At 49.3% G+C, this 141114-nt stretch overlaps 3 protein-coding genes and 1 long non-coding RNA gene across 7 annotated transcripts; 1 reads left to right on the forward strand and 3 right to left on the reverse strand.

The window, feature by feature from the left end:
- Positions 1–19461: 19461 nt before the first annotated feature.
- LOC119004261 (uncharacterized) lies at positions 19462–26430 on the reverse strand. The gene is made up of 3 exons (XR_005070159.1): positions 26417–26430; positions 25204–25207; positions 19462–19902 (listed from the first exon to the last, which is right to left on the reverse strand). It is a non-coding gene; the product is annotated as an uncharacterized LOC119004261 (long non-coding RNA).
- Positions 19914–20544, reverse strand: G0S2 (G0/G1 switch 2). Its single transcript, XM_037071038.1, has 2 exons — positions 20416–20544; positions 19914–20287 (listed from the first exon to the last, which is right to left on the reverse strand). Exon 2 carries the CDS (start codon positions 20253–20255, stop codon positions 19941–19943), a length of 315 nt encoding a protein of 104 aa, XP_036926933.1. The 5' UTR covers positions 20256–20287; positions 20416–20544; the 3' UTR covers positions 19914–19940.
- Positions 20725–78740, forward strand: LAMB3 (laminin subunit beta 3). Of its 4 annotated transcripts, none has more exons than XM_037071034.1 (24): positions 20725–20806; positions 43578–44025; positions 45541–45625; positions 46431–46585; positions 56939–57053; positions 57549–57622; positions 58619–58810; positions 59829–59892; positions 60277–60470; positions 62226–62346; positions 63072–63260; positions 64676–64831; positions 65199–65395; positions 65731–65842; positions 66637–67015; positions 68090–68250; positions 68362–68582; positions 68843–69040; positions 69392–69536; positions 73194–73401; positions 73826–73967; positions 74335–74511; positions 75488–75641; positions 78236–78740. In XM_037071034.1, the coding sequence occupies exons 3-24, from the start codon at positions 45598–45600 to the stop codon at positions 78370–78372; spliced, it is 3519 nt and encodes a 1172-aa protein (XP_036926929.1). In that variant the 5' UTR covers positions 20725–20806; positions 43578–44025; positions 45541–45597; the 3' UTR covers positions 78373–78740. The 4 variants fall into 4 exon arrangements, with proteins under 4 accessions (XP_036926929.1, XP_036926932.1, XP_036926931.1 ...); XM_037071037.1 differs by having other exon boundaries at positions 45561–45625; XM_037071036.1 differs by lacking the exon at positions 20725–20806 and adding an exon at positions 38691–38708.
- An 845-nt stretch (positions 78741–79585) lies between these two features.
- On the reverse strand, positions 79586–98218 carry CAMK1G (calcium/calmodulin dependent protein kinase IG). The gene is made up of 12 exons (XM_037027625.1): positions 98074–98218; positions 93480–93608; positions 90507–90581; positions 87967–88105; positions 87185–87308; positions 85760–85835; positions 84471–84583; positions 83622–83700; positions 81993–82080; positions 81329–81753; positions 80666–80793; positions 79586–80512 (listed from the first exon to the last, which is right to left on the reverse strand). The coding sequence occupies exons 1-11, from the start codon at positions 98163–98165 to the stop codon at positions 80703–80705; spliced, it is 1431 nt and encodes a 476-aa protein (XP_036883520.1). The 5' UTR covers positions 98166–98218; the 3' UTR covers positions 79586–80512; positions 80666–80702.
- Positions 98219–141114: the final 42896 nt, after the last annotated feature.

Raw genomic sequence — 141114 nt, forward strand, 5'->3', positions numbered from 1 at the left:
TTTGCTTGTTTGTTTTGTTGATTAGGTTCCAGTTATAGGTGCAATCATATGGTATTTGTCTTTCACTGCTTGGCTTATTTCACTTAGCATAATGCTCTTCAGTTCCATCCATGCTCAAGGGTAGTAGCTCTTTCTTTCTTTCTGCTGTGTAGTATTCCATTGCGTAAATGTACCACAGTTTTTTGATCCACTCATTTACTTATGGGCATTTAGGTTGCCTCCAGCATTTGGCTATTGTAAATTGCATGGCTATGAGCATTGGGGCGCAGAGGTTCTTTTGATTGATGTTTCAGGGTACTTAGGGTATAATCCCAGCAGTGGAATTGCCAGGTCAAAAGGCAGTTACATCTTTAGTCTTTTAAGGAAATTCCTTACTGTTTTCCACAGTGGCTGCACCAGTCTGTGTTCCTACCAACAGTGTACTAGGGTTTCCTTTTCTCCACAACCTTGCCAGCACCGTTTTTTTTGTTGATTGGTTTATGATAGCCATTCTGACTGGTGTGTTGAGGTATCTCATTATGGTTTTAATTTGCATCTCTCTGATGGCTAGCGATGCTGAGCATACTTTCATGTATCTCTGGGCCCTCTGTGTGTCCCCCTTGGAGAAGTGTCTGTTCCAGTCTTTTGCCCATTTTTAATTGTTTTTTTTTGTCTTCTTGGAGTGCAGTCATGTGAGTGCTTGATATATTTTGGAGATCAAATTCTTGTCAGAGGTATCACTGGCAAATATATTTTCCCATACTGTTGGTTCCTTTTTCATTTTGCTGATGGTTTCTTCAGCTGTGCAGAAAATTTCTAGTTTGATGGAGTCCCATTTGTTTATTCTGTCCTTTATGTCCCTTGCTTTAGAAGACATATCAGTGAAAAGATTGCTGTGTGGAATGTCTGAGATTTTCCTATCTATGTTCTCCTCTAGGACTTTTATGGTGTTGTGACTTACTTTAAGTATTTTGTCCATCTTAATTTGTTTTTGTGTATGGTATAAGTTGATGGTCAAGTTTAATTTTTTTGCATGTAGCTGTCCCGATTGCCTAACACCATTTGTTGAAGAGGCTATTTTTACTCCATTTTATGCTTCTGCCCCATTTGTCAAATATTAATTGACTACAGAGACATGGCTTTATTTCTGGGCACTCTATTCTGTATTTTCTCATGCCAGTACCAGACTGTTTTGATTACATTGGCTTTGTAACATAGTTTGATGTCAGGTATTGTGATCCCATTGTTTATGGCTTCATATACATTTTTGAAATGTTTGTTCTATATCTGTAAAATATGTAATTGGGATTTTAATAGGAATTACATTGAATCTACAAATTGCTTTGAGTAGTAAGGTCATTTTATGATATTAATTCTTCGAATCCATGAACATGGTATGTGCTTCCACTTATTTGTGTCTTCCTTAATTTCTTCCTTCAGCATTGTGTAGTTTTCTGAGTACAGGTCTCTGACCTCCTTAGTTAGGTTTATTCCTAAGTACTTTATTTTTCTTGTTGCTGTAGCAAATAAAATTTTTTCCTGATTTTTGTTTCTGATATTGCATTGTTGGTGTACAAAAATGCCTTTGATTTCTGAATATTAACTGTGTATCTGCCTGCTTTGTCAAATTCACTTATTAGGTCGAGTAGTTTTTTGGTGGAGCCTGTAGGGTTTTCTATGTACACTATCATGTCATCTGTAAACACTGAGGTTCACTTCCTCCTTTCCAATTTGGATACCTTTTATTTCTTTTTCTTTTCTGATCTCTGTGGGTAGGACTTTCAATACTATGTTGAATAGAAATGGTGAAAGTGGACATCCTTGTCTTGTTCCTGATCTTAGTGGGAAAGGGTTTAGTTTTTGCCTGTTGAGTATGATGTTGACTGTAGGTTTTTCATATATGGCCTTTATTATGTTGAAGAATGCTCCCTCTATTCCCACTTTGCTGATTGTTTTTGTCATAAATGGGTGCTGTACCTTATCAAATACTTTTCCCAAATCTATTGATATGATCATGTGAATTTTGCCTTTCTTTTTGTTTGTCATGTATTATATTTGTTGATCCTTGTATTATATTTGTACCATCCTTGCATCCTTGGGATGAATCCCACTTGATAATGGTGTATGATCTTTTTAATGTACTGTTGGATGCAGTTTGCCAATATTTTCTTGAGGATTTTAGTGTCTATGTTCATCAGCTATATTGGCCTGAATTTTATCTCTCCGGTGTGTCTTTATCTGGTTTTGGGATTAGGAGGATGGCCAAATAAAAAAAGTTTGTGAGTCTTCCCCCTTTTGGGATTTTTTGGAATAGTTGGAGGAGGATAGGGGTTAGCTCTTCTTGAAATGTTTTGTAGAAATCTCCTGTGAAGCCGTCAGGTTCAGGTCTTCTGTATGCCAGTTTTTTTTTTATTACTGCTTCAATTTCACCAGCTGTTATTGATCTTTTCAGGCTTTCTGCTTCCTCTTAATTTGGTTTTGGAAGATTATATTTCCAGAAATTTATCTGTTTCACCCAGGTTTTCAAATTTCTTGGCACACAGTTTTTCATAGCAATTTCTTACAACCCTTTGTATTTCTGTGGTATCACTTATAATTTCTCCTCTTTCACACCTCATTTTATTTAGTTGGATCCTCTCCCTTTTTTCTTGATAAGTCTGGTTGAAGGCTTTTCGCATCATATTTTTCATATTTTCAAAGAACCAGCTCCTTCATTTGAATTGTTCTTTTAATCTCTATGTCATTTAATTCTGCTCTGATCTTGATTATTTTCTTCCTTCTTCTTGTTCTGGGCTTTGTTTGTTGTTTCTCCAGTTCTTGTAGATGTAGGGTTAAGTTGTTTATTTGAAATGTTCCTATTCTTTTTAGGTAGGCCTGATTTACTATGAACTTCCTTTTCAGGACTGTCTTCCCCGTGTCCCATAAGTTTTGGACTGTGTGTGTTCATTTTCATTTGTTTACAGAAACTTTTTGATTTCTTCCTTGACCTCACTATTAACCCATTCATTGTTTAATAGCATGCTATTCAGTGTCCATGAGTTTGAATGTTTTGAGTCTTTTCTATGTGGTTGGTTTCTAGTTTCAAGCCATTGTGGTTCAAGAAAATGCTTGATATAATTTCAATATTCTTGACTTTCTTGAGTATTGTTTTGGGTCCTATCATATGGTTTATCTTTGAAAATGTTCCACATGCATTTGTATATTTTGAAGAATGTGTATTTTGTTTCTTTGGATGAAAGGTTCTATATATATCAGTTAAGTCTATTTGATCTAATGCATCATTCAGTTCCACAATATCCTTGTTGACATTTTGCTTGGAAGATCTATCCATTGTTGACAGTGTTAAAATCCCTTCTATAATTGTATTGCTTCCTTGAAGTCCTCCAAGATTTTTCTTATATATTTGGGTGCTCCTATGTTGGGTGCATATATATTTACAATATTTATGTCTTCTTGATGGATTCTTTCCTTGAGTATTATGAAGTGTCCTCTGTGTCTCTTTTTATAGCCTTTGTTTTGAAGTCTACTTTGTCTGACATAAGCATTGCTACCCCAGGTTTTTTCTCTGTCCATTTTCTTGGAATATTTTTTCCAATCTTTCACTTTCAGTCTGTGTTCTGAGGTGGGTCTCTTGTAGGAAGCCTATGTGTGGGTCATGTTTTTTTATCCATTCAGCTATCCTATGTCTTTTGATTGGAGCACTTAATCCATTTACATTTAAGGTTATTATTGATATGTACTTATTTATTGCCATTTTACCTCTTTTGTACATGTATTTCTTTCTCTCTCACTCTTTTTCTTCTTCATCTTCTTAAAGCAGTTTCTTTATAGCATATCTTGAAGTGCTGGTTTGGTGGAGGTGTATTCTTTTAGCCTTCTTTTATCTGAGAAGCTCTTTATTTGGCCTTCCATTTTAATTGAGAGTCTTGCTGGCTAGAGTAGTCTTGGTTGTAGGCCTTTGCTTTTTATTACTTGTAATATCTCTTGCCATTCTGTTCTGACTTGTAGTGTTTCTGTTGAGAGGTCAGCTGCTAGTCTTATTGGGGCTGCCTTGTATGTTACTTCCTGTTTCTCCTTTGATGCCTTTAAGATTCTCTCTTTGTCTTGGAATTTTGCCATTTTTATTATGATATACCTTGGAGTGGGCCTCTTTGGGTTCCTTTTGATTTGGGACCATTGGTGCTTCCTAGACTCATGTGTGACTTTTTCTCTCATCAAATTAGGGATGTTTTCCACTGTTAGTTTTTCAAACAGGTTTTCTATTTCTTGCTCCTCCTTTTCTTCTTCTGGTATCCCTATTATACAGATATTATTATGTTTCATGTTGTTCTGCAGTTCCCTTAATGTTGTTCATTCTTTCTGAGTTTTTTTCCTTTTCTTGCTCTTTCTGGAAGTTTTTTTCTACCTTGTCCTCCAGCTCACTGATTTGATCCTCTGCTTTATTAAGCCTGCTTTTGATTCCTTCTACTGTGTTCTTCAAATAAGAAATTGTATTTTTCATTTCCACTTGGCTCTTGTTGATAGTTTCTATGTCCTTTTTCATGATGATATAGTTTGCAGTAAGTTCCTTGTAGCTTCCCCATTGTTTTTGGTAATTCTCACTGAGTTCATTGAGCTTCATTATAACCATTGTTTTGAACTCAATATCTAATAGTTTACTTGCCTCTATAATTTAGCACTCTTTCTGAGGATTCCTCCTTTCCTTTCAATTGGGGGTTGTTTCTTTGTCTTCCCATTATTTGTGAGACTCTTCTTGTTTGCTTCTGCTTCTTAAATTGATCTGTTTTAACTCCCTGAGTTTGTGGTGTGAACTTTTATCGTAGGAGATATATGAGATTCAGTGGTGCAGTCTCCTTGATCTCCTGAACTTGATGCCCTTTATGCCATATATATTGGCTCTCTGGATGTAATTGGGTTTTGATTGTCATTGGGTGGGTCGTTGGTGGGTTCTTCCCTCCAGCTGATTGACTAAGGGTCGCTCCACCCACCATCTCTTCTATGCTGTTGCGCTGGTGCTGCCAGAACAAAACCACAAAGCCCAGGAAACAAACCCACATCTGCAAAAAATAACTGCCCCCTGCAATCTCACTATTAACAGCAAATGAACCAATATTAATAAGGGTGTAAAGAGATTAAGACTATTATAAGAAAGGAGAGTAAATATGAGGTTACCTACTGAAAGATAAATGATTTTGAGAGGGTAGAGAGAGGAGCACTAATAAGAGTTGGGAGTCAGAGCAATGTGAAGAGATTAAGTAACATTTACATCATGAATATAAAAGGGACTGAAGAAGGCAGAATGAAGGAGGAGAAGGAAAGTGTATAGTATTAGGTTTAAGCAAAAATTACAATAAAATGAAATAAAGTGATAGAAAGAGAAAGAAAGAGGAAGGAAGTAAATAAATAATAAAAATGTAGGAGCCAGATTGGAGAGAAAGATCAACCACAGCACTATCAATAACAAATAAGTTAAAATTAATACAGGTTGGGTGAGAATAAGAAGGAAAAAAGAAAGAAAGAAAAGCTTAAGAGATGTCTAGAGAAATTGGAATTGATTTTGAAATGATAGAGGGTGAGGGGATACTAAGAGTGAAGAACAAAAACTGGGCTAAGACAGGGAAAAATTAAAATTTGAGAGGAAAAGAAAATAAAAAAAAAGGAGAATAAAGAAAAATAAAAGGACAAGACGAAAGAGGAAAAGAAGAAAGAAAAACAGGCTGTGTTAACCTGTCTTAACAGGACAAAATTTATAATTTGAGAACAACAACAACAAAAAAAGAGTAGGAGAGTAGGCTGGTAAAATCAGAGATTTGAAATACAAAATTAGGGAAGATCTAGAGATAAAATTGAAAAAATGCAAACAACTACCCTATCCACAACCAACTAGCAAAGATTGCTAAAGGTGGAGAGAGAACATGATTGTTTTAAGAGTGGGGGGAAAAAGGATGTGAGATGACTATTGGCAAGAAAATTGGTTTGTGAGTCTGAATAGGGGAGAAATAGTAAGAGTGCAGAGTGGAACTAAGTTGTATCAAGGGAGAAAACAAAATTTAAAACAAAAATAATGAGAAGAAAAAAGAAGGTACAATGGGTTAAGAGAAGGGAGGGATAAAATATGTGAATTGAAATAAACTGTAGTGTAACATCTAGTGACTTAATGTGCACAAACTTGATGGACAAGAAATGAATGTTAAAAAGCTATGCAGGAAAGAAAATTGAAGTTTGCAAATCATGGAGAAGACCACGGTGGATTTAATCTTGGTGGCCTCTAGTATTTACCACTGCTTTTTCTTTCTGGATCTGCCTCTGGTGATGTCAGGTGTTGACCCCATCTGATCTTGGGCATCCGGTTCAAGACTTCCAGGGATCTCCTGTCTGTGGCTGTCTCCTTCAGTTGTTAAGCTGGTCACTCTGCACTCAGCAATCAGGCTTAAGCACCACAGGGCCAGGAAAGAGTCCCTCCTGGGGTCAGGGCTATTGTTTCCCTTCAGGCTGCTGCTGCTTGGAGGGGAGTGGTCTGCCTGAGCAGAATGGCTGCTGCTGTATGGGGGATGACTCAACACTGGGATCCCAGAGGCTACTTTCTCAGTTCTCTCCCAAAAACTTCTGTCCCCAGTCTCTCCTCAGGTGTCTCTAGTCCACTCTGTCCCTGCCTTTGCTGGAGCCCAGGGTAAGTGGCTGCAAGTGAAAATTTGTGTGTTAGTCCTTTAAATGGCTCTTTGCATCTACATCTGTCCATCTCTGGCAGAGAGCAACTCTGATGCTTTCCCTGGCCAGTTATTATCTGTGTACCTTTTGGACTCTGGTGTTCTGGGTTGGGGATCCCAACTTAGGGTTTAGACCCCATTCTTCTCAGGGGGATCCAACTGGCTGCTTAATTATCCCTCCAGCACTGCTGCCTTGGGCACCCAGCCAGTCTTCTCGCATCTCCACCACACTCCCTAAGTGTGATGGAGTGCTGACACTGAGTCTTCTGTCTGTCCGAGGTTATAAGGCCTCTCTCTCTCTCACTATCGTTCGGTTTTTTTGTTCCAGGTGATTTCTCCACAGTTTAGTTGTAATTCCAAATTGCTCCTGGGAGGTGGTGAGTGTGACTTCGATTTACTTCTCTGCCATCTTGCACTGCATCCTACATTTAACATTTTTATGTGGGCATTACTCCATCAGATCACGGCCACATAAACCCCAGGGCAGAAGGGGTTCTGGCTACTTGTCCTTGTTTTACCCTCTTCTTTTTTTTTTTTTAAAGATTTTATTTATTTATATTTAGAGGGGAAGGGAGGGAGAGAAGGAGAGAAATATCAATGTATGGTTGCTTCTTGTGAGTCCCCCGCCGGGAACTGGCCTGCAACCCAGGCATGTGCCCTGACTGGGAATCAAACCTCGATCGTGTGGTTCACAGGCCCGTGCTCAATCCACTGAGCTACACCAGCCAGGGCTGTTTTACCCTTTTCTTGATTCACGGTTTGACTGAGTAAATATTTCTAGATTGGAGATTATTTTCTCATGGAATTAGAAGACACTGCTGTATTACCTTTCCATTTCTAGCTTCCAATGTTGATCCTGAGAAGTCCAGTTGCTGCCTGGATTTCTGATCCTTAGTTTGAGAATTGGCTTTCTTCTTTCTAGAACTTGTGGGATCCTTTTATTGCTGGGGCTCTAACATTTATAATGGTGTATTTTGGGGAAAGTTTTTTTTAAGATTTTATTTATTTATCTTTAGAGGGGAAGGGAAGGAGAAGGGGAGAGAAGTATCAATGTATAGTTGCCTCTCATGAGTCCCCTGCTGGGAACTGGCCTGCAACCCAGGCATGTACTCTGGCTGGGAATCGAACCGCTGTCCTCTGGTTCGCAGGCCTGCACTCAATCCACTGAGCTACACCAGCCAGGGTGGGTAAAGTTTTTTTCATTTATTGTGTTGAGCATCCACTGGCTCCTTCCCATAGGGAACTGCAAATTTTTCACTGTGAAAAAATTTGGAGAAATTATTTTTTGGTTAATGTTTTTCCTTCCATTTTGTCTGTGTTCCCTGCATGGAATTTTTATTAGATGTCAGAGCTCCTGGATGGATCTTGTAAGTTTCTTATTGTTTTTGTCCTATTTTTAACTTTTTGAACTGCTTTCTGGAAAATTTTGTCAGTTTTATCTTCCAATGCTTCCAAATTTAATTTTTAAATTTCTAGTTGTATTTTTAAAAATATTTTATTTATTTATTTTCAGAGAGAGGGGAAGGGAAGGAGAGAGGGAGAGAAATATCAATGTGTGGTTGCCTCTCATATGTTCCCCACTGGGAACTGGCCTGCAACCCAGGCATGTGCCCTGACTGGGAATTGAACCTCGATCCTTTGCTTCACAGGCCTGCTCCCAATCCACTGAGCTACACCAGCCAGGGCGTATTTTTATTGTAAAAAGCTCTTTCTTGTTCCTTCTACTTTTTAAAAACATTGGTTTCCTTTATAGAGGCACTGTGTTCCCTATCCTCAGGGGTCATTTCCATGTCGTTGTGGCTGTTGTTAATGAACAATTTCTTCTGATCTCTCAATTATTTTGGAGTTTCCACCTTCAATGTCAGAGGCTTTTACTCCAGGATTAATGATCCCTGGAGTCCACTCCTTGGCTGTTGGAAGCTTCGTGAGTGAAGGCAGAGCTTGTTCCGTTGTCAGCTGTACTGTAGATAGTCCAGAGGGTTCTGGACAGTCTCATTAGGGGGATGTCCAATATCGATGCCTGTACATTTTTTCCCCTTTGGTTGGATACTGTGTATACAGAGGAATCCTTAGTTTTTCTGCCTAGTGTGGACTGGAGTAGGGTGAATGGAGGGGGACATAAGCCAGGCTTGTTGGTGTTCCGGGAGCTGAGCCAGGACAGGGGGCTGGAGAATCTCATCTTTCAGGATGGAGTCTTTCTCTAATCCTTCTATTTCTAGCTCAATGCCTCACCCCACCCTCTGCTGAGCCTGCTGTCTCTTTGGCCAGTTTCTCCAGAAAATAGACTTTTCTTCTTCAGTTGGAGGATAAGAGAGGGGATCTGGATTGTCTCCTATTTTTGGCTCCTCTCTGTCTGTGTTCTGAGATCCTGTTGCTCTGATCCCTGATACTCTCCTGGCCTATGTGGCTTCTTGCTGACTTCCTGTCACGGGCACTTGGGTTTTCTTCAGCAGTCTCTAGTTTGCTGAGTTCTTTATCACTTGTCCATTCACTTTCCATCTTTCCAAAGAGTGTTGGTATCTCTCCTCTGCTGCTGTCTCCATTCCAGTTCTCTTTGACCCTGTGGCTAATAGCGTGTAAATTCTTCTACTGTGATACGTACATTTTGTAAGAAAGTAGAAATTAATATGTATTTATTCTTTTTAAAAATACGTATTTATTTTTAGAGAGAGGGAGAGAAACATCGATCAGCTGCCTCTCACACTTCCCCAACCAGGGACCCAGTATACAACCAAGGTATGTGCCCTGACCAGGAATCAAACCAGCAATCTTTTGGTTTGCAGTACAATGCCCAAACCACTGAGCCACACCAGTCAGGGCTTTTAACTCCCACACTGAACCCTAGATAGTTCTTCCAAGTAGTTTGTCAGGCTTGAAATGAGCAGAAGCTTATAATAGTGACATTTTCTGTTTCTCCCCTAAGTTACCCGAGAGTCAAGGGTGTGGAAATGAAACTTTTTACTAAATCATTTTAGTGGAAAGGAAGGAGGGAAATTATTTTATTTGTTAATTCGTCCAGTTTTTCCAAACATGTATTGAGCACCAATAAATAATCCAAGCTGGGATAGGTGGCGGGAATATAATAGCTGATCAGTATCTGGTATCTTCCTTCAAGGAGGTTGCAGTTAAATGTAAGGAAGGTAGGCAAGTAAATTAAAGTCACAATAGCTAGTAATATACTAGGATAAAGTTGTGCATAAGATGCTGTAGGAGCACAGAACAGGCCATTCAAATCAGCCCAGAGTCGGGGAAAGGCTTCTGGAAGGAGGTGGCCCTGCAGTTAAGTTGTAAGGGATAAGTACAAGCCATAGAGATGAAGTTGGGGGAAGGGCATTCCTGGCAAAGGGCACTTGGTGTGTTCAGGCAAGGGGTCTAGAAATGCCACGACATGTCAGAAGAACTGCACACAGATTGAAATGGCTGGAGCAAAGTTCCACACTGGGGAGTGGTCTGAGTAAGAGTCTATGGTCACTGAACTATAAGTACCCACGTCAGTCCAGAGCGTGATTCTGGGCCTACTAGTGAGACATGCAGAGTCATAATATGTTATGCCTTCTGTGGATTTGAGCAAATTAAAAAAAAACATTATTTGTCAAATGGGGATGTTATGAAATTGTATTTATAAAGAGATGAGACATATAAAATGCTAGATTAATGGTAGGAATGTAAAAGATTCTGGCTCTCTTACGACAAGCCTGCCTTAAATCCGCCTTCTGTAGTCTCTGGTTTCCTGACAGTTACAAAATAGATTCTGGGAAATCTTAACTATTAGGCAAATCTTTTTCCTTTTTCCATTTTGGCCAGGATTACTTGAGCAACTTTTACGAAAATATTTTATTTAATCAGCAGATGCAGTATTTATGAGTTCTCAGGCGGCTGAGGCACCTTCCTGTAAAATTTGGGTGGTTTTCTGAGAGTCCCCTGCGTGAGACCAGGAGAACTGGGTTCATCTTCACTCTATCACTGATGTATATGTGACCCTGGGTGAGGCCCTTCCCTGGCCTTAGCTTTAATTCCCTCACCTGACAAATAAGGGGAATTAAATTAGATTAACTTCAAGATTTGTTGCAGCCTGGAAATTGGGTGCAGGGAGCTTTTAGCTGTACTGGAATTAATATAAAAAGTAACTTTGGATTTGGGGGTTTTATTTTCATATCGTGCTAAAGACGGAGAGGCAATTCCTTTGAAATCTTGGCAAGCACACAGAGGTGAGATTCTTCCATCTCTCTGGACCTTTCCTGCCCTCCTTTCAGCTTCTGACTGGTTTACGCACACAAACACCAAAGAGAAATACTGGCACCAAAAAAACCCACTTCAAGGGTGTCCCTCCGAATTGTTAAGCTCTGTTGGAAAAGTTGGGAGAGCAGGACTCTTAAAAGACAACTGTTTTGAAAACATATCACCATCGTCTATGGTCACTTTCCAAAGCATGAGTCCAGCTATTTTAATCTCCCCAAGACTGGATCAGTAAACCGCAATCTTCTGGATGATACTGTTATTGATGGCAAGTGAAGGTTTGGGTAAGTGCTGGGGGTAGGGAACGGCATTTCCTGTTTCTGTCAGGGTTTCTCTAACTGCCCTGAAAGAAGTGTTTTGAATTCATTCTGAACAGGCCCTTTTAAAGCTCAGAAGGTCAGTATCCTGAGCAGGCAGGTAAGACTGAGATTAGGGAATGGGTGAAGAGCACATGAAGAATTTTTATTGACAACTTTAGGCCTCCCTTGGTCCATTGAACAAGACTTCTTTTTTTAAAAAAAGATTTTATTTATTCATTTTTAAAGTGAGGGGAAGGGAGGGAGAAAGAGGGAGAGAGAAACATCAATGTGTGTTTGCCTCTCATGTGACCCCGCACTGAGGACCTGTCCTGCAACCCAGGCTTGTGCCCTGACTAGGAATAGAACCTGTGACCCTTTAGTTCACAAGCCGGTGCTCAGTACACAGTACACTGAGCCACACCAACCAGAGCAGACTTCTAAAATAAAATAAGCTTCTCTGAAAGCTCCAGATTTCAATATTAATAATATTAAACTGGCTGCTGATCGGATGCAAAATGCAGATATCAACACTTTTTAGCAATTTCCAAAATACTCACTGATGTTTGCATTCTCTCATTGGGTTAAAGCCAATTTTTAAAAATGCTTCTGACCTGCAACCTTTGTGTGATTTCAAAAGAACGTGCATACATTTTTAAAACTATTTCTGCAATTTTTTATTCCAGCTTAATTTCTGTCTTAGAACAATCATAATGCTCTCAGTGTCAGTAACAGACATCTGGTTCTGTCCGCATCTTACATCTTCCTTCCCACACATTTCATAACTCATTGGGCATTTCTTTTATTTTTCTTTGACCAGTATTTGACATTGAAATCTCTCTTTGGCCTAGGCTTCTAATTTATTCCAATAAATGCATTATTTCAACAGCATTTTTTGAGTACCTACTGTAAACCAGGCCCTGACACAATAGTGATGCTATAACATATAACAGGATTTTAAAAAGTCTTACCTTGAGGTTTCCACCAGATTTTACTTCTTTTCATGAATCTCCTTCTTTCTTTTGCTTCTTCTCTTTCTCTCCCTCCTCCCCTGCCTTTCCTTCTGTTTCATCTCTCTCTTCCTCTGTGGTTTCCCACTCTTTGAGGAGGGGCAGGATTTCCTGCTCTGAAGTTGGTTGGTTTCTGGGAGGAGTCGGAAGATCTGATTCAGGCTGGAACCAGCTGGTCTGCCACCTGATACGAGAAGGTGAAACCCGGGCCAAGGAAGAAGGCCCTACACTGGACAAAAGTTGCATCCAGGAGGCAGGGAGAAGAGCCCCAGAGGGAACCCAGGATGGGCCAATCCTGGGCCACAGGCATCAGGGTTCCCCAAAGGACAGAGGAGCTCCTGAGGCAGCCCAGGGCCTGAATGATGAGAAATGGTCCTGGTTGCCCTGGAGACTTACCTGATACTATTGTCAGCTCTAAGCATGCCCAGAGGCACACCAGGCAGAACCCTTGTCCTACCTTCGGCAGGCAAAAGTCCTTAACTCTCAGATTCCTGGCTTTGCCTCAAAGAAAAGTACTTTAGCAGGGACCAGGTTTGGGCAGATTTTTCCTCCCCCACAAGGAGAGACTTTAGCAACCCAATATTCTCTATGTGTCTACGTATTTCCCAATTAAAATCTCCTTAAGCAATAATCTATATGATTTACAAACCATTACGGTGATCCCATCAACACAAGTGTAGACGGTAGAGAGGGGGTAAGAGCCTTCAACAGGATCCAGGTAGGGTAGGGGCTTCACAGGTAGAGACAATAATTTCAGTGTGATTTACACCAATGAATGATGGAGCATCATTACCCAGTTAATTAATACTCAATTCAGAGGTTTTCACTCTTTTGAACTAAGGCATGGGCAGTAGTGTGTCAACAAAAAGGTCACTTTCTTCATCCATTTGTGTATTCACTATTCAACAAATATTACTGAGCACCTACTCCACGCCAGGCACTGGGTTAGGAGCTGGGAATAGAGTGGTGAGCCAAACCAGACATAACTGCCCCGGCGGAGAGTGTACTTGATGTGCAGGTACACAGGGCTCTCTGCGATTTGGGGACATCAGTGTAGAGGAAGGACTGGAATTGTTGGGTGCTAAGGGCTCCTTTGGAGCAGGATCATTGGTTTCAGAGTCTTCGAGAAAGACCATGCTGGAGTTAGAATTTCAGGAATTTGTTCTTTAAAGCTCAGCATACAAGTTAAAGATATTAACTATTGACTCTTTAGATTTCTGGGCTTCCTCTTCAATATATTAACTTTTTCTGGGGCTCCTTGTAAGTGAATTAATTTATTGATTTTGACATGCCCAAATTTCTCCATGAAGTTCATTGTTTTTCTAAATCAAAAGCTTTCGCTCTTCATCAAAGTAAGTGCAAAAGCTAGGATAATAGTGCAACTTTATATCTTGGAAAGCAGGAGTTCTTCCAAGAGGAAGTTGTGGTTTTTAACATAGAAGAACCCAAGAGAGTCCCTGGCTGGGTAGCTAAGGTGGTTAGAGCATTGTCCCAATACACCAAGGTTGGGCTCAATCTCAGATCAGGGCACATACAAGAATCAACCAATGAGTGCCTAAATACAGTGGAACAACAAAATGACGTTTCTCTCTCTCCCTACCCCTTCCTCTCTCTGTCTTTATAATCAATTTTTTGGAAGATTTTATGTATTTATTTATTAATTTATTTATCTTTAGAGGGGAAGGGAAGGAGAGAGAGGGAGAGAAATATCAATGTATGGTTGCCTCTCATGTGTCCCCTGCTGGGAACTGGCCTGCAACCCAGGCATGTGCCCTGACTGGGAATTGAACTGTGATCCTTTGGTTCACAGGCCCGCACTCAATCCACTGAGCTATACCAGCGAGGGCGTATAATCAATTTTTTAAAAAAGTAAGATTTCTAAGAACCCAAGAGAGATGAAAGAGGCTGCTAATAAGAATGTATGCCTGCAAATGTTATCTTAGGTTCCCTTTCTAAGCAAACATTAGGAAAAGGCCATGTAGTCAATATCCTGACAATCTTTGGCCCTGGAATACAGACTAAAAGTAACCTGTCACACATTGACCAATCAGTGTCCTCATGAATGTTTTGTGGGGACCTAAAGCTAAATTTGACCAATTGCCCTTTCCTGAGTTGATCACCAGTCTAATGGGCCTCCCACTGTTATCCCTTATAACCAGCTTGGATTAGACCGGGGGCTTATTGGGCCATCTCATATGAAATGCTCCCTTATTCATTTATCAGAGACAAAGCATTCCGGAACAGAATAAAAACACATAAAATAAGGCTTTATAATATAGACAAACAGAATCAAAAGCAAAGTGAGCACCAGGAGGATAAAGAGTTTAATACAAAAGGAATTGTTAAATGGTATTACCTCCAGAACAAAATGTCTAATGAAAATATACAAACCTGTGTCTAATTAGTCAAAGATATACCTTCTAAACACAATGCCTAATGACCTTATACAAAAGCCTAGGTACAATTATTTACCAGAATGCACATCTGTAAACTAAAATTTCTAATTACTTTATACAAAGATTGAGGTGAGAGGTCAACGAAGCTAGTTGAGTTTAGATTAGTGTTCGGCCTGATTTATCTGGCAGCAGATTGAAGAACAAATACAGTTTGGGCCCGAGGAACCCAGTAAGTAGACTTGTTGATTTTGAGAAGCATGGAGTTCAGGAATTGGTGTCCTTTCCCACACACAAATAGGCCACATAATCTATGGAAGCATATTTATTTGTTGATTTATTGGTTGGCACTCTGAAATGTATTTACGGGTAAGTCAGGTCCTGGTTGGTTGACCATCACTGATTGGTTGGCTTGTAAAAGTGTGTTGACTGAGGTGAGTCGTCATCGATTGAGCTGATGGGTTTAAAACTAGTTCTGGGTACCACAATGATAGAGCAGTCAAACTTTTTCCAAGCCTGTGTTAACTTTTTAATATTCTTACAGCTGATTCCTAGTATTTGTTTTTACTAGAACATAGTGCAAATTGGTATCTGATATAAGACAAAATAATATACTTATCTATATTCAAAGATCAGAGTTCCGTGTTGCGTACAGAGCAAAGTGACCAATCAGCGTTTCATTACGACCAAGTTTGAGAACTATTAGGTTCAGCCACTAGGTTTAGGTATTTTCTAAGAGGCAAGAGTATTCGTTAGGTAAATTAAATCAGGAGGTAGTTCATTTGGGAGATTAAATTCGTTACTTTCAATAGTCATCCGCCAAGAAGGAAAATATTTGTCGACATGCTGAGAAAAAGAATGAAGAGAATGTATTGGAGACAGAGAGAAGATGGGGCGGTGCGTTCTAGAAAAGCAACCCTTATTGGGTGGTTGTACAGAACAGAATCCTAGCCTCTTGTAATCACATGGGACCCCCAAGGTCATAAGACAACATCCTTGCAAGTTCAGAAATTTCCTCTTCAGTTTATTCTGCCCCTGGAGGGTGATTTCTAACCTCTGCTTGGGCGCTTTTAGTAATGGGGCACTTAGCATCATGAGACACCTCGCTACACTTTGAAACACTCTGACGTCTTGACCTGAGACACGCTTCCTTGTACTCCTGCCTGCCAGTCCTGGGTCTGTACTTTGAAGCCACACAAAATAAGTCCATTGTATTGTTCTGTATTGGGTGAGTATGGCAGCCTTCGACTATGTGTAGGCAGTTGCTCTGTGACACTGCTGTACCTTCTCTTCCCTAGTGATCCATTTACTTCTGTCGTGACTCGACTTTCATTTGTCCAAGTGACTCTGATCGAAGAAGTTTTGTCTTAAATTATAACCACCACAACAGTCATGGGCTGAAAGCTCATTAGAGGTGGCCCTCGAACAACACAGGCTACAACTGCATGGATCTATGTTTACGAGAACTTTTTCAATAAACACTTGGGCTGTTTTGTCCTGGCTGCTGTGGCTCAGTGAATTGAGCACTGGCCTGTAAACTGAAAGGATATTGGTTCGATTCCTGGTCAGGGCACATCTCTGGCTTATGGGGCTGGGCCCTGGTTGGGGGCATGTGAGAGGCAACCAATCGATGTATCTCTCACACATCAATGTTTCTCTCCCTCTCTTTCCCCTTCCCTCCCCCTCTCTCTAAAAATAAATAAATAACATATTTAAAAAAATAAATACATGTACTGTTTTCAATCCATGATTGGGAATCCATGGATTTGAAGGGCTACTGTATGCATTGATTTATGTTATTTTACATGGGGCATTTGAACATCCACAGGTTTTGGTATCCACCAGATGTAGCGGGGCTTGAACCAATCCTCCAGCAATACTGAAGGTAGTTAATTTGGGGGGGAACCAAAGTTATACTTGGATTTTTGACTGCAACACAAGTCAGGGCTCTTAACATTGTTCAGGATCCACTGTACATGCCAGGGACTCTCTAAGCACTTAACTCATTTCATCTGAAACATTATTTTATAGATGGGAAGAAAATATAAGTACCTCGAGGCAGACAGTTTATAAGTAACTTACTTGTAGAGGTCCTTGAAGCTCATAAATAAGGAGTTGGAATGCAAACCCAAGCAATCCAGGCAGTGAGACTTAACTTCTTTTGTTTCTCTCCTGCCAGATGGCTGAGTAAAACAAAACCACCTTCTCTTCCCTCTTTCTGGATATTCTAGTTTCACCAGGAAGGTGTTTTTCTATTTTAACAGTCCCTGTCATTAGTCCTTGTTGGCTTATGTTGAACTTGTAATTGGTGGAAGTATGTATGTCTTTTTCACATGATCTGCTGCTAGAATAAGCTTTCATAATTTGTGGCTATGCATCTGATTTTTTTGGAGCATAATTCTATGCTCTTTTTCCCTATTTCACTCCAATAAGTTAGCTTCAGCGCCTGGTTCCAATCTGTTGAGCTGTTTTGAATCCTGACTCTACTCCTCAGCTCTGTATCACCACCAGAATTGACGTGTACCTTCTGGGACTTCTCCTAGATGGCCGACGAAATTGTCAACTAGGATAGGGCCAGGGACCAATTTTGTTACTGGATTGGAAGAGGGTCTTATCACGTTGGTTCACAAACAGGCGTTGTCTCGTGAGACTACTTCAAAATCTTGGTTCTGAAACTGCTAAGCTGATCCTTTTCCCTTACTTTTCTCTAACCCAGGGTTTCTCGGCTTCAGTCCCATAGACATTGTGAACTGGAGAATTCTTTGTTGTGAGTGGCTATCCTGTGCATTCCAAGATATTTAACAGCATCCTTGGCTTCCACCCACTAGATGTTACCTGTAGTGTCCCTCCTTCCCCACCAGATAACTAGAGACGTCTCCAGACATCTCCAGACATTGTCACATGTGTCCTGGTGTGACGAAATTGCTCTCTCTCCCATCAGGAACCATTGCTCTAACTTCAGGATCAATTAATTGAGCAATCAAATATTTATTAAGAACTTACGATTTCCCTAGGACTTGATAATTTCTATAAACACTAAAGAGGAAGCTATAGTCCTTGACCTCGAGAAGACTATACTATGAGAAATATGATGAAATCCATACAACAACTGAAGAAAAAACTTCACTTCTGAGTAACCCAGTATGAAACCCAGACGGTATGATCCATAAGAATTCGAAATATGAGAAGATCAGTTAGTACAGAGAAGATTTCGATAGTGTGGACTTAATTGAGTTGGGTATTTCGAACATATATAAACATGAGGCATAGCTTTTAAACTAAAAATATGTAGGCATTACTTATATGTTCAGGCAAATTGTGAAATATATATTTTCTTATACACAGGCAAACCTAAAAATAGGCATTATCTTCTAAACAAAAAACTGGAGTATATGATTTAATATATGGTTTGGCAATAGGCAGAACACTTGAGATCATACCTGTCTTGGAGAACTTGATGTTGGCTTCAGAAGATGTGGAGATTGTAGGTTGGAGGATGTTCACATGGGAAGAGTAATGTGGACAAAGGTACCAAACACTGAAAAGAAGGTACCAAGATACATGCTGGGCAGTCTGAGAAGTCACTGAAAGGCTGGGATAGAAGCAGATCATGGACACACTGGGGCATGGGAGTTTAGTCTGTGATATTTCCTGAGTGGAGGAGGGGCAGGATGGGAGGGATGGAAGGGATGGAAGGAAGACAGTGGGTTGCTTTGGGGTGAATGTCCTAGGGGGTGGTTTGAACTCTTGAGAGTTGGACAGGGCCTTGGCTAAATGGGAGGAGAAAGCATTAACATAACAGGGGAGGCATTTGGGAAGACCAGCTGGAAGAATAAGACTGAGCGAATTCCTAAGAAGTTTTTGGACATTTAAGGTGAGGCCATGTATCAATAGAAAGGTGAGCTTCCCAATTTGGAACCAGGGAGAACAGTGGTTCCATATTCTTCTCTTCCTTTACATCTGTTTTCCTTCGAGTAATATCACCCCATTCTGATTGTTCTTTTGTTTGGAGTCATAACTTACATTACAGGGGGAGATGACATTTTATTGGAGCCGGGAAGCCTGGGTAGGATTTGAGCTGGCAGAAACAACACGGAAGGAGGGGTGGGGGGCGGGGCGAGGTGGTAGAGCGAGTGTCTGATCAGAAGCCATTGGTGCGTCTGGCAAAAACGCAGAGCTCTTGACTACAAGAGTGAAGTGTCTGTATTTGGTTAGGCAGGAGACATGTTAAAATGGCAAGGAGAGTGGCCATCAAGCCCATGCCCCTAGCCACCTCTTTCAGAGCCATGGTTCAAAATTTCCTTTGCCGAGTTCTATGGAGACACTGAAGTAGCTATTACTGCAAGAAAACTTGGTCCCGGGAGGGAGAAGGCTGGTCTGTGCCTCCGTGCCAACCAGTCTTTTTTCCTTCTAACCAAGAGCTTCTCTTAGTGTGATCTGAGTTCATAAGGATGAAGGCTGGGTAGAACCAGACATTCAATTAGGGGTCCTTGGAAGCTCGCCTTCAGTCTCTTCCTACCAGCTGGCTGGTGTTCTCCCTCCTCTTGCCTTCCTTCTCTCCCTCTTTCTCTTGCTAAAATACAATTAGGAAGAAGGCAGTGTCAGCCATAGGAGCCTCTGGTGCACAGGTGGGAAATGACAGATGTTTATTTTTTCCTCCTATCCATGTACTCTAGCTCAGAAGTTGATTTAGCTTCTCATCTAAAATGCTAAGTCTGGTGGGACTTACGGAGCTTTTTCTCTTCCCACCCTTAACGTGGAACAAAAACAAATCCCCAACAGACTTACAAGCATGCAGTAGGAATAGAGTCCCTAGCAGTGAAGAAAGTGTTTCCTGACCTGTGGGGAGCTGCCCTCTTTCCGAAGTGCTCACTCAGGCTGCATTCCTCCAACCAGCACGCCCAGCCCAGGGGATCACGCCCCTCGGGAATCAGAGACCGAGAGATTGTATAAAATATCCTTTATTTAAAAATGATGGTCACTGTAAAAACAACAACAATAATAATAATACCAATAATATAAAAAGCACTTCTCCTCCTCCTGCTCGTGCAAATGGTAGATGCACTGAGCTCAAAGATGCGGAGTTTTGGACATGTCACCCTTCTGCGGCGCTGCACAGCAGCAAAACTCGTCCCAGACTCCTCGGGGTGGGTCTGGGAGCTAGCTCAACTCCAGGAGTCAGTGGCTTCTCCGAAGTACGTCCGAACAGCACAGGACTCCGGCTCTCTTCTACTTGAATCAGTGTCAGTCTCTGGGTCAGTCTTTTCCCACCCCTCTCTCTCTCCCCCTCCCCTCACCTCTACTGGCCTCCCACAGTTTCTAGGAGGCGTGCTGCCTGTTGGCTAGGGCTCGGTTGCAGAGGATGGCATCCCGTTGTTTGTCCTTCTCTTGCAGGGCTTGTGCCTGCAGGGCCTGGCGCTCCCGGGCGGCCCGCAGCGCGGCCAAGGCAGCAGCATCCTCGTCGCTCAGGCGGCTGGCGGGGGTAAAAGGGCTGCACACGGTCTCCATCAGGCCCAGCACCACGCCGAACAGGGCCAGCACGCCGCCCACCAAGTACAGCTTCACCAGTTTCCCGCTGGGCTTCTGGGCCATCATCTCCTTGACCAGGGGAATCAGCTCCTGCACCGTTTCCATCCTGGCTCTGGGCTCCTGGGGGCGGGAGGGACCTGCAGGAGGAGCGGAGCAGAGAGGGGACTGTTAGCACTGAAGAAGGGCGCCAGCTGCTTGAGCGCGCCTCCCTCGACCCCCAGAAAAGGGCCCCCGGGCCCCGCCGCGCTGTGCCAGCCGGGCTCACCTGAACTGCGCGGCGGAGCGTCTGGGAGGCTGCGCGAACTGGGGGCAGGGGGCGCGTCTGTCGGTCCGGCCGGCTCCGCGTTCTCCTCCTCTTAGGCGGCTGAGGCTCTGCCAGATGGAGACTCCGCGGCTGACAGCTCTTCAGCGGCCGCTTATATCTTTTCTCCAAAACCCGCCTCCTGGGCTCCTGGGCAGCGGCCAGCGCGGCGTGAGCCAGAGGAAGGCGGGGGAGTGGGGGAGGAAGGGGGAAGAAGGGGAGGAGCGAGGCAGGGACGCTGTGGGGCGGGCTGGGGACCGGGGCGGCCACGAGCTGTGCACGCCGAAGAAGTCTGAGCAGGGTCCGGGGAGGGCCGATCTGGACGTGGGAAATATCGTTCTGGGTGCGCGCAAGGGTGGGAACCCGAGCCCAGGGAGGCACCGGGGCACCTCTGCGACATGACTCTCTCTTAGCAGGGTGGGAGGGTGCACTGCTTCCCTCGTCCTGGGCAGCCTGAGAAGGGCCCCTAATGTGGACCTCTCGGGTTATACCTAACGGGAGAGCCACTGGTTTTTATTCAGAAGTGTTGTCATCTTCCCACAAGTGTGAAGTTTTTAGAGGAGGAAGGCAAGGGGGAGGGGTCCAGGTAAAGAACAGGACTCGTCTCCAGGTTCTGCATAAGGCAATGTGGGCTTACACGGTTTCTTTCCAGCCTGACTGATTTTATTCACAGGTGCTTGCATTGTTAAGGTCGCTGATAACTATTCCTTCAGGTGCTCGGTTATGACCAGGTGTGTGTGTGTGTGTGCATGAGACGCCTACAGGCATTTCTGTATACTTCTGTGTATCAGGAAACTGCCATTAAATCCAAATTGCCCCTTTTCCCCTTTAGATGTGCAGCTGGGGGCTGAGGGGTGGTGAAGATGGAAGGAGAGCTGTTGGTAAAAGTTAGTGGGCTGGTCTGGACTCGAAATATTTCATGCTATTTAAAAAAAATTATTTGCCACCTCCCTGAATCTGGAGGTACAAGAGTGCCAGCTCAGCTCTCATAGAAACAGTATAGGGGCAGAAGGCTGAGAGTAGAGAGTTCGGGTAAGAAGTTAAAGAATAGAAAGCACTCTTGGAAGTGTGAAGATACTAGGCCTGTGACTAGGATTAAACATCCCTGACGTGTGTGTGTGTGTGTGTGTGTGTGTGTGTGTGTGTGTGTGTAGGGGGTGTGTTCTGTTTTAGCTTTGGTTCTTCATGTACCAGAGTTAATAAGTCAGGGAAAAAGAGAAATGGGTAGGCCAAAGGGCTTTAAAAAGGAAAGGGAGCGGGCCAGGGAAGGGGAAATCAGACTGGCCAGAAAATTGCAAAGGTCAGTGATGCAATCCTGCAGCAGCCTGTCCCAATCATCCAAGCAGAGCCAGGTGGGGAGGGATGGGGGCTGGGGGGTGGAGGGTACGGGGAAGAGCTGTTGCAGGGATCACAAATGTGAGTATCTGAACATTTTAACAATAATCTTGGAGCTCTGAGGCAATTTCCCAGACAATTCCGTTAAAAAAAGACAGCCCTAACAATGATTCGTTGCCTTGGCTATTCGTAGTTCAGGAAATACGATTGGTTTGTGCAGATCGGGCAAGGTTACCTAAATGACTTATCTAATATTCTACATTTTTGACTGCAGACAAGCAGTCAAGGCAGCGGAGGATGGTGTCCCCTGCTCATTACTCTTTTAACCTTGTCAGGCAGGAAAATTCCGTAACAAGGGACCAAGCCGAGATGAATATCAGTCATGCCATTTCTTTGAATCTTCCTTATAATTTTGGAGAAGTCTCTAATAAACTGGCAGAAATGATCTGTGAACTTTGCCAAGACCTGTGGGTGTTGCAAGCATCGTGCTCTTGGAAGAACATTATTATCAGAAACCAGGGCTTTTACCTGGTTTCTGCTCTGACGGTGAGTCAGCTCAGCTTTGAACACAACACTCTGAAATTAACATGTCAGAGAACTTCCCGTGTCTCTGTAACTCAAAGACGTAATCTTTTAAGGTCAGCAGATTCTCCTTTAGCTGGGGTTCCCCTTTCTTGCTATTTGCAGTGGTAGAGCCCGTCATCATCTCAGGTGAGTTCTGTCTTTCCCCCTTTGAGTATCTGACTTTGACCCCCAGGCCCTCGCAGCTTGCTGGCCCAGGCTGAGTAGGGAGGGCAGCAAGGGGAATGGATTGGGGTTGCCTGTAGAGTTGCTGTTCTGGTTCAGGTAGTAGCTGGGGCTGAGTGGGAGAGGAAGGAAATAGAAGGCTGAGGAATCCAGGATCACTTCCTACCTGGGGATTTCTGCCACAGCTTTTCTGCCTGGGTGGGGAAGGAGAGCTCAGGCTCTAGGGGAGGGGATTAGATAGGGCTTGGGAAACTGAGCCCAGGCTTTAAAGCACTGATGTCACTGTTGCGATGTAAAGCCTCGTGTTGCATCGCACAGGTCAGTCACAGGTTATAGTTATGAAGGTCTGACCAGCCTTGGCGACCACCCGTCCCTCTTATCCCAGGACTGACGGAATTTCCCCAGAGACGTGACATACTGTGCTGAAATGGGGACCATTCTGAGCACCCTGCCCTAGAGCCTACCCCAGGATTAGTCCTTGCCATTTGTAGGAAGACAAGGAATGCCGATTTAAAATTGATTTGGCTTTCCAAATCCCTTTCTTCCGCACAGTAAAGTACCCAGAATCATCTGCAGAGGAAATGATCAAAATGGGTGACATGCGGCCTGAGGGAGAAGCACAGAAGAGGATAGAGCTGTCCCTGCAAACGTGCCTTTTAGATGGAAGGAGCAGGGGTCAGAGGTCTTTTGGATGGTTGGGACAGCCATCCCATTATTAGTGCACGAAGCTCAATTATTGGTAGTAGTATTTTGTTAACCTGCGGCTTGCTGCCCGCTGAAGTCCTTACCTACTAGGATTCCACGAAGTAGGGGGGGGGATCGTCATAGGAGACGTGACAAAATGACACTAGTTTTCAGTCCTTGAGTTATTTTCATGTAAATTCGTTTCGAGGAGAAGGTTTCTTACTACTCATCTATCAATAGGTGATTATTAAATCTGCGCACTAACCTTCATCTTCCTCTGGTCTTATAGACTAGTGTTCGAGGGTCTGGACATTTCTGTGTGGTCACCCTGCTGTTTTCATAAAGCTTGACACGCTTAAAACAAGACACCCCACATTCCCTGTGCTCTTAACACTCATCACCTTCACAATATCCTTATTTGGAGCAGTGGCAACTCCATTTTACCTGTTCTCCGGGCTTGAACTATGGTGGTGTTTTCTGGGAGAGGCCTTCCCTGAGCAATTCATCCCACGCTGCTCTGCCCAACGCCCTGCTTTATTTTTCTCATAGGACTTAGTACCTGAGTTTATATGGATAGATCTGTTGGTTTGCTTTCTGTGTGGTCTTCCATGTCCTTTGGAGAAAGAGCTTCATGAGGGCATGGACTTTGTTTAGTTCTTCTCTGTGTCCACAGGGCCCAGGCTCTTTCTTGGTATAGAGTAGATACTTAATAGGAAACCATGGAATTAATGAATGTCATTCCCACTGGTCTGTGAAGCCTGGTTGGGGAAGGACCATGTTTATGAAGTTTGCCTGCACTAAGACTTTGAGTGGATGTTCAAAGAATCATTAAGGATTTTGGGGGGGGGAGGGCAGTTTCTTGCTATTAGTCTTCTTCTCTAATCCATTTCGGTCACTACTATGAAAAAAATCTTCCTAAATTACATTTATATTTTTAATTGCCTGTTTACAGCCTGGGGTGATTTCTCACCCACATGATAGATTCCTGGATTCTGCATGTTGGATTTGCTTGACTAATATTCATGGAATCCAGGACTTCTATGAGCTGATCTTTCCTACCCAACTAACTTTATCTCTCATTGTCCTTTGACAAGAACCCTTTGCTCCACCAGTGGGTTTCTCATGGCCAAAGAAGTAATTCATTCCCATTGTTGCTGCCTCACCTTGGCTCATACTCTTCTTCCTATCTGAGGTGCTGTTCTCTTCCTAGTCTGTCTTCCATCCTTTAGTTCCTGTGTTCCAGGAAGCCACCTCTGCCTGGGCCAGCACACCCTGACCACTCCTTCCTATGAATTTCAGCTGCCTTTGTGGCTTGTACTGCCCAAGTTGGTGTTGTACCGTGGACCATGTCATAAAGCTCTCCCTTGTTTCCCGTGGGCTTGCCCCGTGTCTGTGGAATGTAAACTAGGGGCCTAATCAATGCTAGTTACACAGGCCTGAAAGTCAGCCCTGGGATAGAGACTACAAAATGTCAGTTAAAATTCTCTCGGGAGGTTATTTTGGGCACAGTGGCTTGTCCTCACGGTTGTGATTGCCCAAGACCTGGCAACTTGGCTTACTTCCCTCCACTCTGGCGTCCTCACCTTTCACTTGCACTCCCAGCTTAGTGTGTGACGTTGCAGTGCTTGGCTCACTTTGGGGCACCCCGCCAATAAGCGCCTGGCCTCTTCAGATCAACTCTGAAGAACAGACCCTTTATAGACATGTTGCTTTTGCCCTTCATGGCTTCTGGCCCAGCAGAGATGCTGCTGCCAGTGCGTGCGGGGTGTGCTGGGAGCCTTGGGGAGCCAGGAGCTCCCTGCTGCCCACATACCACTTCTGAATCGCAGCACTGTACTTTGCAGATTGCATTCAGCGCAGGGGACGTCTCCCAAGCTCAAACACTGGCTGGACTTGAGAGTACAGGGGTCTGGAGTCAAACAGACTTGAGTTCATTCAAGTCTTGGCTCCTCTTACCAGGGTTTGACCTTGGAAAAGTGACTTAACTTCTCTGGCCTCCATTTCCCTATCTACAAAGGGAGAGTGATGATAGCACCTGTTTAGTGGGGTGTTCTGAGGTCTGATGGAGCTAGAGCACTATAAGGGGCTTGTAAGTGGTCTGGCACAAATGAAGCAATCAATACAGGCTACGGATTCAGTTATCATTGTGTTGTTATTCAGCTGTCTCTACCTCCTGCTCCATGTCAGCAGTTCCTATGGTCCTTTATTCCAGCCCAGGACACTGACGTTCCCTATGCAGCACATAGGCGGCAATAAGATCCAAAAACATTTATTGAAGCTGGCTGTGTGTTCAATACTGGGTTAAATATAGTTATACCAAGCAGAACACAAAATTTTCCTTGCCCAAAGTATCTCATGTTCAACTGACTAAATAAGTTATTACATTTTACTAAGATAAGCACACTAATAAAGGTATATTTCATGTAGGCAAATAGAATGAGAGGTGCACTGATTCATTTTGGGAGGGAGGTAGTCAAAGAAGGCCTAAGAGTAGATCGTGACTGAGCAGCTGAGGGTGTTGGAGCATGGATTGTGTTCACCAGGTAACTCTAGGGTGGCGCTGGGGTTCAGGGTTGGGGAGGCCTGGACTGAGACAGGATGGCATGTAACAAGGGGAGGCCTGAGAAAGCATTGCAGGGTCTCGGAGAAGTTAGGGAAGATTGGTGTTAGAGCACAGAGGATGGGTTTTGGGAAATGGCAGGAAGTGAGGCGGTGAGAGGCAAGAGCCAGGTGTTGAACAATTATATAAACGACCAACAGCATGTGCCATCCCTGGGATCTGTTGACCACTCCCTTCTCCTGGAAACATATATTCCTTGGCTTCCATCATAGCCTCTAGTTTCCCTCCAACCTCATTCTGGACACTCCTGAGTCCTTTGTCTCACATTTGCTTTTTATATAACCTCTAAACGTCACATTTCTCAGGACTCCGTGCTGCGGCCTCTTTTCTTATTCTACATGCTCTCTTTAGGTGATTTAGTTGGCTCCCAAGGCTTCCATTTCTGCCTCTATCAGATGATGTACAAAGCTGAGCTGTAGACCTGTCTGTCCACTTGGATATTATTCAGGTATCAAACTTACCATGTCTAAAGCCAGATTCAGTATTTCTACCCCTTCAACTTTCACCACCATCTTTATTAGTTTAGGATTTATTGTCTACCTAGTAGCTTGGATCCTAAGCCTGGGAGCTATCCTTTACTCCTCTCTCTTTCTGTCCCCACTCATATGTAAATAATCACCAAGACCTGTCATTCTGCCTCTTAAGTATCTCTCAACTTTATTTGCTTTCCATAGCAATAAGGAACTGAATTATTCTGCAACTACATCACTTGAAAGAAGACCCCAAGATCCAGATGAGGATACAGCTCACTAGAAACTTGCTATTATTAGCCTTGTCACTGTCCCAGGCATCTGACTCCAGAGTGTGAGTTGAAAAATGGATTTTGTTTTAAGCTATTAAGTTTTTAACAACCAAAAACTAATATGAGCTGCATACTGGGAGCTTCTGCTGGGGTGATAGGATGAAACTCATTCAAAACTTGACAAAGACCAGGAAGAATAACCAGGATGGGGAGAAGCTGGCTTAGATTCTATGGTCCATTGTCACAAGCACTTCCTCAACCTCTTCTGTTTCTTTCATATTTACTCAGAAAGACTTAAACATGGTTGGAGTCAGCTGTCTATATCAGTCTACACCCATGCAGTCTGTGACTGTTGGGATAAATTACCCAGCCAGGCTGACTGTTTATTTTCTATAAATTTAAGATCGTAAACCTCAAATGGGCAGTTTGTTGTAACTGATTATGTTTCCCAAGTCAATGATCTTTATTACTCTTGAAAAAGACTTTTTCAAAAATAGTCTATGTGCTCCTCTTCCCTGACACCCATGGCCTGGTGAAATAGATAGGAGCTACTTAATTTTCCAACCACCAAATCCATCGGCTCTACCTTCTGTCACATTACCAGGGAGGAAGCATCCTGATTCTTTGTGTATAGAGCTGCCCCTCCATCTGATCCTACTTATCTACTTGAGGCCTTGGGAGTCCATGAATAAGTTGTGTTGCTTTAGGCTACAAGTAAAAACATCTAATTCAAAATGGTTAAGCATAAGAAAAATACATGATTTCACTAAACAGGTATTTCAGGATCAATTAATTAAGTAGTGTAACATTATCAAGAACCAGGTTCTTTCCATCTTTCTCACCTTATATCTTCAGCGTGGAGACTTGTTATAGTCTAGCTCACATTATGGTTCCCAGGTAGTTGCCACAGATCCAGCCGGTGCATTCTGTATGACGACATCCAGCGAAAGGAGAGAGGCCGTTCTTTCTTTTTCATTGAGAAGGAAACCTTGCCTAGATTTCCCCAAGAGACTTCCTTTCATTGGCCAGAATTGGGTTGAATGCCCATCCCTAAAACTACTTATGAAGGGAAGGATTACCACCACGATCTTAGACCAGGGGTCTCAAAGGTTGTCCCTGGGAACAACAGCAGCAATATCTGAGAACTTGTGAGAAATGCAGATTCTTGAGCTCTGCCCCAGAACTATTGAATCAGACATTCTGCATGCAGGACTGGCTGTCATTGATGGAAAGAGTCCTCGAGGTAATTCTGGTGCATGCTAGAGTTTGAAAACCGCTGGTTTAGGCTAATCTCTGAGCTGGGGAAAGGGCAATGGCCCTGAATATTTGAAAAACACTGGGGATCTTTAGTAAGGAGGCAGGAGGGTTTGGATTTTGGGTAGGGAGTGAGCTTCCTGCCAGATCTTTCTACTTTCCTGAATAATTATTTTCTCCTTCTTTAGTATTGTATTCCACCAGTGTATAAACATACTCTAGTATCTTAAAAAATCTAGTCCATGACCCCATATCACTATCCACCTCTTGTGAGATTCTTTGCTTCTCTTAATATTATTAGTTGTCTACAATCATTACATCAATTTCTTCAACCATTTACCCTTTTACCCACGGCCATATGGTTTCCATTCTCATTTCCCTCCACAATCTAGTAGGCTGTTTATTGAATGAATTGAATTTGGGCATTCTAGAAACAGTTTTAAAAAAGGAGAGAGAAGAAGAGAGGGAGAGAAATATTGATATGCGAGAGAAACATCCATCCGTTGCCTCTGGTATGTGCCCTGACCAGGGACCAAACCCACAACCCAGGCGTGTGCCCTGACTGAGAATCAAACTGGGGACTTTTCACTTTGTGGGACGATGCCCAACCAACGGAGTCACACCAGTCAGGGCACGTCTTACCCTCTTTCAACCAGTGGTTCTCAACCACTGATTGCACGTCAGAATCACTGGGGAACAGTTTCTTTTCTTTTTTTAAGACTTTATTTATTTATTTTTAGGGAGAGGGAAAGGGGGGGAGAAAGAGAGGGAGAGAAACATCAATGTGAGAGAGACACATTGACTGGTTGTCTCTTGCGTGCCCCCAACTGAGGACCTGCCTGCAACCCAGGCACGTGCCCTGACTGGGGATCGAACTGGCAACCTTTTGGTTTGTAGGCCAGCACTCAATCCCATGAGCCAAGACAGCCTGGGCACAGGGAGCTTTGTTCATTTCTGAAAACTAGGTAACACTCTAAGAGCAGTTAAATCAGAAATTCTTTAAAGTAGGATGCAAACCTCAGTACTGTTTAAAACTCTAAAGGTGATTCCAATGTGCAGTGAAAGTCGGGACTGCACATTGAGTTAATGTTGGGGCACCCTAGGGTCCTGCCATGATCTCTCTCCTCCACCCACCTTATTTCCCTGGGTCAGTGGCTCTCAGCCCTGGCTCCCTACGATGAATCAACTCTGAATTCCTGGGGTGATTCTAATGTGTAGCCAGAATTGTGAACCACTTCCTAGATGGTTTTCTGCAGTTCCATGCTTTGAGACTCAGTGCTTTGCTATAGAAATTTCAGCAACGATGACAATGTTTTATATCTTCACTGTCCAGTATGGTAGCCACTAGCTACCTATGGCTATCAAACACTTGAAATGTAGCTAAAGTGACTGATAAACTGAATTTATAACTTTATTTAATTTTAATTAATCTAAATTTATTTATTTGTTTGTTTGTTTGTTTATTTATGAAGAGGGAAGGAGAGAAGGAGAAAGAGAAGGAGGGAAGGAGAAATAGGGAGAGAAACATCAATGTGCGGTTGCTTCTCGCACACCCCACTGGTCCGAAACCCAGGCATGTGCCCTGACCAGGAATTGAATCAGTGATCCCCTGGTTTGCAGGCCAGTGCTCAATCCACTGAGCCATACCAGCCAGGGTGTAATTAATCTAAATTTAAATGAAATGACCTCATAAGTGTGGCTGGTGTCTACCATACTGGACAGCACAGTCTGTACAATAGTCTGAAATGTGTTTCTCTTTGAAATGTGTTCCTCTCTACCTATTAAATTATGTAATAGGTAGCTCTTCTTGGGTAGCTCATGTTTCTCTCTTAGTCTTGCCCATCTTGGCAAGTGGCATCACTTTCTATCCAATTCCTAAAGTCCCAAACGTGGAAAGCATCTTTTACTCCTTTTTCTTCACCTTTATTAGCTAATTTTTTAGCAAGTCCTGTTTGTTCTACTTCCAAATACATAATTTGACTTCACGCACTCCTTCCCATTTCCACTCCCTCCAGCGTGGGCCAGGCCGCCCTTGTTGCTCACAGAGAACAGTCAACGCTAAGAGCCGTTGCATCTGTAATGCTTTCTAAGACCTTCATGCGCATTAATCTATTAATCCTATGAACAGCCCTACACAGTGGGTGAACTGTATACTATTTCTGGTTTTCACATGGAGAAACCGAGGAATAGAAAGCGTGTGTAATGTACCTCGGATCACACGGCCAGTCAGTGGTCGAAATGGGATTCAAAACTAGACAATCTGATTCCAGGGTCCACATTCTTCACCATTTACTGCTCTGTCTCTCTGACTGGTTACAAGACCCCATGTCAGCAGTCTTTATCTTGGCTGCATGTGGGAATCAGCTGAGGAACTTAAAAAATGACCAATTCCTATAACGCCACCACTTCACTTCGATCTCTTGGGATGAGACTTAGGCATCAGAAATTAAAGGGGGAAAAACCCCAAACTCCAGGGAATTCCCCGATATAACCAGTGCTGAGCATCGCTCGCTCTCAGCAACCTGGTGAAAGCATAGAGCTAAGGAGGAAGACGTCAGAGGAACGTGCTATGATGTTAGATGCTGGGGGCATGGTACACTAATATTTAGTTTTAGGTTGTAGTTTCCCTGTGTCGTCTCCAAATTTTCAGTAACATTTCTTAAGCTCAACAGCTGTGTGTTTTGCTCTTTGGAGAAAGACTGTGTGTTCATTTTGGGCCAAAATAGGCTGGGGAGATTGGGGGCAGCAGAGAGAAATGGTTAAAAGAAAGTTAGGCATGTTTGAGGACAAGCTGCTACTAGAATGAATTTGTATTATCTGTTAATATCTCCCTAGAATTTTCTGTATAGTAGAAAAGAGTGACTCTTAGATGGCTAGATAAGTTGAAGCCATTTGGGCTATATAATTAATAAGTTACTTGGCCATTACGTGTTTACTGTCTATGTCTGGACAGTGATTATATCTGACTTGTTTACCTCTGGATGCCTGGCATAGGGTGCGTGGCCAACAAATACTTATTTTGTGAATGAATGGTTCTGGATGTTTTTGTGTTCTTGGGTCAAAAATCAGAAGGGTCTACTGTAGTGTGATGAGGAAAAGCTCAGGCTCTGGGAATGAGGACCAGGCAGAAGCTGGGGACAGAGGGGTGTCAATACACAGACTGATTTGCTGGGAGGATTCAGGCCTGAGCTCAGGCGCCCTGGACAAGTGGGGGGATAACAGGACAACTGTTGATCGCCAGTCGTTGGACTTAGAGAAACAAACATCCCTAGACCCTGTCTGGTTATGAGAAGGGATTCTTAGTGTATAAGGCTTGGAACTCACTGACCAAAGGTCGGAATGGACCGAAAACTACTGCTGGGACACAGCATCTTCAGAAGCACAGTGATAGGCAGGGACTGACCAACTTAATATCTTTTTATTAAGCACTTTCTGTGCGAAAACTCTGTGTTATACCCCTCATTAGGGGATAAAAAGAATGAGCAAGGATTGTCTCTGTCCTCAAGGAGTTTGCAGTCCAGGTTTGGGGAAAATCACAAAATAACTAAAAGTTGAATAATGTTTATGTCAATTTGAGATAGAAGGGATTTATGAGGCAGAAGAGAACTTGTTGCTAACTGAATTGCATTGGTGAGGTCTGCAGCTGGAGTTTGGGAAGAATTGACAGAGAACGGCAGAGAAACCATCACTGACCCCGGAACCTGAAACAGGTCATGGATTTAGGATTTAGCCGCAGACACAAGAGAGGGAGAGGGCAGCACAGACAGAGCTGGGTTGCTCAGCCCAGGTGTGGTCAATGGTGTAACTGGGTCTGAGCACTGGCGTGAAGGGGGCGGTGTGAGTTAGGGCCAGAAACGCAGCTCTCTGCCGCAGGACCCTGAGCACCCGGCTGTGGACTCTGGACTGTGATCTGGAATTAATAGAGCATGTACAGGTTAAAGTGCATTCCGAATCCAACTTAACAAATGGAGCAGTAGGCCAAAGCGAACAAGACTAAATGTAATAGCTAAAAGTGCAAAGTCACGTGTGCTTCTGTGCGTGTGCCTGTGTGTGCATGTGCGTGTGCTGCCCGCCTTAGGAATAGCCCAAATTCAAGATGGGGTAACCTGTTTTAACAGTATTTGACTTGAAAAAAAGACAGGTGTCAGTGTATCTGTGAGCTCAGTAGGGGTCTGTGGCCTAATTTGGCTGGGAGAAGGCTGCTGCCGTCAGTCCCGGCAGCGGGAGTTGAATCTCTAGCACAAAAGTGCTATGGGCGTACTTTCTTCCCCGAAGTCCATGAAGAGGGCTGCGTTACTCGGATGGGCCCACATTTGTGCAAGAGCTTTATGAGTTCTTTCCTACGGGAGAGTTTTATTCTCACGTGCTGTTTCCGTCCAGGTTTTTCTTGGATTTAGAGCCGACTTCACTTTCTCAGATCATTGTGCATCTTCACGCAGATTTTCTGAGCCATTCGGGGTGGCACTTACAACAGCTGTCCAGGAGAAAAAGGTGCCACTCTACAGCCAGCTGGCCACGCATTTGCCTGGGACTGAAGGGTGTCCTCGGACAGGGAACTTTCAGAGGTGAAACAAGGAGAACGCTGAGCTGAAACAGGGAGAGTCCTGGCAAGTTAGGGTGGCCGGTCACCCCACAACACACTGGCATGGGCTCCCTGAAGATTTGCCCTGGTTCGCAGTGGTGTTTCTCTTAAACACTGGAATGGCACACATATCTCATAGACCCTCTGGGTCTAATTTGTAGCGATCTCATTGGGTATGTTTCTAAAGTTTTCCAGGGGGCAATCTTGTGATGTTTTGGGTTTTGCAAGTTTAAACCATTCACCATGGCCATTTTTCCTACCACTTGTTTTTTCGAGGTCACATTCTATAAATTATCCTCTTGCGAGATTTCCTTCAATCTCTGGAGGCCAAATGTTGTGTTGGAAAGGACATGGACTTTGGAAGCTTACAGATCTGCTGTTGGCTTCTGCTTTTGCCATATATACTAGCCGTGGTAGACAGTTCTACACGTTCAGGGCGTTCTACTTCAGTTTCCTCTTCTGGGCACATAGGAAGGTCACTTAGGAGTCCTGTGAGTAGTTCTGGCCAATAGGTTGTAAGCAGAGTGACTGTGTCACTGGATTCAGAGCTGAGGCATGGCATTGCCAGGGAGAACACTTTGTGCTCCTCTAATCTTGCCACTATGACTACGAGGTCATGTGTCCTGGTTGGTGCAGATGCAAGGTGGCAAAAGTCCCTGAGTGTGTAGACCAGAGGACTTCTCCCCTCACCCCTGTCTCATACCTTATTTTATGCGAGCAACAAATAAGCGTCTGTTGTGTTACGCTGCTGAGATTTTGTGGTTAATTGATGAACACATCATTGCCTGGCCTAATTCCACTGAAGCGCTGACTAGTTCTGTGTCTTTATCACTCAGGCTGCTACAACAAAATACCGTAGACTGCGTGGCTTAAGCAACAGTATTTATTTCTCACAGTTCTGAAGGCTGGCTGGGACGTCCAGGATCAAGGTGCTGGGCTCCTGGGAAGAGCCTGCTGCCTGGCTTTCTTCTTTCTGTGTTCTTTGGTGTTTCTTCCTTCTTGTTAGGGCACTGATCCCATTGTGGGGACTTTGCCTAATTACTGTCCAGGCTCCTGCCTCCCAATATCATCACATTGGGGTTTCAACTAATTAGTTTTGGGGAGTATTTTCAATCCCTAACACTCTGTAACCTTGTACAGGCTACTGCTTAGTAATGCATGCTGAGACTATAAAAAAAAAAGGGAAAAATATCTCCTTCAAGGAGGCATCTTAAAGGGCTGCTGAGATGCTTAAATGTGACCCTGTAGGTGCATTTGTTTAGAATGGTGCCTCGCACCTACCAGCAAGAGCTGGAAGACTACTTTGTTCCCCTTCGTCCTTTCAGGATAGTAATACATAGCTCTTTATTTCTGGAGTAGAAATTAAACAAAGGAGTCAACACAACCTCGCATGCTCCTGTAGTCTACAGACAGGGGAGGATCAGGCCCAGCTCTGTGCTGTTAGTTTGGTTCTCTGTCCTTAACCTGGAGTGGTCTTTCTTTTTTTTTTCTTTGTTTTAAATATATTTTATTGATTATACCATTACAGTTGTTCTATTCCCCCCCTTCATTCCCCTCCACCCACACCCTCCCTCCCCCACCATTCTCCCCTCCTTAGTTTATAACCACATGTCTCAAGTTCTTTAGATTCTATATTTCCCCCACTATTCTCGCCCTCCCCCCTATCTATTTTCTACCTACCATCTATGCTATTTTCTGTGCCTTCTCCCCCCTTCTCCCCCTCCCACCCCCCTGTTTCTAACCCTCCATGTGTTCTTCATTTCTATGGTTCCACTCCTGATCTAGCTGTCCTCTTGGTTTGCTTTTGTTTTAGGTGTGGTTGTTAATAACTGTGAGTTTGCTGTCCTTTCACTGTTAATATTTTTCATCTTCTTTTTCTTAGATAAGTCTCTTTAGCATTTCATATAATAAGGGCTTGGTGCTGATGAACTCCTTGAACTTGACCTTATCTGAGAAGCACTTTATCTGTCCTTCCATTCTAAATGAAAGTTTTGCTGGATAAAGCAATCTTGGCTGTAGGTCTTTGGATTTCATGACTTGGAATACTTCTTTCCAGCCCCTTCTTGCCTGTAAGGTCTCTTTTGAGAAATCCGCTGACAGTCTGATGGGTACTCCTTTGTAGGTGACTGTCCCCTTATCCCTTGATGCTTCTAGGATTCTCTCCTTCATTTTGGTCTTGGCTAATGTAATTATGATGTGCCTTGGTGTGTTCCTTCTTGGGTCCAACTTCTTTGGCACTCTCTGAGCTTCCTGGATTTCCTGGAAGTCTATTTCCTTTGCCAGACTGGGGAAGTTCTCCTTTATTATTTGTTCAAATACGTTTTCCACTCGTGGCTGTTTCTTTCCCCCTTCTGGTACCCCTATAACCCGGATGTTGGAATGTTTAAAGATGTCCTGGAGGTTCCTAAGCCTCTCCTCATTTTTTTGAATTCTCATTTATTCATTCCTTTCTGGTCAGATGTTTTGTTCTTCCTTCTGGTCCATTCCATTGATTTGAGTCCCAGTTACCTTTCCATCACTATTGGTTTCCTGTGCAGCTCCCTTCATTTCAGTTAGTTTAGCCTTCATATGTTCCTCTAATTTGTGACTTTGTTCCTCTAATTTGTGACTATAATCTACCAGTTCCGTGAGCATCCTGATAAATAGTGTCCTGAATTGTGCTTCTGAGAGGCTGGCAATTTCTTGGTTGCTTAGAGTTATTGGCTCTGGGACTTTGAGTTCTTCTCGCGCCATCTTTCGGGTTGTTCGTGCCTGTTCCATAGCAGGATCAGAGCCCTAAAGTGTTCACTAGAACAGGGCAACTAAGTCGCTGGGTTGTGACGCTGGATGTGGGGGCGGGGTCAAAGAGGGACTATGGCGTCCTGTCCGCCGCCGGCCGCCACGGCCCTCACCGGTGCCGCAGTTGCTGCCGTCACCGGGCCCATGCGTTTCGTCCCACTGCACGTGAGTGTGCCACCGCCGTCAGCCCTCGCCCCCTGGGGCCTGCGTGGTCTGTCTCACTGTGCGCGAATATGCGCCCGTGGTCTGCCCCGCACCCCAACTGGTTCCCGTCTGCCTGCGCGCCTGGGTCGGGGGCCCTGTCCTGCCCGACCCTGCTCGCTGCTGGCTCCGCTCCTCTTACCGTCCCCGTTGAACGGTTAGATGTAGTCAGACTTCCGTATAATTCAATTTTCTGTCCTTTGGTTGTGTCTTTGTTTCTCCAAACTTTTGTTGTATTCAAACTTGGTTGTGGGAGAAGGCACAGTGTTTCCACCTATGCCTCCATCTTGACGGAAGTCCTGGAGTGGTCTTTCATGAAGGGCCCCATGATGTGCCATGATGTCAAGCATCCAGACACCAGCACACCCGTGTTCACTTCTAAACATCATATTTTAGGAAGGTTATTGGCAGGTGGGAGAAATGTTAGAGGAAGATGACTTGGTTAGGAGAAGTCTGGAAGTCATGAGGATGAATGAACAGTACATTATAAGTAAGGTCACCATATTTAGCAAGTAAAAATACAAGGAGCCCAGTAAAATTAGAGTATCAGATAAACAGTGGATATTATTTTAGTATAAGTATTCCCCATGCAGTGTTTGTGGTCTGCTTATACTAAACAAGGCATTCTTCATTAATCTGAAATTCTGATTTATCTGGAATTCCTGTATTTGATCTGTCAATGCTGGTTACAAAGAACTATGTCTCTTGTTGGAGACAGTGCCCACATGAGATAGAGCTGGAACCTCACATTCATGAGCACTAATGTGTATTTGCACTTGAGCTGATGGGTGTACACGCTTCTGAGTGAGCAATGAGAATGTTCATAATTAGGTGGCATTATTCTGGGACAATTGCATGGGAGAGGCCAATTTAGGTGTGGATAAAAATTTAGCTGTCCTCAATTCCTCTTTCCCCTGAAAAATATAGGTAAGTGAAACTGAGTCTGTTCTTTCTTTCTGGTTTGCCCAGAGACGCGCAAGCTGGAAGGTAAAGTGCTGATTGTTCCTTAGGCGTTTTCTGCCCGCTCTCACATTTGTACATACATTTATTGAGAAAGTCTGCTAACTGCTCTCTTGACAAAAGACATCTAACAGCTTCAACAAGCAATACTGGACTTTTTAAGAAGAGGAAACCATATCTTACAAAATCTATAATGATTTGGAAACTTGCAGCAAATTCTCAGTCTGTGGGGATAGTGGGAGGGGTTCAGGGCAAAGGGGGGCAAAGAAAGGAAGGGTTAATAACTAACTTGTAGGTGGGAAAAAAATCACTCTTCTTCCTGAAACATTTTACTTAACTTTCATTTATCATTCTGTATAGTACGATATGCTCATTCTGGAAGATGAGAGCGTACACAGAAATAGAAAGAGTTAGAAAATGCTAACGTATTGGACATTTTCTCCCTGTCTTCTCTCTGAGCATTTTTTCAAGGGTTAAGTAGATTCTTGCACATTTGTTTTCTTATTTTCCCCCCAGTTAATCGTATCTCATAAACATTCCCCCAAGTTATTAAAACCTCCTTATCAGTATTCTAGATCAGAAGGGAGTCAGTTTTGAATGATGTTTTAAGGGGAAGGAATTGGATTAGCCAAGGACTCATTACCCTTGTCTGGCACAATATCGATCAGATTTTGATCTGGGTAAGCAGAGGTCCTGCTTACACAGGGCCTCTTTCCCTGTACCCTCAGACTTGCTTGGCAACTGCCCTGAGCTAAGTAACAAACCTGCTGTCCAGACTAGCTTAGACTCCTATCTTAATGAGGTATTGGACTCCGCTATGACTAACGCTTAAAGCCGTAAACAATGTCATGCTTGTGTTTGGTCCTCTGTCCTGTTTGTAAACAGCCTTGTCTCCACACTCTGTCCTTCCCAGTTGGAACGGTCAGATGCATCACCATTCTTGGAGAGCTCAGCTCAGTTTGCACCCCGCAACGAGTGCCTTGTTTTTCCTTCTGATCCAGGTTATGGTCCCCGGGGAGTTTGCAGCCCTGGCAAAACTGAATGGAATGCACAAAACACAGACTCTCAGGTCTGGGGGGCCTGGGCCTCCTGCAGGGAGGAGGAGGGGAACAGCCCATCCAACATCTGCAGGAGAGTGACATTTGCTTTTTGTTACCTACGTTGTAAAGACTGTTGATCATAGCCCAAGACACCTGTGTGTGATGCTCCAGTGGGGACCAATGCCCATCAGAGAGCACTTACCCCATCAGGCACTTTGCTGAGGGTTATACACACATCGTTTCCCTTCAGCTTTACAAGGACCTGTGAGGTAGACTGTTTACAAGGACCCTTGGGGCAAGTCACTTTCATTGCCCAAAGTCACAGCTGGTGAGAACAAAGCCAAACTTGCAGCTTTACCTCTCTCACTCTGAAGTCTAGGCTTTTAACTGCTGTCTTAAACAGCTGGCCTCCGAGAACGGCATCCTCGGGCTGAAGGGTCCTCAGGCGAGCTTGGGAAACATATTGAAAGTTCCTGCCCTTTCACAAGCCCATTATATCCCTGGGTGGGGCATGGCTTGAAGGATATACTTTTAGAAGTTCTATAAGTAATTCTGATAGGCAGCCTGGCTGGATAACCAATAAAAGCCAACACTTTTATTTGTGAATGATGAGACTGAGGCCCAGAGAGGGGCTTGCCCAAGTTTATGCTTCTATCAAGTAGCAGAGTTCAAGCTAAGTCTCGAATTTAAGAGAGGCTCAAGTTTGAACACAGGCCCTATGTGGCCACGGGGAACTGCAGGGACATGCTAATTAAAAGCCTTTACGTGGTATTGATTCCAGACATGAAGCCAGACACACCTTCAAACCACAGATGCCCATTTCTCTACGTTTAGTCCATTTGCCCATTTGAACATTAGGCAATTTAGTTTGCCTCTCCAGTGGTCCTTTCAGGGATCACAGTTAGAATTTTAAGGTCCCACGGGCAGCCCTCTTTTAGCCTGGGGAGATCTCATAATGCAAATGCTCCTCGCCCCTCTCAGCTCTTCCTTTGTGTCTCCCTTCCCCAGACACTCGTAACCTACCGCATGGCTGCATGTTGCCCCTTGCTGCTCTGTGTCTCTCCCCTCCCAGGCGAGGCTGGGCCAGGGCCACATGGTCAGTTCCACAGGGCACTGGCTGGACAGCAGAGGTGGCTGGGGTGGAAAAGGGGGCATGGTCATGAGCTGGCCTATTTGCCAGAGGAAGGTAGGGCAGTGGGTAGGGCAGTGACAGGGGCGGAAATGCCAAGACATTCCTCCCTCTTCTCTGGGGAGCCCTCCTGCCTTTGACTCCACCAGGCTGCAGGCTGAACTGTACCCCTCAAGAAGGAAGGGGTAGGACATTTGGGGGTGTACCCTGGTAGGTAGAACAGAAGGAGCTGAGGTTCCTCTACAATGACCTAGGAGCCTGACCTCAAGGGACGGTATCTCCCTTCCTGGGGAAAGGGAGAGGAAGTTGTGTCATCCGTCATCATGCCCTTTGTGTAATCTCGTCAGCTCACCCTGACGTTTGTCCAGTCACCTTCTCTGTCTTTCCACTACTTTAGGTGCTCACGTCCTCACTCAGATCAGCTTCCTGTTGATACAAGGGGGAAACTCTGGTGCAGACCAGAGTCTCCGAGGGGGGGCATCTGGAGGCCAGCACCTATGCCATCTGTGCCCACACAAGACAGGTTGTCAACATGGAGAGCAAACAAAATATGGCCTCTGTTCTAGATGTTTCTACAGTGTCTCCCCAGGAGCTCTCAGTCAACGTCAGGGCTCCAAGAGTTGGAGCAAGGGCTTAAAGAGACATTTTAGATACTGGGTCTTGATTAGTTTGGGAAAACATGAGGTTCAGAGTCTGGCGGACTCTGGTTAAGGGTTCCTAAGGGTGGAGTCAGGGATTTAGGGAATTTTATGCTTTAAGTCACAGCTAGGAATCTGAGTGCCAGAGCAAACCGGTCTGAGTTCAAGTGACCCACTCCCTAGCTGGGACCAAGTTGTTGACCATGTGCCTCGTTTTCTTCATCTGTAAAGGAAGGGTAATTAAATGTCTACCCCCGCAGAGATATAGTGGGTATTAAATGAGTTAATATATGCAAAGGACTTAGCACAGTGCCTGTCATGGGGCAAGTACTTGAGAAATATTAGGTATCGTTAATTTAGACTGACTGCCTCATTTTCCTCAGACCTCAGGCCCCGGCCAACACACACAGATGTCTGTTGGGGAAGTGCGAGTGGAGGCCTAGAGAGAGGGGTGTGGAACAGTCACCCGAGACAGGCAGTGCAGACTCCTCTTCTGCCTACTGCCGGCCTCTGCCCGAGGCTGGCTCCTGTCTGCTCAGTAACTTCACTCCACTCTCTCTCCTTGGAGAGGCGCACAGAAGAGTGACTGACTGTCTGGGCACTTGAGCATTTGTGCTGGAGTGGAGGGCCACGCCAGCTTGAGTCACGTGGCCAATCCCAGGGCCACTCCCGGAGTCCGCCCTGTTCAACAGACAAGGACTCAGCCATGACTCACTGTGTTCGGGTGATGCCTGACCCTTAGTCACCTGGCTCCCCTTCTTCCAACACCTGAGTATCAGCATTTACAGCCTGGGCCAAGCTCTCTTATCCCTCTTAACCTCTTTTCTCCTTTCCTTCCTGCTTTCCTCCTTTCCTTGCTCCTTATCTTTTGACTGCTGGTTGATGAGGTCTGGACTGATCTCCCTGGCAGTTTGGACAGTTTAAGTCTGGCAGGTGGAGACCCTGCCAGGAACCACCGACTGGTAAGCAGACATGGTGACAGCTTCAGGAGCAGACCCCCACCCCCACAGCTGACTGATATATGAGTTACTACTGTTAGCCGTCCACTGTGGTGACGAAAAGTCCAGACTCTGCCCTCTGGGAGTGTAAGTACACCTGCAAGGGCACGGAGACTTGTTAAACCATATCAATCATTTTCCACCTTTTTCATTTCATGGCACACATAGACTACTACTATTCTGCAGCTCACCAAAAAATGTAGTTTTTACTTATTTGAGCAAAAAACATGAGCCCTGGCTGGTGTAGCTCAGTGGATTGAGCGCGGGCCTGCGAACCAGAGTATTGCGGTTCGATTCCCAGTCAGGGCACATGCCTGGGTTGCAGGCCAGTTCCCTGCAGGGGATGCACGAGAAGCAACCATACATTGATGTTTCTCTTCCTCTCTCCTTCCCTTCCCCTCTAAAGGTAAATAAATAAAATTTTTTAAAAAAGTAAATAAAAAATATGTATAATTTTGATTCATTCACACCAGATGGCTATTGGCTGTTGTCACTTCTTTATTTGACAACCTGTGGGCAAAGAGGTCAGTGCCCCTGACTAAAGTCAGGTATTTCATACTTTAAAAATTCTTGCGGCACACTGGTTGAAAATTGCTGACTTATAGCAATGATTTACACGTCCATGTGAATCCATTCATTCCACAAATATTGAGCACCTACCGTGTTCCAGGCACTGTTTCTAGGTAGTTGGAAAATAGTAGTGGACAAAAATCTCTGCCTTCTTGGACATTACATTCTGGCGGAGGAAGGCAGAAAGTAAATATGATAAATAGGTGCGTGATATCATTAGTTAGAAGGAGGTAAGTGGTGCAAACTGCCCCCCCCAAACCAACCTGCCCCCAAACAAATCCCCAAATCCCAGCCTGTCAGTAATGGAGGGTGAGTGGGGTTGGGAGAGCTGGAGTGGGGGACAGGGAGCTTGGTTGTCATTTTATTATTTTAAAAATTTTAAATTACCATTAATTTTCCATATTATGTTAGTTTCAGGTGCATAGCACAATGGTTAGACATTGCTGTAACTTACAATAAATTTTGTACCTCCCTGACTTGGTTGTCATTTTAAAGAGGGCGCTCAGAGTTGGCCTCATGGAGGAGGTAGTATTTGAACGAAGACTTAAAAGAGGTAAGAGAGTGAGCCTTGCAGACATTGGAGAAAGGACGGTCCAGGTGGAGAGAGCAGCTGGGGCAGTAGCCTGTGACAGAAGCAGCCTGGTAATTCAGAAGCACAGCCAGGAGGCCATGTGGCTGGAGTGGAAGGAGAAAAGGGGATAGTGGTGGTCCTGTTGAGAAGTAACGAGGGGTTGTGTGTGTGCCGCCTCTGCAAGGGCTTTGGCTTTGACTTTGTCTGCAATAGGGAGCAGGGACAGGGTTCTGAGAGGAAGAGGCCGTGACCTATTGTGTTGGGACTGGACTGCACACCAGTAGGGAGGCTACTGTAGAAGTCTGGGGAAGAGGCTCAGGCCAGGAGGGTAGAAGTGGTCCTGGTTGCCTTTGGAATTGCCTGGTAGGTCGACACAGTGGTGCAAGAATCAGGAGTCAAGGATGACTTGGTCAGCCTCTTTCCTGAGGGATAAGTTCAAATGAGCCAAGGAGGGGAGATGAGCCCTGACGACTGAGGGGTCTGGAGCAGGACAATGGAAGACAGGGAGGGAGGCAAGGGTACACAGGGAGGCTGTGGTGTTGGAGCCATGCCCCTGCCTCCCCTCTAGCCCTGGCTGGGTCCTATCCAGCCTCTAGCTCTATTTTAGGCTTCTGGTGTCTGAACGAACCGGGTTCTGAAGTTCAAAGCCTGTGCCTGGTGCCCTGCAGTCCTAGGGGCACTGGATTACAGGGAGAATTACACTCCATAAGGAGTGAGGGCACCAGGGCTGCTGACAGGGCTGCTCTTGGGTTCTGCAGAAATAACGTCCTGGGCGTGGCAGGAGCACGTGGGGGGCCCAAACAGAGAAATTGCCATTTTCTCCCTGCGAAGCCAAGCCACTCCCTGGACGTGCCCCAGCCTGTGGTGTCTGAGACACCAAAGGCTTATTTACCTGGGCTCTTGCCTCCTAACAGGGGAGTAGGAGGGGGACTTAAAGGTGAGGATCTGAGATTGCAACACCTGCTCTTCTGCTGAGTTAACTATTAATGAATTGTTTGCACATCCTCTTTCCTGGTGGTGGGCATAGGATGGGCAGCTCCAGGAGGTGAAGAATTCCTGGGAGCCTTGAGTTTAGGGAGTTGGAGACGTGGAGAGGAAGAGATCAGACTGGTGTCTGCAGAACCCTGGGGTGTCACCTGTGCTCTGGGGAACTTGACGAGGGTCTCTGTGTTCTTGTCGCAGATTATGGCCCACGAAGGGAAGCTGTTGGTACTGACTTGGACTTGTTGAGGGAAGCTAGATTTCACTGGAATGCTTACAGGGGCCAAGACACGAACATTTGTTAGAATTTCCACCATGCATCGAAACAACGTGTTGTCCATTTGCTAGTTTAGGTGGGCTAGTTCTCCAGCCCATCTGACTTTCTTGGGCTAAATTACAGACTGAAGGTTAGAAACGTCCAGCTTAATCCACAAGATGCTTCATTATTTTCCCTGAGGGTCCCCAAACCAATTTCTTGAGCTTAACCCTCCAATTGTAGAGAGGACTTCCTGTTGAGGAGAGACTGACAGACCAGAATGACTAGTTAAGAGTCTCCTTTAAATAGGAACTTTGAGGCGATACAGTTCCCAAACAATGCCAATGCAGGCTCTCCGGGGCCAAGGTATACACTGGGTGACCTTCCAGATCTCTCTAAAGCCCTCTGACCTTAGCCTGGGGGAAGAGTGTCCTCTGAGACCAGCCTCTCTACCTGGACTGTTACTGTCATTTTCAGTGGCTCTCAGCCCAGTGGCCCTGAGCCAGGAGCCCGCCTGGGGTCTCACAAAGGAAGCTGTGTTCCTGGGCCTGGCGGTGGGCCAGGCCACGTAGTCCCAGTTATGCTTCCACCTTGCCTTCCACCACTTGTGGTCAGGTCTGTTTTCTGGCCCTCAAGGCGGGCATTCCTGCCCCGTAAGGGAGAGGCTAGGAGACCAGCCCTCCTCCTAAGCTGGGGGCAGTGACTCACAGGTAGTTTACCTGTCCTAGGGCTCCCTGCCAAGCCAGGAAAGGAACTGGAGGGGAGGCATTTAGAGTTTATTTCTTATTCCACTTAAAATTTCCTTGTGCGAGTTGGGCCTTGACCCCTCCCTGATGAGCCTTTTTAAGGCTCCTCTGAATTCTGCAGGAAGCAGGGATTTTCCACTGTGACTGTTTTCCTTGGGGAAAGAGAGGGTCTGGTGCTTTCCAGGTCCTGGATGTCTGGGTCTTCCCGTCTTCCAGCCCAAGGACAGGTCTGAGGCTGTAACACCCTGTACACAAGCCCTGATCTTCTTGTCCTCTGCTTGGTTTTCTGTCCAGGTGGTCCAGGACACAAAAGAGGAAGCTGATCCCTCCGAGCCTTGAGAAAACACCGAGTACAGCGCCTGTCACAAATGCCCTTCCTGCCCTCCGAACCCTGGTCTGGAATGACCATGAGTGTTTGCCTGGTGCTTTCCGTTTGCAGCGTTGCCCTCCGCCCCCAACAGCACGCAGAGGCAGGTGGGCACTGCCAGGCTTGCTGTGAGGCCTCGGGGACCAGCCCACTTGCCCAGTCCTGTCCGGGGGCTGTGGGGGTGCAGCGGCGGCGGATGGGCGTGCCAGCCGCCGGATTCCTGAGACCCGCCCTGCAGTGGGCTGCGCCCAGCCAGGGAGTCGCCTCCAGAGGCGAGGCCGTTGTTTAAAAACTGGGAGCCAGGAGCGGAGACCCCCTCACTCAAGGGTGCTCTCAGGTGATCTGAAGAGAGAACCGGTGGCAGCAGCGAGCCAGGTACGTTATCTGCCTTCACCTGCTTGGCGGGGGCAGGGCGGGGAGAAGGCTCTGTGCTCCGGGTGTCTGGGGCCTGGTTGCAGGGCCTGATTCTTTCTCTTCCTGAGAGCTCACCTGAAGGAGCCACCTGCAAATGCCATATTAAATATCTGCCCCTGTTTGAATTGCCTTTTCATATCTGATAAGTGTGTCAGCGACTTGGAAGAAAGCAAGTTCAGATCCCGGGCTGAGCACACAGAGAAGAGGGAAGGCTGGGGTGCGGGGCCAGAGCTCTGCCAAGGCTGCTCAGAATGCCTCGTTCTGGGGGTGAGAGGGCAGAGACCGTGCTGCAGGTAAAGGAGAGGGTGGGCCTCCCTCTCGGGCCACCTGCCTCCTCTCTGGGTCCCTGGTGCTTCTGGGAACTGATTGGCAGGAATGATTTCAAAGCATTAGGGTGTATAATTTTTTTAAAGATTTTATTTATGTATCTTCAGAGGGGAAGGGAAGGAGAGAAGGAGAGAAATATCAATGTATGGTTGCTTCTTGTGAGTCCCCTGCTGGGAACTGGCCTGCAACCCAGGCATGTGCCCTGACTGGGAATCGAACCGCGATACTCTGGTTCGCAGGCCCACGCTCAATCCACTGAGCTGCACCAGCCAGGGCAAGGGTGTATAATTTAAAGATGCCAGGAGCGTCCCAGTTCTCTCTCTGGCCCTGCCTTGCCAATCCCCACCCCCTACCCTAGCCAGAGGGGTTGTGGCTGCCACTGAAGCAGAGTGAGCACCCAGGCCCAGGCAGAGGTGGGCACTGCACGCACAGGGCAGCCTTCCTGCCTCTTGGACCTTTGAGCATCCATCTGAGGTCTCTTTCAGAATCCCTGCTTGTGGCCTCCCAGCCTCACTCCTCCCGTACGGCCCAGCCCATCATAAGAGACATTCTGGGTTTCGTCCAGTTCAGATACAATCCTCACTCATTTCTTAAAGACTGCCCGGCCTCCCCATCACATTCCAACCACCTGCTGAGCCCAGAGTTGTGGCCACCACAGTCTTACCCCCGAGGTGACCCTCGGTGGTATTGGAGGCCATGCCAATGGCAGGAGAGGGCTGGCCTCCAGACCTTCAGCCACTCTGACCCACTCACCTTTGGATTTGTGGGCTGAGCCCGGCCCTGGGAAAGGCCAGGCCAATTCCTCCGGCAGCGACAAGGCCCCAGACCTCTCTGAAGCTCCTATGGGCCCTGCACCCCAAGTATCCGGGTCAGGGCCAGCCCATCCTCCTCCCGTCCACTGCAGAGGAGGGAGCTGAAGTCTGGGAGTGGATGGTATCATCCCAGGGCACCCTGCGAGTCACAGGCCAGCTGGGACAGTAGTCCAGGGCTCTGTTACTTTCCAAGCTTTTGGCTCCAAATGTACCTCCTTGCTAAGAGTTGTCCTAGGTCAAGACCCTAGGTGAAGAGTTCTGAAAAAAAAAACCCCACATGATTCCAGAAGCAGAAAAGGAGCTGGTATGCCCTAGCGGTTTGTGCTGTTTTACACAGGCTGCTTCACTCTGCCCCAGGCGAGGGCCTCTCTGGGGATCATCCCATTGGCTGAAGATGAGGCGATTCCTTCTCCTTTGGTTTGGTGAGTATCCCTTCCCATCCTTCCAGGACCTGCCACACAGGAGAGAGGTGGGAGCTACCGGTGGGAGGACCATTACCCAAAGGGTGAGCGTTACCTCTCCCCCTTCAGTCCTAGGGTTTGGAACACTTGTCTCCTGGGGACACCCATGAGGTTTCCCTGCTTCTTTATACCTCTGGGGAGGATGGGTTTCTACCTGTCTTGAGGAGCTCCCAGGTGTCTCCCAGTTCCCACCCAAGGTGGTTTCTGGTTCCCTGAGTGCTCTGGTCTTTTCTACCCTTTAACTCTCAAGCTGGTCCCAGACCCATCATGGCTTGAGTTCTTGATTTTGCAGTGAATTGTAGTGGTGTGCTCACAAAATGTGGGTCAGTGTTGCAGATAAAGGAGCAGAAAGAATGCAGGTGTCTCCCAATGTTCCACAGTGGCTGGCAGCTAGCCCTCCTCTGGGCTGTTGACAGAGAACACGCTGTAGGGGAGGAGAATTGTGGGCCGTGTCTGGTGGCCAAGACTGTGTCCAAAGTTTGTTTCTAAAAGCCACACATGGGAACCACATTTCAAGATCATTCATGGATGGATGTTGGTTGCCAGTGCCTTTCCTGTTGTTTTTTTAAAATTGGGGGTCATAGAATATGAAATCAGCTTTTTAACCTAATAGCCTCATGATTACCATAATTACTGTCACCAGCGAGAGTGAGCAGGAGAGAAGGAGAGGGTCTAGTCTCATCGATGTCTGTTTCCCTGAGGGAGGTGGGGACGGCCATCCAGACCCTCTTCTCCTCCGGCTGAACCCCAGCCCCTATGATTTCAGTCTTTCCCAGCCTCCTGTGTGCCCAGCAAGCCTGCTCCCGTGGGGCCTGCTATCCCCCGGTCGGGGATCTGCTCATTGGGAGGACCCAGTTTCTTCGAGCTTCATCTACCTGCGGACTGACCAGGCCTGAGACCTACTGCACCCAGTATGGCGAGGTAGGCCCTAGCTCCATGGCCACCAGGGCTGGAGGAAGCCGAGGTGCATGGGGTGGGTAAGCCTGCCATTGTTCACTGAATACTTAGAGTGTATCTGGTAGAGGCCCAGCCCCATGCACTGTGGGTGGGGAGTGTAGGGAAAGTATAAGCATGGGCAAGAGAAAATGTACTCAGTAGTAGATGAATAGCTCTTTTCTCTTTTCTGTTCCATAAAACTGGAGTCCTTTCTTAGCTGTTGGGCATGGGCAGGGCAGTCATTGAAGTCTTGGGGACAGGCAAATAGATACATATTAATCCTTTGTACGTAGAGTCTGATCTGCCATCGTTGGTGCACACAGTCACAGCTAGTTGAGCACAGGTGCTGGGATGTGTGCATGGGGTGTGTCTTGCCAGGGGTGAGCCGAGTGCTGCTGCCACGGTCACTCTGTCACCATCATTTCTTTAGCACTGGGGTTTGGGTGTGGACAGAGCTGGCAGGGAAGTGAATATATGATTATAGGCTGGAATTTGCCTTTTAATTATCGTGCGTGAAGACCCAGCTTTCTTACCTCTCAGTCTCCTTCGCCCACATGTTTGACCACCCCAGGCAAAGTGGGGAACCCTTGCGCTGTTGTTGAAGGACACAGATCAGTGAAATAAATGAGGACGTGACTTGAGGTGGACAAGGAGATTCAGGGACTCAGTTGGTAAGGAAGTAAACGGGCTGAGCGAACTCAGCAACTGCACCACTTGGAGCTATTTCAGTTAACATTGGCAATTGATGTGTTCCAAGAGCAGTTGTGATTTTTCTTCCAGCTTTTCCTTTTTCTGCATTGCCTCGGGAGCTTTTTTGTAGGAACTTTGGATTTGTTTCTTTTCCGTTCAACAAGGTTGGGGTCTTTCCTTGCTCCTCAAGTTCACCAAGGTTGAAATCAGTCAGTATTTTGTTGTTTCTCAGCTGCGCAGCTCATTGGACCATTTTTCTGCCCTCAAAATACAGATTTGGATGAAGGAATGGATGAGGGTGTGGTTTTCCCTAAGTCTCTGCAGCCTTTGAGGAAAAAAAGAACTCGACTAAGTGAGCAAGAGAGTGAAGGAGATTGATTGCCATGAAGGAGACTTGGGTTATCTGTGGTTTTTCTCTCTCCAGACTGTCCTTGTCCTCAGGACCATGGTAAGGCATCTGATGCTGCCTCCGGGCCTTGCTGTCCTTCTAGTCCCCAGTGTTCTTTCCGCAGCCTTTTAATCACAGATGGTATCAGATTATGGCCTTGGAGGTGCTGAGCACAGATGGCTGTGGTTTCTGCATCTTACCCACTTGGATGTGGGAAAACTTGTTTGACAGTGTTGGGTGAAACGGCCACAACATCAGGCAAATCCTCCCCGGGGGCCCAGATTGCTCCACAGGCATCAGAGGACCTGGCAGTGTGGCGCTTTCCGGGCAATAGGATGGCTTTAGCGGTCCCTTCCCACACGCTCTCAAAATCTTGTGCCTGTGAGCCATGTCTAAAAATTTCAGGGACACCTCTGACCCCCTTTCTTAGGCTGACCGGTCTTCTGGGAGAGGAAGCTAGGAAAGATCAGAGGCCCTTGTGCTGGGCCGTCCCCTCAGCCCCAGCCCCTGTCTAGACAGCATCGGCCTCTGGGCTTGGGGTTTCGGACTTCACACCCTAGTCTGCCCTCTGCCTTTCTCGGATGCCCCAGGGAGCCTACTGCCTTCCCTGCCTGTGAGCCGCCCCTCGAGAGCAAAGCCGAGTGCTTGCAAAAGAGAAGTCTAAACAAATCTCAGCTATTTGGTTGCTACGCAACTGGAGAAGCATCGGCTCTTTTTCTCTTTCTCCGTAAGGGGCAGTTACATCTCTGGACCGTCTTGGAGAGAGTAGAGGGTAGGGCACCTTGAGCGCAGGGCGGAGCCCCAGGTGTGTCACTCATCTGTGGTGCGCTCAGACACTGCCCCTCTCTAAGTCTCCGAGAGTTTCTCCTCTTCTCTGAGTGAGTGTTAGATGGAAGGGTCTGCAGGGTTACTCCTTGCTCTGACTTTCTTTGGGAGTGAGCTGACTTCTGGGGATTGGCTCGTCTCCCCCTCCCCACCTCCCATCTTGTCTGATTTCACTTTCCCTCTCCCTTGCCGGCCTCTTCTAGAGGCCGTGGGTCGCCAGCACTGAACATACACACTAAAGGTGCAGATACTCCTGCCGATGGAAGGACCCTCGCTGGGTGCAGCTGTGGCTGGGTGATGAAAACTAGGAATCCAGATTTCACTGTGCTATATTTATTTTATTATTAAACATTACCGCAGCTATAATTTACTAAGCACACATTATGCATCCTAAGAATTTTATATAAATTACCTCAGTTAATTTTCACAATACTCCATGAGTGGCTCTTGTTATCCCTGGGAGCTATTGGGAGGGTAGGTGCTGGGGGCCCCAAACTGCTGATGGAAACACAGAGGTGTCGAGTTTTCTGAGCAGGTGGAGATGGAGGGTGTACTGAGCAGCCCCGCCTGGAAATGAGAGTGGCGTGATACAGAGCTGCGTTGCTTGTGCCTCCCCCTCCTTCCTTCCACCCACCCTTTCTGTCAGGCCCCACCCCCACATACACACCTTCCTTAAGTCAAACGTCTGGTTAGTGCCTCTGTTCTATTTCTGTACAGGGGTGACATTTTGAGCCCTGCGCTCAGGTCAAGAAAACCCAGCACCTGCTGCTGGCCTACTGCTGCGGCACAGGGGCAAGTGCCATGGAGATTACGACCTTGGACATTCTGTAATTCTCACTTCCCACCCCCAGCCCCAGGGAAACTCAGTGGAATGGGGTTGCAGGAGCCGTTGGAACCTTTCCCAGTTCCAACATTGTCTGTCGCAGCTCCCAATCTCAAATTGTGTCTCCTTTCTTTCGGGGCCCTCTTAGCCTGTTGATATATCACCTGCTCTGCCTAATTTTATCTCAGCAGTTAAACCATATTGGCCTCGAGGACTAGCTTCGGTGGGTTTGGGGGTCCACATTGCAACCCTCCCGATGGACACAGAACTTGGCCAGCTTTGCCTTGTGGCACTCCTCCCCACCCCCTTCAAGGCCTTCCTACCCTGCCTACCCATCAGCTGTCTGGGCTTGTGCCCAGGCAGTTTATTACCTAAACGGCCCGACGCCGCAGTCCCCTCCGTCCCCCTGTTCTTTTCCTTCCAGCTTCTATATAACCTCTGGGTAGCCTCACTGCACAGTTGTCCTCTGAAGCTCAAGTACAAGGGAACATGTCTGTGATGTGTCCCTGCCCTTGTTCTCTTCCGCGCTTTCTCTGAGCCTTAGCACCTCATTTGAAAAATGGGCATAATGATGGCACCCACTTCAATAAATTGTTGTGTGGACCATGTAAAACAGGAGTCCCGCCCCCCAGGCTGTGGACTGGTACTGGTTCTTGCCCTGTCAGGAACTGGGCCGCACAGCAGCAGGTAACTAGCAGGTGAGCAATCGAAGTTCACTGGCATCCCTGCCTGAGCTCTGCCTCCTGCCTGCCCCCCACCTTCTGTGGAAAAATGTCTTCCATGAAACCAGTCCCTGCTGCCCGAAAAGGTTGGGGGCCACTGGTCTAAAAGAAGGAGCCACGTGACCACTGGCATGGTGTCTGGAAGATGCTAAATGTTTCATCCCCTTCCCCTCCCCCCCCCCNCCCTTCCCCCCCCCCCCCCCCCCCCCGGGACCTGTGTCAGCATGCAGGGACCACCCCCTCTGTGAATCTCAGTCCTGAGCATCTCTTCCTGATCAGGACACACATTCACGTACTTACTGAAACCAACCCACCCTTGGGCCATCCCACTCTCCGCCTCCAAGGTGACTGCGGCCAGCCTGATTGGCAGTGGGCTGGTAGAGAATATGGCGGCAGTCATGGTTAGCGAAGTCGCCTAACTAGTTGCCTGCTCTAGTTCTGGTCCTAGCTCTGACACTTAGACTAGAAATGTGACCTAGAAAAGGCCTTGGTTTCTCTCTAGACCACCATTCGCCCTTTTATGAAATGAAAGAGTTGGGTTAGTCGACCTTTACCTTGGTTCAGCTCTACTATCTTCGCCATCTTTTTGGAGATGGCTGGGCTGTGTGTGGCCTTGAGGACCTGCCATGGTCTTTCTCAGGTGAGCACGTGAGCACTGGAGGGGGCTGATCCATGCCCTTTGGTCATCTCTGAGCTGGTGTGCTCTCCCCAGGAACCAGCGGGCTTTACCTGGAAGCTTTCCAGCCCTGTTTCTGCTCCTGACAGTGTCTCCTCCAGTGTTGTGTCTGCTCCCCCAAATGCTTTCTTTATCCCCCAACACCCTCCCTTGGTGGGGAAAAACTTAATTACCCAGCTGCTTTAATAACAGCCTTACACAGTGCATTCCTCAGGTTAATTAGCTGTGTAAACTAAACAGCTGTCATTTTTTATCTCTTGGAAACAAGCTGAGGGGCAGTAGTCAGTTGACTTCCCCTTCTCCCTAACACACGTACTGAGACACTTGCACGTGCATGTGAGTGCACCCACACCCACGTGCACACACCCCAGCAAGCACTGTCTTCCTTTAATGACTGTCTGTTTTCTTGACCTTTGGCATGGCTAATGTGTAGGCAGAGGGCGTGTACATGTAGGTCTTGAGCTCCTCATCCTCCATGCTCTCTCAGAGGGCTCTGAGACTGTCTCTGACCAAAATATCGGATACCCTGCTGCTCAGGAGGTCTCTGCAAGTCTGAAACTCTCAACGCTCTTACCACTGGGGATTCACTCTTTTGGAGGAAGCATTGTTCGTTTCCTCGTTTAAAATGCAAACACCCTTGGGAAAGGCACGGTATCAATCTATTCTCAACCGTATCAACCTATTAGGTCTCAGCAAGGGTTGGCTCATGAGAAAATCAGCTGTGGCTTTTGCAAAAGGTCACAAGAGAGTAAGACCCAAAATGAGTGAGTTTTGAGAGGATAGAAAAAAATGGAAAGGGACATTGAGGAAGAGAGTTGTCACCAGAGGAAAGCAAAACTCGGGTTGGAGGCATGGCAGATTCCTGGGTCCTAGCTGTGGTGGGTTGAGGAGTGTGGTGTGTGGAGCTGAAATGAGAGATGAGGGGGAAGGTGTGGTGGGAAGGCCTGGGTACAAGCCTGGGAGGCCTCACCGGCCTGCTGACCTGCCCTGGCACCCCATTGCTCCTTCGGTTCAGGCCCCTAGAAGTTTCTGGACAATGTCTTGCAGACCTACCTGGTTTTCCTTGTTTCAGGGACTGTAGGGACCATTGTCACTGGTAGAACCTGGAGAAGTCCAGGCACACAAACCACCTCTCTGCACGCAGCTCTTGGGGACCCTTGTTCTGTAGAGGTCTGGGCTGAGGCAGGAGCTGCCCTTCCCAGGACAGAAGAGAAGGAGCATCTTGACAACCAATTGTAGTCCCTGAAATTCTCCATGGTTGCCAAGTGACCACTGTGCCCCTTGAATCAGGACAGGACAGGAAGGTTTGGAGCAGGTAGCCTAGGGCAGAAATCCAGGCTTCCTCTCTTCCTAGCTCTGTGGACGTGGACACATTTCTTAACTTTTCTAAGACTTGCCTTCCCAGTCTGTGAAATAAGGCTACCCACCATTTCACGTAAGGCACCCACCCCAGAGGTTTTGGAAGGGTGAAAGGGGGGTGACACCAGACGGTGCTCAGGAGAGAGCGTGGTGCAGTGTAATTTCTGGATATGCGGTATACACCACCCGTATAATCAGCCTCAGAAAGTGACCTTTCTGAATTTAGTTTGGGTGGAGATAGGGTGGTGTGGAATTAGGCTTTGGTCAAAATGTACCTCCTAGCACTGAGACACTTCTCCTATCCAACACTGCGGCATGCCCTGATTTTTGAGCTTTGCTGGCCATATCCAGTGATATGGAAATGGTGAAGCTTGTGGATCCCAGAGAGAACTAATGGAGGCCTTGCTGACCAAAGGCCTCAAGGGCCCTTTCTTTCCCTGTCCACTTTGCTGGGGAGAGTTTTTCTCCAGGATGGGCCCTGGCCACAGACTTGTTTCTCTTGCATCCTTTGCATTCTTGCTTGGAATGTCTAACTTCTGAGCTGATAAGCTGGATGGAGAATTCTAAGAGCATGTTAGAGTAAGAAGGAACTTTATTATCTCATCCCACCCCTATATTTTACCAATAAGGAAACTAAAGTGGAAGAAATGTCTTTTCAGAGAGCTAATTTTTTTTGTCCTTTACTTTCTTTCTTTGGGCCCTGGCTGCCAGCCATGACCTTGACTGTAGCTCTATAGCTCCTTACATTGATACAGGCAGCCTCTGGCTTGCTCCTGGGAGGGATCTGAGCCATGTCTAACCAGAGCCTGTTCTTCTGTTTGCCCCCAGAATTCATTCTGTTTCCTGCAAAGGCAGAGCTCTGCTTTGCATTGCCTTCCTTTACCCACCCCTCTCCACTGTGATTAAGGCTCCTGCTGGCTCTTGCTCTTTCCTGTGCCCTCCCTGAGTTCTCAGGGTGGGGGTGGGGGTATTCTGGCCAGACTGAGCTGAGATTCTGGAAGGCTCCACGATAAGGGAAGAGGCTCAGCCTTGTCAGATGCAGAGCAAGCAGGAGCCAAACTGGCTGGAGGCCTGTCAGGCTGGATTGATAATGATGCTGTGTCTGCGAGGTAGCGCAGCCAGGGCAGCGCCGGCCAAATGACCCCAGAGAGGAAACAGCTGCAGCTGAGAGCTTCCATCCCTGGGCAAGGCAGAGGCACGAAGCACACACCAGGGGGGACAGCTTTACTTTGAGAATCTCACACACACATTCATATATATACTGCATAGAATACAAGAATACACAGCATACAAAAGTAAAATACAAATGGAAACGGAGGCCCAAGGACAAAGAAGAAACTAGCAGCTTGTCTTATGTGGGCTTCTGCCATGAGCTGTTCTATTTCAGGCCACCGTCCTGCTAGGTGGTTGACAAGCAGAACTACTTAAAATACCTGTCCTAAGCTCACTGGCTTAGCCTGCCTCTGAGGATTGAGGTACAGCCCTCCTCTAGCTGTGTCCCTGTGGGAAGCAGCACGTAGCGTTAAGTGTGGGGGCCATCAGATCTCTCCACCAGTGCTGCCCATGTGGGAGGAAGGCGGAGAGGGCGTGGGCACCCCAGGCTGTGAGGACAGAGTGAGGAGGCCGGGGACAAGCCCACCCCGAACAGCCGGGACATTTTTACTTTACGATACTATTTTCCTGCATCTAAAACTTAATATCTATCCAAAGTATGAAAGTTGTAAACTGTAAAAAAACTACAAAGGCAGAAGAAAAGTTACCTGTAATCCCACTTCCCAGAGATAATAGGTTAACTGCATGCAGGTGCAATTTTTTATAGGTTAAACTGGGTGAATATCAGCAATTTTCTAATGTTGGTATATTTCCTTCCTCACATTTTTCTATTTCTTTAAAAATATATTCTTGTGCTCATGATGTAGACACAAGTTTATTCCCAACTTCTTTTCAGAAAATATTATACTACAAGCATTTTTCTCCATATCCCTCCAGGCAGTATTTTTATTCGTTACACAATATTCTATCAGTTGAAAATACCAAGGGCATTTTCCAAGTCTCAGGCTTTACTGTTCCAGCTCCTACACTCCTTGGCCCCAGGAAGGAAAGAGCCTCATTTCTGGCATTCTCACGGCCAAGGAATAGCCTGGGATCAGCTCCCAGCGGGGCTGGGGAGACAGCTTTGGTGACAGGCTGCCGGAAGACAGCTGGCCCCCATCTCTCCGTGGGACGAGTGCTGAGTGCAGACGGAGGACGGGGAGTAGAGACGTCTTCCCCTGAGAGGCTGGGCTGAGTGGGGAGAGGGGCATTCTCTCTGCCAGAGACCAAAATAGGGTCATGGAGGAGAGTCAGATTCCAGCCAGAGGCTTCTCTTGCCCAGAAAGGATTATTTCAAGTGTATTTATTTCACCGCTGACAGATCTGCAGGCTCTGTGTTAACTGAGCAGGGTCGACCTGAGACGCTGGCTTTCCCTCCAAGGTGTTTTCTCGGCCTTGGCCTCCCCCACGGTCAGCTTCAGGGTCAGAGCCGGCCTTTGGGTGAGGCAGAGATTGTCCCCTTTGACCATACTTCCCGTGATAGCTGTGTACCCAGCTGGTTTCTAGTGAAAATGAGAGGGTGACAGGAAAAGGGGGCAGGGAGAAAGAGAGAGAGAGGAGGGAAGAGTCCCTCTCTGCTGCTGGTGCCCACACTGCCCATCCGTCAATAGGGAAGTCACAGAACCACCGTGAGCCTCAGTCTCCTCATATGTAAAATAGGCGTCGTGGTCCTTACCACGCAGGGTTGTTACGGGGCTTAAATAAGTTACTGCTCTGGGACTCCGAGTGCAGTACCTGGCACATAGTAGGCCCTCCATCACTCACTATTGCTGCTTTCTTACCTCCTCACGGCGCCCCCTCTTGAGTGTAGGAAGGAGTGTCTAGTAATATAACTTTAATGAACACGTTGACACTACTGAGCATTTACTATTCACTCAACAAGTATTTCTCGAGGGCCTACTATGTGCCAGTTACTTTTCCAAGCACTGGGAATACAGCAGTAAAGGACGGTAAGTTCTGTCTTCGTGGAGTACCCACCCATTCTACCAGGGGAGGAAGACAATAAACAATCACTATAAGCCAACAGATAGACAATAAGTGCACAGTATATCGAGTGGAGATAGGCACCATGAAGAAAAACGTGGCGGGGCAAGGAATTCACAGGGACAGAGAGGGGTGGGGGCAGTGGGTGCTGTTGTACGGAGGGCATGCGTGCCTGCCATTATTGGAGTATCAAAGACCCAAGACTTGCTGTTTAAAAAAGCACTTGTGGACTTGGGAAAGACAGCTCCAAGCACCAGGACGGTGACAGTTCTCTGACTTTGCAGGTTGGAGATAGAAAGGGGTGGGAAGCAGAGGTTCAGGGAGCCGGGAGGGCCGGATTCACGGTTCCGAGAGCTGTCAGCTGTGGAGAGGAAAGATGGTGCTGGGCAAGGACGTTTCAACACTAAGCCACAGGCTTGGCGTATTAATGAACTCAATCCCCCAAAGGGATTGAGTTACCGCCCCCTTTGGGGATTGAGTTAATCAGTTCCGCAGATAATCGCCTTGTTAGCTTACCACCTTCCCTGGGCAGGGCAGAGGGTCAGGAGCCAAAGCCCTCAGAGACGGAGGCTTAGGGAAAGGCAGAGGCACAGGGCGTGCGTGGAGGGACAGTCGTTTCTACCCAGAAGGACCAGCAGGTCAGGGTGGTTCTTGCCCACGCCTTGCTTCTACTTAAGGGTAAATTTGGAGCCCTCGGAACAGTGTTCTTTACACTGGGCACAAGGTTTGGGACCACGGTTACTCAGAGAAAACAATTTTATGTGTGTGGCCGGGGGGCAGCTTGGACAAGGTCGTGCTGCCTCTGTGGGGTATGTGTACACGCAGCTAAAAAAACGAGGGCCGTGTTTTCCAGCCACGTGCTTTTTCCCGGCGATCTCTACCCTCCTGTGGAGCCCACGGTGTTCCGTTCTGTCTCTTGTCTCACTCCGGCATGGGGGCAAGGAGCCCTTGTCCTCAGCCCCAGGGTTGCATGCTTTCCCGGCCTTGGGACTGCCTGCCTACAGAGTCCCATTAGGTTGGGGACCCCAGGATTCTCTCCTGTGGGTAGAGCATGCCAAACAGGATCCTCAAGTCCCAGATATCAGGGTTGGAAGGTTTTATAGATGATGTAAATGTTACCAGAATGTCGGCTTCCTGACTTCAGAGCCGTTTTCTTCACTAGTATAACCCCAGAGGCCAGAACAGGGTCTCACACATAGTACAAGATGACACACCAGTACTTGGTGAATGATTGAATGACTCTTCCAACCTTCACCCAACTTACAGTGGAGAAAACTGAGCCCAGAGTGTGAGTTGACAAAGCTAGGACTGGAGCCCCCAAATTCCCTTCCTGCTTGGCTGTCCCCTCTTCAGGAATGCAGTTTTCCCCAGGCTTCCAGGCTTAAGTGAGATGACACATAAAACACTGTAGTCTGCATTTAGCACGTACATAGTAGACGCTAAATGAATGTGCTTTTCCTCCCCACCCTGCCCCCGCCCCAGCACGGTTTTCAAGTTTCTCTTTGAGGCAAATACCAGAGATTTTTTTCTACTACCTCAGACCTCTTTCCTAATCCTGACATCTATTTACTATTCACTTAGCTACGTCTTAGGGTGAACACAGAGGAATTAAATTAAAAGACAGTCAATATCCGTGTTTTAAGGGGTGAATCCTTCCAAGTGTATTGATGAAACCAGCGGATCCCTGTGGGAGGGGGGAGGGTTTGCATGGAGGGAATGGCACGAGGGGAGACCTCCGTCTGGACCCCACGCCTGAATCTGCTGTCTCCCTGCCCCGCAGTGGCGGATGAAATGCTGCAAGTGCGACTCCAGGTTGCGTCACAACTACAACAGTCACCGAGTGGAGAATGTGGTTTCGTCTTCGGGCCCCACGCGCTGGTGGCAGTCACAGAACGGTAAAGGCCTGCCACCTCCAGGGGGCTGAGCGCGTGGAGGCTTCCACAGCTGGGGGTGGCTCGAGGGTGCCTGGGCACTCTTTGGGTTTCCCAGGCATTTCCTGTGGCTCTGAAGTGTGGTCGTTGACAAGCAGAAGCTTTGTCTCCAGATCTGAGGCCTTTCAGGTGTTGCTGGGATTCCATCCCACTTACCCACAATGGGCTTGTTGGGACAGTGGAGTTTTGGGAGCAGGTCTATGTTGAATAGACAAGTTGAAACCCTTTAAGGTAGCAGGAGCAGCAAGTCATGATGGGTAGGAAGTCTGGCCCACACACAGAGGACCTCGGATAGGTAACATAAGTAGAAACAGGCTGGTGCCGTGTCTCCCCAGAGGGAGGTTGGGGAGCCAAGTTACAGGATGTCTGATTTCCTCGAGTTGGTGTGGTCCAGGGCCTTCTACAGGCTGGGAAGGAGGAAATTCTCTGGTCTGAGGTTCCTACCTTTCGTCCTTCTAGATGCGAACCCTGTCTCTCTGCAGCTGGATTTGGACAGGAGATTCCAGCTTCGAGACATCACAGTGGACTTTAAGGTGCGCTTCCTGGGGATGGCAAGGGCTAGGAGCGGGGACACTGGGTGATGTGGGCTGACTCCTGAGAAGCAGGGTTCCAGTCTGCCTGGGCTGGGGTGGTGGCACCACACACTGGGCAGACCCCCTCCTCCAGGCTGGGGGACATTTACCCTGAGACTATGTAATGGTGACACTAAGGCCCCACTCTGGGGAGAACAGTGGCACTTCCAGACTCCCTGTCTTTGCTGTGCAGTGGTTATCCATCCACTTCCTCTCTGCCTCCCTCGCCCTCGACACATCTAAGTGAGTCAGCGCTGCCAGGCACCAGTTCTTCTGGGCCTGTCACTTGTACGTTGTGTCTGCTCAGTACACTCTTTTTTAATATGTTTGCGGATGACACTGAGTTGAACACACAGCCGGGAACCGGGCCGTCAGTCCACACGAAGAGGTGTGTTTGAAGCAGCCCTTGTGGTGAGCTCCCTGCTCATCCAGGCTCTTACTCCCCAAAGTACTTCCGGGTCCGGCTTTAAGACTGGCCTCCTCAGAGAAGTTCCTCCTGGAGGGAGGACTTTTATTCACCTGCGACTGGTCATTTTTTCCTTTGTTTCAGAGAGTTGATTTCTACAGAAATAGTCAAATATTTAAGGATGAAGTTTGGTTATGAAGATTAGATGGTCAGGAAGGGCGATACCATTTTCAGGAGTTAGAATGAGCTGTGAATAAAAAGCAATGGAGCCAGATTTCTTGGGTTAACACCCAATTTCTAGGGTGACAGCTTTGATGGGTGACATTCATTTGGGTGGACACCATTAGTTTCATTGTTTTATTGTCATTCCTCATGTATGGATTTGTCCATTGTTGCTATAGACGTACAGAACACTGATTATATGTTAGATTTGCTGCCAGATGTCAGGATTTAAAGATAAATAAAGCTAAATCAAAATCCTCATGTTGCCTGAGTACATGCAGGGAAGACGCTTCGGCTCCTCAGGCCTGACCTTGTCTGTGTCTCTGCAGGACCACCTGCCCGCCGGGATGCTGATTGAGCGCTCCTCGGACTTTGGTAAGACCTGGCACGTGTACCAGTATCTGGCTGCTGACTGCACGTCTGCCTTTCCCCGAGTCCACCAGGGCCAGCCTCAGAGCTGGCGGGATGCTCGGTGCCGGTCTCTGCCCCAGAGGACTAACCCGCACCAAGATGGGGGCAAGGTAAGTGGCAAGGCCCCTGAAAGGGTACCCACGGAGAGGTGTCTGCCTTCGCCTCACTCACACCTTCCCCCAGACACTGGAGAAGAGACGAGAACAGACTCAGGCAGTACTCTTTGATGTCTTTCCTGAGCTCTGCGCCCTCCAAACATGTGCGGCTTGTCCTCTTGGCCTGCCCAGGAGGGGTATTTCAGAAACACATTGCGTGCCCTGTGTGACCCAGCCCCGCCCTCTGCCATGGTTGCCTCCCACACAGCTCTTTGGCCTGTCCCCATGGTGGAGAGGGTCCAGCTGACTTTGAGATGGCTACTTAGAGTCAAGTGAGCAAATGACACACATTTAATTTAATCTCTGATTTTACTTAGGGAGCGTTTAACACAAAAACGAACATTTCCATGTAATCCATTCATCTACCCCCATTTGTTTTTTGAGGGAAGTTCACTGAAACTCGAACCCTGAACTAGGAATGAGAACCCACTTCTAGAAACAGCTCAAAATGCTTCTCCCTGAATTCTCCCACCCAGGGTCAAATTCTTTCATTTCTTCCATAACTGCTCTTCCCACAAACCGGCCGGAAGCCATTTGTTCTTTCTTTAAAAAGAAAACACCTCGCTGAAATTGGGGTCTAAAGGTCGGTAGTCACCACACCCACATATCCCTGGGCTCTGGGTCCCGTCATTCATCCTGGGTTTTGGAAAATTGGTATTCCCTAAGCCTTTTTTGTATATTATATATCTTGCTATAATTTCTGACCCAGGGAAATCAGAAAGTTCCTGGGATGGCTATATTTTCAATAGAGAGGAGAGACGGTATGCACACACTCACGCACTCATTTAGGGCCCAGGGGTCCTGCTCTCCAAGGGCCGTTGGCAGCCTCACGTCCATGGTGGTCTCAGATTCCAGGTTGGGAGGACCTTGGTGTAGCATGAGAAAGGCAGGGTGCTGAATGGAAAGGAGGCTTCTGGGCTTGGAAATACATCCCACCTCCTCCTCAGTGCCTCCCTCTTTCCTCTCTTTGTAGGTCCAGCTTAACCTTATGGATTTAGCCTCTAGGATTCCAGCAACTCAAAGCCAAAAAATTCAAGGTTGGTGTGGCTGACCCTCTAGCCTTTTGGGTGGGAAACAGAACAGGGTTGGAACCCAGTTCGTGAAGGTGTCCTGGTCTATGGTGTTTCTGACCACACGGCTGAACTGAATACTTACTTGCCCGTTTACCTCATAGAGGTACCATGGTGGTCCCGGAGACACAAAAGACCCAAGTTGGAGTGTTTGTGTGTGTGTCCTTTCTGCCTTAGAGGGTTGAGGATGGGAACGACAGCCCCAGGATGACCTCGAGAAGGCAGAGAAGGGATGCTAAAGCCAGAACGCCTTCCCTTTTCCACCCTGCCCCTGGGCCCTCTGTCAGCCTCTAATGTCCTTTCTTTATTGTCTTTTCCCACCCTCTCCCTTCCTGTGTTTGCCCCTCTCAGAGCTGGGGGAGATCACAAACTTGAGGATCAACTTCACCAGGCTGGCCCCTGTACCCCAGAGGGGCTACCTTCCCCCCAGTGCCTACTATGCAGTGTCCCAGCTGCGGCTGCACGGGAGCTGCTTCTGCCATGGCCATGCTGACCGCTGCGCCCCTGAGCCCAGAGCCCCCGCAGGCCCCTCCACCGCTGTGAAGGTGACAGTCCGGGGTGGGAAGGGTACAGAGAAAGGGGCAGCCCAGCACAACTAACGACATCTGTGAGGCTCCCCCTAAAGCAGGGTGGGCACCAAATTTAAGTCTGATTGTCATTTCCGAGGTCAGGCATTGGTAGCACTGCCTTAGACCTGCATTGTGGTATTTTCAGTTGCACGTGAGACACGAGTGGGTATTGCGGGGAGTGTGAGGCAAACGTCTCAACCCTGATGAGGCATGCTAATTTCCTGGGGAGCTGAAAATACTGCACAGCCCTTTACTGTTTTAAAGCTTGGAGGTGATTCTAATGTACTGCCAGGGTCGAGAGCTCCTGGTTTGGGGACTGTGAAGTCCCATTTAGTGGTGAGAGATAGGGCAGGGTGAGAGAACAGAGTCTAACACATGCATGCTAAGTGCGCCCCAGACCAGACGAGTTGGACCATCAAGGGTGGGGCGGGGGGAGGGAGAGATGACGGGCTGCGGCCTACCCAGCAGCCCAGGGGCTTTCAGCTGTGAAAACGAATTTGAGAACCGCCCGTCGAGGAGAACCCTGGGCTCAGAAGCAGAGGGAGCTGTAGCTTCATTGTTCTAGGGCTTCAGTTCCATTAACATATGGTAGCATGATATTTGCCCTGTCCATACACAGATGCCAAAAATTCATGTAATATAGCCTGAGAAGGAAATACAGGTGAAATGAACATCAGTCAGCTTTATTCTTTCCACTTCCGGGCTAGCTCTTGCCCTGGGCTGCAGAGGAGACCAGAGGGGGACCAGCCCCTCCGTCTACTGGGGACCATAGACAGAGGACCAGAACAGAAGCCTGTGAATGTGTGCAATACAGAGTGCGGTGGGCTAGAGCACAGGGAGAGGGCACCCCCAGCCCCCGCGCCTCTCAAATCAGGCTGCACAAAGGAATCGCCACTTTATAAAGCACCCATGCCTGGCCCTTGCCCCTGAGATTCTGATTGAATTGGGCCTGTTGTTGGTATTTTTTTTTTTTAAAAGCTCCCCATATGATTCTGAAGCACGTTCAGGGTTGAAATCCATGGAAGTAGAGGAAGCAGAGAGACCCATGAGGGGGGTGCCCTTGTAGCTAGCAGGATTGGGGTGGTGAAGAGGGAGAGAGGTATTCCAGACAGAAAGAAGGCCATCAGCAAAAGCAAAAGGAGAGGAAGGTAGGGCTTGCGGAGGTTGCTGCTCCAAAGCTCAGCCCGGCTGTGCTGTCAGGAGGGAGTGGGAGATGAGATGGGCTGAACATACAGGTCCTTGAATGCCAGGCTGAGGATGCTGGCCTTCATTTGGAAGACAATTATCATGCAACCGTTATTCTATCTTTATACCCTAATGAGTCTAGTAACAATTCATCGTGCAGTCCATCAGCCAAACAACCTCAGTCATAGACTGTTGGAATGTAAATCTAGAGGCCCCCACGAATTTAGAGTCAAGTTTACCAGCCAGGGTGTCTGAGTACCTTCTGGGTGCTGCTTGGATTGGGCATCACAGGAGCACCCCAACACTGGGAACGACCTTGTGAACATCTGGCTGGAGGAGCAGTGCGGAAACGCGCGCGCGCACACACACACACGCACACACACACAGGCACGCAAGTGGTGTCACCCGGGTTGAGTGAAGGCTGGAGGAGCTGGGAGCTGAGCTGAACCCTGAGTGGTAGGGGAGAGGGCCAGAGGGGAGAGGGCAGGTCCATCCTGGGCCATTCCTTTGATAATCACTGCTGACGGCTGATGGCCCCCGTCCTAGGTCCACGACGTCTGCGTCTGCCAGCACAACACCGCCGGCCCCAACTGCGAACGCTGTGCGCCCTTCTACAACAATCGGCCCTGGAGACCGGCGGAGGACAAGGACCCACACGAGTGCCAAAGTATGACTGAGTGGGGTGCTGGCCCCTCTGGGCCTCAGTGACCTCTCCTGGGACACAGAGGTTGCATTCTTCATTATTTAAATGGAATCTTAGTTGTACCCCCTGCAATTTAAGCTCTTCTTGCTCTGGGGGAATGAAGACAGTGTTTGGGCTGCATCCTTCACGTGCCTCCCCATCCTTCCCTGCAGCTGGGTCTGCAGAAACCAGGGCTTGGCTCACGCTTTGCTGCCACAGGCTTCTTCTTGCAGGTCCTTCCTCTTCTGGCCTCTTCCCTTGCCTTATTCTGGGCAGGACATGTCTGGTTCCCTACTTCCACTGGTTCCCTAGAGTCAGGGCCTTTCTCTGCATAAATGAGGGAAGCGGGGGTCCCCATCCCAGACAGAGGTCATGACCCAGCAGGAAGCCCATGGTTGCAATGGGGGAGGGTTGGGATGGACCATTCACAGAACTTTCTCTTTGGCCCAACACGGGCATTATTCTTGAGTTAGTCCCCACACTTGGAGTCAGGAGGCTGGAGTTCTCACTCTATTCTGTGTTTTTACTTGCTGTATAGCATTAAATAAATTACATAAGTCTCCCCGGGCCTCAGTTTCCCCATTTCCCAGGCCCAAGCATATTGCAGAGTTGTGAGATGCCAATGAGGTAATGGGGGATGTGAGGGGATCTGCACCTCATGGACGGCAAAGGCGCTGGTCTAACGGCAGCCCTGGGAACTCCTTTTTCAGGATGTGACTGCAACGGCCACTCAGAGACCTGTCACTTCGACCCAACTGCGTTTGCCAACAGCCAAGGCGCCCACGGAGGGGTGTGTGACAACTGCCGGGACCACACGGAGGGCAAGAACTGTGAGCGGTGTCAGCTGCACTATTTCCGGAACCGGCGCCCTGGTGCTCCCATTGAGGAGACCTGTATCCGTGAGTAGGAGCTCCCCAGGGTACCATCTGTCTGTTCCTCCCCATCTGCTCTGGACACAACCGAGCACATGTCCCCAGGGACACACAAGCCCTCAGGAGGCCATTGTTTTAACTTAGCTGTGCACCTCTAAGCAAATCACCTGCACCATTGATCAATCCGTGAGTCGATCCTTGTGATCCTTACTTTGGGCAAAGGAAAGAAAAAAGTAGATATAAGATAGACAGTGCCTATTGTCAAGAGACCCACACACGGTTTGGAAACACAAACCACACACACACACACAGGAAAAAGAAGGGCAAAGCACTCTGTCTTTACGTGTTATTGCCGTTACAGGCGGCAATGTGGTTTGCTCTGTGTTTTTCTATTTTCCCCAAACACTGAGGATTCCTCCATGGCAGAGATCAAATCTCGTATCCTCGGGCCCTAGCACAACAGCAAGCGAATAACTGATGCCCGCAGAACGTTGATTGAATAAAGACATGAATGGAAAGCGATGGAACACTCAGGAGTGACCTAACAGGTCCACGAGGCCCAGGGGTTCATACAGGAAAGAGCGAGTTGACGGAAGCCTTCGGGTTCAGGCGGGGTTACTCAGGAAAGGCGTCCTAGAGGCGGCGAGTCCGTGTTTTGAAAGGCACCTGAGGGAAAGCGGTCCAGATGTGGTGGGGAAAGAAAGTTGGATCACTTCCTGTTGATATTATTTGTTTATGGAAAGAGTGAGAAAAACTTGAGTTCGACTTCTGTTTCCAGCACTTTCCGGCTGTGTGGCCTGAGTATGTTCTTCACCATCTCTGAGCCTCAGTCTCCTCACCTGCCCGAGAGGGACAATTATTTTCACCTTTCGGGGTTACGGTGAGGATTGCCTAGGGCAACGTGCAAGAGTGCCGATAGTCACACACAGCAGTTGTTCAGGAAATAACACAATGAAACTTGTGTGGCGCTTACCATGTGCCGAGCCCTGTTCCCTGATACATTTACTCTTTTTTCCTTACCCGATGACATTTTTTTCATTGCTTTTAGAGATAGAGGAAGGAAAGAAGGAAGGGAGAGAGGGAAACATAGGTGTGAGAGGGAAACATTGATTGGTTGCCTCCCATACGCACCCGTACCAGGGATTGCACGCACCTGCACCAGGAATTGAACCCACAAGCTTTCGGTTACTGGACAAGACTCCAACCAACTGAGCCACACTGGCCAGGCCACATTTACTCATTTATCCCTCATAAGGAGCCTGGGAGGGTTGTCTAACTATCCCCATTTTACAGATGAGGGAACAGGCACAGAAGGGTTAAATAACTTGACTGAGGCTGTAAGATTGCAAGCCCTTCTGCAGCAAGTCTGGCTCCTACAATGTGCTCTTAACTCTGTGCTTTTCTTCTTTATTCCTACCGTGGTGGCTGCTTTTGTCACTCAGCCTGCGAGTGTGACCCGGATGGGGCAGTGCCGGGGGTTCCCTGTGACCCAGTGACCGGGCAGTGTGTGTGCAAGGAACATGTGCAGGGGGAGCGCTGTGACCTGTGCAAGCCTGGATTTACAGGACTCACCTACGCCAACCCTCAGGGCTGCCACCGTGAGTAGGGTCCCCAGCCTGGCACGACACGGAGCAGGCTGGGGGGTGGGGGGGCGACCAGAATCATGAATTGCTCCTGGTCACTGTGCTGTGCACCATGTGCTGTGCCACTGACTTCCAGCAGGTGGCAGCACAGGCCCAGTTTGGAAGGTGGGACTGAGTCAGCTGGTGGGAGGTGGAGCGGGCAGCCAAGCTGGCAGGTGCTGGAACTGGTGGGAATCTCAGCGGCTTTATGAGTCAGCCAGATTATCTGGAGGGATCCGCCTTGCCTGCTTCTTCTCCCAGGTTGATACCCTCTTGGTGCATGATCTCTGGGGGCGAGTTTTTGGTGAGCTGTCTCCTTAGCTCAGCTGCCCCTCTCCTGCAGGCTGTGACTGCAGTGTCCTGGGGTCCCGGCAGGACATGCCCTGTGATGAGGAGAGCGGCCGCTGCCTATGTCTGCCCAATGTGGTGGGCCCCAAATGTGACCAGTGCGCTCCCTACCACTGGAAGCTGGCCAGTGGCCGGGGCTGTGAGCCGTGTGCCTGCGACCCACACAACTCCCTCAGTCCCCAGTGCAACCAGGTACATGGTGGGGGTGGCCCCGTGGGGGCCTGAACAGGAGAAGGGGCTGCCCACCAGCACATTCATCCCCCCTCCACGCTGCCCTTCCGGGCCTTTCCAAAGTCAGGTTGGGCTGCTTCTTTCCCGAGCCCCTTTGGGGAGGCTACCCAGTGTCCCTCTCTCCTTGGCTTTGAAGCTCTGGCGATGCCATTCATCACCCCTTCTGCAAGCCCAACTCTGGCTCTGACTTAAGGGCTTGTTTCTGAGTGGGGGCCCTTGTTTGGGGGTCACTGAGATGGGGGATGGGCTCTGAGGCCGGGGCTCTGGGAGGCCCCCTCACGGTGCTCTCCCCACAGTTCACAGGACAGTGCCCCTGTCGGGAAGGGTCTGGGGGCCTGACCTGCAGCGCTGCTTCCATCCGCCAGTGTCCGGACCAGACCTACAGCGACGTGGCTGGGGGATGCCGAGGTCTGTGCCCGCTGATGGGGGGCGTGGAGGCTGTGTGGGATGGGCATTTGGGTGGGCTCGAGGTGTGGGGGGTAGACTGCGGTATGGGGGGATACTCGTGCTGCATATACTGTGGGCCGTGGTGGCCTTGTGACAGCACATGATGTCCCCTACTGCCCCAGCCAGCCTGCTTGGCTTCCCAGCCCTGGGCCAGTGACATGAGGTCATTCCATGTCCCCATGTTGGGGGGGTTGCTTTGCTCCCAGTTCCCTGAGAAAGCATTTCCTAGAGCCACCTCCAGGGCCCAGCAGGAAGGGGAGAATGGTTCTTCCCTCTTCGTAGAGGGGAAGGCATAATGTCTCCAGGAACTCAGGTTGGCAAGTCTCCACAAAAGTGTCCCGATGAAGCCTGCTCTCGCTCGGCCTCACTGAGTGACATGCGCAGGTCTTGCCCCTGCTGCAGGCCTCGGTTTCCTTCTCCGGGGAAGGGGCATGCTGCAGCCAATGGCTCTATGCGTCAGTTGCCTCATCTATAAAAAAATTGAGGCTGTCAGGGTGGTTGACTCTGTCGTGGAGAGGCTGTGAAGGTCAAGTGAGTTACTGTGTGCATGTGCGTGTGAGACCTAGAACAGTACCTGGCAAGCAGCGGATACTAAGGAAGTGCTTGCTTTTGTTGCTGGCGTCACCGTGATTTTATTCTGGCCCCGACCGTCTTGTTCTAACTGAGGAAGACTCTGAGGTCAGACCTCCTCTTCAGACTCTCCTTGCCAGACACCTTGATCTCCCTGACCCCGGCCTCCTTTCTCCATCCCCTAGCCTGTGACTGTGACTTCCGGGGAACCGAGGGCCCAGGCTGTGACAAGGCCTCAGGCCGCTGCCTCTGCCGCCCCGGTTTGACTGGGCCGCGCTGTGACCAGTGCCAGCGAGGCTACTGCGACCGCTACCCTGTGTGTGTGGCCTGCCATCCTTGCTTCCAGACCTACGATGCCGACCTCCAGAAGCAGGTCCTACGCCTCAGCGGCCTCCTCAATGCCACTGCCGCCCTGAGGCTCCGTCCGGGCCTGGAGGACCCCGGCCTGGCCTCCCGGATCCTGGATGCCAAGAGCAAGATTGCGCAGATCCAGGCCATTCTCGGCGGTGCCCCGGCCACGGAGCGGGAGGTGGCCCAGCTGGCCAGTGCCATCTTCTCTCTCAGGTCATCCTCTTTGCCTGCCAAGCACTTAGAATCACAGCACCTAGGCTCACAGCAGGGGCATCACAACCTTTATTTACGTCGGCAGGGCCCTTTGCAGTTTCCACGGTGTTTTCATGTGCATCCTCTCTTTTAACCGTCACCGTAGCCCTGTGTGGCTGGTGTGGTGGGTGTTATCACTTCCATTTTCAGAAGAGGAAACAGGCACAGATAGATGGTGTGACAGAGACACGCGGCCACTGAGGGGACTCTGAGCGTGGGCTGGAGCCCAAGCCCAGCGTTCTTTCAAGCGCCGGTGCTGCCTGTGAGAGTCAGCTCCAGATTAGTCACCCTGGTGGAGGGCATCCGAGAGGCGGGGGCTCTAAAAATAACTTGTATTTGCCTTTGGAACGGGAGCCGCACCCACATCCCCTCACAAGCAGAGGCACCTTGTGGGTGAGATTTGATTCTGGAAGCTTCCATAATTAGTTTCCATGTCCTGAGCCCTCGCTGACTGTCCGTGCCCAGAGCCGTCCAGGGTTGTGAGTGGCCTGAGTCTCACAGTGGAGTAGTGAGTCCATCAGCCCTTGGTAGGCTGGACATGCAGGCCCCGAGGGGCAGTCCATGCCTGAGCCTGAAGGTGGAGGGCGAGAGGCTGCAAGTTCAATGGCCCCTGGGCGGGGGGGCCCCCTTCAGGTGGAGACATCCAGTGGGCAGCAGCTGTGGGAGCTCAGTGGGCAGGTGTGGACCACGGAAGAGCGCCTCGGGCACCTGGGTGGTGTGGGTGGCAGCTGAGGTCAGACTGTAGGGAGCCCAGAGGAGGGTCGGGGTGGGCAGCGGTGGGCACGTGGAGGAGAATCGGGAGTGTCGGGGTCACGCAGTCCAGGAAGGAGAGCTTTGGCTGCATCTGCCTGCAGAGGGGTGGAAGGTGGCTAGGCTGGCCCTGCAGGCCTTTGCCCAGCAGAATCTTCTTCAGCCTGTGGCATCCGCATCCCCTTACCTCTGCTGAAGGCCTCTCTGTTCCTCCTGACTTACCAGCAGTTTCTCCAAGGGGAGGGCTGGTTCTACATGTTAGTGAGGGCTCCTCTCCTGTCTCAGGCGGACCCTCCAGGACCTCCAGCGCCCTCTGCCCCTAGAGGAGGAGGCCTTCACCCTCCCAGGAGACCTGGAGAGCCTGGACAGAAGCCTCAATCGCCTCCTCGTTCTGTATCAGAATAAGAGGGAGCAGTTTGAGAAGATCGGCAGCGCGGACCCTTCAGGTGAGGGGTGGGGACTCAGATGGCGTGTGCATCGTGCCACACCTTCTCGCTCCTCCACCTCCCATCCTCCAGGCCCAGGGGTGACTCGGATTCCCTCTCTTCTTCCCACAGGAGCCTTCCAGATGTTGACCACAGCCCATCAGCGGTCATCCCAGGCTGCCCAGCAGGTCTCCAACAGCGCCCGCTGGCTGGGCCGAGTCAGGGACATCCGGAGAGAGGTAGAGAGGCTGGAGAAGCAGGTGGGAGGCGGAGGAGGAGCCAGTGGCCCACAGCTGGCAGCCCTGAAGCTGGAGATGGCTTCCCTCCCTGACCTGACACCCACCATCAACAAGGTGAGTCAGGCGCGGAGTCCCAGTTCCTGGAACCCCCGCCCCGGCCCTCACACACCTACTGCTTGTACGCATTTCCCAGCAGGACCTACCCTGCTCCCCCACCCATCCTGACCCTTGGCCCCTCACGGTGTACTCAGTAGTTGCCAAGGAAACATATTTCTGGTGCCCAGTTGCCATGGAGATATCTGGCTATTTGTGTGAGATGGGAGTGGTTGTTGAGGAGCAGTGGACACCCTCTTTGACCACCCCTCTCTGCACAGCTCTGTGGGGGCTCCAGGCAGACCGCCTGCACCCCAGGAGCGTGCCCTGGGGAGCTCTGTCCCCGAGACAACGGCACGGCCTGTGGCTCCCACTGCAGAGGCGCCCTGCCCAGGGCTGGCGCGGCCTTCCGGACAGCAGGGCAGGTGGCCGAGCAGCTGCGGGCCTTCAACACCCAGCTCCAGCAGACCAGGCAGATGGTAGGTGCGACCAAGGTGAGGTGGGCCCCCGCCAGAGGAGGCAGAGAGGACAGAGCCCCCTGGGGACGTCAGCTCCTGTTTTACAGTCAGGAGACAAAGGTCCAGAGGCGTCAGGTGCCTTGCCCCAGGCCCCCACAGTGAATGAGAAGTAGACTTCGAGAAGTAGGCAGTGTTTTGGGCTTTTATTTTATCTGAGTCCACATTACTTTTATAATATCTGGGACCAAACTGGGTTCATTACAAATGTTTCCCAGGTAGATCTTGGGTAGCAGGTGTCTGTGGAATTCTGGAGGGGCTGCTGAGAGGTTCCCTTGGGGCTGTGATAATTGCTGACTTAGTATGTGTCGGCAGATCAGGGCGGCCGAGGAGGCCGCCTCGCAGGTGCAATCCGATGCGCAGCGCCTGGAGACCCAGGTGAGCACCAGCCGCTCCCAGATGGAGGAAGATGTCAGACGCACGCGGCTCCTTATCCAGCAAGTCCGGGACTTCCTCTCAGGTGAGCCTGGGCTTGGCCCGCTCCTGCTGTCCTGGCAGGACAGCCCGTCGCCTCCTTCCCTCACCTCCACCCCACCTGGGCCAGGCCCCGTTGCTCCGCTGGCCAGCGGCCATGGCCTGTTCTCCCACCTCTCCTCCTGCTCCCTCAGGCCTGTTGTCAACAGAACAGCCTAAAGCATCTTTGAAAAATATGTACATGGGGTCATGTCCCCACTCGTGCCTAAAATCCTTCCCTGGCTTCCCCTTGTTCTTGGAATAAATTCCCAACTCTTTATCTTGGCCTCTCCTCACCTCCTGGGTAGACGGCCTTGGCTCTTCCTGCTTTGCTCACTGACTGTCCTTGAACAGGCCAGGCTCTTGCCTGTCTTGAGATGTTTACTTCTTTCTCTGTGCCTAAAATGCTCTCTTAAGGCTGCTGATTCCTGTCCTCCAGGTCTCAGCTTACATATCATTTCCTGGGGGGGGGGTGCTTTTGTGACCATGACCTCTGGTGGACCCCTCCCCTCCATCCCCCTTTGATGTCACACCGGTCAAGCCTGTGTGGTGGAACTCCTTCGTATCAGAGTGTATTGTTTGCCGCTGGACTGTAAGCCCCCAGAGGGCAGGGATGGATGGCTTTCTGTCTTGTTCACTGCGTCACTGGCGCCCAGCATGAAGCCAGACACCCAACGTTGGTTGAACAAATAAATGAACCGGATCCCCTCCCATGCCACCCTGGGGAGTGGAAACTTCCCTGGACAGGACTCAGGAATCTGGGTGACTTTGGGCCAGTTGCTTTTCTCTTTGCCTCGTTTTTTTTGCTTCTGCAAACCAGGATGGTAGTATTTCACAAGTTTTTTCTGGGGGCTGAGTAACTGATATAAAATGTGTTTTGAAAAATTAAAGGTGCCTCAGGAATATGAGTTGATATTATTAGATTTCTGGTTGCTGCCAGGGAATTCACTTGGCTGGGAGCCTAGTTACAAGGAGCCGAGGGCTCAGTGTAATGACGGTGGTTCTTCCTGCTACTACGGAGCCGTCTTTGCTCTCAATAGGCAGAAGCCCCTTCTGAGTGCAGACAGCAAGGCCGAGAGGGGCAGGAGGGACCCGCTGAGGTCCCCGGGCTTCTCTGAGGCCGTTCGGGAGCCACCCTCCCATTGGCCCCAGAGAGGGGAGACTTGTCTGGGGATGCAGAGAGGTGGTGCCCCACAAGCACGGGCCAAAGGGCTGGGGCAGAGTTCGGGGCTCAGACTCGGGCAGAGCCAGCCTTCCCCTGAGGCTCAGCGAGTGAGGCTGAATGGACACCCACCCTGCAAGGGAGCAGGAGGAGGGTGGGAAGTCTCTCCTGGGGGTACGAGGCTCACATGAACAGCAGGGGGTCGCTGGGCTGTGGGGGCCCCCTTCATCCTCTCAGTTATACTTGTGTCTCAGGTCAAGTCCTGTCCGAAGCTGGGGCAGGGAGAAGGAGGGACCCAGGACCGCTCTCACAGTCTCCATGGCGTGGCTAGTCTCCAGAGTCCTGGTGTGGGAGGTGTCGGTGCTCAGTGCTGCTGGCACCCAGCGTCACAGAGCGGAGGGAAGCCTGTGGAGAAAGAGGAGATGTCGTCTTTTTTAGGCCTTCAAATATAGTCGACAAAACAATAGTTCTGCTTTACTGAGTTCTTGCTGAGTGCCAGGCAGTGTTCTAAGCACTTTGCCTGTATTCTATCACTTCATCCGACTGCCTGCCAGACCGCCCGCCACTTTGCAGGTGGGGACTGTGGGCATAGGGAGGTTAAGTGAGCTGCCTGAGGGCATCGGGCGTGGAGGGAGCACAGGGAGGGCACATCTCACTCCGCTCGCTGTTCACACTCTGGGTTATTGCCCCATGAGTCACACACACCCGTGTGCACACACTCACACTCTTCTCCTTGCCTTTGCTGATGTTTTCCCCCTGGATTGACCTCCCTGTCCCACCTCTCCTTACCTGCTAGTTCCTACACATCCTCTAAGATTCCTCCAGGTATCCCACCCTCTAGACACCTCCCTGGACCTGTCAGACTCGGGTAGGTGCCCTTCCGATGGCTGTTCCAATGCCCTATGCTCACCCCCTTCACTCAGGGTTGTGCTTTCTTGGCTGTGGGCCTGTCTATGAGCTCCATGAGGGCAGGGACTGAATCTAACGTGATTCTCAGTCTCAGCACCCCATGTGCTGCTGTTCAGAGGGGTGCATATTTGCAAACCCACCCTGAGCCTCAGAGGCTTGTGTTAACTGAGGGACACTCGGCCCCAGCCCTTGGGGACAGCTGGAGAGATTCAGGGTAAAGGAAGGTGTGCTCAGTGGGGGGCTTTCTGGGAGGGTAGTTATGAAGCCGGTGTGGTGAGCAGGACTCTGGGTTAGATGGGAGGTTGTTGGTCCTGTGCAGAGGTCACTGAGGAAGCTGTAGGTGGGCACAAGCCTGCTTCACTAGACCCTCCACAGTTAGGCCTTGGGCTCCTGCCGCTGCCAGTGTGGCTTCCGAGGGACTCGGAAATGCAGGAGGCGTGGCTGCCACCTTCCGGGAGTGTCCTTCCACCTGACCTGGGGACTGGGGCTGGGACCTGTGAGCTGGCTGGTGAGGAAACCCTTTAAGTGCAGAGCAAGCCTGGGCCTAGGGTTCCAGGGCCCCAGGAGAGTCCAAGTCCCGGGTTAAGCCATCTGAGCGAGGGGCTGCCCCCGTCGCTACCTTGTTGGCATCCCTGGCAAGTGAACAGAGAGAGACGGGGAGGAGATGCCATTTCTGTACTTCTGAGCTCGCTCTCTGCCCCGGAGATGGTTTGTTAGCTTCCTGCTACTTGCTTGTTTTATTTCATCCCTGCAGGTTGAAGACAGTTATTCCCATTTCACAGGTTGGGAACCTGAGCTCAGACAGGCCATTGGACTTGCCCCAAGTTGCTTGACTAGTAACAGGGAGACCTGGGTCTGGAGCCCTTCCCATCACTCATTCGCTCTACAAACACCGAGTGCCCCCAAGTGCCGGGCACTGTGCTAGGGCCTGGGGAGAGAGCTGTGGATGGACCCCGGGCCCTGCCCCGCTAGAGCTCACATTCCAGTAGGAAACCAGACAGAGGACCAGATAAATGAGTGAAGTGCTGTCCTGTGCTGGTGATAAATGCAGTGAAAAGATATGCCAAGCAGGAAGAAGATAAGGAGTGTTAGTGTAGGGAGGGGGGTGACCTTAGACTGGGTGGCCGGGGCTGGCCTCTCTGAGAAGGTGACATTGGAGCTGTGACCAGATTATCTGTCTCTGCCTTTGCAAAAATGAGCACCCTGGTCTGCGGAGGGGCACGTGGAAGGGGTCTTACTGCCCAGGGGGCAGTTCCAGTTCCTGGCCACCCTCCCCAATTCAGGGCTGATTGTGCCTGTGCTCCACACATTGTTCAGGACCAGCTGTCTGGCACCGCCTCCTTCTCCCCGGCCCACAGCTTCCTGTGCCACCAAACACTTAGTAGCCACAGCTGCGCTGACAATCATCCCCACCAGCATGCCGGAAACTCGGAGAATGGGCACCTGAGTGGGCCTGAGGGGGAGCGGCAGGGCCTTGAGGCAGCCAGGCAGCCAAGCACACGGGTGCTTCCCATGGGTCCTGCTGTCCCCAGGGCCTCTGCCCTCTGGGGAGGGGGCCAGTGTCCCCCCGTCTGACAGACGGCTGTCTTCTAGATCCTGACACCGACGCAACCACCATCCAGGAGGTCAGCGAGGCCGTGCTGGCCCTGTGGCTGCCTACAGACTCTGCCACGGTCCTGAGGAAGATGCATGAGATCCAGGCCATAGCAGCCAGGCTCCCCAATGTGGACCTGGTGCTGGCGCAGACCAAGCAGGATGTCGCCCGAGCTCGCAGGCTCCAGGCTGAGGCAGAGCAGGCCAGGTAGGGCCCGGAGCCCTGAACTCATCCCTGCCCGGGACCGGGCTGGTGGTTTTGCTCCCTGAGTCTGTTGCTGGACGTGAGGGAAGAAGCTGTCCAAGTCAGCGTGGTGCGGGAGGGCTGGGAGACGGGAGGGGGTGCTCACCATGGTGGGTGGTGGTGAAGCGATGCACAGCACGCAGGTAAAACTTCCCTCACGGTGACCCTTGCCTTCCACATTGGAAACCGTGCTCACAGGGTGTCTGCAAGGGAACACTCCCATTCATCACTCCTGCTGGGGAGCGTCATGGGATGGAGAAGCTGCTGGGTTAAAACTCCCCTGGTCTTGCCTGGGAAGTATATTCTCTTGGACTGGTCAGAGAGCTGTACCACACACCCCTTTGTTCCCTGTTCCCTCATTCTCATTTCTCTCCGTTCTCGGCCCCAGGAGCCGAGCCCATGCAGTGGAGGGCCAGGTGGAGGACGTGGTTGGGAACCTGCAGCAGGGCACCGTGGCGCTGCAGGAGGCTCAGGACACCATGCAAGGCACCAGCCGCTCCCTTCAGCGTATCCAGGATAGGGTTGCTGAGGTGAGGTGTTACGGCTTCCTTGCCTCATTTGGGAAATGAACAGATTCAGGCCCAAGGCAAACACGATACCAGAAAGTGGTCTGGATGGCAACTGAGCCAGGGACCTAAAGAAGGAGGGTGACAGCCTTGACTCTGGCTTTGAGCCTTTGGTTTTCTGGTATCGTGGCCAGGCGCAGAAAGGAGTGGGGGTCCGCTGAGCTGATGAAGGGGGAGGTTTGGATGCCAGTGGACAGACAAGGGATTGGGAGGGGGCAGTAGTGATGTTCTGCTTGGAGGAAGTTATAGCTGCCTGATGCACTGGGAAAAAGAGGGGTCAAGACCACTGCCTGTGAGGCCCACCACAGACCCCGGTCTCCTTGCCACAAAGGTTCAGCAGGTGCTGAGGCCGGCGGAGAGACTGGTGACAGGCATGATGGAGCAGCTGGGTGACTTCCGAGCACGGATGGAGATGCTTCGCCACCAGGCCCAGCAGCAGCGGGCACAGGCAGCCCAGGCTCAGCAGCTCGCAGAAGGTGCCAGCGAGCGGGCACTGAGTGCCCAGGAGGTACAGAGAGGCTGCACTTGGCCTGAGGAGGCACAGCGGTAGGGGCTTCTGGGAAGAGAGGACGCTACCTACGTGTAGACGTGTACACTTTCTAGGACCATGGGCTCGAAAACATGCAGGAGACCAGTTATTCTAAAATAACCAGAAGGCGCTTCAGGATTAACCCAAACCTGGCTAGACATCCGAATTCTGCTTCTGGCTGGTGCAGTGGCCACAGGTTCCGAAATGTTGGAGACGATCTAGTCCAGTCCTTCTCCTTTTCCAGATTAAGTGGTAACTGGTTCAAAGCAAAGCTTGTCTACAGAGCAGGTCTCTTGACACCCATCCCTGTCAGGCTGCCCAGCCAGGACAGGCACTGCTGACGTGGCCGAACCAGAGAGCCCCATCACTGTCAGGATTAGACCGGAGGGCAGATCAAAGAGCGTCTCCCCAGCGTCTGTCTCCAGTGGGCCAGGAACGTGAGCACCTACGGTCCTGCCACAATGGGCCAGCTGCCAAGCACACTATTTTTAAAAAGATTTTATTTATTTATTTATCTTTAGAGGGGAAGGAAAGGAGAAAGGGAGAGAAACATCAATGTATGGTTGCCTCTCGTGCGTCCCCTCCTGGGAACTGGCCTGCAACCCAGGCATGTGCCCTGACTGGGAATCGAACCGTGATCCTCTGGTTCGCAGATCCGTGCTCAATCCACTGAGCTACACTAGCCAGGGCCCATGTTATACTACTAAGGGACGACTATGTGCCTGACACTGCGTGGAAGTGAGTGGGAAGTGATAGGAACTACAGCGGAAGGGAGGGACATGCAGAACAAATTTCAAGTACAGTTTGTGGCCTAGGAGGATTTTTTTATAGGCAAGACCACTTCAGGGGGGACATCAGGAGGTACTTTATCCCTCGGTGTTGATTTGGGTGATGTCAAGTGCTCTAGGACTTTGTATGATGATGACGGTGACAGGGTCTGTTCTACCTTTTTCAGGGATTTGAGAGAATAAAGCAAAAATACGCCGAGCTGAAAAACCGGTTGAGCCAGAGCCCCATGCTGGGGGATCAGGGCAGCCGGATTCTGAGCGTCAAGACGGAGGCCGAGGAGCTGTTTGGGGAGACCATGGAGATGATGGACAGGATGAGAGGTGAGGGGACGGCTGGGGGCAAACCTGAAGGCTGGTCCCAGCCCAGTGCTTCTGAGGCTCAGTCTTGCTGGAGGTGGCAGGGCGAAGGGAGTGGGGCCAGCTGGGAGTCCCTGAGCACCTCGTAAGTAAGGGGCACAATGATGGGGCTGTGGGGAGTGTAGAGATGTTTACAAGACATGCTCTGTTTTCAAAAAGCTCGAGATCTAATGTGGCCCTTTTTCCTACAGTTTGTGAGATGCACGACCCTGTGTTTAGCAGTGTTAGGGGGTCTGTGATAGAAGCCCAAATGGTGAAAGGGCTGGAGAGAAATGCTCAGTAAAGGAAATGTTCAAAAAAGAGAAGATTAGATGTGGACTTGAAGGATATGTAGACCTGGGAGAGGCTGGGAAGAATAAGAGGGATCTCAAGACAGGGTGAGTGGGAAAAATGAGGTACATTTTGAAAATGGGGCGGGAGCACCCAGTGGGAGAGGAGGGCTGAGAAGGGTCAGAACGGGATGGCGGGAAGCAGCAGGGGCTGGTGTGGCTGGTCTGTGCACCTGGCCTCCCTCCCCAGTGGAAGGAAGACTCCGCCCCAGAGCCTGTAGGGAACCACCTGAGGGTTTCAAATATGGCAGCGGCTTCATGAAAGATTTCCAAAGGGTTCTGAGTGTCTCAGAAAGGAGAACAGGGATGTCCAGGACCCAGGCTCAGTGTCCAAGATGTGACAGTGATGGGACAATTGCACTGGTGTGCCAGAGAATGCCTCAGGCAGAGTTTCTCTGAATTTCAGAGAAAGAGGTAAAAATCTGTTTGGCTGACCAGGTGGCTACCATAGAGAAGGTTGGGCTGTTGAGTCAACAGTGAGCAGATGTGAGGTGGTGGCCAGCCGGACCTGAAGGGTGAGATGAGAGGAATTGACCTTGATGGCGGAGCCCAGGGGCTGCTGGGTCAGTGGGTGAAGATGAAGAATGTGCTTCTCAAATGTTTACAACAGATAGCTAATACTCTAGAAAAGAGAACCAGTATTCTGAGGCAATCTCGGAAATCTAAAAGGATGGGCTGAAACACTAGGAAATGAAACAAGGAGAGACGTGGAAGTTATCCTCCACTCTGGCCTCACTTGGGCCTGAACCCACCAGCACAGCTCAGCTGAGGCCTGGCTTCTTAGTGGCTGCTGCAGTGAAGACACTTCAACACCAGCCAGTGAGAGGCAAATAGGAGCTGTTACTCACCTGAAAACGACTCAAGAGTTTTGAGTAGCTGCATGCTTAATACAAGTTAGCTGTATCTTGTTATTGCCAAAGAGCAAATAAATACAAAGCAGCCAAAATGAGGGAGTAATGGCTCGGGGGTGATGTTAATAATATTTAGAAATTGGTGTGCCGTGCACTGACCAACCAGCAAACACTCAGGTTGTAGCACTGGAATGGCCGTTTACCTGTTTGCAGGAATTTACTTCTAATGGCAGAATTATGGGGGTGATGACGCCTAGGGGGCCCTCAGGGTGGGGACCAGGAACACAACAGCAGCTGTTAAAAGTTCAATATTTTATCAACCCATAGGCCCAAATGGGTACCCACTGGCTGAATGGCAGCCCAGCACTAACCCTGTTACACTCCACTGATAGGGTGTCCCTGAGGAGGACTGGTGTTCAGTGGCGGCTGCTGCACCTGTAGAAGGGATATTCACAAACCAAATGTCCAGGGGAGAGTGACCAGGGTTGGGAGGTAGGGAAGGACTTAGTCCTCACATCAAATACGGAATAGATGAAGCAATTAAGGAGGTTTCATCTGGAGAAGATGAGCCTTAGGCATTTGAAGGGCTGCGGTGTGAGAGACAGAGCAAATCCATCCCTACACCCCCAGGAGACAGACTCGACGATCGAGCAGGAAGGGTCTGATTCTGGCTTAATGAGAAGACTTTTCCTTCCTCCCTGCCTTCCTTCCTTCCTTCCTTCCTTCCTTCCTTCCTTTCTCTCTCTCTCTCTCTCTCTCTCTCTCTCTCTCTCTCTCTCCTACTTAAAGTTGGAGCCTTGTGAGGTAGGGCACTCCTTCCCTATTCCTGGAAAAGCTCAGGCTGAGGCTGGGTCCCAGCTCTCACAAATGTGGTAGAGGCGTCTCCCACCACACGTGCCAGGAAGGACAGCCTGGATAAGGCCACAGGCTGGTGTAGGCTGCAAAATATCCGTGGCATTTCGGGGAGGGAGCGTGGGGAAGCACTCTGGCCACTCAGCCAGCTCTTTGCCATGACATCCACCTGAGGATCGCTGGTGGGAAGGCAGCCGTCTGGGGCCAGCAGCAGCAGGCTGCTAATTGTGGTGCCAGTGGCTGCCCTCATTAGTCTGGGACAACTGGGGCAGCCTAGAGCAGAGGAGAAGGGTAGGGGCCATGGGATAATTGAGATGAGGGCTTCCTGGGCCTGGCTTCTGGCATGTGTGAATGGGTAGGGCTGGACGACTGTGGGGCTGGAGAGGGCTGCCCTTGAGGAGGATCCCCCCCAGGGGTGATTCCTCCTGCAGGTGCTGTCTCCAGGTGGGTGGGAGGAGGACGGGTTGGGAGTCTTTGGGGACTCACCAGCCCCACCTCCTCCCCCTGCTGTTCCATCTGCCCTCAGACATGGAGTCGGAGCTGCTGAGGGGGAGCCAGGCCATCACTCTTCGCTCAGCGGACCTGACAGGGCTGGAGAAACGCGTGGAGCAGATCCGTGACCACATCAACGAGAGGGTGCTCTACTACGCCACCTGCAAGTGATGCTCCAGCTGCCAGCTGCCTGGGCCCACACACCTGCCCTCTTTGCTTTGGGGGACAGCCTGGTTTGGAATGCTTTCCAGCTCCTTTTATGCAGCCGAAAGCACTTCCTGGACCACCCTGGTGTGCAGTTAGTAAGGTTACTCTGGGCCACAGCTGAACCTGAGCTGATGGGACTACCACATTTGAGGGACAAGGGATGGCAGAGGTGAGCCATGTCATTGTGATCAGAAGCTCCCAAGTGGAGGGAGCTTGGCTGGGCAGTGTCCTCCACTGAGGCTGAATCCTGGACCAACACAAAACTTAATGCAAATGATACACAAGCAAAAATGCCTAATAAAAGTCTTTGGAAAGGATTCTAGAGCTTCAAAGTGGGAAAATCCTGTGTCTTCTATTAAGTAAACCTTTAGCACTTGTTTCTGACTCCCACGGGCTGGTGGTATAGGAAACATAGGCTTCTCCGCTCTGCTCAGTCCAGCTTGCTCATCACCCCAACTTGGGGAGACAGGGCCCCTCTGCCCAGGACCTGATGGATTCCATCCGGGAGGGACTTGGAGGAGCCATTTCACCTTTGAACGGTGATCTAGTTTCATATTTATAGATAAAGAAATAGAAATCCAGAGAAGGGAAGCAAGGGGCCCAAATTCGCGCAGGTTTCAGAAACAGAACTAAGACCAGAACCCATGTGTTTTGGGTTCTCAAGGAGAAGCCCTAGTGGATGTGTATCTGTGTGAGTGTTTGGGGAGGTGGATATGGAAATGGCATGAGCATTTGCGTGTGGCCACAGCCCAGGCCCTGTGCTAGGCACTTGTCTACACGAATGTCTTGATTGCTATCGCTCACTTTTTGACACCGGGTAAGACAAATGCTGTGCGTGGTCTGTGCTATTTCATGATGTAAGTGTCACCATTGTCCTCATCCAACAAGTGAGGAGACCAAGGTGGCCCACAGGGTTACATGACTTCCCCCAGGTCACCGGTGTGGCAGGGCAGGGCTGGGCCTCAACTTCATGCTCGTCTGCATGAAGTCAGTAGGAGAATGGACCCTGGAGCTGGACCACCTGGGCTTCAAAAGGTCACGTGAGGAGTAAATGGGTCAGACTGTGTAGCTCGTTCCACGTCTGCTAGATTCTACCTGGCCTCGAGCTCTCCATGCCCTTTCCATTCCACACATACTTACAAGTCCCCGAGCTGCTTCTGACCACGAGAAGAACCAAGCAAAGCTTCATAGAGAAAAATATGTCCATTTTATTGAGCACAACACTGCGCATGAAGCTGGGATGAGAGGTCAGGTGGCAAGAAAACGGGATGGGCAAGAATGATGCACCTGACCTTTAGGAAGAGAGAGGAGAGCAGAGGCAGGATTAGAATTACTGCTGAAATGGAAACAGTCAACTCCCAATTTTTACTTAATTGGGTGTATGTGGAGGGCATCCGGCCAGAATACTAACTCCTTACAGTACTCAGTCTCGGATTCCTAACTTTTTCTTCTGGGAGGGTGTTGCACCGCCTTTGGACAGGGGCAGGGTGGGAGGATGCTCAGAAGTGGGCCCTAGGTAGGCTGCGGGGGGGGAGCTTGGCACAGTTGAGCTAATCCTGGAGTTAAGGGTTCAAATTGCGAGAGCTCACAGGCAGATCGTGGAGCTGCTTGTCATTCATGCAGATGGGCAGACGACTACACCAATGGGCCAGTCCGTTCTGGCCGTGAGGACGGAGGCCTGAGAGGCAGGAATGCGTATGAGTTGAGCAAGGAGTCTGGGTCGATGCTCCTTATGGCTTTGCTCTGAAGGTGACACAGCCTGGCCAGCCTGTTAAGCTTTTCACGACAAACAACACAGACCTGGGGAAGAGCTACCTACGCACACTGCACAGACCACAGCACGCAGGGTATGGGGCACAGAGCAGGCAGGTCAGGGAGACCTGGAGGCCAGCAGATGCTCCTCCTCCTTCTGGCATCTTCTGAGAGACCTCTACCCCTGGAGGCTCACGCCGGGGCCTTTGGTGAGGGTCCACCCCACGCGGCAGCAGTCAGCTGCTTCTGATCAGAGACTGTCCGGGCCAGGTCCTGCTCCACTTGCTCCCCTTCCTCCTACTGCACAGCAGACCCCAGGTTCCGAAGGGCAGAGACCAGCTGACAGTTTCTCCTGCAGAGGAGAGGGCTTCAGGGTGGGGTGGGGCCGACACCTCTGGTACCCCTCCAACCCCATCATTCAGACTCTGAGATGGGGCTTTTCTTCTGGGACAGAAGCTCCCCCACCAGGTTCCCACCCTGGCCCTCTTGTCTCTAGTCCCCTCACCTGAAAATTGCAGTAACACAGGTACGACCCCCAGAGGTCACATAATGAGACAGACTCCGGTCTGCCCTGCTCGGCAGTGGGAGCTGCCGCTGGCTTTGACTGGCCCCATGACCTCAGATTTGAAGTTCCTGGAAAGGAAATGTAGCAGCAGCAGCTATGACATATTTGAGGAAGGAAGAAGAGCCCAGAGAGTTCTCAGCCCTTCCTGTACGAGGTTCAGAAAGCACAAGCGCTCTCCGAAAAGACACACAAGACAACCAAACCCCTTTCCACCCCCCAAACACTGAGGCCCTGGAAACTCGAGTCTACTGTTTACCCTTCCCCTGTACCCAGTTTTCTGCAGGCATTTATCATTCCTGCTGCTTCACTGAACTTTTACAGTACCTCTGTGAGGCAGCCTGAGCAGGTACATATAATGCAATTAACCCCTTTTACAGATGAGCAAACCAGAAAGAGACATTAGCTGGTGGTCAACTGCCACATAGCTAGCGGGTGGTAAGGACAGCCTCTCCCTTGGCCCCCAATCCAGAGCTCTTCCTGCCCCTCTGGGGCTTCCTCAAGTGGGAAACATCCTTTGGCCAATTAATTTTAGCTTGTTGCCTGAGTTCTTTCAGACCCAGGGTGAGCAGGGCTGGGCCTCTGTCTTCGAGGGAAAGTACGTACTGTTTTTTGTTGGCTTTTCTGAGGAGCGTGGGTTCGGAGCAGTAGCAGGACTTCCCTTTGCTCCCGATGCTCAGGCAGCTGGAGCAGCAACCACAGGGCCCAACGGCCAGGGGCCCCTGCTGCATGGGCACCAGACTGCTGCTGATGCGGAGGGAGCCATTGACCAGGCAGTTGAGGGACTTGGGGCCTGGGGCAGTGGGCCGGGGGCCGTGCTGGCAGGATAGCTGGGTCAGGGCAGGGAGTGCTGCCCTCTGGTCCAGGGCAGGGGCCTCAGTGATGGTGATCTCAGGGGAGCTGGGTCTTGAAGCTTCTGAGGCTTGATTGACAGGAGGCCTGTTCTCCACCTCTTGGCGGACGCCTGGACTGTGCAAGTTCATGTGCAGCTTCCTCATGTGGTGTACCACGGCTGCTGCGTTGAAGGCTTGCTAAGGAGACACAGCACCAGCCTTGGCCATTCCCACTTGCAGAGGGTCACAGAGCTCAAACTTTCCCTCTGCCCTGTGGCTTCTTGAAACCAAGGTGCCTGCTTCTCCTTCCAGAGGGCGTCCAGGGAATTCCAGTGTCTGCTGGGAAGCCCCAAGGAAAGCCCCTCCATCATCCCCTGCCCCAGCCCAGCCTCCAGGGCCCCAAAACCGCCTGGCACCTCCTGGAGAGGACGACTTACCCTCCATTTGCTTTTGGCAAAGTTCTTCTGGATCTGAAGGCTGACTGATGGGTAGATGTCCCGGTGGAGGGCTGTGTTTCCATTAATCCTGTGGATGCAGAGGAGACACCTGGATAGTGGTTGGCTATGGGACTCAACCAGGAGTTGGGCAAGGGACTGTGCGGGTAGGTCCAGGTTAAGCCAAATGGAGTGCCCAAGGAGCAGGGTGGCCACAGTAGGAAAGGCTGGAATCAAGCTCCTCTGTCCCCCTGGGAGGTCATCAGGGGCCTATGCTTTGGCAAAATTAAAAGCTTCCTTTAGCTCAGGATCAGGAGACTCTGGTGTGTAGGCCAAATCTGTCTATTGCCTGCTTTTGTAAATGAGGCCTTCCTGGGATCCCTCCCCTCTGTCCTTCATTCAGGTATGGGCTGTGGCTGCTTGCATGCTACACAGTCAGATTGACTAGTTCCTACAGAGGCGGGATGGCCAGCAGAGCCTAAAATATTTGCTATCTGGCTTTTTATTTAAAAAAAAAAAAACATTTACTGAGTGTCAGAGGGTACATGGTTTGTCATTGTCTGTTAGCTCAGAACTTTGCTTGGAACCCACCTCCTCCTGGAAGCCTTTTTCAGTGAGGCCACCCAGTATAGGTTACCCTTTTCCTGTCCCCTCAGCCCCTCAGTCACTTGTCTCTAAGTTTTCCTCAGACACCTGCCACGTGCACAGTACTTGCTAGGTACTAAGGAGCCCAGAGAAGTATCATAGCAGATGGGGTCCCGATCCCTAGGGCTTACAGTGTAGGGGCGGGGCTTTGCTTCATGCCGTGAACCAGAGTAATTTATGGTAAGCTCTGTAACGGATAGTGAGAGATGGGAGGCCTGCCTGGACTGTGGGAGCCAAGGTTTCAGGAAAGGGCAGAGACTATTCTGGACCCTGAAAGATGCTACCCACATGGCAAGAGGAGGGCGTTCTAGGTGGTGAAAATGGCAAAACCCAAGGTGTAATTGGAAAGAGTTTGGTCTATGGGGTAAGGGGAAGGCAGGGAGAGGGGTACAGCTCTTAGGCATTTCTGGAACAGAGAAGGTGTGTTGGGAATCCTGGGAAATAAAGTTGGAGGTCAGGCCACATTAGGGAATACCTGGAAAGACAAAGGATTCTGGGCTTGCTGTGGTAGGATAGGGAGCTATTGTAAATTCTTGAGCAGGCGTGTAGCAAGAAAAAAGGAGGCGTTTCAGGACTTTACTTACCTACTCTATGAATTGTGATTTTTCTCAGATCACCTCATATGGAACAGGTTTTGACCCCAAAGAAAGCAGAATGATTCTCTTATTAACAGGGCAGGGCTGCCTGTGCCTGGGTGCCTTTTGGGTAACGAGTACTGAATACCGGTGCCGATGACAGGGCCCCGCTGCCTCTGCCCTTCTGCACTTGACCAGGTGACCCAGTTGCCACCCTTGGGTCAGAACCCACTTAATTAAATGCTGTTTGCATCTCTAGCTGGGCCAGGTGAACCCATCTACACTCTGTGGATGCCACAAGAGTAACAGGTCAGGGCATGCAGACTCCCGGGAAATACACCTTGCGAACAGGTCAGCATGACATTTGGGGAGCCACCGGCTGGGGCCAGGAGCCACCCCATCCCTCACTCACCAGGGGTGCCTCAAGGCCTTCTCACAGGTGTACCGCTCATTTGGGTCCTTCTCCAGCAAGTGGCAAATAAAATCCTTGGCTAAGAGGAGCAATCAAAGACACAGCAGCTTAGGACCAGATTTCACGACTGATGGAAATTCACTTCCGGGCTGGTGGGTGGCAGTGAATACATCTTTGAGCTAATCTTCCAAAGAGGCAATTTAAAGAGTCTTAAAAAGAGAAAAAAGAAATCCAAACCACCTAACAACAACCCACCATAAGGAACTAAAGAGAGGCTCTGCTTGGCTTCACCCACATAGCATTGCACATGTATCTCTCGTCACGAGGCACCAACGTGCCTGCACGCCACACGGGTGTGCACTTGCCCCATTCAGGGGCCTGCCCCTGCACATGGGTACACATGTGACGGCTGGCTTTCTCCAGCTCTGATCGCTACTTAACGGGCCCAATAACACACAATGATTGCCTGCTCACACGCCGAGGCATGGCATGGTCTCGGTCTTGGTGTGTAAAAGGCAAAACGTGGCCTTGGTTTTGCCACTCCTGCCGGAAGAGTGCCCCCTGCCTGGCCCTGCCCTCCTGGCCCCTCATCTGAACTACCTCCCCTGCTTTTACCAGGCAGACTGTGGTTTTGTCTCTAGGAAAACCAAAGCATGAACCTTAGAGGCGAATCATTTATTTGGCCTCTGAACCACATGAATATTTCTCTGCTCTCCTCGGCAGCCTGTTGTCTGTAAGGTTCCCCGGGGACTTTCAAGAGCCAGGACTGTCATCCTTTGTTAAGCTCTTTTCTCCTGGCAGCCTCTGCCTGGAGCCTGTTATATTGTCCTTCATGCCCACTGGTCTTACCTGACTCAGAAATGTCATCCCAGAATGGAGACTCAAACTCAAAGTAACCCTCCTTGATCTTCTCGAAGAGCTTAGACTCCGTTTCTTCGTAGAAAGGAGGATACCCACACAACCTGCAGTGGAACAGGACGGGCCACGCTGCCGACCAACCCTCCCTCCCTAGGCCAGCCCCTCCCTCTGCCCAGCCCCCCCCCCCCAACGGGGTCCACAGGCAGGTGGCAAAGGTCCCCCCTCAGCAGTATGGCCAGGCCATGGATCTGCCTCTGATTCACAAACAGTGCAGGTCCCATCAAGTGTTAATGTGGGAGCCGAAGCTTGGACAGGCCACCTTGGAAGGTCTCTTTGGACGTTAGTCTCCCAAGCTCTCACCGCCTCTCCCTGCACTTCTCCTGAATCTTAGATGATGTATAAAACATTTTAAAGACAGGTGGTAGAATGGCCACTTGAGCATCAGTTTCATGAGGGATTTTTGAAGGCTATTTTGTCCTTTATTTACCTGCACTTCTCCTGAATCTTCGATGATGTATAAAATATTTTTAAGACGGGTGGTAGAATGGCCACTTGAGCATCAGTTTCATGAGGGATTTTTGAAGGCTATTTTGTCCTTTATTTATTTAGTGCCTAAACTAGTGATTGGCACAGGGTAGACAGCCAATGAATATTTGTTGAGTGAGTGAGTGAGTGAATGCGAGTAGTTATTTGACATAAGGTAAGGAACTAGAGAACTGAGTCCACACAAAGCGGTAAATAACTAACAGTAGATTGTTTTTCTAAGAGCAGAGTTTGCTATAGAGGAGAAGTGAGGGGAGGGAAAGGGGTGATGAGCAGGTTTGGAAAGGAGAGCCCGAGAAGATGTGGAGAGGAGTGAGGACAAGGTTCATCCAGGCCATTGTTTGGTCTTGAAATGACATCACCAGGAGAAAAATCTGAGATGGGAACATTGTGCCCACTTGGCTTCCAAGCTCTGCTGGGCCTCTCCCCTTTTCACTGCTCATTCCACAGAGGAGGACTCAGCGCATGCAGTAAATAAATGGGGCGGGGGTGCGGGAGGACAGACTACCAAGTGGCTGGACAGTGGGTTCACGCTGAACTCTGTTTTTATAACCTGGTGGATATCAGGACAGGTGGAGCTGTGTGTGTGCAGGGGCATGTGTGTGTGTGCACACATGTACATACACATGCTTGGGAAGTAGATGCTGCTTGAGGAGCTGAGACAGGGAAGGGAAGAAGAAAGGGTGAGCAGGTTCTGAGATTTTCCAGGCACTGAGCCAAGGACATCTTCTACTCACAATATATAAGTGATGACGCCAATGGACCAGCAATCCACAGCTTTGCTGTAAGGTTTCTGGGCCAATACTTCTGGAGCTGCAAACCAAAGGCAGAGTCAGGGCTGGGTCAAGATGAGGGGGCTGTGGGTTGGGGGCTGAAGGTCAGGAAGAGGCTCAGAGAAGAGGACTGGGCAGGGACTGTGCATCATCCCATAGTGGCCCTGGGATGATGTTGCCTTTGTAAGTCTGAACACTCCCCTAGGGCAGGGACTGTGTCTCTCCCATCAGACTAGAAGGTCCCATGACAGGGTCTATGACTCCCTGATCAGACTGGAGATCTCCAGAGCTACGTCTTGCTGAAGGCAGGCCCCATGTCACCCCACTCAGATGGGGGATCCGCTGGGTGGGGACTCTGTCTCCCTTCAGATGAGGAAACCTGCAAGTTAGGGACTGTCTCTTTCCCACTAGACCTGGATCCCCATGACGATGGAGACAGTCTTCCCTGTTAAGGGAGGAGCTCCCAGAGGGCAGGCTGTACCTGTCCCATCAGCCTCTGGTAGCTTCAAGGGCAGGGCTTAGTCTGTTCAATGAGGTCACGAGCTCTATGAGGGAACGAGCTGTGTCTTCCACTGTCTGAGAGCTCTGGGGCAGTAGAGAACTGTCTTCAGTGTTTATCACAGACACCAGGGCTTTGTGACCAGTGGGACCAAACACGTAATGGTAAGAGACCAACCTCTCTGTTGGGGAGAGAGCCGATTCCCTCTGTTGAGTGAGGATTCTACTTCCCACTTCCTACCCCTAACCCAGTGAGGACTGGCTAAGAGGGGAGGGGCAGGAGCGGGTGCTCTGAGTCCTGGTTTTCTCCCCCATGGATCTCAGGAATGCTCTCACTGGGGATCTTGCCTGCTCTTACTTTGTAAGGGCCTCTGGAAGCCTCCTGTTTAAGCAGGGGACTCCACCTCTACCAGTCTCCTAGGGTGTATATTTGGGGGGCCCATGTCTGGGTTGCTTGGATTCAAACTCAGCCCTATGCCGCCAGGATACCAACAATTGGGGGGCTGAGGTTTCCTCTTGAGTGGGGGAAAGGACAGGGCGGGCTGGTGGCCAGCTGCCCAGCGGTCTAATGGTGCCTGGGTTGGTGACCTTGTCTCTTCCCCTCATCTCCCTGGAAGGACCGATGCAAGAAGTCTGTCTGTAGAAGTGAGAAGCAAAATATAGGCCTGGGCTGTAGGAAGGGCTTGGGGGCAGGCTGTCTTTAAGATGCAGGATTTGGGAGTAGTACGGGTAGTTTCAGAGATCAACGGATTGGCTGGCTCTGAACCTCAAAAGTGAATCATCTACTTGGATCATCCTTGAAACTGAACCCTGTTTCCTCACAACTGTGAGTAACATCCATGTGTTCAAATGTAGCTAACTGGTCAACCTTTCTCCTGCTCCCAGACTCACCAACGTAGCCTGGGGTTCCACAGGCAGTGGACATGACTCCACTCTGTTCCATCTTGGACAGACCAAAATCTGTGATCATGATCTTAGAATTCTCTTCAGGAGTGAGGTACAGCAGGTTTTCAGGCTGTGGGGGGAGAGAAATATCATGTAGTGTAGGATATGGTCACCTGAAACACACATCTCTTTCCTCCCCCTGACGTATTATTTCTTAGGAAGCTTTGCCCTGGGCTCCTGACTTCAAAGCCAGGCTCATCTCTCTCCCGCCCTTCCCTCCTGCCTTGTTCCTGCACCCTCAACTCCTGTACCCCAACATTCTGTATTTTGCTTATGACCTTGACTTGGCTTAGCTTTATACACTTTAATGTACTAATATCTCCTTCCTCTCATTCCCAGATACCCTAAGAGTGTTTTGAAGGAATTAACCCTAGGTGAACTGTCTCTGGCCTCTCTAACTAAAGTCTGGTACCTGCCTGGTGCAATGTTGACCCTCAGTAACTACTTGTCACATTTGAGTTTGACTATGGCTCAGTCCAAGAAACCTGTGGATTATCTTGGTATCCAAATAGGGTGAAGCCTAGTGGAAAGTTCAGGAAAAGGCTGAGGTACAAATGAACAATGATTATTCTTTCATCCAAGATCTGCTCAATCTAAGGGCAGAAAGCAGGAGAAAGCTAGCCCAGCCCTCTCACTTTACAGAGCTCAGACTGCCCACGACCCCTGGTGCTTCCTAAAGGATCATTTCTCTGTCCTCTCCCGCCAAGCGAGGGCACCCATTCCGGCACCTTTAAGTCTCTGTGGACGATGCCATTCTCGTGGAGGTACTTCACAGCCGACAAGACCTGCTGGATCACCAGGCTGGCGTCCTTCTCTGTGTACACACCCCGCTCCAGGATCCGGTCAAAGAGCTCCCCCCCAGACACGCTGTGGGCACAGGGGCAAAGGAAGGTCCTTTTTCAGGTTGAAGGCATGTGAATGTGGCCATGGGGACACCTGTCTGGTAGAACAGACAGGTACACGTGGACTACGCAGGGAGGACTAGTCACTCCCATCTCAGAAGACCTCCTCACATCCCTGGAATGATATCCCTAGGGAGTCATTTCTTTGGGGGCCAACCATTGACCTGGCCCTGGAAACCTCCTTTAAAATGTAAAACGTCCTGGTTAGGGTTTCATAAAAAGGCAGTAATTCCTTCCTGTTGGCACATTGCTCATCTGCCTTCTTCCCTGGCCTAGGACACAGGAAGAAAGAAATGGTGAAGAGGGAAGCAAAACTGAATCCTGGCCAAGAGAAGGTGTACTTATGAGAATTCCGTGTGTATGTCAGGAACTCTTTTTTTGTTTTGGAAAATTGGGCTACCTAAAGGTGAAATTATGGGGTGGAGTTGAAGTGGTAGCTTGAGGCTCACGTGGTACGGTATCTAAGAATTTAGGGGGGCCTTAAGATCAAGTCTGACTCCCACCTCTTGAATACCATCTACACCATTTTTGCCGAGTCTTACACTAAGTCCTGGGGCACATCAGTGGCAGAGAGCTCACCACCTCCTAAGACAGACTGTTTTGTCTTTTGTCACCTCAATATTTCTATCTGTATCAGGAAACCCCACTCCCTGTAGTTTCTACCATCAGACATCAATTCTACCTCTGGGCCCATTGGGGAACCCAGATCAAAAATAACTTTCTTTTGCCCTAGCTGGTGTGGATCAGTGGATTGAGTGCTGGCCTGCGAACTAAAGGGTCGCTGAGTCAATTCCTCGTCAGGGCATACACCTGGGTTGCAGGCCAGGTCCCTAGTGGGGGGCATGTGAGAGGCAACCACACATTGATATTTCTTTCCCTCTCTTTCTCCCTCCCTTCCCCTCTCTAAAAATAAATAAATAAAATCTTTTTTTAAAAAACTTAAAAAAATTACATTCTTTTATACAAATCTTTTCAAGTGTATGCAGATGGATGGTGAAATGCTCTTTTGAGGCCTTCTCTGGGATGAACACCCCTGGCTACTTTACCTGCAAGCCAGGGGTTCCAATCCCCTTCCCACTGTCCCATGGGTATGGATATTAATGTGCAGCAGGACCATGCACTACCAAGGGAGTCAAAATTCTCACATCAAAATGCATAACATTTTTGGTTCTGTCCTGAGCTCCAGGCTCTCCTATAGGAGCTGGGGGCCTATGAGTAAGAGACTCTTTGTCCACAACCATGGACTCTTGACTAGGGTCCTGGGTCCTGGGTCCTGGAGCTGGGAGGCTTGGTGGCTCTTTTGGAACCTGCTCACCTTCCTGTCTCCTCTTCATCTTCTGAATTGCTGGGTGCTACTCCTGTTGAACTGGCTTTATGAAGGTGCCACATGGTTCCTGCTCACTTGTCAGTGATGCTTTGGGCCCTCCTCCAAATTACTCCCTTGACTGCTTGCTGCCGCTATTGACTGGGCCCCAGGTGAACTCAGCAGTTAATAGGCTGCTGAGGCCAAAGTTAGCTCATGACAGTTTCTGAGGAATTAGCCTGTCAGTCAAAAACACTGTATCCCGCTATGCTGTGACTGCAGAGTGATGGGTGTATGTGAGTGTGTGCTTCTGTGCACTTTATAAATAGTGTGTCTCTGAGCCCAATGCTGAGTCCTTGCAAGTGCTGACCAACCCTATGGCAGTCCCTCTCAGGCAGGACTCTTCTTTGGATGTGACAGTGACAGGGAGCCTTTCTAATGAGGCAACATTTCAGCCCTGCACCTGGACACACTCACAGCCACAGCCTGTGTCTAACTCTGGTGACTCCCTTGAGAGAAACCCTTTCTTTGTATTGAATTAAAATCTATCTACGTGTGGCTTGTACTCCCATAGTGATTTTACCCTGGAGTGACAGCCAACCTTTTAATATCCAGTTTGATGACTATGACTGGTCAAAATGCACTCAAGCCACAGTGCCGGAGAAGGGTTCGGGAGGTGCCTGCTGTGCCAGGCATGACCCTTCAGTAGCAGGGCTGTGGGGAGTTCTAACCAGTCTGAGGGGAGGGGCTGGGGCAGGAGGGAGGATGGGTGGGTTGGAGTCTTAGCTACTTGCCGACTGGTAGGAAATATTTTAACGATTGGTAACACTGTACTGCCAGGTACCGATAATCAACCCTGGTCTTATCTCTCTGTCCACACAGCACATGTCCATGCCCAGAGGCAGATTGAACCTAAAAGGACTCTTGGTATTTCGAATCCCCTTGAACTAATTCTTGATTTTGTCCTTTAATCATCACCCTTCCCTCACCACCAATTAGCTTCCTCTGGGCCTCCATGGCCCCATGGGACATCTGTGGAGGAAGTGGGCCACCTGCTACTTACAGCTGCATGACCAGGTAGTAGTGCGTGGTGCTCTCATAGATGTCCTCCAGGGTCACAATGTTCTCATGCTTGATCCTGGGGGAAAGCAAGGGTCATGGTGAAAGGCATGTTGTTTCCGTCGTCCAGGCAAAGTATGCAGACCCAGCTCAAATGGACTCTTGTTTCTATTAGACATTTTTGAAGATACTATTTAGGAAGTCAGGGTCCCTATGAAGCCTTCCAAAAACCTAGGCAGTCACAAAAAAATCCCAGAGAAAAGATCCCTGGGGTGGTAGTCAGTCCATAATTTTGAATGGATAATTGACCGTTCTGCTTCGGGGAACAAATGTGGCACTGTTGCTTTAGGGACCTCTTTCAACTTTGTCAAAAGAGAAAGTTAAAAGACCCGAGGGAACATTGAGGGAACACCGGCCACTAGGCTAGTCTACAATGTGGGTATCCAGGTCTCTTTCAGAAACACTGCAGAAAGAAAGGGTTCTCATGGGTAACCATGCAGAAAATGGTGCAAAATTACTGTTCTAGGACATTGTGAGAAAGCAGATGCTCATTGGTGGGAGAGGCAGTCCCATGAGATGCCGTAGATCAGTGATTCTCGGTCAGGGGGCTCTTTTGTCCCTCAGGGGACATTTGGCAATGTCTAGAGACATTTTTCATTGTCTTGCCTGGGGATGGGAGAGATGCTACAGGCATTTAGTGGGTAGAGGGGGGAATGCGGCAGAACACTCTACGATGCATAGGACAGCCCCCAGTACAACCCAGAATTGTCTGTTTTAAAATGCCAATAGTTCTGAGGTCAAGAAACTCTGTCCTCGACGACCCATGTCCGGGATTACTCAAAGGATGAGGCAAGTAGAATAATCATATTAGCTGAGAGGCTTGGCCTTCCACTCAGCAGTCCCGTGCATGGCTGTCCAGGAGGAACATTTCTAGGAAGTTTCACTCATGGTTGTGTATCACAGGGGTTAAGGACTTAGATGCTACGCCAGTTGGCCCTGAGTTCAGATCTAGCTCAGGCATTTATTAACTGAGTAACGCTGGCTGGCTCATTTCCCTCGTCTCCCGAGTACATCTCTCTCATAGGGTTAAATCAGGATTTAAAAAGTGCGTATCAATGGCTTAGTAAGTGCCTGGGGGAATAGCAGACACACAATTGATAGTAACTATCATCTTTAAGACATCTCTAAAAATATAGATTTCTTGCAGGAGCGACCTGATGGATTCAATCATACAGAAAAGCTGACAAAGCTAACATTAATTTGTTGCTGGTTCGCGCACTGAACAAATGTTTATTAAGCTGTTCATTTCTCTGTGTTATTAGGGACTGATGATACAATGTGATGGTAGGAAAAATCACCACAGTCCTTGTTTTTCAGTGAGTCCAGAGTCTCTCTCTGCTTTCATTTCCCTGGGGCCCAGACGTATATTCCCAGCACTCTGCCAGACACCTTCATGTAGAGATATTCAACATTCAGCATACCAATCGATTTCTTTCTATTTCCTCCAAGCCTACATATCCTTTCTGTTTTCTATCCCAAGCGGTGACATTATTTTCCCCTTAATCCCTCAATCTCAGAATCATTTTTAATGCTTTTCTCTTTTATGCTCTTACCAACCAGCCCCAAACCCGATCACTTCTTTGTCTAGAATGCTTTCTAAACCCAGTCTTCTTGCCACCACAGGATCCTGCCACTACTTGGCTTGCATCCTCATCCCTCCCCCAGATTATTGAGACAGTCCCCCACTCTCTAGGCTGGCATTCTCCAATCCATCCTCCGCCATGCTTAAGAGGCACGGCTCTACAACATAAATCTGATTATGTGACTCCTCACTTAAAATCCTTTGCCCATGGAATAACGTCACCAGTCTTTGTTATACCAGCCAAGACCCTTTATAATCAGGTCCCACTTGACCATTTTAATTTCATTTCCTTTCCCTTAATAGTGCTCACTGTGAGTTCAGAGGCTCCCAACGCGAACTCTTCCCTAACTGCCCTTGCCGTACCACAGTTCTGCGTTAAAGTTTGTCCTATTCTTGGTCTGATTTCCCTTCCTGCATTACCCCTCCTGCCTTCACACAATTCCACTCATTCAAGTTCCCCCTTCTTCGGAAATCCATACTCATAAAAAAACACATGTAGGCAAAATGAATCCCTGTCTCCTTCGAACTCGGCCTCCTGTGAGTATGGTTCACATCTAATGGGAAAAGAGTTTGTTAGGAGTACTTCTGTCTTTGCCCAGAAAATGTGAGTGCCTGAGGGTAAGGAATTTTGTTGGCTTCCACCCTGTGCTTCGGATGCCTACCACACTTTTGGCACCAACGGCGCCCCACAAGGGTTTGTTGTACGAGTCCTGCTATAAATACCAGGATTTGTTAGCGTGGCATCCATCACGATGCTTGGGGTGCTGACCCTGCATTTGATTTGGAACAAACTGAAGTTCATTTCCAAGTCTTATGCCTCTTCCTTAATTATTGACTCTCCAAGGGGTTGGCTCTCAATTGATTTTTGTTCCTGTGAGAGAATTACCCTTTGGTCTACGTGCACAAACCAGTTCTGCTACCATTTGTTTCACTAGTCAGACCACTTAAAAAAATTAGCTAATCTGGCTGGTGTAGCTCAGTGCGGGCCTGCGAACAAGAGAATCGAGGTTCGGTTCCCTGTCAGGGCACATGCCTGGGTTGCAGGCCAGTTCCCAGCAGGGGACTCATGAGAGGCAACCATACATAGATGTTTCTCTCCCTCTCTCCTTCCCCTCCAAAGATAAATAAATAAATACAATCTTAAAAAAATCAGCTAAGACAGCTATCTGGCTAAACTTAGCTGATTAATCAGGTGCCCCACTAGCCCAATCTGAGGGAGCAAGCCTTTTCAGGTCTTTTGGTGTGAAAAATCCAGCCCCAGTCCTTCTCGAAGGTAACCCGTGAAGGAAACGTGGGGATCCCGAGTTCTGCTCCACCAACCCAAGTCCCACTCACTTTTTCAGTACAGCGATCTCGTTCTCCAGGCTGCTGTCCCGGAAGGCTGGGGACTTCTTGATGCACTTCAGGGCAAAGAGCTTCCCAGTCATCCTTTGCTTCACCAGGAAAACTTCTGAAAAAGCTCCTCTGTGTGGAAGATGCCAGGACATAAAAAATTAGTACTGGCTGGCTAGAGAACGTCGCTGGAAGTAAAACCACAGGGTCAATGAAGGAAGATGTGGCTGGTAAGTAGTTTCCATGGTCATTGTCATTGGGGGTGCCTGCTGATCTGACATGCCAATCCTTTTTTCATTCACCATGTGGGAGAGAGAAAATTCTGCTACAGACTTAGGGACTGGGAGGTGTTACTTCCTGGGTCTTTAGTTTGGGGGGGGGGACTCCCAGAGACTCTGCTTCGCTATGGAGAGATCCCTTCACTTGACAAATTCATTGGAGAGAGGTCACTGCACAGTCGATTTACTTTGCCTCTCTCAAAATGGTACAGGGTGGCACACCGGGGTGGCAGCTGGACGTCTGTCTCACTGGGGCACAGGGCTCGGCCACAGTGAGAGAAAAGATTCCTGTATCCATTGTAGATGGTGGTAATGACCCTGAACCAACGATCAGAGGCGGGGGGCTGATTATCGTCTCGTTCAGTAGCATCTGCAAGAATGGGAGACAGAACCCGGCCGCTCTGGGCAGGCTTCTGAAGACAGAGAGGATGGAACCCAATAGCAGCACCGTGTGGGATTCCAAATTACAGGCTTCTTGGTTTGAAGGGGGTCCTCTGGAGACCAGACCATCAGAGCAGCACTTAGCTAGTGGAAGATGCTGGAGCCTGATTGTCCACATTAGAACCTCAGCGTTTTGGGTGGCCAGTCACTTAACTGCTCTATAACCAGTTTCTTTATCTGAAAAGTGTGAATATTGATAGTATCTGATTCATACGGTTGTTGACAAGATTAAATGAGTTAATAAAAGTGCTTAACAGTATTCCTGGCACCCATTAAACCACATGTGTTATTATTATTATTATTATTATTATTATTTGAATACCGTTAAGCAGGACACCTGGCAGTAACAAGAGGAAATTAAGTTTAAGTGAGGAAACAGCTGAGTCATCCTCACTGCCACGTGGGTTCCAGAATGAAGGCCCAATTGCAGTGAAGCTGGTGGAAGGACCTTGAGAATCCACATTAGAAAATACTGGGTGTTTCCTGTGTCTGAGTTTCCTGTTTCCCCAGCTGCACTGGGAACGGAGTTAGTCAGCGCCTTCAGAGCGTGTCTAGTCATTCATCCGGTCACTCCTTCCTTCCATCAGGACTTACTGAGCACCTACTGAGTCTTAGATGCTGGAGGTAAAAAGTACATTTCAGCACTTAAGGTGCCTGTAGACTAGTAAGGAACACAGGCAATAAACAATTAATATTTAATTTGAAACTATTGTGCCACGTTCAGTGAACGCTTGTGCTGACAGGACCTCTCTGTGTTAGGCACCGGAGATCGTTTGAGGTCATCTTAGAACCTAGGGTGGGAGAGGCAGGTGCAGAGAAGCAGGAGGTGACCTGAGATGACAGAAAATGCAGACTCAGGACATGCATCTGCTGTGGCTGGGCAGGCTGCACCCTGCACAGTTCCAGCAGACGCCATTGACCTTGGAGACACGGTATATTTCCATGTGGTAGCTATTCCAGCATCCCCCCACAACCTCCCAGCAGCCTGCAGGTTTAGAGAAAAGGGCGATTGTCCTAACACATGCGAAGTGACCACTGGGGATAGCTGAGGAGGACACACTTCACGCTGTGTGATGTGAGAACACCCCGAGCTCAGTTTAAAGGAATGAATGAAAGTCAGTTCCGTGGGAAAAACACAAACAAAATTGAAAGTGATGTTTCGGGCGGGGCTGGAGAAGAAGCATGAGAAAAAGCATGGAGGTGTGGACCAGCAAGTAGGGGTGAAACTCCACTTTCCTTCACCTAGAAAATGAGGGAGTTGAACCACGTGGGCTCAATGCTACTTCCAGCTGTGACATTTTAGGATCCACTTTGAGTTCTTCTTTCACCTTGATCTTTACAACCACACATGAATAATCCCCTGATTTCAAAGCTGACACCCACTCTTGTGGGATGGAATCCAATTAAGGTCTTCCTGGGGTACCACCCACATCAAAGTGTATGTCGGTGGCACGGGTGGTGGCAATTTGAAACAATGTCACTGCTCTTCTGCCTCAGGCTGCTTTCTGCTGTGTGTGTGTGTGTGTGTCAGGGCTGTGCGTGGCGGGGACAGAGGAGAGTGGTTAGGAGACTTAATTGTGCCATCTGTCAGGATGGGAAGCAGAGAGCTAGTTTTGAGCAGCCAAGGTTGTGCAGGTCAGGAGGCAAGACAGGAAGAGCCTCCAGAGCCAGGAGTAATTGCTTCGACAGGAACCCAGTTTGCATTTCCTGCTCTGAATAGCTCTCTACTCTTGCTGGGATGCTGGGTGGCAGGGTGAGGGCAGGGACCGAAAAGAAAAATCTCTTCCTGGTCTGTGAGAGGAAGGGGCCTGGAACTGGGGCGATGTACCTCCTGCAATGGACGACCTTGGCCCAGTGACCCTACAGCTCTCCGAGGGCCCTGGAATTGTGGGTGGTGTCTGGGCGGATTGAACAAAAACCTATTCTCCCTGGTGCGTTGGTGCAGAGGAGCTGAGCACTAGAGGGAAGAGGCTTTGCCTCGGGATCCTGGTGCATCCCGAATGGGACCCTGCTCTGCCACGCCGCTGCCCTCTGCAGGGTCATGGTGGGGTCTGCAGCCCGGGGCTGCCAGTCAGACCTCGGAGAAGAAGCCCATCTGCAGCTTCTCCTCAGCCCTGACTGCTGCAACGGTGACCTGGCCCTGCTTGTCCTCTTGGTTTCCCCAAATCAGTGTGGGGCTGGATACAGCAGAGCTAGCGGACGCACTTAACATATAGATTCCTGGCTGCTGGGTCCTAGCTTCCCAAATCCCAGTTCTGTAGACCTGGGGCCAGGAATCTGTATTTTTCAAAAAAATGATCTAGGCTAAAATAATAGAAAATTATTATTTTTTAGTGTGAAGATGATACTGTGCATATAAAAGAAAATGCCTTTATTCCTAAAGATGCAGACAGGAGTCAGAAGTGATGTGTGATGATGTTTGCAACTAGTTTATAGACAACACACTAGTGAGTGTGCGTATATAAAACGAATACAGTGAGGTGTCAACAACAGTTGAACTTAGGAGGTGGGTATGTTGGTGTTGACTGCGCTATTATTTCCCTGTTTCTTTACTGAAACATCTTCATGGTTAACAGAGGGATAAGCGCCCAGGTGGCTCTGGTGGCCCCTGGGTTTAGAAGCTGCAGTGTGACTTCGCTGGGATCCAGGATGGCAGTGCGTGTGTCTTTGACAGTCCTAGAGCACACGTCTGAGCCGACAGTGAATAAGCTTCTGCCACTCCAGGCTTCCTTCTCCCCCCTTCTCTTGAGTTTTGGCCAAACCATTTCTGATTCACTCATGAGTCTTGTTCCTCTCTCTTTTGCCAATACCCCCTTCCTAGCCACCCCCGTCTTGGCAAAGGCCCTTGATGGAGGACCAGTGCTCTGATAACCAGCACCATGCCTGGGACCCTTCTGTGACACAGAGCCTGACCCCTGCCTCAGCAAGGAGGGCCCGGAGGCCTCCCCTGAGGACCCAGTCCTCTCCGGCTACAGTGCGAGTGTGGTCAGCCTTGCTGCCTGAGGCCGCTGCCTCCTAGCCAAGGCGGAGGAAGAGCTTGCTTAAATGGGCAGCCCACTCACTGCCCCTCTTTTCCCCAGGCTCCTGGCCCAATTAGCCCAGAGTAATTAGCTGACTGGCTGCGGTTGGGAGGTGAGGCATGGGGCCAGTGGCCCAGAGGTGCCGTTAGAGGCTGTGCCCTCCAGGGGGCGAGGCAGAACCCAGTGCACTGAGTCCTGTCAGCTCCAGGCAGGCCAGCTCTGCTCTGCTAGCTGAGTAATCAATTGCTAAGGGGCGGTGCAGATGCCCTGGAGGCTGGAAGGAGTTTGGGCTGCAGTGTGACTTTATTTTTCCAACATAGCACTGAACCACGGAGCAGAGACGACGGTGGGGTGGGGAGCTGATCCAAGTGTGTGATCCGCCAGCTCGCAGAGCCTCCGAAGCACGTTTTCTTCCTCCTACAGTAGTAGACAGTGGGGCTGGCCTTTCACTGCCCAGGGAAATGAAGAAGTGGTGTGGGAAGGCCCAGAAAGTTCTAGGGTCACTGAATCCCCAGAAGTTCCTCCAGAAAGTCTCTTTCCTCCTACCAGGAGCTCACAAGATGTGGCAGATATGGGAGTAGGTGGGGAGGGGGGCAGTCCCTGGGGGCAGACCAGAGGGTAGAAGCTGGGGGAGGGGCTGATTTCCCCTGAGGGCTCCAGTGTATTAAACTGTCCTCTGTTTTATCCCGAGGTACCTTCCCCTGCCCTCTCCAACAAGCCCCTACTCCACCTTCCTAAATCCCCGGGGGCTGCTGAGAGGATGCCCCTCCTTATCCCTCTCTGCGGGCCTGGAACAACGCCTCCCCACCTGCCCCAGCGGCGCCCAGCCACTCCCTCATCTCTCAGCCCCGCACTCACGATCCCAGCACTTCCATGAAGATGAAGGTTTTCCTGATGTTGGTGGTCTGTTTCTTCCAGGAGCTGCAGTCCTCGTCTTCCTTTCGGCCCATCGCCTCCAGAGTTGAAGCTTCTGGGGATGCTTGGAGGAGGAGAAGAAAGGGTCTGATCAGCTAATTGTTCATATACAATGAGATAAGTTGTAAAAAGAATCGAAAATGCATCCTTCAGGGAACAACTAGAAGGCTGAAGAGTAAAATCTGGATATTTGGCAAAAATAAGACTATTCTCTCCACTTGCTTTGTAAATCACTACGGCAATTTTATTGAGTGTCTACTACATGCCCACTGTGCTCGCCGCACACTCAAGGAGTTTGGAGTCTAGTGTACAGAGGAAACTCTATTTTGTATATACACAGTGAAGGGCAGTATCACATACACGTATGGATTAACATGGGATAATACACCTTGAGGGGGCCTGGGCTGAGCCGAGGCATTTCCTGTGTGGCCAGGTGGACCCCAAGGTGTTTATGCACATTGCTGAGTCAGCCCGACTTCCTTTTCTAGTATCCAGCTCTGCCAACGCCCCCAACCCCCAATCACTCCTAGTTCCACCTCTCCCCGACCTGCTACGGATTAAACAAATGGACACTCGATGAATGAGCATTGTGTTTCCTCTGTAACTCCCAACGTCTAGCACAGAACTGGGAAAATGGTTATTCATTAAACTCTGAACTGAATCATGTCTTAACTTGGATATCAGAGTTCTGGAGTTACCACGTTCATTCAGCGGTGGACACTGAGAAGTGCCCGGTGCTGGCTGTTCCGATGGACAACACAGGGGCTGGCCCTGCCCTCCTGAGGCTAGCAGGTTCCAGGAGACAGGCAACAAGCAAGTGAACTACTGTGCACAGTGGCAGAGGGTGGGAAGACCCTGAACAAAACCCAGCCTTCAAATGGAGACAGACACGGTGGGTCTTCTTTGGATGGAGGTCAGGGGAGACCTCTCTGAGCCGGTCGTATTTCAGGTGAGGTCAGTTTATGGAGGCACCAGCCAAGTGTAGAGTGTGTGAAGGAGCATTTTGGCGGAAGGAATAAAGTACAGAAGTCCATGGGGGGAAGAGCCTGAGGGAGCTGAAGAGACAGGGTGGCTGGGGCAGAGTGAACACTGCGTGGTGTGCACGGTGGGTAGGCGGGGAGAGAGCAGCAGGCCCAGAACAGCCCTGAGAAGGCCTCAGAGACTCCCTTACACATGGGATTTTCTTCTCAGTGAGACTGGGAGACACGGAAGAGTTTTTAGCCGGGAGTTAAATTAGACCGCTGAACTAAGGTTCTAAAGAGCTCACTCTGGCTGTTCTATGGAGAATGGAGGGGAGGGGGCAGGAGCTTAATCCATGGTGCGTGGGAAGCGGGCAGAAACCTCAAAGAAAGACGGTGGTGGCTTAGACCACAGTGGTAGGGAAGGAGGGAGGTGGATGGACCCAGGAAATACATTCTGGGGGTCCCATTTTCTACGAAACTAGGTGACATGTCTGTGGTGGGGCATGAGGAATCTAGACCGACTCTTGTGCTTCTGGTAGAAACACCTTGGGGTCAAGATGCCCTTTATGAGGCCATGTTTATTAGAGAGAAGCGTGCTCTTGGGGTGTGGTTGGGTGGGTTGGAAGGACTCTCTGTTCCTTTCGGTTCCCTAGCTACCCTAGTACCACTGGACGGAGGGTACTGACTTTCTGGGGGTGGTGGGTGAGGCACACTTCTGCCAGAACCCTTCTCCCGCAAACTTGTTGGACCTGACAGAGAGGGAGGAAAGTCTGTCTGGTGGCTGTATGTCTTAGGCAATACTTCTCCTTCCCCATTAAAAAATGTGCCAATATAATCCACGGGGTCTTCTCATAGCTTAAGAACAAAGAGACAGTGTGCACCTCCACAATTTAGCATTACATAAAGAACATACGTTTAGAGGTCAACTTGAGTTCAAACCCTACCTCCACTAGTCACTAGTTAAATTGCCTTAAGCAGGTTAGTAACCTCTCTGAGCCCATTAACTCACCTGCTACGTGGGGACAAAGGCCTTCCGGTTTTGAGGAAGAGGAGAGGAAACTGAGTGCACAGCCTGAGCATATTGTGTCATGTGTATTAAACAGTTGTGACGGAGAGAATATTTGGGGGATATTAAGTTGATGTTTTTCATTCCTGGTAATTTGCTTCTGGAGGACTCATGTCATCAAATAGGGTCTCCAGTATAGAAGGAAACCTCTTCTGTCATGAAGACATAACTGTGAATATTAGACCCCGGGAATCAGGACAATGTGACACAGATGAGGTCACAGGCTTGGAAAGACCAACACTTTTGGTCCAGGTGGATCCTGGGAAGGAGATGGGCAGGCAGATGGTGTCGCTGTCAGAAGCACACATCTTTGCTAACGTCCATCTGGGAATGGAAGGGTGGGCTTTCAGGCCCCTGCTGGTGGGAGTCTGTATGCCTAGGGGAACTCTGGCTGCGGCCACATCTCAGAGGACAGAAAGTAATGATGGGGCAGGCCTAGGGGGAGAACACTGAATGAGACGGGGTCACATGACCTGCAGAAGTTCCCCAGGGCCTATGGGGGGCTGGGTCCAGCCTGTACCAGCTCATGCATGAGAGCTGACTGTGAACATCTCTTGTGGGCTCCACACTTAGTGGCCTCGTGTTGTTGGCGTGCAATTGGCCGTGGTGGGAAACAGGCGAATACTACAATTGGGACTTTTCCTCACTTCTCCACCCCCTGCCCTCCAAGAGCCAGACATTAACATTTATCAGTTTCCCTCTGCCCATGGCCCTGGTGAGGGGAAATGTTGCTACCAGAGGGAATGTCACCTGGGGCCTAGATAAAGAGGTGACCACAATCAAGGAGTTCTCAGATGGAAGCCAACGGCTGGGATCAGGGCCTTCCGTGGAGAGTGTCAGCATGACATCCCACAGGCCAGATGGGACTGGTCACAACTCAGAGGTCACTCAATGCTCAGTGTCTGCTGAGATCTCAGATGACTAGGATTTAAGGTCCTTGGTGGATATAATGCCCCCCTCTCCCCCACTAAAGCCAGGTCAAGTACCTCATAACATGAAATGGCTTCTTGAACTATAACAGGAGGAGGAAAGGTCATCTCAAGGTTGTGTTATCCTGAAAGACACTTTATAAAGGGCTAAATGAGGCTCTTTATTAAACCTGAGATGTTATAATGGACAAATTCAAATGTAAAGTTTCCCCCTTTCTTTTGCTGCCTAGCAGGGTGAAATTTTATAGGAAATAAAGAATCTGCATTTTCGTTGCATATTTTAGTAGTGTGTGTAAATTTGCAACCTGGCTATATACTTATGAAAAACACATTTGATACAGCTGAGTATAGATCTGGTGGCTTGTGCTGGTAACATCAGGTGTTTTTTGTTAATTTCCTCCTTTTGGCAGGATGACAGCCCAGGGGGAATACAGAACTGTCCAGAGGAGGACTCGCCCTGGACTTTGTCGGTCACAGTCTGCAAGGTGGAGACGAACGGACCCTGACTGGCAGAGACTGCTTAGAGAAAGATGAAATATTACGGTAGAGGGCTATCTTTAGCTGGGTACCATTCTGCAGATTTTTAGCCCCAAATCTAGCAGCTTCCACTTAACAGAGTGGTTGGCGTCTAAGCTAGGACCAACATGCTTCTTACTGTGTAGATATACGGTGGCTGAGAAGTCACGAAGAATGTGGGGCGAAGAGGTGGGCAGGGAGAGGAATCGAACCAACGGGGTCAGTTTGTGCGTCTCCTTGGTCTCCCTCCCCTTCTGTAGAACAGGGCTGCAGACCCTGCTTTTCCAGCTAGGGAGTCTTATCAAAAGACGCCTTCCCAGCTCCAGCCTTTGGCTGGGTGATCATCACTCCCCCTTGTGGAGCGCCATGGAATGACAGCCTCCTCGCTCTCCAGGAGGCATCGCCACCTCATTAGTGATCTGTACTCTCTGTTCCTTCTTCCCCATCTCTCTTAAATAGCTTAAAAACATAGTATTCTTAGCCTAGGCTAAGCTATAAGAAAACATCTTTCCCGCCCACCCCTCCTCCCATACACTCAATCCTGACAATTCAGTTTTATCTTCAGAGCTACGTGGAAATGTCTGGGGCCAAATCCGAACCTCTGCTTAATCCCCACCCCTGCCTGGTCCACCTCAGAGAACCCTCACGGCCCTTCAGAGGGAGCAAGCAAATTCTGCGAAGGTGGAAGCTCCAGTATTGCTCTCCTTTGTCTCCAAAGTACGCTCTCTGTCTCTGGCAATAATTTCTATTGGGCTTCAAAGCCCCACGGCAGCCACTGTAGATTCTCTGAGAGTTAGAGTTGATTCCCCACGTGCAGCTCAGGAGACGGCGTGGATGCTGGCATTTGGGGCTAGTTCAGGCCCCTCACTCCTCAACAGGGCCAGACCCTCAACGATATTCTGCAAAATGGCTCCCCGCAAAGGAAATGACCTCATTGCCTGGGACTGTCTTTGAGTCAGGGAGGTAACACTCCTTCATTCAACATGCATGTATTGAGTACCTCCTGTATACACACTGGACTAAATACAGCCATTTTTATGACATGGGGCTACCCTGCAAAGTGCCTACAGTCCAGGTGGAAAGACCAAGCAGGGGTATATAAATGAATACCTAAGGACACAGACCAGTTGATGGGAGTTGGCCAATGAACGAGCAAGTGTATATAAATGAATACCTAAGGACACAGACCAGTTGATGGGAGTTGGCCAATGAACGAGCAAGTCCGGTCAGGATCAAAACGGTGCAGAGGTCAAGTGTAGGTTGATTGCTTATGTGTGGGTTCCCCTCACTAGAAAGTGAGTGCTTAAAAGTCGGGGCCATGGTTCCTCATCTTGGGATCTCTACTGCCTGGTACTGAGCCTGGGGCATACAAGGGTCCAGCCCGTGTTTGTTAAATAGATGAAGGAGGAGAGCCCTGCAGGGTGGCGGGGGGGAGGCTCTATAGGGGTTGCTTTGCAGAGGAATTGGACTTAAGATGGGTACCGGAGGGTGTGGGGTAGGGGATGCAGTCTTGACAATGCTCTAGAGAGGGACAGTGGCAAGAAGCCCTGCACCCTGGGGAGGCCCAGGCTGCACCCTGAGTCCCTGGGGAGGGCAGCAGCAGGACCTCCCCTTTAGCAGCAGAGAGGGCAAAAATGACTACTTGCCTTCTTTGCCATCTTTGTCACTTCTGGGACAGACAATGCAGGGCCTGAGGCAGGCTCGAGGTCCAGGTCTTGGTCAGCAGTCCTTCCCTGGGACACTTGAAGAGGCCTCCCCTGACCGTGCTATCTGGAGTCACCTCCCTTTCCCCCGAAGTTACTCTGTCATGTGAGCCTGAGCCTGTCTTCCATAACGCATGTGGCAATCCAGAACTCCCCTCCTTGTTTGTTGGAGGTCATATCCTCACTAAAAAGGGACGCCATATGGACAAAGACCCGGTTCATCTCCTTGTCTCCCTTGGGTCTAGCTCAGGGCCTGGCTCTTGCTGGCAGTGCTCAGGCATCGTTTTTGAATGGTCTTCTGATCTCTTGGGGGAAATTTCCATAGCCAGGAGGAGACTACAGAGGGAAAAGTTCTTCCCGAAGGGCAGGATGCACAGCCTGGTGGTGGACCCTGCCTCTGAGTGTAGCCCTTTCTGAGCTTCTGGGAACAGGCTGTGTGACCTCTGCGCATCCAGCCTGGCTACTTATGAGGTGCTGCTGAGAGATCTTGGGCTGTCAGCCCAGGAAGCAGGTGCCCTTCACATGCTTCTTCCATGGGTCGTCCCTGTCCTTCTCTCCTTCCCAGGCTCCATTTGGTCACAGCAGCAGCACTAGCGCCAGATGGAACTGTAAGGCAGATGAGGTTTGTCTCCAGTGGCCTCCTCCTCCTCATCACCATTCCCTGAAGGTGCCAGGCTACCTTAAGACCTCACACTGCCCTGGACCCTCCATATAACCTCCTTAGCAAGCTTCCTGTTTTGAGTCACAGCGGCTGAGGACTCTGCTCTGAGAGGCTTATTAAATCTATGAGCTGGGCTAATTGCTTAAGAGTGTTACCCCTTCTGACAAAATGTCCCAGAGTCTTGTGAGCACCAGATTTTAATCCCTAAGGATTCAATTTAATGCAATGCAATGCGTTTCCCAAAGCCACCGTACAGTTGCTAAACTGGACACTAACGCACCACAGAGACGGGGACAGGGAAGGAGAGAATCTTTGAGCAGCGCCTCCGCAGCCTTCAACCCACAGGTGAGAGCTCTCAACTCCACCTGCAGGAAGAGGCAGCCTGCCTTCACCAGCGCCCTCACTTGGGGCACAGTGAGCAGGCCTCAGAGCCTCCCTCAGGGACCATGTGTAGGTGGCCCTTTTACTCATCTGAGAGGAGTCAGGCCTCCCTAAGACTGTTTTGTGCTTCTACAGTTTCCGTGTCTTTGGAGCGTGACTCAGAAAGGCCGGTGGGTCTCGGGAGAGAGGTTCTCCATTGGATCATCTGTCACAAGAATATGCTGTCTGTCTCCAGGCCGGGGCACAGGAGTCGTGGCAGTATACAAATCACTTGGCTATAAATGGGCTGAAAGGCTAAAGCTGGGGCATTTTCTTGCCTGGGCCCCACCGTTTTCTGGACTCGGGCCTTCCATGGTGCTCTGGATTGAGAAGCACATGAGAAAGAACTTAGGCGCTGGCTCCAGTCTTGGCTTGGCATGGAGGAGCTGTGCAGCCTCAGGCAGATGACTGTACATCTCTGGGCTCCCACCTCTCGTCTTGGTGGAAAAAGGAGGTGAGATGAGGTTTCTCTGAGGATTGTTTTTTAGAATATTAGTTCCAGGAGATTTTGAACCGAGTGGATTTGCCGCCCCTTCAGCAGGTGTCTTTAATGATCACATTAGCATATCCACGATTCTGTGGACTAGTAAAGACACCTGCTTAAGGCTCTATAACCTTGGCACCCCCCAAATGCGTTAGACTATAGAACTCTTTCCTTTTTCCTAGTAACACCTAATAGCACCCAGAAGAATCTGGGATTGCTCGGAGTTCACTTTGGGAAACAGGGACATGGCCATCTCTGATGCACTGTTTCTCTCCACTTGTTTGAGCAATATATGAATTTTCCAGCAGCCTGCAGCACCAGTCACAGCCCTGCTCTCTGCACGGTGGCCCAGGCACGTGGCTGGGTCTGTGTGTGCTGGCAGAACCTGTTTCCAATTCGTGGGCTGCGACTCACGCTGGCCAGAGCCCAGGCCCGGACCCCAAAGCCTCCTGGAGACTTCTGGCTGGCCAGAACTTCTAAGGAACACGGACCCCACCCGCAGCCCTCTCGCTAGTCCCGTGTCTCAAAGACCAACTCTGCTTGCCAGTTTCTGCTCATAAAATCACGGAGGAAGGATATTTCTCAATTGCCTCCTGCAGTTTATTTCAGGCTCCAATCCGTATTTAAGTTTAACTACATTCCTCCTGCTGCAGGGACAAGCCAGATTTCACGTTCTGTTTCAGCTTTATTGCGGGTCTCCCAGTTAGGAAACGAGGAACATTCTCTAGGGCTTGACTTGGTTTCTGAGGGGCCAACGCAGAGGAGTCACTGGAGAGAGCAGGGGCCACTGCTTATTCTTAATGTGCTTGTAAGCACAGTGGGCCTCAGCTTCCTCATCTGCTGAATGGAAACAATGGCCTCTCTCTACTTAGCATTTCTGTGGGTGTCAAGTACATCAGAGGGCATATAAAGCACTCTGCAGCCACTAAGGTGCTATTCCGTGGACCCACACTACAGGCACACGAATCAAGCACCCTGCACCAGGGAGAGAGGGAAACAAATATCCATTTGAGCACGCTAGTCCCTCGGCGAGTCTCAGCTCCCCCATGCCTCTCGCAGTGTGAGCATCTCTTCTCACCATAACTCCAAAGTGTTTAAAGACATACAAATTCTCATACATCGTGGCCCCGACAACACAAACCAACTGCTTCGTCTGGTAGGCACTCAAGGAAGCACCGATCTGGCGCAGCTCTGTAGAAAACACTGCTGGTGGCGGGTTTTTTTCAGGGCCAATATGCTCATCTACACCCGGACCCCTTTCTACGGAGTTTTCAAGGGTAACGGTTTTGACTGTGTGTCTGCCACACGCTGCCTTTGAGCTTAGCTCCCAGGCAAGGGGCGCTTCCTCCGACAGGTGTGGAGCTGGTTGCTTTAATCCGCCCCAGCCAGGCACCGCCTTCCTTCCTTCCGGAAGGTGAGAGGAGGGGGTCTCCACCTGCGGAGGAGCGCGGAACGCAGCCCTGGCTGAGCTCAGGGCCGCTGTGGGAAGAGGCTCGGCGTTACGGGCCTTTTTCTCCGAGGGCACCGGGTTCGACAATTCTCATAGTCCCTGCAGCCCCCTGGTCCCCTCGGACTTGCGTTCATTTTGGCAGCCGCCCAGCCCCAACCCCAGCCCCCTCGCCACGGACCGCAGCGGCGCGCCTGCAGTTGTAGCGCCGGCGCACCGCTCCGCACACTCCTCGGCTCCTCCTCTCTCTCCCATTCATCCTGCAACTCATTCACTCCGCGGGCCCTGGCAGGCAGCGGCTGGGCCCCATCCCTCGCAGGCAGCAGGCACGCCGTGTTGCAATTTATTTATGGCCGAGTGCGTTCCAGAATGCGGGAGAGGGAGCGAGGGAGGCACTCTCCTCTTAGAGGGGATTCTTCCCAAGCCCAGCAACATTGCTCCAGACCCGCCTCTCCCGGGCCGATCGCCTGGGTGGGGCACTGTGCTAGGCACTTTACCTGCATGATCTCCTTTAACGCCTCCCTGCCGCCTTGCAAGGTAGGTGTCATTAACCCCATTTTATAGATGGGATCTTGGGAGTAGACATGTGGAGCAAAATACCCCAGATAAAACAGGTGGCCAATGACACTCCATCAGAGGCCAACGGCAGCCTCCTGGCCCCCTCCCATGCAACCTGTTGCCTCTTTCCTGGTGGTGGTGGTTGGGTCTCACCTACCCCGCCCTCGGTCCCAGGATGCTTTCATGCGGTCCCAACACCTGACTGCTTCCCCGTCCCCACACACTCTCCCACCCCAAAGCTGGGCTCGGATGAGCTAAAGAGGCTGAGTCCTGGGAACACTCAGATGTCTCGGCAATGACGCCCCCGGGGCCCAAGCCCATCTATTGCCAGAGCCTCCCCGTGATCCAGCCCAAACCTTTTCTCACTCTAATGCGAGCCTTCTTTCTCAAAGTTTTGTCTCCTCTTTCTAAAGAGTGCGCTCTTAATACCATGCCCCCTGCCCACACATGCACCGTAGCTGTCTGCAGTATCATGGAAAGGTCACTGATTGTGTCAGAAGATCTGGGTTCCAATGCTACTACCGTGAAGTGGACACGGCCAGTCCGCAGCTCTGCAACCCCAGGCAAACCGGTTACCCTCTGAGTCTCAGTGGTCTCGTCTGTGCTAAAGGAGATACACTACTTGCTTCACCAGCCCGGTGGGCCTGTCCTAAAGACGATTAAGAAAAAGCACATCATCGACTGTGAAGTGTGGTCCCCCAATCTGGTATTACTAAGCACTCTGTGCTATGGCCTACTGGGTCTCATCTTTGGCCCCGGTTAGCCTGGGTCAGTAGGACCGCCAGGGGCCAGGCGCTGTCTCCAGCCTCTGGTCTGGAAGAGATCATCTCCTTACCCAAGACGGAACCTTCTTGACTTTCTTGACGCTTCTCAGCGATTTCCCTCATGATGGATTTATCTGGCTCCAGAGCAAGCAGCCAGCCAGCCATGCGCTGCAGCCAGACCAGCGAGAGCCCTTGGCAGAGCCTCTGGGAGCCTCAGGGTTAAGGTTTGTGCGTCAAAGTTACGTGGAGAGAAGGGACAGCGTGGATGGGGGTGGTGGTGGTGGTGAATCCAGACTTCCTTTTGGCATCTCTACCTGAGAAGTGAACTCGGGGAAGTTGAAAGGCAGGGGGGAGATGGACGCACCCCTGGGGAAGGTGGAGGAGTGGTCTCGTGACTGACACGCTCCCGGCAGCTGAGTTCTCCATCCTAACACAGCCAGGGATACAGAGCTGGACACTGTCCCCGGACCCTGCCTGGGGGACTGAGGCTGTTTCACCTCCCTTGGGTTTGCAGAGCCACAGGCTGTTTACTAACCTCCTTTTTGCCCCACCGGCTGTCCTAGTGCTCACCACAGCCCAGGCAGCTAGGCAGAATGGGCATTGCCTGGTTTGACAGATGGGGGTCAGAGGGGTTAATCGAGGAAGGCTGAGCCCAAGGCAGAGGCACGCTGAAGGTCCTGACACCCTGGAGATGGACCACCCCTCCCAGGCACAGAGCCCTGAGGATTGCCCCTGGGAGGCAGCCTGCAATGGCAGGGGGGGCACAGACAGATACGTGGCTCCCTGTTTCCTGCCCAGCAGTGCCAAAGGTTCCCCCTCAAGCCAACCCTGAAGTGATGGCTCCCCAGGGAGGCCCTACCCGGACCCCCATTCAGACTCATTTTTCCAAGGCAGCTACAACTTACCGTCGATGCCACAGGAATCAGGCAAGCCTGGAGCTGAGGCTGAAATAGCCACCCAACTTGCTTCACAAAAGTGGCTCTTCCAACCCACTCTCTAGGAGCTGCCTGCCTGCCACAGAGCAAGGAAACCTCCTAAAATCAAGAAAAGAAGCAGGTGCATCTTACCCAGGGGCTCAGAAAGAATTCCTGCTCCTGCTGCTCTCACTCCAGCTCCTACAGGTCTGTGAGGATTCGCGGCTCCAGTGCTTCGATAATACACTGGATTAAAGGGGAGGACTGCAGGGGTTTTCTCTCCCAGGACCGTAACCAGGCAGCCTTAAAGGGGAGGAAAAGTAGCTAGGTGGTTTGCATCTTGCTTTCCTTTCCTCTGCTCTGCTCTCCCTCCCTCCCGGCAGCATTTAGTCTGATCCAGAAAAATGCTTTTGCAAAGGGGCCCTTTTATGCCGTGTGTGTGTGTACATGTGAGTAATTGTGTTTCCTTTGATGTGTGTGATGGAAAGAAAGAGAGGAAAAATAAAAAGCAAAAGACAAAACATCCGATAAGAGGTTTCCATTGCCCTGGATGAGGAGACAACAGAAAATCCAGAAAGCTTTCTAGGTGTGCCTGCCTCAGTTTCCCTCTTACCGATTCAGCTGCTGGGGTGTATTGTCTGAAAACACCTATATGAGCTGGAATGCAGAGACCGCAGGGCCCCCGGTGTCCACCTGGCACGCCGTCTCCCGCAGAGAGGTCCTTGGATGGCCCACAGGGGGACCCCATGTCGAATGGTTCCACCCGATAAACCCGAAATGTCTCCTCTCCCCCATTTCTAGAAGCGCCTCTGCTCCCTCACCCCTGCCCCTTTGTCCTGCCCTGGACCGAGCCCTCGCCGTCTCAGCTTCTCTCTGCTGCTCCTTCGGAGTAGACCCCTTGGACCTCTGCCTCCTACCCTCATGCTTTTCCTTCTCTACTTCCGTCTTTAACACCCACTCACCGGGGCTTCATGTGAATGTCCCCTCTCAAGACCCCCTCTGGGTCGTCAGCCTTTATCTCCGCACCCAACTGTCCACGTACAACCACAAACAGGAGGGGACGTGATGTGTCACGGCCCCCTCCACCCTCCTCTGTCCCCTCCGTCCTCCTCAGCAAGGCCAGCGGGCTACCGTCTCCCCAGCTCTCAAACACTCTCCTTGGCCACGTTGACTCCTTCTTCGCCGTCCAGGTCTAGTCAGCCCTTAGGCACTTTTAATTGTTCCTTTGAATTAGCTTTGAAGTTGTGCCTGCTTATTTTATATCATTTACGTGTTTTTAAAATAAATATAGTCATATGGGTCAAAACGCAGACGTTTATTCAAAGGCTTTATTTATTTATTTTTTTAAATTTATTTATTTATTTATCTTTAGAGGGGAAGGAGAGAGGGAGAGNCACGTACAACCACAAACAGGAGGGGACGTGATGTGTCATGGCCCCCTCCACCCTCCTCTGTCCCCTCCGTCCTCCTCAGCAAGGCCAGCGGGCTACCGTCTCCCCAGCTCTCAAACACTCTCCTTGGCCACGTTGACTCCTTCTTCGCCGTCCAGGTCTAGTCAGCCGTTACGCACTTTTAATTGTTCCTTTGAATTAGCTTTGAAGTTGTGCCTGCTTATTTTATATCATTTAGGTGTTTTTAAAATAAATATAGTCATATGGGTCAAAACGCAGACGTTTATTCAAAGGCTTTATTATGGCGTTTCTCCACTCTCCGTGAGCCATCTACTTCCTCCTTCCCACTCTGCCCCCCTGTAGGTAGTTACTTTTATTACTTTTACATATCTCTCTCCAGTATTTGTTTATATAGGGACAAGCAAATGAATATGCTGGGCGTATACATATTGTGCCTTTCTTACACAAAAGGCGATAACTAAATGCTACCTCTTTTATAGTTCATCTCTGCAGTGTTGGTTCAGACCCTCATTTATCTCTCCGAGGTGCGGTTGTGATAAATTAGGCCCTAATTGGTCCACAGGTAAGGTGGCCCATGGGGATAGTTAAAAGTGGCTCTGGAAAAGCTCTTAGGTTGGGCTCCTGTGTCACCCATTGACTGGGTGTGTGGCCTTGAATAAGTGGCTTAACCTCCCCATGCCTCAGTCTTCTCACCTGTAAATGGGACAATTACCGAACTTCTTTTAGGCACTAGTGGGTGGGATGAGACAGAGTGCTTGTGCTAACAGCAGTGACTGGCACCTGGGGAGCAGTCAATGAGTGTGGGCCATTATTATTTTATCTCCCATCAGCTTTCATCCTTGCTTCAAGTATCTCCGTGACACATTGTCGCCTCCTCAACGAGATCTGCTACCCACAGAATGAACTCCGAACACCTCAGCCCATCAGTGGAGGCGTTCCTGCGTCCGGCACAAAACTCTGCCTGCTTTCCCGAGTCCCTCCGCCCACCCAGCTGACACTCCAGTCACAGCACGTGAGACACTTCTTTCTAACCTACCCTTATTTCCGAAGTTCCCAATCTTCACTTATGCTGATCTCAGTATAGAGTGCCGTTTCCTCATCCTCTGCCCATAGATTTAAAAATCTAAGTCCAATGCCATCTCATCCATGCAGCCTTCCATGATTTCCTGACCTCAGAACTGACCATGCCTTCCTTTGTGCTGTTCCCAAAACTCGTTGTACACAGCTCTCCTCTCTTCTTCTTCTTCTTCTCCTCCTCCTCCTCCTCTTCCTCCTCCTCCTCCTTTTTTGGTCTTGAGTTCTAGTTTCTATTGCTTAGACCACAGGTAGCAAATACAAGGCCCATGGGTCGAATCCGGCCCCGGCACCTTGTCCCTCCTACCCAGTGGCAGCACTGAGCTCTCGCTTAACGGCTAAGGAGTAGTTACATCTGTACAGTCCTAAAATTACATTCGGCCCTTCGAAGGCAACCGCGAGGCTGATGTGGCCCCCGGTGAAAATAAGTTTGACGCCCCTGGCTTAGACTCTCTGGGCCTAGCATCCCAGCTAGCAGCTGTCCTCCTGCTGTTTAAACACTGCACTGGGGAGTTTAATCCCAGCCTGAGACAGTCAAGCAATGCCTATGGATCTTAACGAACATCGCAGAGCTTACCTCTGGAGGGTACCGAATCCTGCCTCTCTGACATCTTCTCCAGCATGCGCACACACACACACACACACACACACACTTATGCCACAAGCATTTATCAAGCTCCGACTGGGGACACGAAACCAGACCCAGACGCTACACTCATAGAATGTCTGCCGTCCAAGCACGCAAATCAGTCATCTCTGTGCTTTGTGATGGGCCCCGGTACGAGTTTGAATTGGGCGAGGAGCTGTCAGTCAGCAGCGGCTCACCAGAATCTTCCTTCCTCCGTCCCCTTCCCTCTGATCCGCCTGCACACGGCTGGCCTGGGCGAGCCACGGAGCCAGAAATGAAATCGCAGCTGTGGAAACAGAAATAGGTCCTGCAGATGTTGAGTGCCAGGGGAGAAAGTGTTGCCTCCCTGCTGATCTCAGGAAGCGGATGTCCTGGCAGGTACCAACAGGGCCGCGTGCCAGGCATCAGACGCCGGAGTGGGGCCGGAGCCTCCGTTCCTTAAGCGTTGGTACAGGCAATCAGAAAACCCAAGGGGCATTGGGAAAAGTTTCTCAGGAGGTGGAGGAGCGCGTTTGGTATGAAAACGCATGCACAGGGCACATACACACACGTGCGCATATACACACCCATGCTTGCGGTTTTGTCTGGTTCAGCATCTTTTAATGGCCTTATCTCTACACGTTTCCCAATCACCCATTCAACCAAATATTTACTAAGCATCAACTCTCTGCCCAGCGGATGAGATAAGACAAAAATACAGAAAACCTTCAGTGATCCATCGGTGGCTAAGCAGGGCACTATTAACTCACATTGTCACCGGAGATGGGGCCATGAAGGGCAGACTGCGGAGGTCTGGAGACATCAGGGAAGTTTTCAAGAAGGCTTTCCTGGAAGTGAGATCGGGCCTTAGGGATGAGTAGGGCCAGATGTGGGAGGTATGGTAAGTGGGGTGGGATTAGAACGAACACAGAGGCTGGGATGGGTGAGATGCATGCTGGGAAGGAGAAGATGGCTCTGCAACGCGAAGGGGGCGCGGCTGGCCGGGCAGAGCGCTTGGGCCTGGCCACAAAGTTGATAGACCGTCACTCGCTGTAGGCCCCTAAGCAAAGGTGTTTATGGAAACCATGTGTACCTGAAGTTGGGAGAAGGAGCGGGGCAAGTCAGCAGGAAGGCTTTTCAGTCCCCGAGGCCGGAGGGGGCGAGGGCCTGAAGCACGGGGGCAGCACGAGGGGAGCGAAGGGAACGCCCTGAAGGAGGTACCCGCGCCTGCAGGATGCGCCGTCTGTCGCCCCACGTGACTGGTGGGTCTGAGCTTATGGAGCCATGTGGTTCACAGGTGACACTGATGGAGGGAGGGGTGGCCACGGGTACTCTCAGGGGTCGCTTCCGCGGCTCCCATGGGGTCATGCTCACCCCTGCAATACACAAAATAAGGTGTTTTCTTGTGGGTGGACGTACGGAAGAGGAAAGGGAGGTGTGCTCATGAGGACAGAGCAGCTCTCTCTCCCCAGACCTGCACCTGCATTGTCTTTACATTTAACTAGATCTGGACGTTGAGCTTCTGACTCAGCCCAATGACAAGACATGATGAGGTGCCAGGGCAGAAAACGATCTTCCTTCCTTCATTCATTCATGCATGCAACAAATAGTTATTAAGGACCTGCCCTGTCCTAGGCAACATGCTAAGCTCCGAACACACAGTAATAAACAAGATAGGCACAGTCTCCCCCTAGTGAGTCCTCCATTCTAGCTGTAACATCAGATTATAAACAAACACAGATCATTATAATTGTGATAAGGGCTGTGACTAGGGCATTCTGAAAGTACAGGTCACAGGGACCTTACCTAGCCCTGAGGAAGTGACTTTCAAACTGGAATCAGAGGGAAAAAGAATTATGTTCAGGGAAAGTCAGAGAAAGGAAAGAACGCAGGTGTGAAGGCCCTGGCGGGGGAAGGAGCCACACCTACGGGAGAGACAGAGAGAAGTGGGCTGTGGCTGGGCAGGGCGAGCAGGAGGGACAGAAGCCCCCCAGGCAGCTGGTGAGGTGGGAAAGGAACAGATGGCGCCCGGCCTTGAAAGGATGACAGGAAGGAAAACGAGAGGGGAGAGGGGCCACCGAAGAACAAATACCACTAATTTCATAGCCCAATCTGATTTGCAGCGGAATAACAGGATGGAGTCTGCACAGGCAGTGGCGATGTGAGGGAGGGAATCGGAATCGTGGGACAATAGAGGCCGGCTGGCACACAGGCATGAATCAATGTAACACTCACTACTTTAGTCTTTATTTGTTTTAAAAATAAGATGCCAGATTTCTAGTACTTCCAGGAATAGACCTCGCTGCATCTTCGTATGCATTGTTCCTACAGCCGGAGATATGCTCTCCTTTTCATTTGAGCCTGTGAACAGCCTCCTGCCCTGAACATCCCCCTGGGTCCCCAGGCAAGTGGCTGACCCTCTCTCCCGAAGCCCGTCTCTGTGATGGTGTCTCCCTGCCCCACTGGCGTGGAAATCGGCCTCATACCTGTCAGGGCTGCGTGATAGTGATAAGCTGTGTGAGGGTAGACACCGTGCTCCCACTACCTTCTCCCCTGGCAGACAGGGAGTTCCCCAAAGACCCACAAGGCCAAGGGCGGAATCAGAAGGAGAGTTTTCTGGTGTCCTGGGTTTGACCACCAACAGCAGGAGGAGGAGGTGTTCAGTGCGTTGGAATCGGGCTCCAGGAGGGCTGCCCCCTGTGCAGTGCAGCACCCAGAATGGTATGTGGAGCCCGCTTCTCCTGATTTGTGTTTCATCCTCCAATTTCTTTAGAGCCTGCAGACAGCTGGGTGTCAGGTGGGTCATTCCGGTGGGACCTCTGTCTGCTTCCCCATGTCCCCAACCCCCTGGAGAGGAAGGTATCAGCCTGTTTCACCAGGACCTTCTCCATGCATATTTGTCTGACATCTTTCCATTCTTTTTCCTCAGCGTCTGCTAAGGCAGCATTTGGCTATCCCACGATCTCTAGCTTGGACCTTGCAGGTGAGGCGCCTAACAAGGCTCTGGCTGGTGTGGCTCAGTTGGCTGGGACATCGTCCCATGACCGAGAGATTGTGGGTTTGATCCCCGGTCTGGGCGCATGTGATCTACGCAGGCCACATCCGGGAGGCAACTGATTGATGCTTGTCTTTGGCGTTGATGTTTCTTTCTCGCTCTCTAAGAAAAGCAATGAAAAAATGTCCTCCGGGGAGGAGGAACTAGAAAAAATGTCTGCACGGCGAGTAGATTTTCACCCGATCCCCTCCTCATGTGTCTGCTGTGTGCCCCTGTGCCAAAAGAAGCCGTCACCTCCACTGCCCGAGTCACACTCCCAGAGGAGCCCAGCACTGGAATGTGCCATGTACCAGGAACAGTGGGGGTGGGATAAAGCCTGTCACCATGGACGTCAGAGTTTTAGCTGATGACCCAGTCGGTCTTGCTCTGGCCCTCGGGAGAGCGGGCAGCACCTCTCTCCTCACTGTCCCTCATTATCTGCATTCATTTCTGAACCCGAAGCCGGAGGAATCAGTCCTGACTCTGAGGTCACTACTGTGCGACCTTGAAAGACAGCAGGAAGAGAGCTGACAGGCAGTGGGTGGGCAGTCAGGAGTATCTCTTACCTCATCCAACCTTTTAGCAAGGTTACTTACAAAGCACCTGATTTCCCAATTTTATTTTAATCTTCTTTTTCTGTTTCTTCCTAACCCTCCAGGGAATGAGTAAATAACACAAGGGGATGGCCCATAAAGGAAAAATTATGATGGTGAGAATTTCCCTAAAAAGCATTTAGACCACATCACCATGTGCAAACAGGTCTTGGATTTGGCCCCAGACCAGAGCTTAGGGGACCCAGTGTTCGTCCCCATAGCATCTTCATTAGCCACGCAACCTGGGAGGAGTTTAAAATACAAAGATCTTTCCGTTTTCACCTGGCAAACTGGGCTAACGATGTCCATCTACCCCTCGAGTCACTTGTCGAGGTCAAACGAAACATGGAAAGTTACACTGCATTTATTTCCGGTTGAAATCCCTGTCCAACTCCAGGTCCTCCCCACAGGGACAGGCCTCTAAAGCAGCAGAATTGCTTTTGGCTTCACCAGAAAGATGGGTATTCAGGGCTCCCTCACTCCCGAAAGCGAGCTGCACTGCCCTCTAGTGACAGCATTCTGTCCAGACCTGGTGCCTGTGTCCGCCCCTCTCTGGCTGATCTTTTTCTTGGCAGGACTAGTTCCAATGAACAACACTTCCTGAAAAAGCCTTGCCTCAGAGTTCTCCGTATTCTTGATATGGGAGCAGATTGCCGCTGCTTTTCTCTCATATTATAGGAACCAACAAGTATTGCCAGGTGTCTACTATTGGGGCGACACTGTGCCAGGCATTGGGGTAACACTCCTTCTCCTCCTCCCTGCCTGCCTCTGCTCCCCACTCCCTTAGGAGGCGGAGGAGGTCTCAGACAAGTCCTCTGCACGATGCCAACCTTCTAGAAAATTTCCAGGGTGATTGCTAAGCCCCTTGCCCTCTCTGGAAAGGACCTAATGGGACCACAGGGACGGCCTGTGAATCTCTGCCTGCGGTGCCCAGCACAGAGAAGGCACAGAATGGGCATTCTGGGAGAATTCATCTACTGCAGAACTGACTCATCTACCGAGTGAGTGGTTGGCTTTTAGGAGTGTCTCCCCAGACAGACCTTCAGACTCTGTAGTGCAACCTCTTTGAGCGTTATAGTGAAGAAGTTCAGAGTCAGACGCAAGAGTAGATTTGCGATGGAGCTGGGAACCCTGTTCGACTGGGGCGATCCTAGGCAATCTTCTTCTCATTGCTGAGTCTGCTTCTGAGGCATAAATTGGGCATAAAGGAATACATTTCTCAACAAGAGGGTCATAAGAATGAAATGAGAAACTGGTTAGAAAGTGCACGGAAAATGATAAGCACTTAGAAAGAGGACACTTGGAGACATGACTCAGTTTGAGACACTGTAGGGACCAATAAGGAGAGTGAGGCATCTCTGGAGAGCTGGGTGAGGGCGGCACATGAGGCCAGGGCAGGGGCAGAACCGGCATCTGGGTATGCATGTGTGTGCATGTGTGCATGCCTGTAAACCCTATGTCTGGGACAGTGGATTTCCATGTATAATGAGGGCTCAGCTTCAGATGCTAAAGATTCAAAGAACAGGTTCTTTCCCCTCTTGGGGTAACTGTCTCTCCAGGGAGGGAGCCATCCTGAGCTCCCCTACACTCCAGTACCTAGGAAAGTCCAATGTGCGCCCTAGCTATGGACTTAGTTGTGAGTGGGGGCCATGAAAGACTAACGTTTCCTTAATAATGGGTGTGGGAAGGTGGCAACCAGACTCCTGAACTGGAATGCCGAGAACCTGGGAGCTAGAGAGCATTCTGGGACCACCCGCACCCCCAGGGACCCCTGAGGAAGGTAGTGACAGGAAAACCTTTCTTCTATTGGTCCTCCCCCTCCCCTCACCATTGCTCCCTGTCCCCCTTCCAGCCTTTCCGAGGAAGGAGGGCTCATGCAGCTGCAAGCATCCTCACCACCTAAATGTTCTCATCTGCTATTGTTCTTGAGACGGAACATTTACATAATAGAACTGACAACAAGAAGAAATAAACAGAAGTAATTCACTCCCTACGAAGGAAACAATTGCTTGATTTAGACACCAACTCTCTTGTCTGACTGTTCCAGTACTATAGCCAGAATCTGACCTTCAGGGATGGATTGAAAGAAACCCGTGGAAGGAGGGAACGTGGGCAGGACGTCTCCAGGGCAAAGTCTGTGGGCAGAGAACAAGGCCTGGCTCCCTCCCTGTGCAGGGCCTCGGAAGGCACACAATGGGCTCCAAACCCAAGGCCAGCGCCTGCACTGTGTACTGGAGGCACGTCCTTGGCAGGGGCATGGAGAGCAGGCTGGCATTGATGCGTCATGGTATGGATTGTTTTGCTCTCGACTTTCAGTATTTCTACATGACCCCTTCCACCTACCCCCCCCCCACAACAGGTGGGAGGAAGCGGAATGAGAATGGTCTGCCCAGGGTTTTCAAAACCTTGGAAAAGCAACCAGACTAAAGGATGATGCAGAGGATATGGGTTATTTTCTTGCAATGGTGACAAGACCAGTGTGCTTGGTAGCACTAGGAAATTGTGGGCGGATCCTGGGGTCTAGAGGAACTAGATGAGCTCACTGAGAGGGTTGTGTTTGGGGGCCAGGGCTGTGGCAGAGAGAAGGGAAGGAAACATTTCTTTTATTCTCTGCCTGGATGGGGACATAGCAGATGTGAGGGACACAGGAAGGGACAGCCCCAGAGCAGCCCCTGTTCCTTTTACAATCCTAGGACACTCTGGAATTATCGGCCTTCAAAGCAAGTCATTGTGGACATTTCTCTGTAAGATAAGGTTGACCTCATCATAGCCTGTAACCTTGCTAAGAATGGAAGGATTAGGAGCCAGGCGGAGCTCGGTATCTGGAGAGGGTAGTGATGGGTAGTGGCTGGTGTGTCCAGCAAATCCTCACGCCCCAAAGTTCCCACAAGAGGTAAGAGGGCATCACAGGCGTGCAGAGATCAGCAGTGGGGAATCTCAGAGAAGGAGGGTTCTGAGGTGCTCCCGCCACAGCCTTCTGCCTGGATGGTCCTCTCCTTTCCTGCTTAGAGGATTACTAACTGAGCTTCAAGAACAGCTCCCACCTGACCTCCTCTGTAACAACCCCCATGACAAAATAATTCACTCTCCCCACAGCAATCGCAGAACTTATTCAGTCTGCCGTTATATTCAAATTTTTTCAATTATTGAGTTATTTTGCAACATTTTGAGACCTTAGAATAGATACTGTCTTTAAGTACCTAGCATATAACAGCTAGTAATTTATTAATTCATTCAACAAGTATAAGTTGGGATTCAGGAAGGCAAGCTGGCAGGTGGCATGGGGGTGGGATTTAGTGGGAGATGTCAGGATGAGACTCCAAGCCCAGCGTGGGGAGTGCCCTTGTCTCAGAGGAATAGGACACTGGGCAGGTTTCATCACAGGGACCCCAGCACAAGAATCCAGGTGGAAAATGGGGTTCAGGGAGGAAAATTGGTTGCAGGAATAAGGCAGGGACTCAGTCAGAGCTGAGGATTAGCCCTGAGAAAGGCTGGCTGCTGACCAAGTCTCATCCAATAAAAGGGACTTCTGGGCTCCTTAATGGAGGATGGTCCTGGTGACCAAGCCGAGCGTGAGGCTGGGTCTATAGCTGGGGTCTCAGTTGCGACTGGAAGGCTGAGGGTGCCATGAGCTAAGGAGTCAGCAAGCCAGAGTCCTGGACCATTGCTTTGTTCTCTTTTCTCCAAAAAGCAGACACAGGCACAGATCTCCAGCCTTCTAACCCAGAGCAGGGCAGCACTAACACAGCTGGTGGGGTCTCAGGAGAAGGGGCCTGGTGCCACCATTAAATGTGAGCTGCTTTGTGCACAAAATTCGGATGCAGAACTTGCAGAGACACAGATGCACCATCCATGCACGCGCTACCTGCCCGTGGGTCCCACCGGCTCACTTCTGGCTTTCACATCCGAGAAGCGGCGCTCTGCGGCTTTTCTCTTCCTGTAGAGAGCGTCACACAGTTTCTTGCTCCAGGGCATGGCTCTAATTCGTGGGTTGGAGGAGGGTGGTTTAGATCGCAGGCATGAAACACGTCTGTGGGTGGTGGTTAGTCAACACGAAAACCCCCAGAAGTGAATGGGGAAAGTCTGAGAATAAAGACAGTTCAGGTCCTAGTGCCCCTTGACAAATTCTTACCTCCCAGAAGAGGTGTTCATTCTAGATCTGAGCCTCAGTTTCTTCACCTACAGAACGGGAGACAGATGCAGTCTCGACGGCGTGGGGGTCCTCCCGAGCATAGTGGGTAGCTCCTGTGGGGTCTACACAGAACTGTTTACACTCTCTGGGTACACACTCTCACCCCCTTTCTGCTGGGGGGTCACACGGCTGTAAGGAAAGCTGCCCTGTCTGCATGCACCCCACCCCTGGCCGGATGGGTCAAGCAGTGAGCCCAAGATGACTCAGTTTAGTTCCGCTGCCAAAGGAATGTCACATTTACAAAAATTTTTTTTCCAGATTTTGTGGGAATTTTGGATTTTAGAATTATAGATAATAGGTTATGGAATTGTAGGTAGCTGAGTCTAGGTGTATTTGGGTTAAACATGTCTATTTTCTGTATTAAGATGTGAACTATTTAAGGATGCTGAGGAACACCCCTGGGGTCCTAGGTTCCCCAAGTTCAGGTTATAGAAGTTAGAACTGGGAAGTAGGGAGCCATGTGGGGGCCGTGGTGAGGAGCGATGAAGCTGAACCCGACATATTCCCGCCACTTGTTCTTCCCCTGTACCCTCTGTGATCCACTTAGTCATCCAACCTGGAAGCCTGGTTACAGAGCAGAGGTCCAAGGGCGGGGAGCAATATTTGGCCCACCCAGGGATGCCAAAAAAACTGTTATAGAAGAGATATATCGGGGGCCGGACTCCAGAGGATGGTATACTAATACCGTCTGGACCCCCTGTTGGGCCCCATTGTCTCCATTTAATGTCTCCATTTAATGTCATGTTTTAATGCCTCCATTAAAATATCAAAGTCCTTTAGGGTATACACCTACACACACACACACACACACACACACACAGTGCTCCCTTCTCCCCCTGTTCTAACTCCGGGTACCGTAAATCAGGAAAAGAGCACACGTCCATTTCTCCAGGCTGCTGGTATCGTCAGCTGTGTTGACGTCCAGGTGGGATCTCCAAATAATCCAAAGTCATGCAGCACCTTCCACTGGCAAGAGTTCTTTGTACCAAGTTCCAGTCAAAGTCTCTCCTGCTTTCCAGGCCACTCAGCCAAAGGGAGCACCCCAAAGCTGCATGGGCCTCTTCTACCAAAGCTGCAGGGGTCTGCACTCCACCAAAAGTGCGTGTCTTTCTTCTTCACCTGGCTGCAGGGATCTCCATTCTGGCAAAGCTGCGTGGTCTTCCCTTTCACCTGGGAAAGAAGGGGTCCTCAGTCTGCCCCAAATCATATGGCTCTCTCCCCAATGGCTGCTGTGCCTGGGTTCAAATCCCGTGCCAATCTTCCTCTGTACCCCTATTTCCGACTCCTCCCAGTTATACCTGCCAGTATTTCTGTATTATTACAAGTTTACTGGGCTGCCATTGTTAGTCTGGGCAGGCATGGCCCCACGTCCTAGAGCCAATCTTCTCCAAGCTCCCACGCAGGTGCTGTAACCTGGGGGACCTGCCCCCCAGTTACATCTTGGGGGGAAGTGACTTCATTCCCCTAGCTCCAAGCCTGGCCACAGCCATTTAACATATCCAAGTGACCCACCAAAGGCTATAGATATGTTAAATGACCATGCCATGGATTAGCTGCAGGGCTGTGGCTGTACAAAACAGCCCTGCATGTTCCTGCTCTGTGTCCCTTCCCCCAACTCACACCTGTGGGGGAAGGGGTGAGGACATCTTGTATGTCTCTCCAATATTCCTATATACCTTGAGTTCTGGACATCTTTCCAAATCTCTTTTGGGGGTCCCCCTCTTGGCTGCACCCTTTATCAGCCTAAGTCACTTGTGATGCCCCGACCCTACCCTCCTTCACCCTCCGACATCAGTAAGTCCCCAGTCTTGCTGATTTAGTTTCCTAAATATTTCTTAAACTTGCCCCTCCTTCTCCATTCCTTAGTGGGTTGACTTCATCTTTTCTTGCCTGGGTTGTAGGAACTGAGCTTATTTCCTCCAGCCTCGTCCCTCTCCCATTGCCATTCCTCACTAGCCCCGGCGGAGCGACTGGGCTGCGATGCAACCTGAGTGCGTGTGCTTGTTCACTCTGCCTGTGCCTCCCCATCCCGAGCAGATCTGTGCGGGTCAGACCTGCGCTGCACGACTGTGTTACCTTGCTGTTGCACGCTTCACGGGCTGTACCGTGTTGGTGCTCTCCTGTTGCTTAGGACACCCATCCTGTGTTTTCCAACCAGGAAACCCACCTCAAACTTCGCCTAAGCCTGGGCACCTCAGAATATGATCTCATTTAGAAATAGGGGGAATTGCGGATGTATTTAGTTAGGAGGAGGTGATTAAGAAGGGTTCTAATCCAATACAAGTGGTGTTCTTACGAAAAGGGGAACTTTGGAAGCAGGTATGCCCACGGGGGGGGGGCCACCACATGAAATAAAGGGGGAGATTCGGGTGATGCTTCTATGAGCCCAACAGCACTGGCCAAGCAGCAGACACGAAAGGGAGAGGCTCGGAGCAGATTCTCCCTCAGTGTTCCCAGAAGGAGCATACTCTCCTGACACTTGATTTTGGGCATGTAGCCTCCAGGACTGGGAGGCAATAGATTTCTCTCATTGAAGCCACCCGGCGTGTGACAGTTTGTTACAGGAGCTCTAGCAAACTAATACGCCTCCACAGGGCTGGCCGGGCTGGCGCTGGGGTGCGGTCCTTGTGCAGCTGGGCAGGGCTACCGGCAGGAAGTGTGGGGTCAGCCTGCCTTCCCTGCACACGGGCTGGAACAGCAGCTGCAGAAGATCCCAAACCTACCTCCACTGCCCTCTGGAGACATGGATTTGCTAACAGTGGGAAACCCTTAATCCTCATTTTTTAAAATTCTCAATCTCAAGGCAGAGCCTGGGGGTGCGACTCAAGGAACTGTGTACAGCATGCTTCTCATGCCAGAATTCTCTGAGGGGTGAGCTGTCCTTGCCTGTTTTTCAAAACACAACTCCCACGGCTGGTCCATTTGACAGGTACTCCTGCAAGAAAGAAAAAATATGTTTTCATGCCTTTTACCACCTGGAGGCTCGGCTGGAAAGAACCGCTTTAGTCGCTACTCAATGGGACTGCGCTTGGTAATTAATGCTAAGCACACTCCCAAACAGGTTGGAGGCCCTTTACAATACAGACCTTCACTGCAGAATAACTTATGTGAGCACTCAGTTAATTCCCAATCATCTGTCTTCTCAGTGGGATCCCAGGCTGCAGATGTGGGGTTGAGCTGTCAGCAGAAACTGTGAGTGTTGTGTGTGTGTGTGCGTGTGTGTGTGCGTGTGTGTGTGTGTGTGGAGAGACAGACAGAGAGAGAAAGATGGAATAACTGACTGTGTATCCTTCATGGCTGTCTAACGAAAACATTGCCCAGAAAATGGCAATGTTTCAAAATCTTTCCAAGGAGATTTTGCAATTGTATTAAGAAAAACAGGAAATAAAAGGATTGTAAATGCCAGGGAAGAAAGCTGACATTTTGAGGCCAAAGACTGGCCCCCTTTGATGCACTAACAAGGACCATTTGGGTTAAGCAGTGACTTCCTGAAGATGCAGCTTTCTCCCAGAGATGTCCCTGAGCGAGCAGAGAGGGCAAGCGGGAGCTCCTGATTTGAAGCTCTCTAAAGCACTAGGCCAGCGCCCCCTACTGGCCATTGTTTGGTCAGTCAGAGACCCTTTGAAACAAACTCATTGGATCCAGTACGTCCAGGTAGGATTGTCCTTCCCTCTCCCAGCTGCATTTTTCCCTATCTCCTCCTTTCCCAATTTCATGTGGAGTGTGGATCTCAGCTAAGACCACAGAAAGGAACAGTTTTTATTACTGTAACTCATCGAAGTTTTGAGAGCTCATCAATATCATTGGGAGAAAGGATGAGTTTTCCTGAAGACAATCCGCCCTGAGGAACGGTTTTGGTCACTGCTCAGTGGGACTGGACCTCAGTGACATTAGGACTTACAGCCTCTTCCTGTGATATTGCTCAGTAAGAACCTGTCACCAGCCCACCAGGCCAGAGTGAGAGAAGGTGCTCAGGCCTCGGGGTGGGGCCATTGCGGCTGGAAGTGTCTTTCTGGATGGAGTAGGGCCAGGGGGAGGGCTTGGGGGGAAGGGGGTGGTTTCTGGGTCTTCATTAAAGGAGAACCTGTGTGGCATGGGAAGCAGCCCTGTGAGAAAGATCGAGGAGTGTCTTGCCCCGTGCTCCTGACTGCTGACCACTTACTATGAAGATTGTGTTCTTTGGGGGAGCCTTCCAGCCTGGTGGGGCCTCAGGGAGCGCCCTTACAGGCATTGCATTGCAGCTGGGTCCCATTTCAGCCTACTTGGTTGAGCCAACTCCCTTGCACATCATCGGCAGAGCTGCTTGTACGAGGATGCTCTCTCTGGAGAACTGTTTATGTTTAGATTATTTAGACTGGGACTCTGCTTACCCAGAAACCAGGCCTCCTCCCTATGGTCTCTCCTACTCTCTTTTCAAAAATAATTTGACTGCCTGGTGCTGGAGCCCATGCGTGGTTGGAAACATGGACTCTGGTGTCCGACTGGCTTGGTTACAACCCCAGCTCTGTCTCAGCAGCCGTGTGACCTGGGAGACCGCATAACTACACTTTGCTATAAAATGAAGATGCAAATGATGCTTATCACATAGGGTTGCTGTGAGGGATGATTTGATACAAAAAGAGCATGAGGAACAGTTATTGTCATCATCGTTACTGCCCTCATCTCTACTCTGACCAACATTTAAAAGGCCCAAAGTTAGTGTGTCCCCACTAACCAGCACCTGCTTTGATTGACTGCGAGTGAAGAGGGTGAACAGGGATGTGCTTGGGTGGTATGAGCGACAGCACAAGTGTTCACCAACACCCGGTGCTCCTCTTCTCCTAGGACGCGGCAGGCACCTACCGGAACCTGGGCAGGCCATGGGAGTGGCCTAGTTCCGGAACCCAGTTCCGGCCAATGAGAAGCGAGTGGGCGTGATCTGTGCCATCACTTCTGGGCTGAGGCCGTTAAAAACCCAAACGCGACACCTCATTTCTTTTCCTTTGTCAACCAGGGAGGTCAGATGTGCCAGAAGCTGCAGCCACAGGATGGCAGGGCACCTGCTGGAGTGGGTCTTCCAGAGACCCACGCTGACTCTCACTCCATATGCAGTGTGAACAAGAAATACACTTCTGTGGTGTGAATCACCGAGGTTCAGGAGCTCTTACCCTTGCACAGCCTGGCCCAGTCCTTCCTGGTCTGGTCTGCTTACCTGGGAGTGTGTTGCAAATGCAAACACTTAGGCCACACCCCCCACATGCTGAATCAGAGACTGACGAGGGGCCAGCAGTCTGGGTTTTACCAGCTCCTCCAGGTGGCGCTGACACAGGTCAAGTTTGAAACCACTGCAGTAACTCACCCTGAGTGTAACAGGCGACCAAGAAAGACACAGGGGAGGTCCTGCTCTCTCGGCTTCCAGTTACACAGGGACTTCACTCCCATAGGTGGCTGCTGTTTGATGGTCCATTCTGTTTTATCCCGTCCCACTGGTAGTGATATTTAAGCGCCAGCCACCTTAAAATACCCTCAAACATAAGAAGGCCTGGGGTATTTGCCTGATGTCAACAAACCACCCACAGGTGGGTTTGCTGTTGCTGTAAGCAGATGAATGCTTTCTAGCTGTTCTCAGGTGTGTCTGACCCACCCGGTTCATTGTGCTTTTTCTCACTCTCTGCCTTACCCCAGGGAAGAAAGAGTCTGATGATTCCATTCCACTGAGAAGGAAAACAAGGCTCTGAGTGGTCATCTATGGCACAGAGACGTAGCTTCGCACTGCATACAGCCCTGGTGTTGACCCCATGCGAGCAGATACCGGGTCAATGGCTGTAGAAACATGAACACAAAGACATTGGCTGGCCTAACATAGTGCTTAATTGACTGAGCTTAGCTGGTTTTCAGTGCCCACCACTGTGCCTGGGTGGGTCCCACCCGCACTAGGCAGGGCCTCAGCAACGGACAGACATAAGAGACAAAGCCAAGGGCTGGGTGGGAACAATCTGAAGGGCCCTTCCCGAGCCCTTTGCCAGGCAGAGCTGTCCTGGGGAAATGAGGACCCATGGCCAGCAGAGGGCAGTGTTGCTCTAACTACTACACTTTTGTGGCGAGGATGCACGCTCACGTTCACTTTGGCAACACTAATGGAATTGACGGATGCCAGAGGGTCTGGTCCATTGGAAGACCAAAAATAGCAACAAAGACGGACTCCTACACGCCCAGCACCTATATTATACCACTAACATTTCCTGTATAATTCTTTCAACTTTTCTGTCTGAAAAATTTCATATTAAAATGTTAGAAGAAGAAAGAAAATAAAGCCCTAAGCTGAGGTGAGCCACCTCAGCCCCAGTGGGGTTGCTTTATGAAGCATCTTATTCTTAATACTCATCATATTCTCGCTCCTCAGAGAGGTGCCCCAACCGGCTCCCTTCCTCACTTGCTCTTTTCCTTCTCTGTCTTTTCTGTCCTGTCCTCTCTCCTTTACACCGTGTCTAGTTGTGGGTCTAAGGGAATGGCTGATGGGTTAGCAGGGCCCTGGTGGCCAGGGTGTAAACCCGAACAGATCCCTTTCCTTAAGAATTTAGTCTTGGGAAGACAAACCCGCCCAAGTGGAGCTTAGAGAGGCCAGGTGGGAGGACATTGCACTCGCGTCCAGAGACAGAGGATGAGTAGAAGTTTGAGCCTCTGACTCAAACCTCAGCCAAAGGCTCTGACACTCTTCAGACTTCATGGTCATCTTTCTAGAAGGTACCTCCTCCGTGTTTCTGAAAATCCTGCAAGATTTTCAAGGTATCCCTATACCTGAGAGAAAAAAGGACAGATTCCATTGTTTGGCTGACAGAATGCAGGTCACCTCTTCCGAGAGGTCCCGGATTGCCACATCCTGGTATTACTATAAGAGGGCCAACCAGGTTCCGAATCAGCCCGACTCCATGTCCTCAGGCACCAACTTCTCCTGAGAAAGGAGCTGTTTCCTGCGATGCCGCAAGAAGGAGCCAGGATGCCCCACTGGGAACTGGGTGTTGGGAGGTGAGAGGCACCATTAGCAGCCCTGGCTACACTGGCATTAGGAGATTAATGAGCCTTTTTGAATAACAAATGCAGCTACAGCCAACTGTTGGCAATTAGTTAGAGCAAAGCCATGCTGTGCTCTGGATCTGTCAGCTGGGCCCCCAAAGGAGCAGACAGCACAGACAGCGGGAAGAGCTAGAACCGAAGGGAAGCAGAGTTGCAATGATACCTTCTCTCTCTTAGGCCAGCGCTCCGGCCTGTAGGGACTGAGCTAAGCCTCTCGTAACCATATCAATCTGGGGCCACCGAGTGAGAGACATGAAGGAGATCGTCTTGTCTACCATCCTGCTTCCACTTGGCACTGCATAGCAGCAATTCTCAAAGCTTATCGGTCTGTTTACAGGTCATACAAGTCACCTGGGAACCTGGAAACCTTGCCCTCAGGTGACTGCCGAGGCTTCTGATCGGAGAACTGCAGTTTGAGTAGCTGGGGTCCATAGTGGGGGGATGGTGGGGGAGAGAGAGATTGATTTTGTTATCTTGAGACCTTAGTATTTGCACTTCATTCATCACTTGTGTATATTCATTCGTTCAACGTGGTCTACCTTGTGCTAGGCAGCTGGATTCCCAGAGGCTAGGGGGAGGCGACCGGAGGCAGGGTGGGTGCAGGGCTGGGTCAAAGCAGAGTGGGCTGGGGTGGGCTGCCTGGGCGCCTCCTCCCTTCAAGAATGCCCTTCAGAAGCAGCAATGACTGTAGCCCATGGCCACGGCAGGCAGCGGGAGAGAGAAGTAATGCTCACACACATCATCTTCTCTTTAAGAGAGAAAATGCATCTTAAAAGCAGTGGGAGCTCATTTGCTCTCCCATAATCAATCACCCAGTCAGAAAACAAAAACACACCACAGTGAGCCTGGAAGAGCTCAGAGGAGATGCAAAGGCTGGCAGGCAGGCGGGGGTCCTGGAGAGGAAATACATTCCTCTTAATGGGTTTAAAATAAAAGGAACCTTACGGACACATGGCATATGTGTGCATATGCGTGCTTGTGTACATGCATGTGAGTATGTGTGTGTGGCCAGGTCATATCTAAAGTGATGCCAGTCTTTTCCAGGCTTCCCCTGTCATTCTGCTTTTGCTTTTTTTTTTTCAGTTGGTGACACTGGTTAATAAAATGATATAAGTATCAGGAGGACAATTCTGTTAGAAATCATCTGTGTATTGTATTGTGTGTTCACTACCCAAAGTCAAGTCTCCTTTTGTCACCATTTATCCCCCTTTATTCGCTTCTTTTGTACCCCCCCCCCCATTCCCTCTGGTAGTCACTATACTGTTGTCTGTGTCTTGAGGGTTGTTTTTTTCTGTAATGCCTCCACCTTTTTCATGTCTAAAGTGAGGCCAGCCTTTCCCAGGCTTCCCTCCCCTGTCGTCCCGCCTCTTTTTTGAAGCCTATTTGGGCAGCAGAGAGTGAAAACTTCAGTTGGAGCGTCTCTCTGGAAAAGGCGCCCCAGAAGCACGGAGCTTCTGTTCACTTCTGCCTTCAGGCCCTCCCCTGGCAGCCTCTGCTCTCCGCCGAGCCTCAGTTCCCCTTTGCGGGGTGGGGAGCCTCACTCTCCTCTCTCTGCCCGCCTTGCTGGAGTGAGAGAAAGTGGGGACATCCCTAAAACTGGTGTAAGATGAGCCATAGGAGGTCCTGGTGCTCTGGCTATTTCCACCTGGGTCCCGGGCTTTGGGAGAGGGGAGAAGCCCAGGCTGGCCGCAGGTGCCATCTGAGGACCGCCCCGTGGCACAGTGGGCTGTCCCCAGCCCCCCCCTCCCCCCCCCGGCTCACTACGTGGAGAGTTGCCCCTGATCAGCTCCCTTCCTCACTTGCTCTCTTTCCTTCCCTGTCTTTTCTTCCTCTTTTTCTCCCTTAGCTCTCATTCTCTCTCCTCTACCCATGTGTCTAGACCACCCGCATTTTTCCCATTAAGAACTGGGACATAGCCTGGCAATGGGCCAGAGTATTTGGAACCTGCACACTCACGGGCATTCTAGAATGTATAATCACCGTGCACACCCTTGTTTAGGCTTCCTTCTTTGCCCCACTGCTGATAACTGCCTGGTCATCAGCTATCCAGTTGGGGTCAACACGATGCCAAATACCCAGATGTTTGGAACTGTCCAGATGGTAGATTTAATTTTTGCTGTGTTGCTTACTCTGCGTGCGTGGTGCCCTCTGGACACAATTCCGTAAAAACAAACAGACGAATAAACAAAGATAACCTCTACAACCCACGTGAGTTATTTAGCATCTTGTCTTCAAAACAACTTGTAGACATAATGGGATTTTTCTCTTCCTGCCGGCATTGCTTTGGTGGTGTGCTATGTAGAGTTCACCGAAACCATCTTTGACCACGCTCTCTGGGGACCCTCCTAGGATAGAGTCTGCCAGTGAAAGAACAGCCTTAGGAAGATACACCATGGCTTGGTTTTCTGCAGCCATGGGGTCTGTGTAATAGTGAGTGGAGTCCTTCATCCAAATCCTTACCATCCACCAGCCCATCCACCCCTCCATCCATCCATCTGCCCACTCATCCTTATTCCTCCATTCATTCTCACCTCTCCTTCCTTCCTTCCTTCCTTCCTTCCTTCCTTCCTTCCTTCCTTCCTTCCTTCCTTCCTTCCTTCCAAATTTATGTGTCCGCAATGTTCCCAGCACTGTGCCAGACAGCAGTCCTTGCCTGCTAGGACTCATAGTTTGTTGGGGAGACAGCTGTGCATACAGATGTTAAAACACAGTTGTAGAACAACAACGGGTGTATTTCTTCCCCAGACCCGTCTCTGGATATTCCCACCTGCTCCTCCTGGCTTTACATTCTCCCCACCCCCGAGGGTGGGGACATTGTCTCCAGGAGTTCACAGAATCCTACAGAGGGGCTGCTCCTTTGTGGTGGGTACAATTTCTTTCCAACAAGGATAGTGGCCGGGAGAAGCAGTGATGTATGCATGAAAGTTTGAATAACATCCTTTTCATTCCTTTCCCTCTGGCGCTGTGATTCATGTTCCTCCAGAGGATAGCAGCCCCCCCGCCCCCTCCCCCATCACGGAGAGCTGCAAACCTCTGATGAAGTGGACGTTTCTCCCCTCAGGATGTCCCACCCCTTGCATCACCGCCCCACAATGGGACAGATGGACAGAGAGGCAGAGCCATTTATTTATTTGAGTTCTGGCTGGTGTCTGGCCTGGTGGGAGAGTGTCAGCAAGAGGAGGGAAGGCCTGTGGCTTTTGGAGCTTTAATGAAGCGCGTTTGAAAATCCAGAGCTGGTTAGCTAGTAAGGCACAAGACAGGGGCTGGGATTGCATTGTAAGATTAATAAACTAATTAAATAAAGATTGCAGTGGCCTGGCAGGCCCATTAGGGCAGGGGCAGAGTTTGACAGCTGCTCTTTTCTGATGATTGCCAGAAATTTTAGAAGAAAAGACAGGCTGGGCTTCCCCCCTTCCTCGAGATAATACCCCAGGCTGTTGTCCTGTCTATTGGCTCACGCTGCTAGTCAAGGGGGTTTCCAAGTCTGTAGGTCAGATGTCATGTTTAGCCAACTGGGAAAAAAGAAAACAAAAGCTATTTCTTTCTCTCTAATCCTTGAAAAAAGAAAAGCACCAGTGTGAGGCCGTTTGCTTCTCCCTGCGATGCACCGTTCCTGGGAGCAGCGGCAGGGCTCGGCTGGGAAATTCTGGGAGTCCCAGCGGGCAAAACCCGGAGGAGGCTCCCGTTGGAGGTCCTACCTCCTGCTTGTCTGTCAGTGCTGCTCCGCAGCTCTGGCTGTCTCAGAATCAAATCTCCGGGTTTTTATACACGTTCTATTAGATTTAAATGACTCCAGTCCATGCCCTCCCTGCCCCCCCCGCCCCCCCCCACAACACCATTGCCTGGGGCATAAAAAGTAAAAAGAGGCCCTTTGGCAAATCCACTGAAGACCCTCCCTTTCTGAGCAACTAAACAACTACAACTACGCAGAGAGAGGTGGCGAGGAGTGAGCCCCACACACCTCTCCTTCCTCGAGACCTGCAGGCGTGCCCCTTCCCATCGGCTCCCCAGTCGGGGCCCACGGACTCCCTGCTCAAAACGATGAGAAAGGCCGTGGACACACAGGTCCCTGCCTGATGGGACGTGCCAGTTAGGAGCCCTCACTTTCAGTGATGTGCACAAGCTCGGAAGAGTGTGTTGAGGGCTCCCCACCCCGGCTGGGCCGCGCGAGTCCTGTGCGCTTCAGAGGCCCCGGGGTGGTGTCCGCAGCCTCGGCTGAGTTTTCACAGCTGTCAGATGCACTCCGCTCAGGAGTTCTGAGAGGGCCGGTGGGGCAGGGCAAGTCCCAGAAACGACGATGGGCATTTTCGTCTTCTCATTTGCAGAAAAAAAGGGGAGGGGGAGGTAATTATATAACTATCATAAAATCGTTATTGTGATAAAATCAACCCCGTGCACTTTATAAAATTGGCAAAGAAGCTAGGTGAACGACACCCCCAGAGAGTTCTAGATAACTAGGAATATTGCAGCTATCGGGCAGCGCCTCAGCCCTTTCTGGAACGAAATGGAAACGAACGAGTCAGCTTGACCTGGGACACAGCAATCGCCATCCTGCGAAGTTGCTCAAACTGTGAGGTTCCTTTTAACTGTGAGGTTAAACATGTGGACTTCAGTGTCAGGCTTGGTCACCTCCTGTCTGTTTACCTTTGAAAGATGGATCTTGACCTCATTTTTCTCATCTGTACAATGGGAGTGATTGTAATTCCTATCTCAGAGGATCATCGTAAGGATTGATAAAGATCATTCCTGGAAAGTTTACATCTCAGTGGCTAGTATGTATTAAGTGCTCAGTATAATAATCATAAGCATATATAATAACCTTAATTATTCTTATTAATGAATGAGATTATGTACGTATGTAAAGCATTCTGCGCAGTATGTAGCAGATGCTCAATGAGTAAAGGTCCCCCACCTCCTCTCCTTCCAGAAAGGAGTGATCTAGTCTGTGCCCCTCTGGCTGAGTTTCCCATTGAAAGCGAAGGCTGTGTAGTGTAGTGTGGGGACAGCCCGACAAGGAGCTGTGCCTCTGGAAACTCTGGTGTCCAGGGCCGGTGCTCTCTCCAGGAGAAGCAAATGCTTTTAGGGAGCCGAACGGGAGGAAAAGGGTAGAAGCCACAACTGCGCAGACAGCCTGATCTGGCCCCTGCAGCAGAGGCCCAGCTGGTCCCCGGGCTCAAAGGCCGCACCTTCAGTTTCGTTCACCTGCCTCCCACCGTACCCTGAAAATCTATCTATGCAGCGTCTCAAACACCCTCCAGTTAATGTCTACAATCCTCTCCATAAATCGAGATCATTCCAAGGACATAATTTCAGGGTGTTATAAATATTGACTCTAAAGTGAAATCACTATCACTTATTAAATGCACATTCAATGGAACCTAAATACCACCGTGATTGCTATCCATCGCTGTCCGTTTAAAAAGCACATGAACTCAAACTGTTTCTTTAATACCAGAACATTTTGTTTCAATCTCTAATCTTTTAAACTAATCTTTCTAGAATTTTTTCTAATGTAGTATGTTCTTACGCTTGCGAGTCTTTTCTTGATCACCAAGTATGAATTGCTGAAAAAATATTATACATGTAATCAGAAATTTAAATTCTTTTAAAATTTTAATTGTGGTAGAGAAACAACATAAAATCTTCCATCTTAACCATTTTAAGTGTGTAGTTAAGAAATGCTAAGTATATAGACATTGTTGTGTACAGTCAAAATTTTTAATATTCAAATTTTCCATAAGGGCCTAAGTGTTAAACTTATTTCTTAAATGAATGGCCATTATAATTATCACCCATGTACAAATGATCAAAAGAACATAAATATAAAAATGTTTAATACTAAATAAAATAATAAAAATGATTGGAATCTATTTCTTAATGAGATTAATGTGATTCTCCCAATTAAATAATAAATATTACTTATTGCTAGAATGAGAAGGTGGACAGTATCAATTCTATTCTTTAAAAAATTTATCTGATTTGTTTTTGTAGGTATGAAGACGGACAAATCTTGTTTACACTGGTAAGTTGACAGGAATAGATGTTTTATTATGATAACTTCATTAATTATTTGAACTCCTTTCAGTTAAATGCCCCAATTTACACAGCGGCCCATCATCCAAAAATACTTATCCTTCAACTTTGTTGAAAGAGAAAAAGACCCCCTAAGGGGTTTGTGATTCATCATCAGAACCATTCACTCTCTCGATTTCTGGGAGCATACCAAGATCCTTTTCTGAAATCTATTCAAAGACTATTAATTACATCTGTTCTTTTTTTCATCTTGTCTAGTCCAATGTACCTAGAAAGGGTTGGAAAATTAAAATATTGTTCATTTCGATCCACTTTCTCAGTGCAATTTGAAACATAAAATGCTTTTATTTTATTACATGCTTAAGTATCTTTTTCATCAAAACATTAGAGCTCAGATGTACCTCCCTCATTTTATGGAAAATGGCTTATACATGATCTCTTTGGCAAAGCTGGTCTTTCTCATCAAACTAGTCTGCAAATCAGGCTTGCTTTCTCTACGAAAATGTCCGATTAAAATGTTGTAATTTAAATTAATATTACAGCATATGAAGTCTGCCCAGAAAGTATCCAGCCATATACTATGAAAAATCGAGACATTTATTGAAGAAAATATAAGATAGAAGAAACATTGTGCATAGGACAATGATGCCTCAGTCTCCTTCAAAACAGGCCCCTTGGGACCTCACGCGGTTTTCTCAGCATCATTAGCAACTGCACCATGGCGTTCCTTCTGCTCTGGTAGCAGAAGCCACAGAACGAATTTTGGCCATGACACGTTTCATGCCAAGATCTTGCATCAAAATCTCAGACACAGCAGCTTTGGGAATTCCCAGGTCAGCTTCTCATTCTTGTGCTGTCCGTCGCTGATCTTTGTTGATTGCAGCGTGTACACGTCCAGCATTTTCAGGTGTTCTGCTTGTTGCAGACCTTCCAGAACACGAATAAGAATCAACAGACTCTTAACCATCTTGGAGGCATTCATACCACACTTTTATTGCACTGCACTCATTGCACCAACCCTGAAAGCTTTCTGAGTCATCTGAACAGTTTCCACGGAGGAATGTTTGTTCAAGCCTACCACAAAATTTGATGTAGATTCGTCATCACCAAGCCATTATTATAAGAAATGTTCAAGGAAATTATGCAAAAAAGAAGATGGTCAAAATTATGAACCCTAAAATGACACTAAATTCACAACTATCAACAATCGAATCTGAAAAACAAACTAAGCAAACAAGCAGAACAGAAACAGAATCAGAGATATGGAGGTCATTTGGATGGTTATCAGTTGGAGGGGGAAAGGGAAGAATGAGGGAAAAGGTGCAGGGATTAAGAAGTGCAAGTTGGTATGTAAAAAGTAGACAGGGGGAGGTTAAGAATAGTACAGGAAATGGAGAAGCCAAAGAACTTATATGTACAATTCACGGACATGAACTAAGGGGGTAGGGATTGCTGGAGGGAATGAGGGTACCAGGTGGAGGGGGACAAAGGGGAAAAATTGGGGCAACTCTAATAGCTTAATCAATAAAATATATTTTAAAAATTGTGGAGCAGATTGTTGTTCTACTCGCCCAGTCATTTTGAATGCAACGGCCACACAGTACACATGTTCACTCAATGACATTTACTGCCCCCACTGACTAGTACAGTGAAGTTGTCGTTGTCCATGCATGCGCATTCCAGTCCACTCACCTTGGCTGCCAGGTGATATCAATGTTGCAGAAAGCATTCTTGTTAAATTAATACTGGCTGGACACTTCCTGGACACACCTCTTTTGCTTTGAGGAAAATTATGAAAACCACCATAAGAAGGATTACTTTTAATTTTGTGAAAAAAATGTACTAAAAGGAGTCAACATTAAAATCATCAAGGATACAATATAATTAATCTATTTTATAAAAATTAATAAAAACAAAAATAGATATCAGTTGTTTCAAAATTCAATGTTATATGCAGTCAAAATAGTAAGTTATTTGTAAAACAAAAACCATGATGAATGGTGTGTTTTTTTTTTTTTTTTTTTAGTAAATGTGCTTGCAAGTGTGCACTGAACTTCGGAGTTAGCTTTTGGGAATGATTAAATAGTCGTCTTGTATAAAAACACAGAAATAACTCCTTCAATTTCACTAGACATCGAGACAAGCTCTCCAATGCTTTCGGTGAAGGAGAAAAACAGATACAGTTGATCCCTGAACAACACGAGATATGTGGGTTTGAAGCGCGAATATATGTGGTATACTCACACAGAGTTTTTTTTAGTAAGCACCTGTATGGTTTTTTTGTGAGGTCGGGAGTCGGTGAGGTGGAGGGCCAACTGTAGGCATCCAGCCAGCCATTTTAGATGTAGTGGAATTTGGGGGGGTTCCTAGAACCAATCCCCCATGGATACCCAGGGACTGCTAAGTTTTAGGGGAGTCTAAAGGTATTTGCTGAATTTCAGCGGTGTGAAGGGGGCGCCCCTAAGCTCTACGTTGTTCAAGGGTCGACTGTATTGCTAAAAATTAATTCATGCAACAGCTATATTTATTTATTTTTGATTAATAGGAGGTGTAGGAGGGAAGAAATGTAAACATGTTATAAGATGAAACCGTCTCAAGATTGATTGTAATTGGAATATGTAGCTCAGTATATTATTTGATAAAATAGACTTTTAACTGCCTATTGAATAATGCACACTGCATTCAAAAGAAACCACATGAAATTTTTATTTGTGAGATTTATCCAGTACAACTTGTCAACTTCAGTAGCCCCTGAAAACATTTCAGTCGTGTTTAAAACCATTAGTGTTGCAAACCTAGGTGCCGGTTTAACTATTCAAAGCCCCCCTTTTTTCTCCTAGGATTGAGTATTGAGATAGTTGAAAAAAGTTGCTTATCTATTTTATTTTATTGTTTTAATCCTCACCCAAGGATATTTTTACTGATTTGAGGGAGGGACAGAGGGACAGAGGAGGAGAGAGAGAGATACCAATGTGAGAAACACCTATTGGTTGACCCCTGTGCAGACCCCAACCGATGATGGGCCCCACGACCTTTTGGTGTTTGAGATGATGCTCCAACCAACGGAGCCACGCAGCCAGGGCAAGAATTGCTTATCTTTCATCGTGTGTGTGTGTGTTTGTAGAGCCATGCTACAGTTATCTTCATCATCCCTTATACTGTTGTCTCCTCTTCATTCTCCCCAGGCCCAGTCAAAGCAATGCCTTCTTTGACAAGACTGCAGGAATGCAAGGATGACGCCCAGCCCAGAGAGCTGTCAGCAGGCCCGCTGCCTGCACTCTACAATGTATCTGATTAAAGACTACTTCTGTGAGGGCCTGTGACAAAGTCTGCAGCTCTCTGTTAGTTACAGAGAACCGAGAGAGGGAAGGCACGCAAGTTCTGAGATGGGCTTATTGTGCCCACTTCACCAATAAGGAGACCCACCCCCAATTAATATTTCTAGTTGTCCTTTTGTTAGGTGCTCTGAAGGGTTTTACTCCTCGGAGAGCACACCTTAGTAAGGATGAGGGTGCACAGGAAAGGAGACTCTGACGACACCAGGGACAGTGTGTGTGGAACTTGAGGCCCTGCAATGGATAAAATGAGCCCTGTCTCCATACTTCTTGGAAAGTCCTCAAACGTGGAATGTATTTCTTCACCAACGGCACACCGCACAAACACACACACTCACACCCTTATAAACTCACATGCGCTGTCCCACACCTTCACATTTGTTCTCTTGTGCTCACACACACATACACTCACAGACTCACATACACACCCTCATGCAGACTGCATACTCACAAACGCACACACCCTGAATATACTCATACATTTATATTCACACATACTCATCATGTTCACTCACACACTCGTGCACCTACACATAGCCACACGCCCCCTACAGTCACACACTTTGCCGAAGAAAGCCCAGAGATGTCTTTTGCTTGCCTTAGGTTACACAGCACAGCTGTTTGCTCCAGTTTTGAGACAACTGTTCTAGGACATCATCTACGGCTTCCCTCACCCAGGGTACGAGTCTTGCTTTCCTTATAGGAGAGTAGGAGTTATCTGATTTTTTTTGTTGAGATGTTTGGCCCTTTCTCTTCTAGAATGATAAGGTGGCTGGTCCCAGTAAGTCCACACTGCCCCCTGCTGCCCAGTGCTGTAACAGCAAAGCTCTGCATGCCTCCAGAATCAGCAGTGTTTCTCTCAGATCCTATGCAGCTGGGGACCTAAAGGAATAAAGGAATAAAAACCCAGGAATGTACTTCACTGATGGCTGGTTTAAGCATCAGTCATGGGCTGGTGACAAACAGGAATCATTATTAATGTGCCCAGACACACTTGTGCCCCTTGTGGTCCTGCCTGCTCAGTGAGAGGCAGCATGGTTGCCTGAATGGAAACAGTCACCTTGAGATGTCATTCCAGGCCTGTCCCAACTGTGCTGTGTGACCTGGAGCAAGTAAATGGCCTTTCTGGGCCTCCCACCAACCTCTGCAACAAAGTGTGAGTGTAAGCAGTGTGACTGTGTGGGCAAGTGAGAGTATGAGTGTGTGTGCAGGTGTACATGCATGTGGTGTACATGCATGTGAATGTATGTGTGGGTACACATGAGCAGGTTTCAGTGTGTGTGTGAGGCTGAGTTTGAGAGCTATTAATTCAGCAACATCAATAATCACTTTAAATATAAATGATCTACATACAATGATTAAAAAAAGACAGAGAATGTCAGAAGGGACCAAAAAGCCAACAAGACCTAAAATATTGTCTATAAGAGCCCGCATTTTATACAAAGACACATGTATTGCTTAAATGTAAAGGGATGGGTAAGAACTCTTCTGGCTTTTGGGAAAGAATGTTGGCCATTTGTAATTTTTGTGAGTTTGTTGGTGTTTCTTTTTTTTTTCCAGATGACACTTTTGTGAAATGAAAAGCACTTGTCACCTGTCTTGGGATTTTAAATGCTGAAGTTTCAGGGGATGTCCTTGGTGCTTGTGAAAGAGCCTAGTCAAAGGCCATTCTTGATGAGCTTGGGCTGCAGGCCCGAGTGTGCTCACAGGTAGTTATCGTGAAGGAGGAGCCAGGGGCCGGGTGACTGGTACTCCCTTAGGTCGGCCTGAGAATTGGGTTTGCCAGCAGAGCTGCGCTCTGAAAGCCAGTTCTGGGGCAGCCTTGGTTTTTGTTCGTATCCCAGGAAGCCTTCCAGGTGGGCCAGAGCCAGAAAACACGGGTCAGCACTCGGCCCAGAGCTGAGTCAGAGCAGAAGACAAGCCCAGAGCAACTGGCTGCTGGGGTCATTTGGGGTTTGGGTGGTTGGAGCTGTTTCTCAGCAAAGTGTTTGTGACTTTGTCACTCTACTGCACCAACGACTAAATGGAAAACATGTAGCTGCTTGTTCTGTCACATCTGCTATGAAATATTTGATTGATGTTTCCGATTGAACTGCTCAGATATTGGGTATTGTGGAATTTCAACAGGTGGACGTTTACCCCTCTGTGTCAGAGGTTCTCAAATAATGCACCAAAGAATATTAGGTTCACCCAACATTAAAAGATTCTCTGAGTGTCTGTGCTGGACTCTGTATTGTTGTGGGAAGGGAGTGTGGGAAGGCAGGTACTGAATGCCAAGTTATCACCCTTTGCAACAGCATGGATGGAACTGGAAAGCATTATGCTGAGTGAAATAAGCCAGGCGGTGAAAGACAAATACCATATGATCTCACCTTTAACAAGAACTTAAACAACAAAACAAACAAGCAAGCAAAATATGACCAAAGACACTGAAATTCAGAACAGGCTGACAGGGCCCAGAGGGGAGAGGGTAGAGAACTTCGGGGGAAAAGGGGCAGGATTCACAGAAACTAGTATAAAGAACACATGGAGAACAACTGGGGGGGGGGTGGAAATGGGAGGGAGGTGGGGAGCACGGGGGGTGGGCTGGGAGGGGAGTGGGGGATAGGAAACTGTACTTGAACAATAATTACATTTAAAAACAATTTAAAAAAAACAAAGGGAATGGGTTTCTCTGTTTTGAACCTTTGTTACCATGCAAATATGCACTGGGAGTCCAGACAGACGAGGCAGAAATTTACACTGTGGTATGCAGTATTTCTCCAACTTACTTGAACAGGGGATTTTTTTTTCATAGAATGCCTGTGTCAGAGTCAAATGATTTGCAGTGTGTTGTTCAAACAAAGTGGGGTTTAATTTTTTCCCGTGTAAGAAAACCAGAAATAGGCAGTCCAGGCGATTATGAAACCATGGTCATACCTGACACCCAGGCTCCTTTTATCCCTCTATTCTAAAACCCTTAGCTCATTCCCTCCGTCCTCAAGGTCACTACACAGTTCTAGGTGACTAACGATACCTGGCCCTCCATTCTGTTTCAGGCAGAGAGTTGGAAGAAGCGGTGAAGGACATAAAGTACGCTCCCCCTTGGTGAAGGTCTCCCTTAAGGAGTGTTTCTGGAAGTCCCACCCATGACTTCTATTTGCATCTCATTGATCACGTCTAGCTGCCATGGAGGCTGGGAAATGCAGGCCGAGAGCTGGTCACATTGCCGCCCCGAATTAAATCAGAGGTTTATAACTAAAGAGGGATGGGAGAATGAATATCGAGTAGGCCGGTAATCTCTCCCAAGTTTTGTAGTATCGATACACATCATTTTCCCACTGGTCTCCAAGGTTCTACTTGCTTTGGGTTGATCTCCTGCTTTCTGTCTCTTTCTCAACCTTCCTATGTATCTTGTCCTTCTCTCACATACACACAGACAGAAATGCATGAATATGTCCATATATGTGTCCTACATTGTCTATGGAGTATAAAGGACTAACAGAATTTTAGAGCAGAAAGAGACTTTAGATATCGGCTAGTCACTGGTTCTCACTCCTGATTACACATTGGAATCACTTGGGGACACTTGTAAAAATATCTACACCTGAGCCCCACAGGTGTGAATGGTAATCTTGGAGATTATGCCAGATAGCCACATAGTTTTCCCCTTAAATTTTCCCAGTTGATTCTAATTTGCAGCTAGTGTTAAAAGCCTCTAGTCTAAACCAACTTCATCATTTTATAGGGAAATCACGAAATTATTTTTTTTATGTCTGCTTCCCCATTAGACTGTAAAACTTATGAGAGCAGGGGTAGTATCTATTATGTTCTCACTGTGACCACAGAACCCGTTCAAAATGGTCCTATCTGGTTGGCTGCGGTGCTGAGCTGCTTTTCGGAGACAACAGACCAAAATCGCAACTCATAGAGCTGAAGCATGTGCACAAAAATGAACTTTGGTCTCCAGCTGTATCTGGAACTGAAGTCACCCCGCCCCTTCCCACCAAAGGACCAGGACGTAACTGAACTTCAACACTGGACTCCTTTCAGGAGCCAAGAGTCCATTGTCCAGGAAGAGCCAAGGCTGATGCCCCTTCACCATAAATGGCTAAGTTCTCAGGTCGTACTGATGCCTGGCAACCAGGGAGGCTAAGGGTGGCCTCAACCCAATACCAGGGTCCAGGTTCTTGTCATGGCACAGGAAAGGATTTGAGAACCAGATGGAAAGATGTAGTGAAACACAGTAAATTTATTAAAGCAAAAGTACGCACTCAAGAAGTGGAGACTGAGATGCCCAGAGGGAACCTGGGTGAAAGGTTTTTATTAAACATAGGGAAGGGCAGCAGCTAAGATGGTCCTCGGCTTCTTATGCTGGTGGGGGCACTGCCCACATGGCTTGTCTTCCTCCCTCCTCTCCAGATAGCGGTTTCTTTTTCTGGCCTTCCCCGAACTGTTGTGGCAACTCGGGGCAGGGGGCAGTTCTGAAATTGCAATGCAAATTTATTATAAAGATATTATAATGGTCCTTTTGGTCAACATGGCCACCAAATCTGGCTGAGACTGGCTTTCGTTTGTCTCAGCTGCAGGAAATTGGGGAAGGCGAAGCAGGGGAACAGGTGGTCAGTAAAAGTCTCATCCAACAATGTTCCAGCCAGGATGGAGAAGGGGAGGGGTAGAGCGTGGGGTCTTTGATCCCTGTTTTGACTTTTCTGCCTCAGCACAATTACAACTTCCCCCCACCAGCCCTTCTGCACCCCTGTTGCCCTAACCCACTAGGTCTCCCACCTTCTCAGTTGACGTCTTCCCTATCAAATAACCTTTCCTTACCACAAACCCTGATATTTTAAGTTTCAGCCTTTTGAAGCATCAGACACGTGGACTTTGGCCTGCTAATACCACTATATTCATCCCTAGAGCTTAGCACAAAGCTCACACAAACCTGACACAAAGATGAAGGAATGAATGAATGAATGAATGAAGGCACTCATGCAAGGTCGCACAGAAAACGTACACTGGAGAACCAGAATTGGAACCTCTGCCTCTCGACTTCCTGTTCAGGTCTCCTTCAGTTATTCCACTGCTTCCATTGTCAGAAGGTCAGACCTTGGGACACTGTATTCCAGTGCTGATAGATAGGCTCCCGTGTTCCTGTAGTGCTCACTGTAGGCTGTGGTAATTATTTGTGATGGCCAGGTTAGGAATTTGCCTCATTTCTTTAAGCATCACCAACCGCACACCCTGCTTG

Source organism: Sturnira hondurensis, unplaced genomic scaffold (genome assembly GCF_014824575.4).
Source record: "Sturnira hondurensis isolate 20B ecotype Veracruz unplaced genomic scaffold, ASM1482457v3 Scaffold0019216, whole genome shotgun sequence".
Lineage (NCBI taxonomy): Eukaryota > Metazoa > Chordata > Mammalia > Chiroptera > Phyllostomidae > Sturnira > Sturnira hondurensis.

What these genes read in the sequence shown, in the direction of transcription:
- LAMB3 (XM_037071034.1), top strand. Translation starts at nt 45,598, where the DNA reads ATGAGGCGATTCCTTCTCCTTTGGTTTG. An exon ending in GGACCCACACGAGTGCCAAA is followed by an intron (nt 62,347 to 63,071) that starts GTATGACTGAGT and finishes CTCCTTTTTCAG; the next exon opens with GATGTGACTGCAACGGCCAC. An exon ending in CATTGAGGAGACCTGTATCC is followed by an intron (nt 63,261 to 64,675) that starts GTGAGTAGGAGC and finishes TTTGTCACTCAG; the next exon opens with CCTGCGAGTGTGACCCGGAT.
- G0S2 (XM_037071038.1), bottom strand. Translation starts at nt 20,255, where the DNA reads ATGGAAACGGTGCAGGAGCTGATTCCCCTGGTCAAGGAGATGATGGCC.
- CAMK1G (XM_037027625.1), bottom strand. Translation starts at nt 98,165, where the DNA reads ATGGGCCGAAAGGAAGACGAGGACTGCAGCTCCTGGAAGAAACAGACC. An exon ending in TGGAACCCCAGGCTACGTTG is followed by an intron (nt 85,836 to 87,184) that starts GTGAGTCTGGGA and finishes TTTGGTTTGCAG; the next exon opens with CTCCAGAAGTATTGGCCCAG. An exon ending in TTGCCAAAAGCAAATGGAGG is followed by an intron (nt 81,754 to 81,992) that starts GTAAGTCGTCCT and finishes GTGTCTCCTTAG; the next exon opens with CAAGCCTTCAACGCAGCAGC.